This window comes from Ochotona princeps, chromosome 17 (genome assembly GCF_030435755.1).
Source record: "Ochotona princeps isolate mOchPri1 chromosome 17, mOchPri1.hap1, whole genome shotgun sequence".
Lineage (NCBI taxonomy): Eukaryota > Metazoa > Chordata > Mammalia > Lagomorpha > Ochotonidae > Ochotona > Ochotona princeps.
This window is the reverse complement of record NC_080848.1, coordinates 11,046,556-11,163,790: the sequence shown is the minus strand read 5'-3', so window position 1 is coordinate 11,163,790 and position 117,235 is coordinate 11,046,556. Positions and strand designations below refer to the sequence as shown.

General features: G+C 49.3%; 2 protein-coding genes and 1 pseudogene across 4 annotated transcripts; 2 read left to right on the top strand and 1 right to left on the bottom strand.

The window, feature by feature from the left end:
- Positions 1–28,079: 28,079 nt before the first annotated feature.
- PECAM1 (platelet and endothelial cell adhesion molecule 1) lies at positions 28,080–73,293 on the bottom strand. Its single transcript, XM_058676175.1, has 17 exons — positions 73,149–73,293; positions 72,948–73,105; positions 72,824–72,850; positions 63,208–63,501; positions 61,879–62,190; positions 59,560–59,838; positions 57,062–57,310; positions 55,207–55,479; positions 51,322–51,609; positions 50,599–50,706; positions 49,777–49,804; positions 49,066–49,139; positions 46,825–46,878; positions 45,781–45,843; positions 41,602–41,658; positions 33,186–33,208; positions 28,080–28,715 (listed from the first exon to the last, which is right to left on the bottom strand). The coding sequence occupies exons 2-17, from the start codon at positions 73,012–73,014 to the stop codon at positions 28,686–28,688; spliced, it is 2,226 nt and encodes a 741-aa protein (XP_058532158.1). The 5' UTR covers positions 73,015–73,105; positions 73,149–73,293; the 3' UTR covers positions 28,080–28,685.
- A 1,086-nt stretch (positions 73,294–74,379) lies between these two features.
- On the top strand, positions 74,380–75,688 carry LOC101531832 (coiled-coil domain-containing protein 43-like; annotated as a pseudogene).
- Positions 75,689–98,184: 22,496 nt separating this feature from the next.
- On the top strand, positions 98,185–112,089 carry MILR1 (mast cell immunoglobulin like receptor 1). Of its 3 annotated transcripts, XM_036496118.2 has the most exons (7): positions 98,185–98,261; positions 98,347–98,388; positions 102,861–103,139; positions 104,275–104,379; positions 108,230–108,325; positions 111,380–111,448; positions 111,770–112,089. In XM_036496118.2, the coding sequence occupies exons 1-7, from the start codon at positions 98,207–98,209 to the stop codon at positions 111,835–111,837; spliced, it is 714 nt and encodes a 237-aa protein (XP_036352011.2). In that variant the 5' UTR covers positions 98,185–98,206; the 3' UTR covers positions 111,838–112,089. The 3 variants fall into 3 exon arrangements, with proteins under 3 accessions (XP_036352011.2, XP_058532155.1, XP_058532154.1); XM_058676172.1 differs by lacking the exon at positions 102,861–103,139 and having other exon boundaries at positions 98,193–98,261; XM_058676171.1 differs by lacking the exon at positions 104,275–104,379 and having other exon boundaries at positions 98,193–98,261.
- Positions 112,090–117,235: the final 5,146 nt, after the last annotated feature.

Genomic DNA, 117,235 nt, shown 5'->3' with positions numbered 1-117,235 from the left:
TGGCCCTCTGCAGAAACCAGTGCTCGCAGAGGAGCGCTGACGTCTCCAGAGAACAGAGCTAGTGAAACAGCTCCTGACCCTGCTCCAGTGCCTGCCAGAAACACCCCCTCGCACTGCCAACAACAGCATAGATAACTTCAAAAGGCAGGAGAAGCGCATGTTACTTCTATTGATTGGAAAGAAAGACAAGATCGAAATCTTGCCTTGCTCCAGTTTACCATCTGCTGGCCTGGAGCAAGCTGTAGAATTCTCTTTGAGTCTCATCTATAAAGTGGGAAAAATAACAAATGCTTCCTGCGTGGGCTGGCATGAAAATTAAAGCAAATGAAGACTGTATATGAATATATATGCATACTTGGAACACACAAATGAAGAGTGATTTTAGAGCTTGGCATGTGTGACTCATCACAGTGACCTAGGACCAAAGTCAGGACTTGTGATGTTAAATTTAGATATCCAGCAAGATTTCTTATTTTGTCCCTCAAGTAGCAGCTCCCTATTCACAGCATAGATGAAGTGAACTGAATTTCCCACCTATCATAGGATTTTAAGTCTTAAAAACTCAAACTCAAGTTTTTTACCTTAGCCTGTCTCCCACCTTCCCCCTCATCCCTCCCCTCACTACCTTCAGGCACCAAGTCAAGCTGTCCAGATTGTGGGACATTCAGTGACACTAATGATGCCATTGCAAGATAGTCTTTGTTTTCTCAAGACTCTAAAACAAACAAAAAAAATCACTCTGTTTATTGCAAGTGTTAACCTGCGTTGTGCTTTGAAGAGGGAGAAATGGTTAAGAAGGAGAGAAAACCAACAACGATCTACTTGAGCATCTGATCAAAGCTGGGCTCCAATGTGCCATAATGTGCAGGGTTAATCAGCACCCGCTCGCTGTGTGTTCAGGAGGTGCCAGCTGGGGTGCTGGGCACTGAAGATAAGGCTGAAAGCACTTGCAGCCAAACCCGGGCAGTCTTGTGATACTAGATCTAATAGGAAAAGACCAACAAGTTAATACAGACCCAACTGAGCTTTCTCAGAGATAAGCCCAAGACCTGTGGGGACACAGAATAGGCAGGTAAAGCCCCTGGAGAACCCAAATGATGTTTAAAGGGTGAACAAGCTCAGGTTAAGAAACAACACCTGCCATCCAGAGGCAGCCACACAGCCAACCTGTGTTGGCCCTGGCCTTGCATTTCTTGGCCCAGCCAGAACACATCATCCATCATGTAACACAAATGAGAGGGTCAGTGACTACTGAGCTACATCCGCCGCTACACACCAGAAATGTGGTTCTTTTCTTTGTTTGCTTTTCACCCTAAAAAGCTGATTTATATACTCTGACATAAAGCAGAGTGAGGGGAGAGAGATCAGAAGTAGAAATGGAAATAGTGGAATTACTGCTATTTGCCACTGTGGCTTTTCAGCACCTGTGTGATTCAGAAGATAAAGATGGTTACATTGGGATGGGAGTTCAGGCAAAGAAAATGTTTGAATCTGTTCTGCCCAGGGATCCCCAGAGAGCAGAGCTTGAGACAAGTTTTTGTGGGGGGAACACATGTTTTAACACAGGTTAAAATCCATCTGGGACACCTGCAACCCTATCAGGGTATCCAGTATATAGTTCCAGCTCTGCTTCCAATTCCAGCTTCCTGCTAATGCTCACCCTGGGAGGCAGCAAGTGATGGCTCAAGTACTTGGGCCCCTGCCATCCACATGGGAGACCCAAATGGAGTTTCTGGCATTTAGGAACTGAGCCAATGCACAGGCAATCTTCCTCTGTCCTTTTCTCTCCCTTTCTCTACCTAACATTCAAACAAAATGAAAATTAATGGTCATGCTTAATTTGTTGAAAAGGCTCATGTGCGAATACGTCACAAGACTGAGGCTCAGGGTCCTCATCAGGGACTGGGTGGTGGGAATTTGGGAATGTGGTTTGGGGGGCTTTCACTTGCAGGAACTGACATGCCCTCCAAGAGACTTATCAGGATCCACCTTTGGGGTGAGGGGAAAAGAAAGGTGACAGGTGCCCAGCTCTACTCAGGGACCTGAGCCCAGTTTCCAGGATGCACTGGCTCGGCATACAGTGGGTTTCCATGTATTCTGGGCCAGCTGTTGGACACATAAGTGCCCCATCCTGGAGTTTAGGGATCCCAGCTACATGCTTGAAGTTTCAGAAACACAGGCTACACCTGCCAGCATCTAGTAGCTCAGTCACAGTCCTGGCCACTGCAGCAGGGACTGGACAGAGCTCCAGAAGTACCAAAGAGGAGATGTCTACATAGAGATTATTTTCAAAATAAGGAACCTTTTGCCATCATACTTTTGGAGCCAAAGCAAAGCTATCTTCTAGAGTGAGAATGGATGCATAGGACACGGCACCCACGAAACAGCTGGCAGCCAGAAGCACTTCCCAAATCCCAACCAGGACTGAAGACCTGGCACAACCACTCCTCATCAACCAAGCTTCGCTTCCCATCAAGCTCCACCACCACGTGTACTGCGGCCCCAAATCCTGCCTCCTCAGGAGCTTCAAGTAAGCCCCACTCTGAGCAGCTCCCCCTCTCTTACAAAAGGGCACCCCAGCTGAGTGAGGGAAATTCTGTCTCTTGAAATTGCCTGTGCTCTACTCTTGACTTTTTTAAGATTTATTTATTCTTCTTGCAAAGTCAAATATAAAGAGAGGAGGAGAGGCAGAGAAACATTTTTCCATCCAATGATTCACTCCCCAAGTGAGCGCAATGACTGGTGCTGGGCCGATCCAAAGCCAGGAGCCTAGATCCACTTCCAGGTCTCCCACGCGGGTGCAAGGTCCCAAGGCTTTGGGCCCTCCTCTTGCCTTTTAATAAAGCTTGCTTTTCTGCTCACCTCTTACGGAAACAAAGAGCCCATAGGCTTTGGGGTCATTTTGATACGGAGTAATGCAGGTGGCTAGATTTGAGTCATAAGCTGGAAGTCACACCTCCCACTCCCTGTGTAAACCTATCTGCCTGTCAGTCAAATAGCCTTTTCCTGGATGCAGCTACCTTTGCCCTTCCCCAGAGACTTGGGAGGAGGGACCACAAAACCACTCCCCTTCCAGTCTTACAAGAAACCTGCGACTCCTTTTTCTTCTCCCTACCCTACTTCCTCCCTCTGTCTGCCTGTGGGGATGGGACAGGATATTCGATATTGAGGCACTCACTCCCGATTTCCCTCCCATTCTTTTCCCTCTCTGGCCCACTCCACTCTGTGCCTGCCTGCCTGTGTGTGTGTGTGTGTGTGTGTGTGTGTGTGTGTGTGAGACACACGTGCCCACGTGTTTGTCCCCACTTAAATAAACTTCATCACTTTGTGCACCGTGGATGTGCCTGTACTTAAAATGCTTCTCTAGGTACAAGGCAAGGGCCTGGAATAGGAATATAGACCCCACTTGCGACGGACCGGCTCGGCCAGGAGCAATCAGTCCGACGGGAACAGGACCCCAGGAACGGTGGGCAAGGATTCGGCGAGTGACAAACAGACACGACAACTCAAGGCAGTTGTATCTGAGTGCATTTTGTAAAAGCAAGGCATCAGCTTATATACAATAGATTATTGCAAAGGGACATTTTCTTGCTTATTCATGTGGTTACATTTCTATAAACAATTATTTCAGGGAGGTAAGCAGGTCTGACGAAAAAAGATTGTTCTCTAATAGCCTGGTGACAGACTGCAGTTGCTATTTCTTGTGGACACAGTTTGGCACCAGCTGCAGTTTTAATCATTAAGCGGTTAGCTCTCATTGTGTTTTGTGTCTTACATTGGTTTTAATATTAACTTGTCTATTTTTCTTAGTTTTTCTTCTTGTATGGCTTTTTAAGCTATAGATTTCTACTATAATCTTCTTTTTAGGAATTCTCAAAAATAGTTCCAGATAGGTTTACTAAAGCTAGTGACTTAATGGTTTTTATTCTATACTGTTTGCTATCCTTGTCCAGTTTCCTGTCAGAAGGCTTCATAGAACTATAAAGGAACGTTGAGCCTTTGCCGCACATAAACAATATTATTCCAGCCATAAAGATAAGAGTAAAGAGAGTACAGCCAGGAATGCCAAGACCACTAGAGATGCAGCCGAATCCAGGAGACATCCTTCCTTGAAGCTTCCACCTCGGCCCGGCGATTTCTCACGCAGGCTGCACTGGAGGTGGCGTGACACCCACTGCTCCCACACGACAATTTCAACCTGGGTTCATGGTCTCCCACTATCATCCATGAGTCTTGTGGTGTCAGAGAAATGCCTGAACCTCCCTGAGCCCTTGTTTCCTCTCCTCTAAAGACTAATTTATTTATTGAAAGAGTTACAGAGATAAGAGAGAGAGAGTAAGAGAGATATCTTTCCTCTGCCAGTTTACTATCTAAATGGCTGCAATAGCCAGAACCAGGCTGGGCAGAGGCCAGGAGCCAGGAGTTTCATCCAGGTCTCCCACATGGCTGACTGGGCCCACACTTAGGACTGCTTAGGCCATTAACAGGAAGCTGGATAGGAAGTGGAGCAGCCAGCACATGAACTAGTGCCCATATGGGATGCAGGGGTCACTGCAGCAGCAGCTTTACCTGCTATGTCACAACGCCAGACCCTGCGGTTTACTTCTTATGTGGCTGTAGGTAACAAATACACCCTTGGACTGGCTTGGAGGGATGGAATATAACGTGAGTGACATCTGAGACTCGTGAGCCTGGGCCTTCAGAGGCCTGATGCTTGTACTTTGACACACTTGGAACCTAGCCACCACACTGGAAAGCTGAAGCCACATGGGGAAGCCACAAGGGGTGCAACAGAGGCACCCCCAGGGAAAGTCGCCACTATCCCCCAGCCAGCAGAGTTACACGGATATGGACACCGGTTTGTGTTCAGGCGGCCCCACTTCCCACCCAGCTCCCTGCTTGTGGACTGGGAAAGTAGTCGAGGATGGCCAAAAGTCTTGGGACCCTGCACCCATGAAGGAGATCAGGAAGAAGCTGCTGGGTCCTGGCTTCGGATCAGCTCAGCTCCACTAAGGCAGCCACATGGGGAGTGAATCAGTGAACGGAGAAGCTTCTTCTCTGTCTCTTCTCTCTGTATGTCTGCCTTTCCAATAAAAATAAATAAAATCTTAGTAAAAATATTTATTTATTTTCACTGGTAAGGCAGATTTACAGAGAGAAAGAGAGAAAGAAAAATCTTTCATCTGCTGGTTCAATCCCAAAATGGCTACAATGGCAGGAGCTGAGCTAATCCAAATCCAGGAGCCAGGAGCTTCTTCTGGGTTTATCCACATGGGTGCAGAGTCCTAAGGCTTTGGGCCGTCCTTTGCTGCTTTCCAAGGCTATAGTCAGGGAGTTGGATGGGAAGTGGAGCAGCCAGGACATGAACCAGTGCCCACATGGGATCCTGGTGCCTGCAAGGGGAGGATAGCCAATTGAGCCATTGCATCAGGACTGCCTTCTTTGCTTTTAAAGATTTATTTACTTAGGGACTGACACTGTAGTATGATAGGCTGAGTGTTCACTTGTAGCATCAGCATTCCATATCCGTGTCCTGGCTGATCCAGTCCTGATCTAGTTCCCTGCTTATGGCCTGGAAAAGCAGCAGCAGAAGGTCCACTGTGAGACAGAAAAGAAGTTCCTGGCTCCTGGCTTCAGACTGGCTCAGCTCCAACCATTGTGACCATTTGAGGGAGTGGACCAGGGGACATAAGATCTCTGTCTCTCCTCTCTGTAACTCTGCTTCAAATGGAAAAAAATCTTTTTTTTAAAAAAAATATTGATTTAATTATTTAAAAGGCAGAGTTACAGAGAGAGAGAAAAGGTAAGATATCTTCCATCTGCTGGTTCATACTCCAAATGCCCACAACGACAGGGCAGATCTAGGTCAAAGCCAGGAGCCTAAAACTCCATGCAGGTCTCCCACGGGGGTAGCAGGAACTCCTTTACTGAGCCATCACGCGCTGCCTCCCAGGATGCATTTGGAAGGAAACTGGTTCAGAGGCAAAGGAGCCAGGGTGCAAACCACACCTTGAAAATGAGATGCAGGCACCCATGGGAGCAGCTTCCCAGTGCCAGCCACCTAAAGCAGCCCAGCCTGCCCTGCAGCCTGGGCATCAGAGAATAAGGCTCTGCTTCTGGCCCATCCGAGCCCCTTGTTTGCCCCAGAGGCACCACGGTTACTTTCTTTAAAAAAAGATTTATTTATTTATATTGCAAAGTCAGATATACAGAGAGGAGGAGAGACAGAGAGGAAGATCTTCCTTCCAATGATTCACTCCCCAAGTGGCCACAATGGCCGAAGCTGAGCCAGTCTAAAACCAGGAGCCTCTTCCAGGTTTCCCACACGCGTGCAGGGTCCCAAGGCTTTGAGCCGTCCTTGACTGCCTTCCCAGGCCACAAGCAGAGAGCTAGATGGGAAGTGGAGTCACCGGGTTTAGAACTGGTGCCCATATGGGAACCTGGCGTGTGCAAGGCAAGAACTTGAATCGCTACGCTCTCACGCCGGGCCCTCCACGGTTACTTTTATTAGCAGCGCCTGTGGCCAGCTGCAGCGCAGAGTTGATCTCTATCAATCCCATTGAAAATACACAAATAAGAAGGAAACTGAAGCACAGTGAAGTCACAAGACAAAGCCCAGCTTCCTGTTTGGAGCTGAACTGCCTCTGTTTCCTGTCACCCACCCCACCCTCCTACACTCACCTGGCCTCCCATGACACTGAGCCATCATGGCACAAGCATTAAAGTCATTATATACAAGGTCACATGGCCCTTTGCAGCTGTAAGTCATTCCCAAATCATCATCATCACCATTATCACCACCACCATCATCATCAGTAAGGCCTCGCTCCCTAAAACTATGAAAGTCTGTGTTCCACCTTGTAGAATGCACCCTGTTTCTGGGGGTGGAGGGCCTGGGATGCAACCCACAGCAAGCTTGTGATTCTGCAAGGAGACACAGCAGGATGCGGGGTTGGCAGTGTCCAGGGCAATGCCAAGGCCCTTCCCCTGCCTGTGTGCAAGTTCTGGTGTGAATGTCACCCGGTCCAGGCCCAGCCCATGACACAGCTCACGATGCAGAACCCAGGACCCGGGGCTTCCCCTTACACTCCTGACTCCACAGGTGCCGCCTTGGTCTTGCCTCTTAGATGCCAGTTACCTTTTTGAGTTATAAAGGAGCCTCCAGCAGAGCTTGTGGTCTCCTGCTCACCCATTTGCCGAATCAAGAATGATGAGTTGTCCTCCGAACCAGGATCCTGAGCAGGCACTCCAGTATAGGATATAGGTGTTCCAACCAGCATCTTCACCACTCTGCCAGACTCCTGTCCCAACAGTCCCACTTTATTCATGACAAACCTCAGAAGGACACTAGACCCCAGCCAGCGCATCTGGCTCAAACGGACAAGCCCAGGGTGGCACTCTCTGAGTGAGACCACTGCTTTTCCCACAGGTGCCCAACATCTCCCCAACTCACCTGATGACCTAGCCCTCTGCTCCCTGGGACGTGGGCCCAGCCAGGCAGCAGCTTCTCCACCTTCTTCTCCAGCCTTCATCCTGTCCAAGATCTAAGCCCTCAGGCTTCCTGAAGATTCATCTCTGCAGCCCTGCCTGACTTCTTCCTGCTCTGTCTGCATCTTCCTGTCTCCTGGGTCACTTGCACCTGTGCCAACACCTCCCCTCTGAGAGCTCCTCTCCCTCTTGCCCCACGGCACCTTCCTTCTGCTGCTGCCTTGGCTTCCAGCCTCCCCAGCACACTTCTCCCAAGAGGCCTGCGCATCCTCTCTAAGCTGCTCCAGGGTCGCTTCTCCCTCCATCATGCGAACCTCAACTTCTTACATCACTAATGACCTCCCCTCTGCCCAGTCCAGAGGTCACTTCCTGGTCTCTGTCAGAGTTGGCCTTCACTCAGTCCTCTTCGAAAGCGCCTGTAGGCAAATGATGTGGGAAGTTGCTGCTTTGGGCTCCCACAGACCACACTGAAGCAAACCAAAATGGAGTCATTGTGGCTAAATGCCTCCCAATGAAACTTCTAGAAAGAAGGATTTCAGAACTGATCAGCTGTCCCCCAGAACTGCAGAGTCCAGTCCACGCGAACCAACAAAGATGTGACGTTCCTTTGGCTTTAACCCTTATGAGAAAGTAATCAGACATTATCCAGAGGGGCTTTTTCTTTTTTTGTTATTATCTCCTTGCTCCCACTTTAGGTAACCAACTGCTCTGCTGGTAGTCAGTCAGAGCTTTCCTGATTTGCAAATAAAAGGTGATTGATCTCAAACTATGCTTGTGGTAATTCTGGTTGGTTTTTTTTTTTTTTTACATGTCCACCAGAGCCAGGAAATGCAGGTAAAGAAGGTTCCACCAGGGGTGGCCTGTAAATGGTCACCCACGTCCCCACGCACCTCCACCTTTGGCACAGAGAGCCACTGCAGGGAAACCGGAGCCTGAACAGAGGGCAGGAGAGGGTCGCTGCTGTCCCCCTCCCTGCCTCCCGCCCCTGGGATCGCTGTTCTACCAGTGCTCGGGCAACAGAGAAAAGTTCAGCCCCCACAACTGAAAGGCCTGACCTCCCCCCACCAAGGGCTCTGCAGAGATGGCCTATCCGCTGTTGCTCTGAATGATGTGACAACCCATGGCCTGGCTGGTGTCACAACCCATGGCCTGACTGGTGTCACACAAGGTTCCCATGCAGCCACAACTGTACCGCAATGGCCTTTTCAGGAACTTGGCTGCATGGGTCTGGGGGCCGGTGTGATGTTTCGACTGTTAATATTCCACCTGCAATGCTGGCATTCCACATGGCCACCTTTTTTGTGTTCCAGCTGCTCCACTTCCCATCCAGCTCCCTGCTTGTGGCCTGGGAAAGCAGTAGAGGATGACCCAAAGCCTTGGGACCCGGCACCTTTGTGGAGACCCAGAAGAAGTTCCTTGTGAGCATTTGGGGAGTCAACCAGCAGATGGAAGTTCTTTCTGTCTGGCCTTCTCTTTGTAAATTTGCTTTCCAATAGAAATAAATAAATCTTAAAAAAAAAAAAAAAAAGAAACCAACAGGATTCGTGGGTCTGCTATAATCCTGCTTAGCTTTTGTGATCCAGGGAACAACCTGAGACCTCCTAGTTATTTTGGTCCTCCCCACTCCACTCCCACTCCCTGTTTCTGGAGTTTCAATCAACCTTTAATCTCATCCTTCAATCCTATCCTTTTTTTAAAAAAAACATTTATTTATTCTTATTGTAAAGGGAAATTTACACAGGAGAGACAAAGATCTTCCATCTGCTGGTTCAATCCCCAAGTGCTCATCTGGAGCCAGGATCCTGGAGCTTCTTTTGGGTCTCCCAGGTGGGTACAGGGTCCCAAGACTCTGGGCCATCCTTTACTGCTTTTCCAGGCTGTCCGTAAGCAGAGAGCTGGAAGGGAATTGGAGCTGGGATACAAACCAGTGCTCATGTGGGATCCTGGTGCATGCAGGGGGAGGATTAGCCGACTGAGCCATTGTGCTGGTCCCAGCCCTATCCTTTCCTCGTATCTACCTCATTCTTTCAGTCCTCTTTACTTTCACCAGCCTAGGGGGCAAGGAGGCTAAGTCCTCCTTCCCTCAGAGATGAGATGAAGGCCAGGACCCGGCAGTCATTTCCTTTAGCCCTGGAGTGTAGATCAAGGGTGGCTTCAGGCCCTCTGCCCCTCTCCTGGGATCCCAGTGTCTTCCCAGACTATGAGCTCCAGGGATGACCCAATGGGAGCTGTCCCTTCCTCTTGCCCCAGGCAGGCATGTCACAGGTCCTCTGTAAACACCTGATGCTGAAGGGATGACAGTCACTCCCCTGGGCCTCAGGACATGCGGGAACCAGCTAGTGCAGGGCTCAACTCCCTGAGTCACGAAGATCTGGGAAGGTCTCCGCATCCCCACCCCATTCCACTGTCCACATTGTGGGCACAAAGTTTCTGAGGCTCTGGGACAAGTCAAAGGCCCATTTCAGGTTACGGTGGGAGTGGTGATTCCAAGGGTTTCATCTCCAACATGATGAACCTAACAGTGGCACCATTGGCTTAGGAATGGCCTCTCCCAAAATAAGCAAATAAAGGAATGGCCTCTGTCAGCCAGGCTTTGTTTCCCAAAAGCCCTAGAAGGATAGGAAAACGCTTGTATCGGACCATTTGGGGGTGGAGAGCAGATGAAATTTGCTGTCTCTTTGGATTAGGGAGGTACTGTGCTGTCTGCAGCCTTTCCTTGGGCCACTGGTGAGTAGGTGCACAGACAGCTGTGTGACTGGCCCAGAAACAGCTGTTGAGGCAGCAGAGTCGGCCAGGTGAGGCTTTGGCATCTTGGGAAAGGAATGTGGGAGGGTGGGGAGCAGGTGCCAGCCTCGGGGAGTAGGGTAAAGGACACGGATATGTGTGACAAGTGCAGAGTAGCAAGGGGCATAACTCTTCCGTCTGCTTTATGATTTTAAAGGGAAGAGAGAGACAGAGATCTTCGATTATGTAGTTCACTCTCGGAATGCCGACCACAGCCAGGGCCAAAGTCAGGAACCCATCTGGTCTTCCACCTGAGTGGCAAGAACCCAAGTGCTTGAGCCATCATCTGCTATATACTCATAGGAAGCTGGAATGTAAGTGGAGCTAGGGCAGTGGCGTGGCAGGCACCCTGCCATAGGACGTGGGCATTCCAAACAGGGTCTCAGCCACCTTGCCAAACACCCACCTAACTTTTCACTAGAGACATCTCAACGACTCCATGCTTGCTTGCACCCACCAAAACCAAATATTTTACTTTTTCTGAAAGATTTTATTTTATTTGAAAGGAGATTTACAGAGAGCAGAAGAAACAGAGATTTTCCACCTGCTGGTTTTCTTAGTGAGTTTCTGCCCACCACACCTGGCCACGCTATTTGCTTCCAAGACCACTAGCGCCACCTTGTGGTACAACAACCAAGCAACTACTTTTAGATGGGGGTGGAGGGAAATTTAAAACTGAAAATCAAACGAAGCACGAACAGCGAGACCCCATCTTGGCCCGAGGACTCAGTTGTGCGTATCCTGAGAAACTCAGCTAAAGGATTTCATGAGTATGACTGTTCTGTGACACATCTTCCAGCACTCCATCCCACCTTCCTACAGTTATTTGAAGAATTCTGTAAATTGGGGCAGTGTTATGCTTCCACCTGCAGCTCCGGCATCCCATATGACTCGGAGCTGTTCCACTTCCAACCCAGCTCCCTGTTAATGAATGGCATGGGTAAGCACAGTAAGCTGGCCCAAGGTTTAGATCCCTGCACACATGTAGGAAAACTGGAAGACGCTCCTGGCTCCTGCCTCTGGACTGGCCCAGCTCCTGCAGCTGGAGTCATTTGAGGAGTGAACCGACACATGGAAACTCTCTCTCTCCTTCCGTCTGTAACTCTGCCTTTCAAATAAGCGAATAGTTCAAAAATATTCTATGGGTCAGTTGATGAGCTGTAGGATGACAATCCAATCTTGTGTCTAATAACTATCAAATCAGGGTAATTAGAGCTTCTATTGTCTTAAACACTTATTCTTTATGTTGGGAACCTTGGAACACCTCTCTTATGTTTATAAAAGTCTGTCTGGCTGCCTTTCACATAAAAGAAACAGTATATAGTGTTCAATAAAAAATATATGAGGAATTACTGCTGCAAAGAGTTCCCTCCCAGAGCCAGGCCTTGTTCGTCCATGTTCGGCCGGAGCCTCTGTGTCCCACCATTCAGGATGCCACCTGCTGCAGAGTGGACCACCACCTCAGGAGGGAGGGCAGAGTCTGAGAGGAACAGGCCCTGGGCTTCTGCCCTGTGCACAGGGATTCCTGCAGGTGCCCCACGTGTTGAAAGGAGCCCAAAGTGGGTCCTGGAAGTACAGACCCAGGCTCCCAAAAGTCCTGGGGGTGGAGCCACGGCACCCTCAGATGATGTCTTTGGCAGAATTCTCTTCCTCCTGAGGGTGTTTGCACAGTTTCCTCCTGGTCTTGGCCTGGTTTCAAGTACTTGCTGCAGCAGTGGCAGAGGCCACTGAGCAGGGTTTTGGGGACATATGGGGGCGTTTCCCCTTGGCTACCCCTGCAGCCCGCTAAGCTTGAGTGTCTTCAGCTGTGACGGGGCATCCACCTCGAAGGGTTCTTGCAAGGATTAGTCAAGCACTTCATCATGGCTATTAGCAACCTGTGTGAAGCCTACCACTCTTCAAACTGTGCCTAAAACACAGGAGCTGTTACTAGTGATACTATTATTATTATTATTATTATTATTATTATTGGAAAGGATTCACAGAGAGAAAGAGAGACAGAAAAATCTTCCATCTTCTGGTTCACTCCCCAAGTGGCTGCAATGACCTAATAATCGCCTGGTGAGCATGTTACAAACAGGAGTACAGGGACATTTGGCACAGTGTTTGAGACCCTGCTCTTGACACTCCAGGTTTGGGTGCCACCCTCACTCCCTGGGCCAGCTTCCTGCTGACCCTGAGAGGCAGCAGCTGGTGGCTTGAGTCAAGGCCTTCCTGCCATCCACGTGGGAGACCCAGATTGAGTGTCTAGCTCTTGACATTTGCATGACCTAACCTATGGCTGTTGGAAGCATTTGGAGAGTAACGCAGTGGATGGAAGTCTCCCTGGAGTTTGTTCTTTTTTTTTTTAAAGATTTATTTATTTTTATTACAAAGTCGGATGTACAGAGAGGAGGAGAGACAGAGAGGAGGAGAGACAGAGAGGAGGAGAGACAGAGAGGAAGATCTTCCGTCCGATGATTCACTCCTCAATTGACCGCAGCGGCCGGTGCTGCGCCAGTCCAAAGCCGGGAACCAGGAACCTCTTCTGGGTCTCCCACGCGGGTGCAGGGTCCCAAAGCTTTGGGCCATCCTCGACTGCTTTCCCAGGCCACAAGCAGGGAGCTGGATGGGAAGTGGAGCTGCCGGGATTAGAACTGGCGCCCATATGGGATCCTGGGGCGTTCAAGGTGAGGACTTTAGCCACTAGGCCATGCCACCGGGCCCTCCCTAGAGTTTCGAATAAAATGAAAACAAGAGAGGTGCTCAAACTGTAGCCATGCTGCCCGGCTACTCTGCGTGTGTGTGTGTGTGTGTGTGTGTGTGTGTGTGTGTGTATGTATGCATGTGGTGAACTTCCAGCTGATTGGACGACTTGTCCTTTATTAGGGGTCCTCTCTTAGGCGGTTCCCAGCCTATCGGTACCATAAGCAAAGCTGTCACCAATGTCCTGCTCCATTAATCTGCATCTTGGGGTCTGTGAGACACCTTCAATTTCTACAAGTGGAATCCTGCAGACTCAGGGCAGGAGGGGACTCTGGCTCTGTGAGATTCCAACATCACCCTCCCCTGAGGGCCTCTGCTGTAGCTGGTTTCATTAGCTCCCTCCCACCCCCTCAATTACAACTGCTTTGGACAAAATGGAATTTGGGAATAGTTGCTGCAAAGCATGAAAGAGAAATTACCGGGCTGCATGATGCTTAAAGAGGGGGCATTTAGCAAGCTTTTGAGGGCTAATTGCTGCTTAATCAAACCCGGGAACACACAGCCTCATCATTTTCTTTTTGCAGACACTGAGACTTGCAATACAGCCTGGGTAATTTGGCTGCGGGTCTTCCAGGAGGCCTGCACTGTCTTGCTGTGCGGGATGGGAGGCCTGTGTCTGTTCCTGTCCACTCAGCTGAGGGCAGGTCCCCCAGGCCGCAGGGCCGGCCCTGCTGCAGCAGACAGGGGTCTGGCCGCCCGCCAGCCAAAGCTCAGTGTTGAGTGGTGTCATTTGTCCCACCCTTTTCCTTCTCCACCCAGCGTTCATCCCGCCCTTCCTGGGAGACCTGCAGATCCCCCTAGCCCAGGTTCAGAAGCTCCCCCCCCCCCCACTGGGAACTCATTCTTGCTTTACAATAGGAAAAGCCACAGCTCCCTCCCCTGGAAAAGAGAAGTTTCTGGAAGGAGAGAACAGTTCAGAGGCGGGATCCATTCCAGTTCAATGTCCAGTGTTCCTGGCCTGTGCCCCACAGCCTGTGCTGTGGACATGTGTTCTCAGGAAAACTCACGCCAGTGCTTCTTGCAAAGATTCCCAACCCCCACATTCTGTGTATTTGCAATGTCTTTCTTTAAAAAAAAAAAAAAGTTAACAGGCAACTTGTGACATAAATGAGAGTTGGTGCCAGCAAGGTGGCTCAATAGACCAATCCTTCACCTTGTAGCACCAGCATCCCATGTGAGGCCAGTGTGTGTCCCAGCTGCTCCACTTCCCATCCAGCTCCAAGCTTGTAGCCTGGGAAAGCAGTGGAGGATGATCCAAGTCCTTGGGCCACAGCATCCCACGTGGCTCCTGGCTTCAGATCAGCTCAGCTCAGCTGTTGTACCAATTTGAGGAGTGAACCAGTGGATGGAATATCTCTATATAAATCTGCCTTCCCAATGCAAATTAAATTTTTAAAAAATCTTAAATCAATGAGGGTCCATCATACTATGAGATACCAGCCAATTAGAATTAATGGGAGAAACAAACAAAATAGCTATGATCTTTGCAGATACAGGTTAGCATCTGGTGCTAAGCAAAGAGGCAATAAATACATTTCAAAGGGACAAAAGCATGCAGAAAAGGATCCCACGAACATGAAAGGAGATCGCGTCTTCACCCAATGGGTTTTGAGCACCGGTTACAAGCCAGGCATTGTCTCGTGTAAACCAAGCGACACACAGTGCATTGTTCTCAATGCTTCCCTACTGAAAGGTTCAACCACAAGCATGCACTGCGTTTATGATTTAAAATAATACAAAATGAGGAAGTGAGAGCAACATGAAACTTGTCAGTGGAGCTCGTGGCACCGTCAGGGCCTGAGTGTGAGGAAACCAAGTACCGCAGGGACTCCACATCACCCCACCACCTGCTCCCCCTCGCCCACACTCCTGTCCCACAGGGCACAGAGTTGGGGCGTGGAAGGTTCAAGTTAAAAGATAGTGGTTTATGGTGAATCCATCATCATGGGACTGGGGCAGTGGTGTAGCAGCAGAACCAAGGGTGCTAGTTCAAGTCCCGGCATCTCCACTTCCAATCTAGCCCTGTGCTAATGTTCATTAAAAGCAGCAGAAGATGGCCCATGTGAGAGATCTAAATGAAACTCCTAAATGAAGCCTGGTTCTGTGTGGCCCAGCCCTTGGCCTTGTGTCCATTTGGGGAGTGAAGCAGAGGATGGAAAATCTGTCTCTCCTCTCTATGACTTTCAAATACATAAATAAGTACATTTTAAAAACTAGTGGGCCCGGCGGCATGGCCTAGTGGCTAAAGTCCTCGCCTTGAAAGCCCCTTGGATCCCATATGGGCGCCAGCTCTAATCCCGGCAGCTCCACTTCCCACCCAGCTCCCTGCTTGTGGCCTGGGAAAGCAGTTGAGGACAGCCCAATGCATTGGGACCCTGCACCCGTGTGGGAGATCCAGAAGAGGTTCCTGGTTCCTGGCTTCGGATCGGCGCGCACCAGCCCGTTGCGGCTCACTTCGGGAGTAAATCATCGGACGGAAGATCTTCCTCTCTGTCTCTCCTCCTCTGTGTATATCTGGCTGTAATAAAATGAATAAATCTTTAAAAAAAAAAAAAACTTATGCAGTAAAGCCATTGGGATCCCCCGGCGATTCGATGAGAACAAACCCTGCAGCTGTGCTCCCTGCTGTCCTGAGCTGGAACATCAGGCCATTTCAGCCCCCCAGTTCAGGCTCAGGCCCCTCCAAAGACCTGGGTACCCTGAGTCCTGGGCCAGCATGGTCTCCTCACCTCATCCCCACCCCCGGTGCAAGTCTGTCCCACGTGGCAGCTGCCAGACCCTTAGCAGCTAATGGTGATGTTGTCAGACCCACATGGCACCCCTTGGCTCTTCTCAGAAGGCAGTGGGAGGTCCACAGACCTGGCTGTAGCTGGACCACCTGGCCGGTTTGGTGGGGGTCTTATGGCCAAGCTTCAACCATTACATTTTACCCATGATGAGGCCTGGCTATCAGCATATTCAAGTCCCCAGCATGCCTCTGATGGTCTCCTGGATGGAGAACCACCCCTGTACTGAGGGGCCTCCCCTCTCCTGAGACTGGATACCGGGGCTGTGTTACAGGCGGCCAATACCTTCCAGTTTGCAGGGGGACCTGGTTTGCAAACTCCCAGTCCTGCACCCTGGGGCCCTGACTTAGTCCCAGGCAAACTGGCATGCATCCCTGGGGACCGCACATCTTATCCTCCACACCATCCCACTTACAGCAGCCCCAGCCTCACACTCTTGTCTTCCTTTAGGGTCAGAGGGAAACCAGCCAGCTGTCTCTGCCAAGGTCAGTGTCACGTAGGTTCTAGCTCCTCTTAAGCATTGCCTTCTTGGAGCAGTCTTGCCCTGGGTTCTTGTCCTGACCCCTAGCTGGCAGGTCCTCCTGTAATCAGCTGGGTGTGAATTGGCTGGCCTCACGTTGCCTGTAGTAACATGCAGCCGCGTGGGCCAGGAGCCCCCAAGTGCAGAGCACACATTCCTGGGTTCCTCGCCCGGGACTCGCTCACCTGGCCACCGGGGACCACCGACTGGAGGTCCTTCCAGGTGAACTTTGTGCCTTTGAGGAACTCAAACCCTAACATTTTTTTCTGTTCTTGGGGAACTGGAGTTGAGAGCGACCTGGCTGGGCTTGCTGTTTTGGGGCTTTCCCTGCCAGCGTAGCGAGCACCTGGGGTGGGCGCAGGCTTGCGCTCCACAGGGACTCCACGGTGCGACCAGGGCTGTAGCCCTGAGCTCCAGCGGGAGGGACTTTTCCCGGTCCTACCTCTTTGGTTTTTTCTCCTTCTCTACATCGTTTTTTCAGCAGCGCCCCCCCCCCCATTTAATTTTTTTCCAGCATGGCCGTTTTTGGAAAACACCAAGCCTACTGTGTTAAAACTACAGTTACTTGTGTGGTGAGAATTCTCCGAGTCCTGGTTATCCTGGAAATGTACTTTTTATTTTATTTTTCTGCCACCAGAGGGTGCCCTCGCGCAAGCGCCATACCTGGCAAGTAAACCTGCACATTGAGACTCTTGGGATGCTGGAAGGGCACAGAGGCGTGCAAGGCAGGGGCGTCCTTTGGAGCCAGCCTTCTCATGAGTCCCCCGAGCGGTCTAGACGACCAGGAGTTGGGTAGACCTGGAGCTGTGCGTTGCTAACCAGATGCAATGCGACGGATCTGCAGGGGCACAGGGATTTGAAGCATACCTTGGACAAGAAGGCGGGTGTTGCTTTCGTAGTATTATCTGTGGGACGTTAACCTCCAATCCTCTCCCTCCTTGCTTCTCAGACCACGGAGTCCTCACACTGACGGCTCCCTCTGCCTGGAAAGCCCTTCCCTCTGTTTGACGATGTCCCACCAGCTGCCTCTAATCTTTGCTCTAATTCACCTTTGTAATGGGCCTTCCTGCGGTACTATAGGCAGCTGTACTGAGTCACCAGCTTGGCTGCCACACCCCTACCACCACGTAGGTGTTGCCTCCCGCCCACCTGTGATGCTCACCTATCATCACCTGGAACCTGAGAGGGGACGGAATTGCATTGTTGTGTAACCACTCGCCTCGCCAGCCCCATTAAGGCCCATGATAGGAAAGGGCTGGCTCTCTTGGTGGTGTTGGCCTCCCCAGTACCTCTGAGGACAGGTAGCCCCTGAGCATGGCCCCTGTGTGTCTGTATTCCTCACCCTCTGTTCACTGCTTGGGCGGAACTGTGAAGATAGCAATGCTAAGATGCTTTGTATTTTAAATTAATGTGCTTTCAAGAGAGTTCCAGGAGAGATGAGGCGTAGCACTAATGGAATGAGAAGCCAGGGAAAGGTGAATGTTTGCAGTGTTGTAAGTGTGCCCAGGTTGTTCACTGTATGTCTCAGGATAACTTATATTGCCAGGGAAGCTGGACATATAGGTCTTCAGTTTAATGAACAAACTTCAGAGTAATGACCACTTGTTCCTCTTGGGGTTATGATTGACTGGATTGCTATATAAACTTGTGATTTGCTATTTCTAGTGGGCCCTGTTATCACCAAGCTTGGTTAATAAAGACTCCTTAATAAACCCTAGATTTGACTGCAACATTCCCAGCCCACCCCATCCCCTGCCGCTGCTGCCTGCTCCCCCTGCCCCGTCCCCTCCTTTCTGATGACTTTCCGGAACTTTCTCACCCCGTAGCCCTCACCCACTTTTCACACATCTCATGTGCTTACTGCACCTGTTGCTAACACCTGTCTGAGAGACCTTGGTCTATCTTCTTTGCCGACCTCCACCAAGCTCCTAGAAGAGTGTCTGGCACATAGTAGGTGTGCAAGAAATATCTGAGAAAGGAATGAAGTTTAACTGGAACTTCAAACTGTTGATAGGAAATGAGTTCACCTGTCCTCCGTGTCATGCAGACCAGAGGGATGTTACCTTGTGTTGCTACGTGCTTCTATGGGTTACTTTCTAAAGAGTAGTGTTGGTTTTCATTATTCGTGTTAATCTGGCCTTTACCCCTGGAGCAGCTGAGGCAGAGGGGGTAGCAGGGAGCCCGCTTGGCCATAGCTTCTACGGAAGAGGGAGCAATCTCCCTAGGCCCTGGGCGGCTGTTCATTCCTCAGCTCGCTGCAGACTTTGGCTCCCAGTTCTTTGGCAGCTGAGGGGATACAGGAAGCACGTGGGGCTGCAGGCTGTTCCTGGTCTGACCTAAGAAAACCTGAAGACTCTCAGCAGGCACTCCTGTCCTGCAGGAAAACCTGGGGCCGGAAAATCCTGTGAAACAGTCTGTCCGTGCGTGCAGGGCCCCAAAGGGGACAGTGTTTATCAAACTAGCTCAAAGTCACTAACCTCTTACCTGCTGTGACAGAGAGCACAGTGTGAGCTCACATGGTTTGTGTGGGATGTTAAAGCAAAACAAAGAAGACTCGCATCTGAGCAGCATCATATATCGTAGATCCAGGGTTGGAGGGTCTGGGTTTGAGTGCTGGCTCTTTGTTATTATTATTATTATTATTACTATTTCCAAAGAGGCAGATTTCCAAAGAGAAGGAGAGACAAAGATATTCTGTCCGCTGGCTCATTCCCCAAGTCGCCACAATGGCTGCGACGACCAGAGCTGAGCCTGCTGGGCCGAGCAGAAGCCACTCCTGAAGGAGCTGAGTGCATCAGGGCACAAAGATGCTTATACCTGGTAACACTGAGTCCCACTGTCTCCACTATCCCCGAGCGTCTAGATCTGCCGGAAGCTGGAATCAGGAGACCAGGAGGGGATCGAAGCCAGGCACTGTCTTATGAGAAGATGCAAGCATCTTTAACCATGGTACTCAAGCACCTGCCCCTGACGGGTATCCTCTTAACCAGAAAAGTCACTGCACTCATGGCTTTGGCTGAGTCCCCACCATGCTCTGCCTGTACCCATCACAGCTGGGGTACACACACAGGGACCGCCCTTTCTCCACCTGGTATTGGTTCTGCCACTTTGACAATCCGTGTCTAAGCCAGGGTTCTAGGGCTTGAATCTGCAACCAGTCAAGTGGCCTCGGCCACCAAGCAGAGCTGCCTTTTATGCTTCCACAGGCCCAGCTTTTGCCTCAATGGCTTGGATCCCTTTGTTCTGACTGCGTGGGAGATCTTGAGGCGGGGTGGGGGGTCAGCCTGGAGCCGCTGTTGCCCGCTTTGGGGCCACAGGAACAGCTTGGTGGTGGGGCTGCTGTGTTGGAGGGCTGGTGAGGATGACCCAGGCTCGGCAGCCCAGGCTTCTTGCCTGGGCTCCTGAGGGCCTTCATGTCCTCCACACAGCCGTGCCCAGGCCAGCCATCTGCCGCCTGTTGGACAGACCCTGATCAACACAGGTGCTGAGGTGTGGCCTAGTCGTCTCAATGTCTACTCTTCAATTCAGACATCCCATCCCCATGTGCCATGTGTTATGTGTTGGGGTCAGCACAGGTTTTGCAAAGAGGGCAGGGCCGGGGACCCCCCATCTCTCCCATATCTGACCAAGTGAACACCAGTGTGCTCCACAGCCTCCACGGTCACCACAGCCAAAGATGGGGAGTCGAACTCGGACATCTCTGAGATGGTTAGCCCAGTGGGTCTCAGCACTCCTCTGTAACGTTAAGTGTGTATATATATATTTATTTATGCTTATCTATATTTAACATTATATATACAAATATATATTTTCACACATATATATTCACACATACACAAAGACCTAATTGTGTTGTTAGATTTGTACATTGATAAGCAGTTGTCCTCACACAGGTGTTTGGCCCAGCAGCTAAGATGAGATTGGTTAGGATACCCACATCCCATATTATCCTGCATTGAATTGCCTGGGCTTGAATCCCGGCTATTTTCCTAATTCCTGCCTTCTGCTAATACCAGGAGGCTCAAAGGATTGGTAGGGTTCCTGCCCCTGTGATAGATAGACACGAATCAAGTTCTCTAATCCCTGGCTCTTGGCTTTGGCCTGGCTTGGTCTTGGGTATTGTGTTTGGAGAATAAACCAGTGAGTGGGAGGTCGTTCCCTCTCTGTCTCTCAGACTTCTGCTGCTCAAGCAAGCAAGCAAACACGCCCTCTTACATGGATTACAAAGCTCTGGGGGACTCTGCATGATGACTGAATTGGCTGATCCTCCCCCTAGCAAATGCCGGTATGCCGTGTGGGTGCTGGTTTGTGTCCTGGCTGCTCCACTTCCCATCCCGCTCCCTCTGTTTGTGGCCTGGGAAAGCAGTGGAGGACGGCCCAGAGCCTTGGGACCCTGCACCCATATGGAACACCCGCAGGAAGCTCCTGGCCTTGGATCAGCTCATCTCTGGCTGTTGTAGCCGTTCGGGGAATGAACCAGTAAGTGGAAGATTTTTCTGTCTTCCCTTCTCTCTGTAAATCTGCCTTTCCAATAAAAATAAACAAATCTTAAAAACAAAGTCCTCTGGAGCTGGGATCCAGCTGATGAGTAGATAGCTAACAGGGACAAGGACGGCTCCTTCAGCATTTGCCATCCCAGTAACGCTCCCTCTGGACCAGCATGAGCAGGGAACCTGCCCCTCACAAGCTGTGTATCCCCTGCCCTTGGCATAAAATCTGGACTTGAACAGGTACTGTAGGAAGAATTTCAGTGACAGGAATGGCTGCCAGGCCTGCCCATCCGTCATGCCATCTGTTCCTGACTCCAGTCTCAGCAAGTGAGATGCAAGAGTCTATGCGGAGGCCGTGACCTAACTGCCCTGAACTTGGTTCGTGCAAAACGTGTCACAGCACTTGATGACTGTGAAACACTCCGCGATTGGTCCGAAACACTCCGCGATTGGTCCTAGCCCCCTTCTGCAAGCCTGTTGGGAAAGTTAAAGATAACCTTGGCTGGAAAGTCCCTTCCTCTTTCTAGGGTTGCGTGAGAATTTGAAAGGCTCACATGCTGCCTAGCAAGCAGGGGCAGAGAGAGGAAGGGATTGGGGTCACAGTCATTGCCAGGGCTCCTGGTGGCCAAACCTCCCAGCATGCTCAGAACAGAGGCAACTGCAGAGCAAGAGGGAAGAGGCCCTGTGAGGTCACATGAGGTGTTTGGCATCCCTACCACTGCTGCAAGACCCCGGGGTGCTGGGGCTCCAGCCTCCTGGGGTGGCCCCTGCAGTCAGCCATTTCCCTGGGAGGAGGGGACCAGCCTCCATCTGGGGCAAGGAGTGGGTCTCTACGGGCCTCTTCCTCCTGATTCAGGGATGTTGGCCATTGCCGGGTGCAGGAGAGAGGGCCACAGCAACTGGCCACGCCCCTGCCAGAGCAGTGCAGGGGACAGGGGCAGGAAGGTGCCCGTGAGGAGTCAGAACAAACTACTCTCCAGCAAATGGCCCCACCCCAGGGACCCAGTGGGTGGAGAATTGGTCTCAAGTCTACACCATCTGGGTCATTGCCAACCAACCCAAACCTCACATGCCAATGGGTCTGCTGAAATGTGTGCAGCCCACGGCTTCCCGCTTTGGCCATCTTACTCTTAAACTAAGGCAAAGGAACCACCTGCAAACTGACCTTGACTCAGAGACACAGTAGAAGCTGAGAACTAAGGAGATGTCAAAGAACCAGCCGCTTGAGCCCAAATGACTGTCTTCCCTCTGTTAGGTTGTTGGAGTTGGGAGCAGAGCCGTGACTCGAACCCAGGCCTCCTCATGTGAGATGCCGGCCTTGACCATGGCAACCTAACTACGGAGTCCAAGGCCCACCTGGACATACCTTTGAATCAATGGCTGATGGCAAAACAGAGGTTTTTGTTTGTTTCTTTGTTTTTTTAAGATGTGTTTATTTTTTACTGGAAAGGCAGATCATATTTCCAGAGAGGAGAGACAGAGAGAATGATCTTTCATCTACACATTCACTCCCCAAATGGCTGCAACGGCCAGAGCTGAGCCGATCCAAAGTTAAAAACCAGGGGCTTCTTCCGGGTCTCCCACGCAGGTGCAGGGTCCCAAGGCTTTGGGCCGTCCTTGACTGCTTCCCAGGCCACAAGCAGGGAACGGGATGGGAAGTGGTAGAACAGCAGAGTCATGAACCAGCACTCACAGGGCATATCGGCACTTGAAAGGTGAGGCTTTGGCCACTGAGCCATTGTGCCAGGCCTATGATGGAGCTTTAGAGACTTGCCAGGTCCTGGCCTAGGCTCTGTTCTAGTACTCTGAAGTACTGACACCCACTCTTCCTTCCTTTTCCTATGACCTAGGGAAGTCTCAGGACAGCCTTGGAAGATCTCCTGGTTTCACATGCTTTGACCCAAACAACCCAAGCCCTGGAGAACTGATATACCAGGAACTAAGGGAACAGCTTCTGGCACCAAACCTGACCCTGTTGTGCCAAGAGGTTCCAGGAAAGTGAGCCCATCCCAGGATCAGGAGGAAGTTGGGCAGCAGCTGGGGACTTTTCCCTAATGAATCCAATAGATTCTTGGAAAAATAATCCATCAAGGGTCAAACATCTGTAGAAAACAATTCCTGACACTATTTGGAAACTGGTTTTGTCTTGTTTTTGTTTTTGTTTTCACCCACAAAGAGAAAAATAGAAAATCTTCCATGAACAGGCTTTCAAAATTAAATAACTAGAAATATATAAAGCTTACCAAGAAATTCCAGAGAAGCTGCAGGGACCTCAGCAGCCAGAGCTGGGCCCAGTCTGGGCAAAGGACCGAAGGGACCCGATTTGTCCCATGGCGCCTGCCAGAGGACAAGCATGGATGGCAGCCAGAGAGACACGTAGACACCAAATAAGATGGAACAAACATCTACGGTCTACTCCTCCAGTCAACTGGGCCAGGGCTGAGGCCAGGGGCACAGAGGACAATCCAGACCTCCCACGAGGGCACAGAAATCCAAATGATTTGTGCCATCACCGTTACCTGCCAGTGTCCCCCTTGGCAGGAGGCTGGAGTCCAAGCTGCTGGCTGATTCCTTGTTTTGAATAGGAGTGTGCCTTATAATTTTGTGAACGTGAATCAAAATAAACGCTCTTCTGAAGTAAAAGAAAAGCTACAGTACTGTGTTCTGGAGGAGTAGGAGGAAGAGGAGGAGGAGGAAGCAGAGAAAGAAGAGCGGGAGGGAGAAGTAGGAAGAAAGGCGGGGAAAGAAACGCAGTCACAGCTCTGAGATGCAGGGACTCGCAGTGCAAGAGGCAAAGCACAGTGAGGGAAAGTGGGGTGGGGAAGACTTAGAAGATGCTCTTCCCCGGAAGTTGGTTGCTTTGGCTGCACCGTGTCATTCACATGAGCACTTGAGAAACACAAAACGTCAGAGCTGCAAGGACAGAAACTGGCCTGCGGTCTTTGTGCACTGGACTGATTGATGTCCCCCTCACAGTCATGTCCACCTGGAACCTCAGTGTGGGAGCCTACTTGGAAATACAGTCTTTGCAGTTAGTTCAGATGAGGGCAGCCTGGGGATGACCTTGTAACACTGACATCCCATATAGGCACAGGTTTGTGTCCCAGCAGCTCCACTTTCTGCCAATGGCTTGGGAAAATTATCAGCAGGTGGCCCAAGCTCACACAGGAGTCCCGGGTTGGAGTCCTGGCCCTGCTTCCAGTTTTGGCTTCCGGTTAATGTGCGTGATGGCTCCCACACATGTGGGAGTCCTGGATTGTTCTGGGCTCCCAGCGTTAGCCTGAGTCAGTCCAGAATGTTACAGGCATTCAGAGAATGAACTAGAGAATGGGAGAGCAATTAGTTTGTTTATTTGATATATTTATTTTATTGGAAAGGCAGATCAGATGTACAGAGAGACGGAGAGACAGAAGAGCTTCCATCTGCTGATTCACTCCCCAAGTGGCTACAATGGTCAGAGTTGAGCTGATCTGAAGCCGGGTGCTTCTTCCAGGTTTTCCAAGTGGGTACAAGTGTCTAAAGACTTGGGCTATCCTCCTCTGCTTTCCCAGGCCACAAAGGGAGAGCTGGATTGGAAGTGGAGCAGCCTGGACACAAAGCAGCATCCATATGGGATCCTGGCGTTTGCAAGGTGAGGATTTAACTATTGAGCCATCATACCCGCCCCAGGAGAGCAATTTTTGTTTGCCATTCACAAAATTATTTCTGTTATTATTCTTGTTTTTTTTTTTAATGTGTTGACAAAGACTTTGGGATTTTTAACTGACTTCAAATCATATGTGGCATGTTGGATTTTTAATTATTTAGAAATTCTTGGTTCTTTTTTGGGTCACACCTCTTTTTGAGCCTTCTTTTTAAATATTTATTTATTTGAAGTCAGAGTTGCAGAGAAAGAGAGAGAATTTTCCATGCAGAAAGGCTGGTGGTGGCTTTTTCTGCTATACAGACATAGGCCCCTGGGCACTTTCACACCTATGCAAGCTCAGGGACTTCCGAGGTCCAGGCTACCTTGGAACCTGAACTTCTCACCTGCTTCCCTCCACCTGTTTAGGCCTTCGGTTATCCCCAACTTTCTTGAACTCCCCCGAGCCTCTAGAGCTTCAGTGGGAGCCCTTCCTTCGTGTCCCTCATTCAGCTTCTAATTCATCATCATAGCACTTGTCACCTGCTGCTGTCCTCACAGCCAGTCACACTACTGCTTGGTTCTCTTGCTCTGTCCGTATGGGCAGCATGCTCCAGGGCGTACAGAAGAAACCCTAGGCTGGGTCCCCAGGCGATGCTTCTGACATGGTGTGCATATCCCCCAAGAGACTATGTGCTGAAATTCACTCCCCAATGTGAGGCACCACGTGGGTGAAACCATGATCTGATGGTGGGGTTTAGAGATGAGCCCTCGGGAGGAGATCGGGACTACATGAAGTCATCAGGGTGGGGCCCCATCACTCAATCCTGGTGGCTTTCTAAGAAGAGAGATGGAAGACAGACACGTTCCTCATCTCCTGTCGAGTGATGCCCCTGGTTTGCCAGCAGCCTGGGCACCACCATATGCAGCCTTCAGGCTGTGACCTCCGAGCCAGGAGCCAAAGTCAGTCTTTCTGCTTTGTAACTCATCCAGGCTGTGGCGCTGTGGCTTGGCAATAGAGCATGGACTCGGCAACACAGAGCAAGTGCTGAGCAAGTGAATGAGGGAACTTCAAAAGTTTTTGGGAGGGCCCAGTGTGGTAGCCTGACAGCTAAAGTGCATGCTTTACTCACACCAGGATCCCATGTGGTCACAAGTTCTAATCCCGGCAGCCCCATTTCCCTTCCAACTCCCTGCTTGTGACCTGGAAGGGAAGTCAAGAATGGTCCAAGGTCTTGGGACCCTGTACCCATGTGGGAGACCCAGAAGAAGCTCCTGGCTCCTGGCTTCGGATCAGCTCAGCTCTGGCCATTGTAGCTACTTGGGGAGTGAATTAACAGACGCATCTTCTTCTCTGTCTCTCCTTCTCTCTGTATATCTGACCTTCAAATAAAGATAAAATTTTAAAAAGAGTTTGTGCAAGAGAAATTAAAAGATAAGTTTGTTTTGGAGCAGGAATTTTGAAATCCACGCATACATGGAATTTTCAAAAATTCATGGAAAATGCATATTATGAAAAATCTGTACATGGATCTCAAAACTGCTTTGCACCAGAATGAACGTATCCTTCAATTCAATCTTTAGAGTGCCTGGAAGCTTCCTCTGTATGGGCTCCTGAACAGGATAGCGGATCTCAACAAGTCAGAAGGGAATTCTAAGGACTAAACCTGGAATGACTGTTACAATGTGTGGACACAAGAGGGAGCCCTAACAAGCCTTGAGGATGAGAAAACCACACACCTTGGAACGGACAACCTAAAGGGCTAGTTTGGGACAGTTGTCAGCGCATCCCATCCACTGATTAAGAAGGCTGAAGCCGGGCATGGTGCGATAGCCTAGAGGCTAAATTCCTTGGCATATTCAAGGCAATCGCATATGGGCACCGGTTCTAATCCTGGAGACCCCACTTCCTATCCAGCTCCCTGCTTGTGGCCTGGGAAAGCAGTAGAGGATAGCCCAAAAAGTCTTGGGACCCTGCACCTGTGTGGGAGACCCAGAAGAGGCTCTGGGCTCCTGACTTCGGATAGGCTCAGCTCCAGCTGTTGTGGCCAGTTGGGGAGTGAACCATTGGACGAAAGATCTTCCTCTTTGTCTCTCCTCCTCTCTGTATATCTGCCTTTCCAATAAAAATAAATCTTAAAAAAAAGAAAGAAAAGAAGGCTGAAACCATGGCCCTTGATTTAGACATGTTTTTTAAACTATAACGTCTATCGACAAAGACCCCTGCATGTGAGGTTCCTCTTCAAAACCAGGCAGAGAGGGAAGGGTTTAAATAAAAGGCATACACTGGGCCCAGCATCATGGTTCAGTGCCTAAATCCCCACCTTGCACACACTAGGATCCCATATGGTCCCATAGCTCCCCTCACATTTTCTTTTCTTTTTTTTTTTTTTTTTAAAGATTTATTATTATTGGAAAGCCGGATATACAGAGAGGAGGAGAGACAGAGAGGAAGATCTTCCATCCGATGTTTCACTCCCCAAATGAGCCGCAACGGCCGGTGCTGCGCCGATCCGATGCCAGGAACCAGGAACCTCTTCCGGGTCTCCCACGCGGGTGCAGTGTCCCAAAGCTTTGGGCCGTCCTCGACTGCTTTCCCAGGCCACAAGCAGGGAGCTGGATGGGAAGTGGAGCTGCCGGGATTAGAACCGGCGCCCATATGGGATCCAAGGGGCTTTCAAGGCGAGGACTTTAGCCGCTAGGCCACGCCGCCGGGCCCCTCCCCTCACATTTTCAAAGGGTTCTAAAGCTCCCCAGCATCTTCCACTTAGAGATGAGCAGAGATGAAGGTCAAGAGATTCCTGCAAGCTCATGGAGCTTGAATCAGGGTACCTGCTCACATTCCTCCCAGCCCAGGGTTGAGGCTCTGGTGGAGACCGGGCCCCCACGTCACCGTGAGGCCACTCCGCTAGAAGGAACTTCAATTGACCAATGCTTGAGTCTAAGCATCGCCCTGACCTTGCTTGGACAACACTTACTCTAAAAACCACCTCGCTTGCTGTTTATCTGACAGGCAAGCTGAGCTGAGCACCCTGGATATTCAGCATCTGCTAGATCTGGCAACCCTGTCTGCCAGGGTTGCCCAGGAGACGATACCTGGAAAACAAATACCAGCCCTGTTTTGTTTTGTTTTGTTTTTAACTACCGTGTGTTTGAGACGCAAACCACCTTGGCCCTGGCTTTGGTGGGGGTCTGCAGGCCCTGGGCCTGGGTAAGGCCTTAGCCACAGATGAGGTCCCCTCTGTTGTGTCTGACTTCAGAGGCGTGGGCACTGACCGGATCCCGCTGGGAGAGGGCCCTTGGAAGACATCTCACAGACTGCTGGAGAGTAAAAGACCAACTTTATTGAACACAGCACGCCTCTGGCCTGGCTGTAGGTTGTCCAGACCGACAGCCTCAGAGCCCTCTTCTGCCTGCTCCCAAGCCCACCCTGGGGGAAGAGCTTCACACCTCAGGAAACCATTTCCTTAGCAAGGAATAAATAAAACAGACAAAAAGAATTAATAAGAAAAATACACATTTTGTTTTTCTATTAAAAATACGACTTGCTGTAGGTGACTACCCTCCTGTCTTCCAGCCCCCAGCAGGCGAAGGGGGAGAGGGAAAGGCAGGGTGGAGACATGGCCCAGGACATGGACACCTGAGCACCGCGGGGGCCAGGGGAGGGCCTTGGCGTTGCCAGGTGGGCATCAGAGGGTTTGGTCCTAGGCACTGCGTTTGACCTCGTGCGATGTGGCGTGGCATGACAGGGCAGGTCATAGAGAGGTTGGGGAGAAGCTGGGGAGTGAGCACTACGGATTTCCAAAGATAAGGGCTACCCAGAAGTAAAGGCAAAGGCGAAACTCGCCCACAAAGTGGGCCACTTACTCCAAAAAGTGGCAACTACACGACAGAAACTGGCTTGGGTTAGGTTGGGTTGGGGCAGGGAGGAGAAGGGTGCGTGGAGACTTAGTTCTGTACAACAGGAAAGATTCAAGTTTCAAAGTATCCCAATGGCCTGCTCACCCCGAACCCCCCTACTGCTCTTCCGTTTGCAAGGCGGCTCCCATGAGGACAGAGACAGAGCCCCCCGAGTGTATCTCTTCAGACCTGATGTCAGCGCCCCACAGTGTGGTCCGAGGAGCCGCTGGGTTGGCCAGGAGCAGGGCAGGCTCATAAAACTAAGTGCTCAAAGCTCTTGGGATACAGGGACCATCTGCTCTTCTTGGAATGCGGATGTCCTCCCGCGGATGGGCCTCTGCTGGCGCTGCCTAGGTCCCGTCCAGGGAGCCCTCCGTCCTCTGCAGTGACAAGAGACAAGATGAGCTGTGGCCGCGGCCTGCAGCACTGTGTGTCGCTCCAATAGGAAGACATGCACACTGAAGCTGGCACAGCTCACACTAAGTCCACAGCTGGGACTTAATAAGGAAACCTGCTTACATTCCTGCCAGCCTTCTGGGTGGACCCCACGCCTGGGATGCACCCGCCCTTTCTCTCCATGCCTGCACTATAAGGTCAGTTCACACCCTTAGGGCCCACAGCACATCTCAGCCGTGGCCAGGAATCTCCCCCAACCCCCCAGCAGAATTCATAGTCTATGCATCGCCATTCCTTTGATCTGAGTGACAGTGAGGGTGCTTCCATCTGATAGTTCACTCCCAAATGCCTGCCAAGGCCCTGAGCTGGAGATCTCCCATGTCAGTGGCAAGAACCCAATGACTGAGCCGTTCCTGCTGCCTCTCGGGGTTGGCACTGACAGGAAGCTGGACTCAGGGGCTGGGGGCAGGGATCACCCCAGGCACCCCAAAATGAGATGCAGGTGTCCGACGCACTCCCTGTGTCCTGTTAACTCCTGGTAAGTGAGCTCCAGCGACACAAGACCAGCAGCCTCACCAGGTGCACGAAGTGCTTGGGGCCAGTGAGGACTCTCAGCTGGGCAATGAGGGCATCACCAACATGAGGCTGCCAGCCACCAAGGTGGGGTTTCCGATGACTGGAAGGGGCTTTGCAGGTGACTGACCAGGGAACACTGCAAGATGCCCAAGCCTGGCCCTGGGCAATGGCCAGCCTGGCATAGGAGGCAACACTGGGTCTGTAACTGTGGACCTTTCCTGACCACAGGGTCCACTGCTGGCAGAGCTCAGGCAGGAGCCAAGTTAGACTGCACAGGGGGCCTTGGGATGCCCTGCCAGGCTAGTCAGCTTCCAGCTAGTGAGCTGGGGTAGCACCTCCATATTGTTCTGGTGCTGCTGTGTCTGAGTAGCTTTATGCACAGGAAGTGGGGACAAGTGGCCCCCACTACACACAGCCCAGGGGTCTGGCTCCTTCCCTTGCGAGGAGAGACTCAGGCAAGTAGACCGGGAGAGCGGTATAGGCACAGTGGGCTGGAGATTTGCCAGCATTAGTGGCTCCCCTTGCCCCATTTCCTCCCCTCCACCTGGAGCAGGGAGCCATGGCTCTGGCTGCCCAGCCTTCCTGCAGGCTCCAGGCCAAATCTCCTCCCTCCAGCTGCTGGGGCAGCCAGCAACACTGAGGGCCCCATTGCAGGGCCGAGACGCCACAGACGGGAAGGGCTGGGTCTCTGTTGACAGGGCCTTGGGGGATCTTAAAGTAAAGGTTAACATGCTCACATCCCAGGGAAGCAGGCACTGGCCACGCCAATGTAGCCATGGAGTCGGCTGTTCCTGGACAGACTGTGGACACCCTCCAAGGTCATGTGCTTCCAACACTTCTCAAGATCTTGGATTCCTGCTTTTAGAAAGCGTCTCTGGTGAGAATGCCAATCTTTCCAGACCTGTGGAGGTGCTCACGTGATCCCTGTGCCTTAGCTGCCTCAGGGACTTCATCTTTCTCACTTTCCAGATGAGGAAACAGAGAGGTACTGAGAGAGCTCAGAAATCTTCCCAAAGCAACTCAGTCAGTAAATGTTGAGGCAGCAGCAAGGCAAGGCTTAACAGGGGTCTCAGATCCCTAGTCAAATTCGGGCTCTGGTTGACTCCTACATGCTGGGCAAGCAGTTCCTACATTCCCCTCCCCCCCACCCACAAACCCAAGGGGACATTTTGGGGACAAATAAAGTAACCCTCCCATTGGGAATGGGCCATCATGGCATAGTAAGTTAAGCCTATGCCTGTAGCACCAGCATCCATCCAATGGGCACCAGTTCAAGTCTTGGCTACTCCACTTCTGATCCATCTTCCTGTTAATATGCCTGGGAAAGCAGAGGAAGATGGTTCAAGTCTCTGGGCCTCTGCACCCACGCGGGAGACACGGAAGATGTTCCTAGCTCTGGCTTCAGACCAGTCCAGCTCTGGTTCTTATTTGGGGAGTGAACCAATGGATGGAAGATTCTCCTTCCCTCTCATTCTGCCTTTCTAATAAAAAAGCAAATCTTAAAAAAAAAAAGTAATCCATCTACAGCCACCTTTGCTAGAGCTATGAGAAAAAGAGCTTCAGCACAGTCAGTCGGCTAGAATCAGAGACCATCCCTCCTCTCTCCCTCCTCTCCCTCCTCAGCTCCATTTTCTAGATGGAGCAGCCCAGGCTTGAGAAGACAGGACCACTGTCCAGACAGTTGTGGAGTTGGAACTTGCTCTCCAGCTCCAAGCCCACTCCTGGCCAGTGCCACAGTGGCCCAGTGGCTTGCTACACCCAGGAAGAAGGCACGTGCCCTCTCTCCCTCTTCTGTAATGAGGCAGAGTTCTTTCCAGTATCCTGAGACCCTCCAGGGCCCAGAGTCAGCCCTTCACGTTCAAGTACAGGGTGTTCTTGTTCACGCTATCTGTCTGCCTTGGCTGCCAGCACAATTCATAAACAAAGCAAAAAAAAAAATGGCAGAGGAAAAATGAAGTCAGAGTGTGCCATTGAAGCAAGTCAAACAATACGAAATTAACCGTTGGCTGAGTGGCTATCTCATTGTTAAGATATTTCCTCCAATATGTTTCCAGAAGCAACTGCCATTCAACGTGGGGAATGATTGCCAGCTCTGATTTCAGGAAGGAAGTCCCCTCCCATTTCCCTGCTGGGCAATTCCATCGGGTTTCTCCCCGCCTCGCACCAGCTGGCCAGTAGGGAAACTATACCTGCTTCTCCTATGAACAAAACCCATTCGCACCAAGATTCAACATTCCTTTTCCAGAGTCTGGGAACCGCCATGCACCTGGCCAGTGGCTTTATTATTTGGGGGAACTGGAGGGGACAACCTAGGAGTGGATTTTTGGGCCCATGGGCTGGTTCCTGGAGAAAGAGAAAGTTTTGTCTGGACCGGAGCTGGGACCCTCTGAATGGGACACAAAAGAAATATGCTGGGCCTGAGGGAGTTCATGCCACCTGGCTGCAGATGTGTCCTGGGTGGACTGTGCAGTGTCTCCCAGCAGGAGAGCACAGCCAGTGGGACCTGGTTTTCACTTTCACTTGGTGAAAGTCATGATTCCTGGGACAATGACCTCACTTCTTGGAAAGGGTTTTGTGGCATGAAGAGAACACTAGCCAGGGGGAGACTGGTGTCCTGGCCTCTCTGCCCAGCTCTACTGTAAGCTCTCTGGCAACCCCAAGGGCTCCAGGACTCAACCTTCTTACCTACGACGGAAGCTCCCTGGCTTCCGATGCAAGAGACTCTGACTGCAAGGGGTCTGGGCAGAAGACATTCATTTTGTCCCTCTTTTCCTTAAATTGATAGCTTTCCTCCATAAAGAGAACAGGTCAGCTTCCTGTCTGACACAGGGCATAATGAGCTCTGACTTACAAGGATCCAGATGGGCTAAACAAAGGAAGCCAGGGGCGCCCCACCCCCACCCCCAAGGGTTAGCAGGGAGCCTGGAAAGTTCCTCCAGGTCACAGGGCACATTTCTCATCTCTCCAGCCCTGAGCTGCCCCATTAACTCCTGCAGTTCCAGGTAGCCAGCTCACAGAAGGCCCGGGAGAGGTTAGGCAAGTCTCTGCAAAGTTCGAACTTGGCCCGTGTCTTTCTTAAGCCCTTCAAGCTGCCTTCAAACCTTCTATTTCCTGCAGTAGAAAACAAAGCTTTGGGTCCTTCACATTCAAGGCTTAACTCATCTTTCCCCATCCGCTGTCACTGTCACTCACATGATCTTGTCTCAAGCTGCTTGACACCAGGCTCACCTCTCAGCCTCAGTTCCTACTGACTTCTCAGTTTCGCCTGCCAGGATCTGGGTCAATCCTCAATACCAAAACGACCCCTCCCAGGAGAAAGCCAACAGCAGGTCTTGCCTGCGCTTCTACAGTCTTTGGGGTTGCCATCATGCCTGGATTCACAATCAGGGACAGTGTGCTCAACCCTCTTATTGGAGGGCTGGCTCCTGGGGGCCCCTGCAAGCCCAGTGCCTGGTGTGTAGAGGGCCACTTGCCAGGCTTCCCTGAGCCAGAAGGAGCAGTCAGATGCACTGTTCCTCTTACGTGCCAGACTCCCCGATCTGCCTCCCTCCCAAGGCCCCTGCACCCTGGACTTTGTTCAATCAGAGCTAGGCATCCTAGAGGCCCAGTAATAACGACAGATTTACAGAACAACCTTTCCCGTGTGCATTGAGATGTGGTGATGGCAGCAGTAGGATAGGACATGTGGACCCTGAACTGGCCCAGTGCAGTCAGAGGGGCCCTGGGTTCCTGGGAAAAGCACACTGGGTCACTGAGTGTGAGTGTGTGTCAGAGGGCTGTGGGGGTAGAGAGGCAGCCAGTGGCAGAACCTGGGAAAGTGTGGAAATATGTCACAGTTGCACAGAGCACTTTCTAACGGATACGGAGCGTGTACTTACGGAGTATCTGTTTTCCACGAAATCTGCAAAACAAAGGAAAACATGGTGGTGGTGAGGGAGGCAAACTCAAGTTGGGCTTTCCGCTTGGGCACCTCAGGGCTGGGGCAGGAAAGGGGAGACCACAGGGACCTGGAAGGGGCTACGGGACCCATAGGCTGACTCTATTCACGTGGCCAGGGACCCTGCCATCTCAATTGATACCTTAAATAGTTTTTCCAAAAATATTAGAAGTATTTTTTTTTTTTAAGGGAAAAATGTCAAACTATGGGAAAGTAGGAAGTAATGGACAGAAATTATTCCTGGCCCCACTATTCAGGCTCTGCTGACTTTTTTTTTTCTTCTTCCATTTTCTATTGTGAGTAGACATTCTTTTCCAGAACAGTTATAACCATACACTGCTTTGTATCCTGTTTTGCATGACATGACTTTCTACACATTTTCCGGTTCCTTCCTAAAAATGATTGCTCAAGTTGCTATACTGTAATTGTTAAGCAAATATGCATTTGTGTGTGTGTGTGTGTGTGTGTGTGTGTGTGTGTGTGTGTTTTCTTGCTTTGAAACTTCTACTTCACAAGATCCTTACTTCAAAAGTCAGGTTCTGTTCAAGTTTTTTGGGGGGATTTTACATAATGTTGCCAGCATTTTCCTTGGGACTTAAGAGATTCTTCTGTTTTATACTATTCTGTCTATCTGTTTGCAGGAGTGGGGGCACAGAGCAGGATAAGTCAACACTGGGGGTGCTGTGGCATGGGTGGCCTAGCTGTGTAAAGCGCAGGGTCCCTCTGTGCCTCACCCACTGCCTTGGGGAGCCTTGCCAGCTGTTGGGAGCATGTTCCATCTTACTACCAGGCTGCAGGCTGTGACCAGCTGGCCCCGACAGGCCACGATCATGCATAGTGCCCTGGCCAGAGAAGTGGAGCGGGTGAGATAAGAGTCAGTGAGCACTGGGCTTCTCCATGGAGGATGAGCCTCATAATGCAGCGTGAGCACAGTATACTGGCAGGCTGACCATGCTGGTAGAACACCAGGTCTACCTGGCGGTTTGGGCTTCCCTTTTGGTAACAGAGCAAGTGTCACGGCAGTGAAGTGGGGGACATCCACCTTGTTTTCAGGGAGTGCAACTTTACCACTGACCCGGTGAGCAGGGTTGGCAGTGCCCGCTGACCCTGCTGGCAGGGGCCCTGCAGGATGGGTGGGGGACTGGCTCTCAAGTAGTCTTGCTCCCTCCCACAGGGGACTTGGCAGAGAGGCCTCCTTTTCTTCGGTTCTTTCTTGATGACTGTTTCCTGTTATAGCTTTCAGCCCAGCTACCTCGCCGTGTGCCGGAGGGCAGGGAGCTGTGCTGAGGACCAGGGGATAGGCATCCTGCAGGTCTGAGCCGCAGGTGAAAGGGAAGCAGAGGGAGGCTGAGTGAGGGATGCTCAGCTTGGGGCTGGCCGACAGCAGACGGGCGGGCTAGCCAGAAGCAAGACTCAAATGTCTCATGTGAGAGGTATCCCTGGTCACCCGCCAGGGCTGACCCAGGGAAAGCAGAGCTGGCGTCTAGGGAGGCAACCCAGCTTTCCCCCTTGGAGGAGGTACAGGAGGTGAAGTCCTCTAAGGTAAAACGGCTCCACACTGGACTGGGTACGTCTTTGTGGGAACACTCTGGGCTTGTAAGGGTGTCCCACAGTATCTCTGGCCTCCACCAACCAGATGGGACAGTTTGTGCCTCAGGCCCCACCCCCAATTATGACAACCGACTGTCGTCACTTGCATTGGGAAACACTGCTCCAGGCCAGTCGAAGGCTTCTCTGGAAGGATTTGTGTTGCTGATTGCAATACACTGCTTTGCTTCCGATTTCAAATGCAGCGTAAACAGGCATCTGTGGGCTGTGCTTTGGATGACTTGCAAGCCATTCTAAGAAGCACGTTCAGAATAAGCCGCAAGACTCTGAGACTTTCAGCCCCAGAGCAGAATAAAGAGGCACTCCCCTCCCGACTCCCGGCGCCTCAGAAGAGCAGCATACACAGGCTCAGCCAGGTGCCCAGACAGCCCAGCGGCAGAGAGCAGCCACGCAGGCTCCTCTTTGCACCTGTGCAGCCCGCTTTCAGTTCCTGTCCTCGGGAGAACACAAGAGGGAAAGAAAGTCACATCGTTCCTGTGACGAATTGAGGCCCGAAGGAGGAGGGGAAGAAGCTGACAACAGATGAGGAGCAGGGTTTGCCAAGGCTTTGCATGCCCGGTTAAAACCCACAGCACCACAGCTAAGACCAGGCCCTGAGGGGTGCCCTCTGTCTGAATCAAGACAACACAGAAGCAGAACAGGCCCTCCCACGTAAGTTCAGAGGTTGACAGGGGTGAGAGTAAACTGGGCCTGGCCATGTTCTAAGAAGAAAGGAACCAACTGTACCTAGATTACTTTCTGTTATTTACTTTTGAGAGGCAGACATAGAGAGCACAGCCATCTGCTGATTCACTCCTCCAATGTCTGTGACAGCTGGTGCTGGGCCAGGTGAAAGCTGGGAGCCGGGAACTCACTCCGGGTCTCCCACGTGAAGAGCAGGGACCCACGATTTTGAGCCACTGTCTGCTCCCTTGGAGGGTATGCATTTATATGAAGCTGGAATTGGGGGAAGAGCTGGAACCTGAACCCAGGGACTTCAACACTGGATTCAGGCAACCTAAGCAGCATGACAACTATTGCATGAACCATCCACTTGTTTTCAAGCTCCTTCTTAGCACCACCGACATTACTGCTTTAAAAAGGGCACGGTCACAGACACTTTCCCATTTCTGTGAAACTGAGCCATAAGCTATAAACTAGAGCCACTAGTCAACAGCTTAACAGGTGGAGCTTGGTCAGTTTCACAAAGTACAGGGTGGTTGCCCTGAACTGGGGTGAGAGCTATGATCTAATGGATATGGGGTCTCAGTTTGGAAAAGTGATATGGAACATGGATATGGAAAGCGGTGACCTGTGCACAGCCTTTGAACATGCCTAGGTACCCCTGCCTCCGGAGCCAGCCCCTACAACCCCTTCCAGGGCCCTTCCTGGGGCTGCTCCTTGGAGGTCGGCCTGCCCCCATGCCCTTCTGCTTATCTGGGGGAGCGGTTTTCCTTTGTGTCCTTCAGGGAAAAAGGGGTGTAGAAGCCAGAACTACGCCCTGTGAGCCATTTCCCGAAATAGCCAGCTTCCAAGTGCCATGGGCTGGAAGGCTGTGCAGGGTGGGAGCAGGGAAGGTTAGCTAGGATTCTGCTCCTCAACCAGTAGTCCAGGTTGGCCAAACTCCCACCTCCACAGGGGATCTGGGTCTTATTTTATTGGGAGGGTCATTCCCTGACCCCTGCAGTATTTTCTCTGCCAACCAAACCTAAACAACTGCTCTAGGATTTCTGGGGAGCAAGAAAAGCCCTGCTCCTTGCTGTCTTAGTGTGGCACATCTCAAGGCATCTCAGAACATTCCAGAGAATGATTCTCTAAAGTATGGTTCCCCAAACCAGCAGCACCAGAGCCAGGAAGGATGCTGTTGGAAATGCCAATCCTCAGGCCATCCCAGACTGAATCTGAAACACAGAGTGTGGGACTAGTGCCAAGTGATTTTTGTTTTTATAAACCTTGGAATGGGCCCGGCGTGATAGCGTAGTGGTTAAGTTCCTCGCCTTGCATGCCCGGGTTCCCATAAGGGTGCCGGTTCTAATCCTGGCAGCCCCGCTTCCCATCCAGCTCCCTGCTTGTGGCCTGGGAAAGCAGTTGAGGACAGCCCAAAGCTTTGGGATCCTGCACCTGTGTGGGAGACCCAGAAGAAGCTCCAGGCTCCTGGCTTCAGATTGGCTCAGCTCCAGCCGTTGTGGCTGCTTGGAGAGTGAATCACCGGATGGAAGATCTTCCTCTCTGTCTCTCTTCCTTTCTGTATATCTGCCTCTCCAATAAAAAGAAATAAATCTTTTTTTTTAGAAAAAATAAATAAACCTTGGAATCATGGCTCCAGAGACTATACCATCACCCTTACTTCTTAGAGAGGTGACAGAGGTCTGGGTGGCAACAGGTGGTTTCTGTGACTGGCTACGGGGTCAGCCAGACCACACCAGGCTCTTAACTTCTACAGAACGCAGAACTGGAGTCTCCAATTCAGCGGAAGCTGCCAGGGAAGCCAGACCAAGAAAGATGCTCCATGGAGGAGCAGGTGGCCCTTGGTTTGACAACACTGAGGAAAGAACACGGCTCAGCAACCGGTTACCCTGGGTCTTGTCCCCACTGTTTCAGGACAAGGACAAGTTACAGGTGCTTTGGGCTCACGCGCCCTTGTAGTTCAGGGGAATAACAGAGGCCCAGGATAATCTTGAAGATGAAGCACAGGAAGTGCTCAGTAAATGCCAGCTGTAATGATGACAAAGGAGGAAGGGCCTCCAAGCTAGAGAGAATCAGGTGGGTATGGGGATGTATCCGAGGGTGGGGAGTTGAGATGGGCTTTGGTCTCTAGGAAAAGCCTAGACAAGAGGAGGCTGAGAGCAAATGTGGGAGAACAGGAAGGAGGTAATTATTAGAGGCCGAGTCTCCCTTCTGATTTTGTGGGGGAGAGTGGCAGGAAAAGGATTTCTTAGCAGATGGTCACTGTGAAGGAAGTCCCAGGGAATTAACGAGAAAACCCTGTTTTTAGACATCAGCAACAGGAAAAGGAGTCTTTCACAGCCCACAGCCTCCTCCCCTTGAGCATCAGCTAAGGAGACATATCCAGAAACAGGAAGCCATGGGCTCCCTGGATTGGAGCCTTCTAGTAAGGCAAGAGCCATGGCAGTGGGCAGCTGTCTGCTCCAAGTGCCGCCGCTGCCCATGCAGGCCCAGGGCTTGGTCTGACCTGAGCTCTTGGGGAAGGTTAGAGACCAGGGCCCTAACTGGCAACAAGAACATGGCCTTAAGTCTGGAGACTGCTCTGCTCTCACTCCGGGGCAGACACTGAAGTACTGTGTTTTTAAACCAAAGTGGATGAAAAATTCACTACACAGTAGGGAAAACAACACTGCTTGGAACAAGTAGCACCTCTCCCATGAGCCTCTCTTATCCTCATTTCTCCTTTAGTCTCACATCTGAAACTGAGTTTCAAAGGGAGTAAGACATCTGGGTTGCACACCATGTTAGCGGCTAGGAGTATCTCCCAGCAAAACCAGGGCGCCTCACCATGCACCTTGAATCCCTACAACAAGGTACCTTTGGATGCCCATGGTTCTGCAGCCACAAAAAAAGAGGGTCCCCTCTCTTTGCTAACAGCAAGCTTCCCTCAGCTGCCCAACATACGAACAGCCCACAACAGTCTTTTGCCTGCCTGTTGTTTGCCAAGCTGCCTCTTTGCAGGCTCCCTAATAAAACTGGACAGACCCAGCTGCAGCTCGTTGTGACTAGAATCTATGCAAAGCATAGACTGGCCAGAGAATGACTTAATGGTTCCTTATGATCTAAGAAGACACATCTGAGATGACACTCCAGCATGTGACACACATAAAAGCATGCCTGGGAACATACACACACAAATGACTTTCCACACGCCCTGTCCTCCGTACCTGACTGTGTTTCGTTACTAATTTTTGCCCAGTTGCACCCTAACTCCATAAATTCCCGAGCCCCTTACTGAATGGGAAGATGGGCTCCTGCCCCATCTTCTTTAGAAGCCTGCTACAAAGCTAATTTTTCTCAGAAGACACATCATCTGGTGTTTGTTAACTCGGAACAGTGCTTAGCAATAGTCCCACTGCCAGGGAGCACTCCCAGGGATGAACCATCTAGAACCAGCCTGGAAACGCTGGGAACCTCCTTGAACAGCTAGCTAACTCCATCCTAAAGCAGACGCAGGGCCTGCACCCTCAGGCCTGATACAATGGGGTGGAGACAGTTAATCTCAAGGTTAGTGGAATGTTCACTGACCCTGCACCAGGGCGCATTCCAAACTGCTAAGACAATGCACTGTAAACTTTAACAAGGAGCCTTCCTGCACATCTCCCACCCACCTTATCAAGGTCCCCTGTGGTGCCCACACCTCTCCCAACAAGGAAAGGACTTTGCCTGCTGCTCAAATGGAATGAGGGCTGGCTTCAAATCCGGCAGGCTCAACTCCTACTTTCTCCCCACTGCTGATCCTGTCTCTCCTAAGATAGTCTTCTCCAACTAGCCACCTCCTCTCTTTCTTTGAACCCTAAAATTATAAGACTACTTGGCAGGAAACCAGAGTTTCCTTATCTGCATCCAAGAGGATTGCTATAACTTCCCTGCTTTCTGCAGTTTTATGGTCCTGAAGCCCAAAGGCAGGTCCTCAAATCGATCCACACAAACCAGCCTTGCTCCATGAATTTTCCCCAGATAATGTGCCTTGGAAGCTTAAGATCCCCGTCCTGGTACGTCTCTAGTTTATTGGTCTTTGTTAAGATGTTACATAAACACCAAGTTCTCGCCACCACTTTGGGCCCTGATCACTATAGTCCATCCCACATGGTGAATGCCACATCTCCCAAGAGATCTTTTCTCTTGGAACTCTGTCCCATCTGTCTCATTCACAGGGTGCCAGAGAACCTTCCCCACCTATTTGTGAAAGGTGGAGGCCTCAAGACAGAGGCCATGAAGCCATGGTCTCTTATGGTGTAAGGACGTGGGGCCTCCACTCTTCACCACTTCCTTCCTGAAGCCAAAGACAGTACAGCCCAGTGGTCAAGAGTGTGGAGGACAACTCCCAGGAAGGAGCCAGAACTCAGGGGCTTGCTGTGTCACCCTGGGAATGTGTCTTAACTCTCTGAACCTAGTCTGAAAGTGAGATTTGCTGTGAAAGTTGAAAGAGATTATGCTCGCTTCAGCAGCCCATATACTAAGAAAGTTGAAAGAGATGATGTGCTGGGCTAACAAGCACATATAGGAAACCCTAAAAAAGAGCTTTTGCATAGACACAGTGAGTTCAAAGTGGTGCTGGAGCATTCACCCAAGGAGGGAACCACCTCAGGGACCACCAGGAGCGAACAAAGCATTCCCACACAATGACCCAGGGGACCCCCTTGAACCCTGCTCCTTATCTTTTTAGCTTTCTGCTGCACTAGAAAGAGAGAGAGCACGGCCTACCTATCTTTAGATTTGCATGTCACTAGCTTTGGGTATATTGAGAAGTCAAAATGGGATAACTTGAGCCAAAAATTCTTTAGGAAATGATTTCCAAAGCCCACTTTGTCAATTTCCTCATGCAACCAGGTTTCCGCTCTGCCCATGAATGGACCAGTTTGAAGAAAAGTAGAACTGGAGAGAAGTGATCACAGCTTCAAAGACCAAGCAGCCTCGGGCAGTGAAGGGCTCCTCTGAGTGAGTGATGCTCAAAGGCTGCAGAAGCAGAGGACTGTTCAAGTTCAGGTGCTGGAGGGCATTTCTGTGGGTTTGTGCCAGGTGTGTGCTGGGCCCTAGACCAGGACTGGAGGACTGTTTAATTTCAAGTGCTGGAGGACATAACTGGGTTTGAGCCAAGCGTGGGCTGGATTCAAGACCAGGACTGCCGCAGGTTCACAGACCATGCTTGGAGTAGCCTCCTTCACAGCCCTTCCCCAGTCCACACTGATGATTGCATTTCAAAGAACCCACTTCTACAGAAGTCTCTGGTACAGACAAGATAATTGCAGAGCTGCCATTTCCCCTAGAGCCCTTCACTGCCTGAGGCTGCTTGGTCTTTGAAGCTGTTTTTGTCTTCACAGTCGCTGACTTTGAGAATTTAAGTCCTCCCCATGGATTGAACTGCACCAGAGCTAAACACAGTAATTATGAAAACCCAGCACCTGGCACCCAGCACGGTGTGCAAGGCTGTCAATGAGCAACAAGGAGTCAATGAGGAAATTGAAGCAGGAGAAACCAAAGGAAGGGAAGCGGCTGTGCAAACCCATTCAACTCCAACCCAGGAACAGCCAAAACCAAAGCCTAGGGTTGAGGAGGTAGGGTAGGGAAGAAGCAGGGAAGGTTCCCTGGGGAGCAGAGGGGAACAGACAGAGTGGCCTTTGATGGGTAGGTAAATGCAGCCTGGGCTCCAGGACCTGACTCACCCTTCCAACAGCCTCTTCCTGCTGCAAAATGGATACCAACATGCCTGAGCTTTTGCATGTAACCTAAGCACTGGTTTTCAAAGGGTTCATGCCATGTTTTGATGACTCGGAGATCTAACTCAATGTGAATGCTATGCAAATAGTTGTACTGCCAAGCTTTCTGAAAAATGTCCTGTCCTTGGTTTGAGTCTGGGGGCTGACTGAAGGGACTGTAGCGTGTGGTTGCCTTTCAAGGGTTGTGGGAGAATCAGCAACTCTGACATAAGTGGTCACCCGCCTGGCCCTCATTGCCTCCCCTCTGCCCAGCCCTCTCCCAAGGCTCCACCCAGGATTCCACGGGAGAGCCCCAGGGTGGGAGATCAGGGGCCCTTCACTCACCAGGGTTAGCTTTTCGGATCTCACTGTACACAGTCTCCGTGCCCTTCGTTCCTAGAGCTGGAAGAGGGACCAGGCACAGGTCAGTAGCTGCCCCGGACCTTAGGTCAGTCTACAGCAAAAGCGGGAACATCTGAGATTCCCCGGGCCAGGTCACCCCACCCATGCCCATCCAGAAGCAGCAGGAACCCTGCTATCCTGACTGCTGAGATACAAGTGGGAGGTGAACAGGCCACCTGCTACAGAGCAGCCCTGGACCCAGAAGGCTTCAGGTGGCCAGAAAGATGCATTGCCCAGGCTGGCAGCACCCAGCTCGTGGGGACCTCTTGTCCTGCTACAGTGACCCTTGTCATCTGCTCCACTAGCCCCTCCCACAAGGGCTGGGCTATGGCCTCCCACACCCTGGCAAGCTGGGACTCAGCAGTCAGCATTTGAGCCTGGATTGGCAGGAACTCCACACACAGCTCCAGACAGCTGGGTTTTCTGTGCAACCCTGGACCTCTCTGCAGAGGCTGATGATGCTTGGCCCTAGCCAAGGAGTTTTCTAAGAGCTCCCCAGGGGGTTCTAGTACATTCCTTTACAGGAAAGGGAGCGCTAGGCAGGGCGGGACACTTCCTGTTACCATGCTTAGCACCACACGATACTTCTCAGTGTATAACTAGGGGCTCTGCACCCTGAGCCCTCCACTCCCCAGGGACTCACCCCTCCACCACCACTCTCTCCACTGCACAGCCTTGCCACTCTTCACACTCTTAGGCTACCAGTACCAACCTTTTTCACTGCCTCATTGCTCACAGGCCTAGGACAAGCATCACTGCTGTATTCATGTGTGTGTCATCACATACCTCCACACCTTCATGCCCTCTGCGCCCCAGGGAGATGCATGGGCCTCTTGCACCCATGTGGCGCCTTTTCTACAGCACAGCAGCAAAATTCTTCCCATGACTACCTCTCACCACCCCAGTGGGCCCCAAGCCATGCCAGGGCAGCCGCTGACACCTTTAGTGTCTCCCACTCCCAAGCCATACACAGAACTACCCAGGGCACCTTCACGGTTTGAAGCAGCAGGGAACAGTGGCACTGCTCCTGGCAGGGCCTACCCCAGAAGAACAGTGTGGCAGGTGAGGTGACTGGACCCTTGCTCAGGGCACCACAGCCACTTCCCTAGGGTAGAAGTGAACACACACAGTGAGGAGGCTGAGATCCTAGGCTCCAGCATCTACCATGATAGAACTGCTGGGGGCGGGCAGAGATGCCCACACAGCTCTCTACCCCCCAAGTTTAGGGGGCATCCAGGAAAACTCTAGAGACCCCCAGACCTGATGTGGGGTCATCCACACCCCCCAAGAGATCCTCTGCTCAACACTGGGATGGTAAGTTACTTCCTGAGCACTACCCTAGGCACCTGCTGTGGGCCTTGCCTGTTGGGAGCTCCAAGCTGTGGGGCAGATGGGGTATGAAAAGAGCAGCAGTGTGTGATGATCAGGACAGGATCCATGTGTCAGGTGCAGCCAGCCCTTCCTCCTCCACCCAGGCCACATCACCATGGGGTGGGGATAGGGGTGGTAAACGGAAATAGAGGGCTGCACACTCAGTGTGGATGCTCCACGAGTTCCATCCTGTCCCCTCTGCCAGGGCACGTGAGAAGTAGCCAGCAGAGCTCTCTGGTCTTCTTGGGAACATTCCATCACCCCGTCAGGACTGAGTAGCAGGTCCTTTTCAGCTTCTCCTTCAGAGCAGCCAGGCCAGCAGGGGGAGGGCATGGTGCTGCCCCCTGGTCTGCTCCGCTCTATGACGGAAGTGGGAGAACTTGGCTCCGGGTCCCCTCCTCCAGCTGCCCCCTCTTCCCTACCCACCGGCAGCTGTCTGCTAATGACTAAACCAGGCCTGCAGGCTGTTTGTCTCTGTGTCAGCCTGGCTTCCGGAGGAGGTTTTATTTGGGCTTCTGTTTTTCTCTTGGTAGCAGAGTGAGAGGTATCTTCAACGTCATGGGGTTTTTCCCAGCAACTGCCTCAATAGCAAATTCAAAGCAAAAACAGGGACTTGATGAGTTCCTTCCCGCCCCGCCTTCACCCACAGGGGCTTCTAGATCATCAGTGGCCAGCCAGGCTGGAGCTGCACATTGTCTCCAGCCCGGCCTCCAGAGGTGGAGGAGGGGAAGCCCTGGGATCAGGGAACCGGACTGTCCAACACAGGGCCAAGTTTACTCTTCACTGGCCTTGACCCCACAAAGCCTTTTCGTCCTCAAGTTATTACCTCTCTCTTCACTTGCGGGAGGATCAGAGGCAGACATCAGAGGCTCAGGCCTGACCTCCCCCGCTGTCCCTTGGCTGCTGAGAAGGAGGTCAGGTCCAGAAAAACTGAACGTGAACCCTCTAGAGGCTATCCAGTGCCACCCAAGTGACCTCTGTGCAGGCTGGGACAAGGTAACCACTTGGCAGTTGCAGCCCCACAGCTTTGGTGATAGGAGCTCAGGCCATGGTCCCCGGCTGCATCCCAACCTAGACACCTCCATGTCTCCATTCCCTTCTGAGGGAGCCTGGGACTGGAAACAGGCCAGATGCATGCCAAGACCCAGTTCCTGACCAGCACGATGCTGCCACTCTACACTGGCACATGTACACTACACAGAACAGGATGGAAGGCCCTGGTAACAAATACTGGCCAACGGAGAGCAAGATCTAAGTTTTAAAAGAAACATGTTAGGAAGGGCTCAACAACATGTGACCATGCAACTTGCTCCTTGGAGACAATGTGCTGAAGACATATAAGTACCCTTAGATTACGAGAGCTCAGAGCTCACTGGCCCTTCTGCCTGGTTTGCAGTCTTTTTCTCCCACTGTTGTGTCCAATCTTGCAAATGGTCACTGACACCAGGACAGGAACCCAGCCTCATCTCAGCAGCTCTCCTGCAACACTTCAACTCCTCTGCACTTTTCAACCGGAAGAAGAAACCCAGATGCTACCACCATGCAACCTTCCCAAAGCAATGGAGCATGCATGTTTCTCCAAGGCAAAACCCTGTTCTCCTCTCTCTGCTTCAGTTTCCTTAACCCTCAAGCCTGGCAGGGGCCATACACAGCCTTGTGGCTTCAACCCGCCTGGCCTGTGTGGGAAGCTGAGGGCCCAGGGCAGTCACTGCCTGCTGTAGGGCTGTGGGAAAGTGCAGAGGGAAGAAGGAACAGGAGGGTCATTCTGCTCACATTCAAAATCTTGGGGTAGTTTCATCCTCTTGCTGCCCTTCCTCTTCCCCTTATTTCTTCACTAAGAGGAAGTAAGCTAGTCCTGTGGGACCAAGCCTGAGAAGTCTGACCCAGCTGTATACTATATACGTCATGGGGTGCAACATGGCACGGTGCAGCCCTAATGGGCAAAGCCTGCTTCACTCACCAGCGTGACATCCAGAATCGAACTACACAAGAGAAGATGGAAGAAGGAATCCCAAGCTCTTTCCAGGCTGGGTGATTTCAGAAAGCCATCACCACATGGCTTTGGCTCATGATGGGCAGGCCCAACCTGGAGAACTGCCCAGGACTGCCCAGCCTCAGCCTCAGCAGAAGGGGACACAGATGGCAAGTCCTTAGGAGCATCCCAGCAGGGCTGAAAGCTCCAAATGGCTGTTTCCTGTGAGTAGGCAGGAGCCTCTAGGTGAGCAAAGGTGGAGGAAGATAAGCCAGCCCAAAGCTACCGAGGTGGACGCACCACATTTGTTGTGAACCAGCCTCTCATCGGTCTCTCCAGCACAGGACTGGAGGGAGGGGTCTGCAGGCCACCCAACCCCTATCCTCGTGTCAGAGACCACTTGCAAGACTCTGCAAATCAGAGCCATGGGAACAATTAGAAGGGATCCCCTTCTTTTCAAGGTCTGGGTCCAAATGTCCTTTCAAGTAACAAATCCTTCACTGTTTTACTGGGATAGGACAAGGGGGTGGACCGCTTTGGAGGTAAAACTCTCAGAAGGAAAACTCCCCAGAAAAGACTTTACAGAGAAAACACACCGCTTTGCACCTCAGTACGGCCTGGTACTTGGTCAACGCTCCATTAGAGGTCCCAAGATTGGAAGGACAGTAACTGATCATTGTTAACACGGCACATGTTGCCCTGCCCCCTTCCGTTGCAAACCATCTTCCCTGGCATCTACACCCAAGCCGATGGCTAGGTGCCCTCCAGGGTGGCCTTACCTCGATGAGGATCCACGGAGGATACCTCCACTTCTGTGTACTCCACGTCCAAGTTCAGGGGCTCTGTTCGGAAGAACCACAATACTCTCGTTTAGACAGAATTTCCTGTGGGGGCCACTCAGACATTCTCCTTCCGATTTCTAAGGATCCTGCCTTTGAGGGGAGGGGACAGCCAGCTGCAAGCAACGACTCCGACCTAGGTGGAAGCTCAGGCTGGTGAGGGCAGGGCCATCTGGTGCCAGCCCGGGACGTAGAGGGGCCCTCAGGATCACCCCAGGGTGGGATTGGTAACAGGACCACAGACACAGAGGACAGCTTAGGATTAGTGGCAGCAGTTCACACCACTGAGTCCCACTCAAAATCCTGGCTGCCTCCCATGATCTCTAAAGCATCTGCAAAGCTGTCAGAAAGGTGTCGAGAAGTGGGTGGCCGAGGTAGCCTCCTAAAAATGCTTTGCGAATAGGAGGTGTTTGCACGAATGGACTCACTTGGGGCACTCTGGGGGCTTAGAACATGCTTCCACTTGGAATAATGGAACTAATCTGGTTAGAAGGCCCCGAGGATCAGGGGTTCTCACCGGCTGCCCAAACAATGCTCCTACCATGGGGAGTACTTTATACAGAATGTTTTGCTCACAGCCCTAAGTAGAAGAGGATTCTGAGAAATGGGGTGGCCAGGCTGGCCCCTCTGAGCTCTCACAGCAAAACCAAGCACTGTCGTGTTACTTTGTCATCCCTGAAAGTCCCTGCCTCAACTACCTGAGAGCCAGTGTCCCCTTGGCAGCCTTCTGGAGCCTGAAGCTGCTTCCTGGGTGGGCCTCAACCTTTCCTCCTCGGATCTAAGTTGCCTTCCCTCAAGGAACCAAAGATGGCGTCTTTGGAGAAAGAAGCTCCCATACCCCATCTCACATAGCACTCGGTTATGGGGTCACTAACGGGTGGGAATGACCCATATGCCTAAGGGTTTCATTTCCCTTTCCTAAAGGTCTTTTTTTTTTTTCCCTAAACAAGTGCCTAATTCAGATAAACTTTATTAGATAATTACCTTTATTTTCGTTGACTGGTTTCATTGCATGGTTTCCAACATCATCACTGTAACCTAGTTTAAATGAGAACAATGCATTAGGCTGAGTGACCGCGGAAATCCTAGCTCTCTATAAATTTTTTAAAAACGCACTGCTTGCTCAGTGGCTTCCTGCCGTGTTCCTGGCCCTGCCCTTTTGGCTGCCTGACCTCCTCCCTTGGGGTACTCCTCAGCTCTGCCCGGTCCCTGCAGTGACCCCACCCAGCTGAAGTTGAAGTCTGACATCGGAAAGGCTCAGATTCATGAACCAGCCAAGGAAGACCTCACAAACCAATGTGGTAATCAGGGCCAGGCCAAAAAACTTTGTGCCTGTCCTTCTTCTGACAATCATTGCTACTAAACAAAGCCGGGTGAGCAGGGGTGTTTGGCCTGTACCCACCTCTGGGTGTCTGGGTTTGAATACTGGGTGTGTCCCCCAGTTCCCTGCTATAGCAGACTCTGTGAGGCAGTGATGATGGCTCAAGTAGTCGTGTCTCTCGTGCCAACCTCATGGGAGACCTATACTGAGTTTCTCATTGCTGGGTTTGGCTTAGCCTAGCCCTGGATACTGCAACATTTAGCGAATGGACCAGTGGATGGAAGATCTCTAAACACCTGTTTTTCAAGTAAGTCAAATTTTAAAATTTAAAGGGGAAAAAAAAAAAGGCCCCAAATCTGGGCTGGGACTGGCATTGTTGCATTATGTAGTGATGGCCACATCTGAAAAATCGAGAACCCCCTGCTCTGCTGTCCCTCCTGGCCCCGCCCCATCCTGCCTTGCAGACTCTATCCTGTATCAGGAATCAGGGATCAGGAATTCCTGGACTGGCCAGGCACCCTGCTGAGCAGAACCCCATGCTCATGGTAAGTCTCACAAGCAGGTATTTCTTCATTGGAGAATTTGATTTGATGCCTAAGTGAAATCTGTCCACTGGTTTCCCTGTGGCAAAGGTGAAGTGATCCCCATTTATCCAGGTGGAATATGTGAGGAGAGTGAAGGCCTGAAAGCAGAGAACACCAAACCCTATACTATAGTGCCCTGTCCATCTTAACTAAGCACTTATCCTACACTGTGCCTCTAAAACCTTGCAGGCTGAGGAGTGACAGCAAAAACTAGCAGACTTCCTTTTCCTTCACCACAATCTCACAAGTAGACGCATCCTTCCTTGGCAACCTCACCACATGATTTTTTTTTATTTCTTTAAGTGGCAGTTCTCAGTTTCTCACTCTGAAGAAGCGCTTTGCCGCATCTCTTTGGCATGTCTGGACATGACCCCTAGGTACTGGGGCCATTATTAAGTAAAACAAAGGGTGCTTGAACATAGGCATTGCAATCTCCACGACAGTGCATGGCTAACAAACGACTAACAGGCAGGTGGAGTGGACAGTACAGATATACTAGAAAAAGAAGGACACAATATTTTTCTACTCAATATTTTTGAATTCTAGTTGATTGTGGGTATTTAAAACCACAGAATGTGAAACTACAAAGAAGGAGGGACCCCAATCTTATACGTGTAATAATCCCTGTTCTGAAGATGTTTTGCCAGGGGCTGCTGTGCTGGCACAGTGGGTTCAGCTGCCCTCAACCCATATCAGATCACCGGTTTGAGTGCTGGCTGCTCTATTTCTGATTCAACAATCTGCTCATGTCATTGGGAAAGCAGCAGAAGGTGGCCCAAGTATGGCCCAACTGCATGGGTCCCTCTCATCTGCCTAAGAGACTTGGGTAGAGTTCCAGACTTTAGCTTTAACCAGAACCAACCTAGCTGTTGCAGCCATTTGGGAGTGTGAACTAGCTAATGGAAGATATCTCTCTTGTGCATGCCTTGTCATTTTTCCTTTCAAATAAATAAATAAATAAATATTTTTTTTTAAAAAAAATGTCTTGCTAGTGCTTTAATATCGTATCAGGTCTCCGACAATGAAAAACAATTACGCATGAGCAACAGTTAAAATTTTGAAGTATCACCAACTATTCTCCATGTTTCATGCCACAGGAGGCTTAGAAAGTAGTGACATGAAAATAGATTTTTCTACCTTTCTTCTATGTTTTTTTCTTTATCAGCTCACCATCCAATGGCTGATAAGATGAAGGAACCCTGATTGAAGCCAGGGATCTCCTAACATCAACCCCACTTAGAGCTCCTGCATCTGAGAAGGCAAATGAATCTATAGCAAGTTAGGAAAAACTCTCAGCAATGAAGAAAACCTTTATTTTACCGTAATGACTGTTGACTTCAACATTGGGATCTGACACCTTCTCATTGTTGGAGTTCAGAAGTGGTACTGCTGGCCTTAAAAGAAATGGAAAACAGATCTTACAGAGAGGTAAAATACATGTATATGGACCTAAGCCCAAACTGACAGAATAATCGGGAAATCATGAGTAAATTAAGGAGAGTTTTCCAAAGGGAGAGAAACTTCACTGTCTCATTTGGAAAACTAACATTCCCTGCCCCCCCCCCCCCCCCCCGAATACCAGGATGCCACACCTCCCCAACCCTCACACTCTGCTACTGCTTCTCAGAAGAGCAGAGCACTCTTTTCCATACTTCTAGTTTCCAGACTTTATGACAATAGCACGCAGCCATTTTGTACAGACGAACTCCACTCTGCCACATAAGTATGTTTTAAAATTCCTGCCCACTATCGTTATAATTTCCTAAGGAGAAGGGCATTTCACAAATAATAGTGTAGGAAGAGCATGAGCTCAGGACGAAGGCCATTCCTTCCCATGAAATCAGGAATCTGCCCCTGGGACAGACACACACACACACAGCCCCTGTGTTTCTGAGCTTGCAGAGAATCACTGGAGATTTCCTAAGGGCCAGACTCCCCCTACAGACACAGTCTTCCACGCCCACACAGCAGCCACGCCCACACAGTCTTCCACGCCCCACACAGCAGCCACGCCCACACAAGGACACTGACCTGGACATCTCCACCGGCATCTGCTTGCCTTTGAGAAAGAAGAGAGAAACAAACCAGCGTCAGAGAAGGCCGCACCCTTGGCCTGGGGGTGGGGCACTCACATCCATCATGTTTGTCTTGCTGATGATGGAATGCTCACAAAAAGGAGAAAACAGGGCTAGATCCATTCACCCCTAGGGGTGGGAGGATCAGAAAAGGCAAAAAAAAAGGGAGAAAAATGGGAGGAGGGAGGGAAGGAGGGAATGGGCTCTCTCCATTCTAGATTAGAGTATTGTACATCGTTTCCTCGCCATAGGACGTTTTGACTTTGTGAGCCAACCATGATTTCTGTGAGCAGAGTCTACCAGAGACCAAAAGTGGGAGCCAGATTAGCTGGATAGGTGGGCCTCTCTGATCCAGGACAATCCCACAAAGTAAAGGCTGAGTCAGTTACTTCGCTTTCCATTTCACACTGGCAGAGCCAACGCCACAGTCGGCCTTGGGGAGGAGTTTGCCCTGGAGCCCGTCCTTTCCCATTGGAGAGAAACATCCCAGGCTCCTCACCCTATCTGCCCTGACCAACTCTAGAGGCTCGCCAAGCAGCATCTTGCCTGGTGAACCTACACAAACAACGTTACTGTAACTCCTCCAAGTCCAGGCTCCACACCTACCACCGCTTCAAGCTTTACTTGTCAAAGGAATTCGCTCTTCCCCCAATCAAGGTGTCTTCAGCCCCCTCCAGGGCAGAGCACCAGCCACCCAGGGGAGATGAGCTCAGCCTGCCTGTGGCCAGCGCCCTGGGAAAGACCATCTGTCAGAAGGGAGGGAGAGAGCGCGGCTCACCCTTGGCTTTCCTCAGAAAGTAGCAGCGGGCCCCGATGATCAAGGAGGCAATAATCACACCGATGACAACCACTGCAATCAGTCCCTTCTGCCACGGGGCAAGGAAGACTGCAAGAAAACATTAAAATGTGTAAGCTCCCCTCTGTCAGCCAGAAACAACACCAGACTTAACAGCGTCGCAGATACGCCGGATGGGTATAGTCCTGATAATGAATGTTGGTCTAGCTCTGGGAGATTCGGCACTCCTGGCTGGTGCAGAAGGGATGGTTTCTGCTACCAAAGACAGGCAGCTATGGTGTTCCCGGAGGGAATAAGCTAGCTCTGGGGGTGCAGACTTCTTTGTGGGGTGCCTCCTAGGTCCCCCTTTGCTGGAGGGGTTCCCTACCTACCCATGTCCCTTCTGCATGACTCAGAGGCCCCTTGGGCACAGGTGTTCCTGAGGGGAGATGTTTGACTGTGAGACAAGTGGTATCCCTCTTAAGAATCTGGGATTAGGACTGTACAAAAATATTCCCAGTTGCTTACCCACACTATTTCCTGTTTCTCACTTAAGCTTACTTAAGTAAGACTTTCAATTCATTCCAATAATGTTTGTCACTGGCAACCAAAGAGCCTGGAAGACACTTGGTTTCTTAAGTCTCAGGCACGCCCTCTGCCAGGTGGTGTGGGGTTTTTGACCTTGCCCTGGGAGCCCAGGCTGAACCTGGCTGGGGCTCGACTCACCTGTGACAGTCAGGGTGTTGCTCTGGAAGGCACGTGCGGCGAAGCTGGCCCGGTTGGAGGCAGTGCAGTAATACTGGCCCTCCTGCTTTTTGCTGGCCTGATCCGTCCTCCAAAATGCCTGTGTCTCATTCGAGGTGACCTGGTAGAAGGCTTGGTCCTGGTTCTCTTTGTAAAACTTGTACGTGATCGGGCCAGTGCCTTCCTTCACAGAGCAGCGCAGCACCATGTCTTTCCCAGTCTCCACCACTTCATTGAGTAGGATGGAGAGCCTGACCTCTTCCACCGGGGCTGGAAAGAAAGAGAAGGGTGAACTCCTGGCTGAGGGCTGAAGATAAGGAACTTGTGCTAATGGACCCCTCTTGGCTTCACTGACTGAGTCAACTATACAGGACATGGAGGACACTCCGCTCTCTTCTTACCTCTCATGTATTTCTGACCACTCAGCTTGGCAGTAAAACCAATGAGCAGGTCATTTGGGTGTGGGTAGGTGTGTGCGTCAAAGAGAAAATGACCGAGATTTCTCTCCCCTTGCTTACAAAAAATGCTCACCACGCCCAGATGTTACAAATTACCTTGACCCAGGGCCCATTTTTCTTCTTTTCTCTTTCATTTATGCTTTCACATCTTCATTTGTGCCTTTCTTCTTACTTGCTCCACTTGCCCCAAGTTTGAATCCCACTGCTCTAAGTCTGAAAATGCACTCTCTCCACTTTGCAAGAACCCTGAAAGGTCACCTGAGCCCCTGACCGTGGTCCCTGATTCTCCTGCAAACAAACGGCTGTTATCCAGCCTCTCCTGCTGCACTCAGCTTTCTCTGGCTTCTGCGCCACCTCCCACCCCTCCTCCTTATCCACTCCTTATTTTCTCTTTTATCTTCTGAAAAGTTCAGTCTTCAGCGCCCCATCCATACTTGTGTCTATTGATTGTGTCTACACTCGGAATTTCTATTCCAGAGCCTTGAGCACCTATACATGTGCCCTGCTAGCAGCTCCAGGTCCCCCTGCATCGCCTACCCTGGGAGCCCAGCCAGTGTCCTTGCCAGTGGCTCCAAGAAGAACTCAGCTGCTTCCTTTATCATCCTCACTCAGCCACCAAAACGCTGGTCCTGAGTTGGCTCACCAAGTAGACTTCCTCCCATGGGGAGGATGGCCAAGTCAGCAGCAGCCATGCTGCCCCATGAACTACCTTCTTGTCCCGGCAGAGGCCAATAAGACCATGAGGCAGTGCTGGTGGGAGGAAGCCACACCAGGGCAGACCCATCCCAGATCTCTTCCACTGGGCAGCATAGGCGTGATAACAAATAGGGTTCCAGAGCCAGACTGCCTGGACCCAAGCTCCAGGCACACCTCCTGCAGGCTGTTTGCTAGGAGCTTTATTCCACTCATTAAAAACAAGATTAGAGCCCAGTGCCATGGCTCAATGGCTAAATCCACACTTGGCAAACGCCAGGATCCAATATGGTCACTGGTTTGTGTCTTGGCTGCTTCACTTCTCATCCAGCTCCCTGCTTGTGGCCTGAGAAAGTAGTTGAAAATAACTGAAAACTTTGGGACCCTGCACCCACATGGGAGACCTGGAAGAAGCTCCTAGCTCCTGGTTCTGGCTTTGGATTGGCTCAGCTCCAGCCATTGCAGCCATTTGTGGAGTGAGCCAGCAGAAGATCTTTCTCTCTGACTCTTCTTTTCTATGTAAATCTGCCTTTCTAGTAAAAATAAACATATCTTTTTTAAAATCTTAAAAAAAAGGCTACCTTGCTCCAACAGGTCTTATGTGGTCATCGGCGGTATGAGTTGGAGTAATTTGCACCCGTATTTCACACAGGGTTGGATACTTGGTCAGAGCTGAGGAAACGGGAAGCATGAACATGCTTCCTGCTTAACCCAGCAGCTGCACCAGGGCTTCTGTACTGGCTTCCTAATGTACTCTCAGTCTAAAGTCTCCACTCCTTCTCTCTGATGCAGTAACAGCTCACAATACCCTCAAGAAGTTATTCTCGGGGGAAACCATAATGCTAAGGGAAATGAGCCAATCCCAAAAGGTTAAATACCACATGTTTGCCTTAATTTGATATGATGTTATGTATAACAAGTTATGTTATGAATGTTATATGTTGTGTATAAACCAAAATTGAAATGTCAATGAGGTGGTCACAGAAGGTGGATAAGAAATCGCATTTACTTTTACCATATTGGTTACTCATTACTATGTCAATTAATTCCATAATGATGTAAATTTTTGCTGATGGTAAGTTGGAGCTTTTAATTGATCGGGATGATACTCTGCTGGCTCTGTCTTCAGACCAGAGAGGGTATACCTAAGAAGCCGTTGAACTTGACTAGACAATAAGATGCTGGACTCTATGTTTGGTATATGCTTGCAATGGGGGAATCTCAACTGAACTTGAACTGTGGTTATGCAACAAGGTGGAGGAATCCACCATGGTGGGAGGGTTTGGGGAGGGGTGGGGAGAATCCCAGTACCTATGAAACTGTGTCACATAATACAATGTAATTAATGAATTTAAAATAAAATTAAAAAAAAAAAAAAAAAAAAAAAAAAAAAAAAAAAAAGAAGTTATTCTCGGGGTTAGTTCTGTGGTGTAGTGGCTAAAACCACCATGTGGGATGTTAGCGTCCCCTATGGGGGGCACTAAATCTTAACCCAGTTGCTCCATTTCTGATCCAACTCCCTAAGGAAGGCAACAGAAGATGGCCCATGTGCTTAAGTCCTCGCTACCCACATGAGGGACTAGGAAGGAGCTCCTGGCTCCTGGATTGACCTGGTTCAGATCTGGTCTTTGCAGCCATTTGGGAATGAACCAGTGGACGTAAATCCTCTCAGCATCTGTCTTTTTTTTTTTTTTTTTAAGATTTATTTATTTTTACTGCAAAGTCAAATATACAGAGAGGAGGATAGATAGAGAGGAAGATCTTCCATCTGATGATTCACTCCCCAAATAGCCGCAACGGCCGGAGCTGAGTCAATTTGAAGCCAGGAGCCAGGAACTTCCTCCAGGTCTCCCACGCAGGTGCAGGAACCCAAGGCGTTGGTCCGCCCTCGACTGCTTTCCCAGGCCACAAGCAGGGAGCTGGATGGGAAGTGGAGCTGTTGAGACTAGAAACGGCGCCCATATGGGATCCCAGTGCGTCCAAGGTGAGGACTTAAGCCACTAGGCCACCGTGCTGGGACCAGCATCTGTCTTTTCCTCTTTCTCTGTCACTTTACCTTTCAAATCCACCCACCCATCCATCCATCCATTCATCCATCCATTCTTTCTAAAAAGAGAAATACAGGAATCTCACTGCCCTCTTGGATCTTTCTATCTGATGCACAACTCCTGCCCACATCAACACACACTGGAGTTAAGTAGTTAATGAACCACAAATTAATGGTACACAATTATTATACATACCAGAGACCAAAGACGGCCAGGAGGGGAGCCTTGCTATGCTCTTGTGGTTCTGACAGGTACAGGCTCCATATACTGCAGCCCCTACCAGGGCTGACAGGAAAGCAGCACCCTGACTTGCCATCCTCAGAGATGGCGCTGATGGCCTGCGAGGCAGCAAACACCAAGAAGGCCCCACTCTGCCCCTTTCCAGCAGCCATGCTTCCTGAAAGTCTGGGTGTTCTTCCTCTGAGAGGTGTCGGCCATGTTTAGAAAAGGGGCTATACTGATTTCAGCAATTGCTTCTCACCCCTAGTATTTTGCAGCCCTGTTTCTAGATCCTGTTTGTGAGTGGGTACACATTTATTGTACGGCTTTTGTACAAGAATCACTCACGTTTCCTCTCATCCCCATGCTCCCTGGGCAAGCCTAACTTGGAAAAATGTTAACTAAAGCCCCCAGGTCCTTGTGATTTTTCTCTTAACACAGCAACTCACCTATCACCTTGACCTTCACAATCTCACTGGATATTTTGTCCTGGGAATGGCAGTTGTCCACAACACACCGGTATTCCACGTCTTTGGTTGGAGTATCTTTAAATACTGCAGGGTCATTTGAGTACTTTGTATAATTCTCCAAGATGGTATTTGCTTTCCAAAGCTGATAAGAAATGGGGAAAGTTCCATTTGCTTGGCAGCTCACTTCTATGTGCTCCCCTTTGATGATCTCAGACTTCGTGTTATGAGAAATCCTGGGCCTGGAGAGCATTTCTAGAAACAGGGAAAAACTGTGTAAGTGGCACTAAAGGCAGAAGCAATACCTCCATTGCAGAGGGCCCTGTCCCAAACTGTGGGCTTTGTTTTCTCAGTCCCTGCAATTTCAAATGCCTGCCTTTCTTATCTATCTTTAAGAGACTCCTGGCTTAGACTGACAGGCAGTGTCTGGAGAAGGAGGTGGGCTGTTGGAGGGAGGGCAGTTGTGTGCTTGATGATCAGGGAGAGAAAAAGACAGGTGCTACAAGTAAAATATAGACGAAGAGGAGTCGGGGGAACAACTGACCTATTGGTTTAGCTGCTACCTGGAATGCCTGTGTCCTGTATTAGAGCTCCTGGGGTACTCCAGGTTGACCACAGGCTTTGGTGTAAGTAATTGGGTCCCAGCTGCCCATACAAGAGACTTGGATTGAGTTCCTCACTCCAATTTTGGCTGTTGCTCATAGGCATTTGGGGAGTAAACTAACAGATTGGAGATTTCTCTTTCACTCTACTTATCAAAAAATTAAAACTAAAAATAAAAGAATGGGAGGGCTGGTGCAGTGGCTTGACAAGCTAATCCTTAGCCTGCAGCACCAGGATGCCATATGGTCATCAATTTGAGTCCTGGCTGCTCCACTTTCAATCTAGTTCTCCGCTAATGGCCTGGGAAAGCAGTGGAGGATGGCCCATGGCCTTGGAACCCATGCACTCATGTGGGAGTCTTGGAAGAAGCTCGTGGCTGCCAGCTTCAGACCAGACCAGCTTTGCTCTCACTGTTGTGGTCTTTTAGGTACTTAACCAGATGGAAGATTCTTGCTTCTCCCTCACCCTCTCCATAACTCTTTTTATTTATTTTTATTGGAAAGGCAGATACACAGAGAGGAGGAGAGACAGAGAAGAAGATCTTCCATCTGATGATTGACTCCCCAAATGGCCGCAACGGCCGGAGCTGAATCAGTTTGAAGCCAGGAGCCAGGGGCTTCTTCCAGGTCTCCCATGCTAATGCAGCATCTCAAGAGGACGGCTTTGGGTGCAGAAAGAATAGTTAAATCCATGTACAGTTTTTTTGCACCCAAATTAACATCATGATCTCTTAACTCTGTTTTCTCAAACTGTTTGAAGTCCTCACATGCCTAGATCCAGGACAAAGAAGCCCAACTCTAAGTGGTCCCAGTGCCTATACTGAACCCACTGGGAGTCCTGCCACTTCCAGTTAGCCAAGACACAGACAAAAACTAGAACTCACTAGAACTCAGGTCTTCTTATGGTCTGACGGTGACTGAGCAGGGTCTCCTTTCTGACCTTTTGGGTAGACGTAGCCAGACTCACGCCAATTCAGAAGTCACATTCATGGGCACGCAGTCCTGACACAGCTCTGAGCCTGATCTTGGCCAGCACGTTGTCCTTGCACCGCCTCTCGCCCATGCTCAGAGCACAAATACCCCCTTGCTTCTCTTTGGTCTCAAGATGTCACTCCCCCCTCTCTCTTCCTTGAGATGGTCCCTTACCTGACTCTAACCTCCCTGAAGACGGGAGAGGAGTCCAGCTGGCAGTCAGTTCCCCTCTTCCCAGTCCATCTTGGCAAGGACATACTCACCACACACAACTATCCAGATGGCATTGCTTCTTTTGACCACTTTGCCAATGCTTGCAGTGCAGGTGTACATCCCACTGTCCTCCTGCGCTGCAGTTTTTGTGAAATTTTGATTCTCTGATATGATTGTGCCTTCCTTCAGGATGGTGAAGTTGGCTGGGGGTGCTCCTGGGATGAAGCATGACAGGGCCAGGCTCTCACCTTGGTCCAGACGGGTGGAAGAATATTCCAGCTTCGGCTTGGCAAACAGTTCTGGAAAACATTGAGTGGGAATGGGACAAGATGTGTCTGGGCACCTCCCAAAGCTCTCTCCCAGAGAAGCCCTGGGCCCAGATGCTTCTGGCAGAACCAGCTTCCGGCCGACAGTTTCCCTTGGTTGGTCGTCAACCTGATGACATGATCCCATGGCTAAGAAGCTCTGGTTCATTCTTGGCCTGGGAATTCCAAGGTGCATTCCTTTCATTTGTTAATACAACTTACTTCATGGCCAGGGATTAAGAATGTCTTGCAACTTGTACTGCAACAAATAATGGAGTGTTCATTCACTTGTTTCTTCACACAGTCACTCATTTTAGCCCACAAGTATGGACTGTAGCCTAGCAGGTGACTTAGACTCTGTATTTATAACACAGGTCCCATAAGGGACATTGAACGTGGGCTTGGGGAAATCAGAGGAAGGGCTCAAGGAAGTTATCCAGGGAAAATATCCTAGGAAGAGTATCTTAGCCCACAGGGACTGCTGTGACAAAATGCCACAGACTGGTCTCTTGACAACAGAGCCAGATCTTAAGGAGCTCTCTGTCCCCAGGAAGCTGCGTAACACACACAAAGTGCTCAACACATGTTGAGTTGACTCTTTAAATAATACAGTATCAATCTGATCAGTGAAAAACATGAAACAGGAAGATATTTATCATTAACTCTAATGCACTAAATTGTAACAGGGGCCAGTTTGTACAAGGGGACTTCAAAAGGCACACAGAAAAACAGAAATAAGGTTTTCAAGATGGTGGAATCGGATTAGACAGACAGAGAAGGATTAGTCAAGGTGAAGCAGACAGGGTGTGATCCCAGGAAACAGGAAAGGACAGGCGATGGCAGAGGGACGCTTGGACACCTGTGGACAAGGGGACGCAGCAGAGACAGCAAAGTGGTGCTGCAGTGACCAGATATTCCAGCAGCGATCAGATTTCCACTGGCAGCCAGCAGCACAATCTGCAATAGCAGACATGGAAACACCCACATGCCCAATAAAAAAGAATGGATTCTGTGGAATACTACTCAGTCATTAAAAAAGAATGAAATTCTATCATTTGTAACAAAATGATCCCAACTAGAGACCACTATACTCAATGAAATAAGCCAATCCCAAAAGGACAAATATCATATATTCTCTCTGATATAAGGTAACCTTCACACAAAATGTAAGGTCAATAGATATAGGTATACAAGCATATACATATATTCATTTAGTGGAACGCAGACTATCAAACTGAGAAAGGAAGTTACAGTGCAGTAGGCATCTCTACTCCTAAATAAAAGATGGACTCCCAATGAAACTGTTAAATATATCTCGACTATAGAACGCTGGACTCTACCATGGTCTGTACCTACAGTGTCATGATACACTTAAATAGAAGAATGATGGACTTGTGGCTGTTGCTGAAGGACTACACTATCAGTTCTTCATCTGACAAATAGCTCCTAGATTCCTGCCCTGTGCCAGGCAGTGTTCCAGGTCTTAGCATCTAGTTCTCAATGAAATAGATCATGTTCCTCCCCTCAGTAGCTCCCAGAAGTGGAATACATATAATAAACAAGCAAGAAAGGCAGAGGATTTTTTTAAGAAAAATTTGGGGCCCCAAGTATTTTAGTGAGAACTGAAGCCAGGTGATGGTGAATGCCAATCAAAGGGATGTTTTAGTGCCTGGGTCTAGAAATCAAACAGGAGATGACTCTTATTCTGTTGCTTTGTGACCCTATACTCCTTAAATGGGTCACTAACCTCTTGGTCTTAGTTTTCACATCCATAAAATAGGTACCATAGTACCCATCTCCTTGAAATGTTGTGTGCATCACAGGGGAGTTTATTCCTATACTTTTTGGCAAACAACTGTTTTCCCATTTTGAGGCCATCCTAGGATTCATGCCTAGTATCTAGCATGGTGCTTGGCACAGAAGGAAGCAATGTCAAAGTCATAAGGGAGATGCCCGCTCATGCTCTAGAGGAGGCACTGGACTAACAGTTCAGCAAAGTCATCTCATTGAAGCACTGGAACAGTTCTGGAGAACTTTGCCACCAACTCACAGAGCCAAGTCAAGTTCAACAATACACCCAAGGTCACCGAAGCAGTGAGTGGCTAGGACTGGGCACCAGAACCTGTACCACTTACTCTACACTGATTTCAACTCGACAGGAGCAGAAAAGCTATCAGCTCTGGATTCCGGTAGAGATGTCCCTTGTGCCCACCACATGCCATGTCCTGCAGAAGCTACCCTACCTGTAATGTTGACCATGATGCTGCTGACCTTGGAGATGTGCCTGGATTCCACTTTGCACGTGTAGTTGCCATTGTGCTCCACCAGAGCCATTACCGAGTAGACGGCCTCATCGCCGTTTTTGTTGGAGGCCACAATCTCCTTGTCCTTCTGGATTATGATTTCCGGAAACACTTGGGCCAGGGGCGTCACTTGGATGGTGCACTTGATGTGGAGCTCATCTCCTTCTGTGATCTGATCCTTTTGCGGGCTGATGTGGAACTTAGGAATAGAGAAGGATTCTACAAGACAAGAGGACCACCTGGTTGGACGTATGTTCAAACCTGGACACTTGCTACTCTGCTCTCCTCTGTTTTTGCTGCTTCCCTTCTATAACTTCCATTTGTTCTAGTGAAATTTTAAAAATTTAACCTCTCTTGTCAAAACCCCTTGGGCTACTCTGCTACTACCTTTCTTTCTCCTCATTCATACAGCTTTTTCTTTTTTTTTTTTTTAAAGATTTATTTATTTTATTACAGTCAGATACACAGATAGAAGGAGAGACAGAGAGGAAGATCCTCCATCCGATGATTCACTCCCCTCCTCCGGGTCTCCCACACGGGTGCAGGGTCCCAATGCATTGGGCCGTCCTTGACTGCTTTCCCAGGCCACAAGCAGGGAGCTGGATGGGAAGTGGAGCTGCCGGGATTAGAACCCGCGCCCACATGGGATCCCGGGGCGTTCAAGCCGAGGACTTTAGCCACTAGGCCACGCCGCTGGGCCCATGCAGCTTTTTCTTAACACCAACTTTCACCCTTTCTCGAACTTCCTAAAGTGCAGACACATTGTCTAGATCTCATGTGTGGAACTTTCTTCAGATGACCTGAGATAACCCAACGGGTGAAAGTGGACTCTGTATACCCCTTGCCCATTACACACTTTCTGGGATTTTCTCATATTATGTCATGGAACCTTGTTACTTCAGCAGGAATATGCTATAGCTTCCAAAAGTGATGGCCAAATAGACTATGCAGCTCCACAGAAATGCATATTTAAATAACCATATCCCTAAAAAGCAGCTTCCAATCTATAATGATACTTCAAAAAATTAACAAGACATGGTTTATTTTGGTGTAAAAACTTTGAAATCCATGCATACCAGGAACCTTTAAACAGTGCGTGGGGAAATGCGTGTTTAAAAAAAAAAACTAAGTAGGCATTTCAATTCTTGCACCAAAATAAACTTTTTTTATTTGAATTTTTCATGAACTTTATTTATTTTTAAGATATATTAATTGGAAAAGCAGATTTTTAGACAGAAGAAAAAAACAGAAAGATCTTGCATCTGCTGGTTCACTCCCCAAGTGGCCACAACTGCCAGAGTTAAGCTGATCTGAAGTCAGGCTCTTCTTCCAAGTCTCTCACATGGGTACAAGTTCCCAAGGCTTTGGGCCATCCTCTACTGCTTTCCAAGGCCATAAGCAGGGAGCTGGATGGGAAGTGGAGCAGCTGGGACAGGAACCGGCACCCAAATGGAATCTTGGCACTTACAACGTGAGAATTTAGCTGCTAGACCATTGCACCAGGCCATTCCATGAAAACAAGATTTACTTATTTATTTGAAAGTCAAAAGTGACAGACAGTAGTGAGGGAAAGAGGAAAGAGAGAGAAAGAGAAAAAGAAAGGTTATCTTCCCTCTGCTGGCTCATTCCCTTAATATCCACAATGGCTGGAGTCGATCCAGGTGAAAGCCAGGAAAAAAGAACTCCATCTCAATCTCCCACATGGGTGGCAAGGACCCAAACACTTGGGTCACCACTCATCGCTCTCTCAGGTTATCAGAGAACTAGATAGGAAGTGGAGCAGCCAGGACTTGATATGGGAAGCCAGTACACAAGCAGCCAGCTTAACTTCCTGTTCCACAACACTGGTTTCTCCGTGAACTTATTGAAGAACCTCTGCATTTCAAATTACTTCTTTAGATGCTGGTCATGACTCACAAATAACTTAACATCATCTGCAAAACACTGTATTTAAAAAATACGGGTCAGATATCAGTTTGTAGGATCTTCAGGAGAGTGGGCTAAGGCTACCATGGTTTTTGTTACCATGGACACATCAAAAACAAAGCAGAGCATAAAGCAGTGTGTGTGTGTGTGTGTGTATGTGAATGCATGTGCACATGTTTTTTTTTTAATTGCATAATAGTCAATAAGCTAGAAAAAATATTGACTTAAAGTGGTTGGAAGTAGCAGCTCCAGCCAAAAGGCCCTGCCCCTTTTCAGTTCCCACGCCCAATGAGCAGCCACAAAGAATGACGAGAAGGGGTACAAGAGCCTGACCTCTCACGGTGACCAGGTCGCTCCTGGTGAATTCTGAGATCTCCTTGTGGGATCCAGACGTAACCGAGATGCTAACTTGACATTGGAAGACTAAAAGATGTTCCCGTTCCTCTATGGGGAATTCCAGCGTCATGAAATTCTGGTTCCAGTTAGTCTTCTCTTTCCTCTGCTTGACAATTTTTGTGTTGTGATCTATTTTTTCCACTAGGAAATGTACTGGAGCCTTTTCCTCTGGGACAGAGCAATTGACTGTCACAGACCCGCCTTCTATGGCCTCCTTCTTGTCCAGTGTCACCCTGGGATTGGGCACTCCTTTAGAGAAAGAGAAAGGCTGTTAGCACCTGTGCAGACGCATGGCCCAGGCCCCACTTAGCAGCACCCTGCAGAGGACTCATCCTTTTGGCTTCCTTTCTGCTCCCTACCAGCTAATTACTGGGTAGGAGTCTGCCTGATATCGACCCAGGCACTTTGTCCAAGAGATAAAACTATTCCAGCAGTATCTCTCCTCTTGCAATTTTATGATGCAAAAGAAGAGATGGATGTGGGAGGAAGTGTTGCAGTGCCAAGGGGAACTCTGCCAAGGGGCAGAAGATGAGGGAGTGGGGAGACAAACTCTCACGTGGTGGTTCATATCCCAAGTTCCCACAACAGCCTGGGCTAGGCCAGCTGAAGGTCTAGAGCCTGGAACGCAGCCCAGATCTCCCTCCGGTTAGCAGGGACTTCACCTGCTGCCTCTCAAGGTGTGCGTTAGCAGGAAGCTGGAGTCAAGAGCTCCCACAGGTGACGTGGGTGTGTCACTAGCCAGACCAAAAAGTATATCCCACTGATAAGGATGAAGTTTAAATAGGTTAAAGGACTTGCATTTGTATGTCCTGGAACCCAAGCAGAGTGACTGCAGAATCCAGTGTCCCTTTTTTTTTTCTTTCCTTAAGGATTTATTTTTATTAATTTGAAATGCAAAGTGACACAGAAAGATCTCCCATGTGCTGGTTCGTTCCTTAGATGGCTGCACAGCCAGGGCTAGGCTAGGCCAAAGACAAGAACCAGGAGCTTCATCTGTGGAAGGCAGCTTGGTCAGCCTACACTGCTTTCCCAGGACATTATTAGGGAGCAGGACTGGAAGTAGAGCAGCCAAGACTCGAACCAGTACCCATAGGGATGCTGGCCCTGCAGGCAGTAGCTTAACCAATTATGGCACAGCCCCAGATTCTAGTGTCTTTATACGTGACAGACGCCCAGGTAAGCCCAGTGTTAGCATTCTTTTGCAATCTCTATTCGTGCTGCTGTGTGTGACATTTTGTCACCTGTGTGTGAATCCCAGAGACTCACCTTGCACCATCACCTGGTACTCTGCAGAGGTTTTCTCCTTGTTGTTCAGAATCACAGTGCATTTATATGTCCCAGAGTCCCAGACCCGGGCCAGGGGAATGATGAAGCTCTCAATGTTTTCCTTGGAGGTGACATTGTAGAACAGTGTGTCATCCTTAAAGAACAGCACCTGGTGCGGGAGCTGGGTGTACGAGGTGGTGCTGATGTCCACAAGGCACTGCAAGGTCAGGTTCTGCCCATTGGGCACTGTCCCGCCCGGCAGCACCTCCATGTGGATCCTGTTGATGGTGAAAGCTACATGCAAAGGGGAGGAAGGCAGATACACTTGTTATCTGAGAGATATCCTCCTGGTGACCATCACCTGTCAGATGTGGCACTGTCATAGCCCGTGCAGTAGCATGGCCAGAGCCTTAGTGCCTACAGAGGCCAGCAGAGAATCACTGTGAGCAGTGAGGGTACTCAGCTGTTCCAGTTTCCACTGGAGCAGGTGGCAGAGTGTGACAACTACAAGGAGGGCCCCCCCCCGGGAGCACAGGCTGTGTCTCAGCAATCACATATGGCCTTGGGCACGTAACCTCTCTGAGCTCATCTGTGACTGGACAAAACTGGGTGCCCAGCAGGTACTTCACAGATGGCAGTGAACCCCTGATCCGAGGCTATGTGGACATGCCCACGCAGACCCGCCCAAATTAGCTCCAGATGGGCTCAGCGGACTAACCAGGGATTGGAGTCTCGAAGCCCCTCCTCTGAGGCAGCCGTTCATGTTCCTTGCCCCCCCTGCCACCGAGGAGCAAGGCACATATGTTCTCCTTGATGGCTGAGTGCTTAGAGCAGCTGTGACGCTCAACCAGAGCAGCCGATGTCTTCCAGCACTGATTGGTAGATACACACAGAGACCCACTGGCTGGATTTCTGGATAAGCTACTCAAGGAAAAGAACTAAGCAGAGATCAAACTTGGAGACTCATTTACAGTGGTGAGCTGATGAGAAGAACAGATTACTTAAAAATAGATGTTCCCTAGGTAACTGAATCACCAGTAAACCACTTTCATTTGTTGGGTACATTACTTTAGTGTTTTTGGCTGCTGGCTGGTGTGTGGGTGGCCACTGCTACAGAAAGTTTCCAAGTTAGAAGAATTTGGACCACACTTACTGCTCAGGACTTCAGCCCATATATCTGAGCAGACCGAGATAGGTAATATATTTTAAAGATCCTGTCGGCTCCCTCTATGGGTCCCCTCCTGCAACCCACGCAGGAGGTACTTCAACACAACTCAGCCCTCTCTTTCCTATTATCCATGTCAAGATCTGGGCTTGATCAGTATTATAAATATTCACTTTCCAAACCTTGTGGTCTATAGAAGGAATGTGGAAAGTTTTGGGGAAAATGTATTCAAGCCCATGATCTTAAAATCAGGAGTGTTCAGTCTTTTAAATTTCCCAAATCCCTACATTTCTCCCAGTAAACTTCCACCAGGCCTGTCTCAAAGAGACAATATACCTATGTATCCATCCATCCATCCACCCACCCATCCATCCATCCACCCATTCATCCATCCACCCATCCATCTTCTATGTATCCATCTTTATCTACCTATCCACCCATATACCCATCTATCTATATTTCATTTCTCTCTCAGGCATCTGGGCTAGACTGAGGGCTACTGTGGTGGTATACATCATTAGTCTCCTACTTCATTCACCCTTCACATGCCACCATGAGGGGTGAACAAAGCAATCACAAGCTTTTTAATTGACTATTTACATTTTCAAGTGGATAGTGAAATCGAATGCTTCAAAATGTCCAAAAGATAGATGATGTCAATGTAAAAAGCCCAAAGAGTCTAGAGACAGATACTAAATTGAAATAATGTGATTGTGGAAGAGAGTCAGATAATAGATCAATGTAAGGGAATCAGCACAGTAGCCCCCCATGTGGGGAGACAGGCAGACACACAGCTCTTGGCCATGTTCTATTTGAGAAGGGGGGCTGAGTGGTGGAGTTATGTGAATGCATTATATTCATTAAATACACACAAATAAAACAAAATGTGATTATGCATGGACCAAAGAGGACAGTATGTTACAAAGCAAAGATTATAATCAACCCAATTCTGTATAGTTGAGATACGTAAAAAAAGAAAAACATAGACAGATGCAGGAGCTGTAGTGCCGCTGATTAAAGCTGCCACTTGACATGTTAGCATCCCATATCACAGCACCAACACAAGTCCCAGCTGATCCACCTTCTATCCAACTCTCTGCTTAAGTGTCTGGGAAACAGCAGCTGATGACTCAGTACTTGAGTCCCCACCTCCCATTGGGAGCTCAGGATGTTGTGCCTGATTCTTGGCTTCTCCCTGGCCAAGTCCCATTATGATCATTTGGGATGTGGTTGGGAATGCTGTCTCTCCTCTCTGTCTCTTTCTCTGTATCCCCCTCTGCTTTTCAAATAAGTAATCAAGTTTTCAAAACAGAAGAGGAAAACGCTAAGAAAAATATCTAAGACGTAGCCTGTCTCGCTCTTCTCCCTGTCCCCATCCGCTCCGTTCCCACCTCTCCCTGCCGAAGTGACCACTCTCCAGCCGGCATCTCATCAGGCACATACAAGCAAACACAAAGTTTGCTTCTCTCTCTGCCCCAACGGCACGAGGATGGCCCTCTGGACACAGCTCTGGTGCCTTCAGGCATGGCCTTAGTCAAGATTTTTGTAGCCTGAATGAGGACATCAGAAGCCAGAGGTGGTGTGGAACAGTCACACAGCTTCGATGAGGCTCATAAAGTTAAGTTCTTATCTGATACTCTGAGAACATTATGCATGGGCTATGAGCACTCCACAGTACACTGCGATCCTCTTAAGGGAGAACAGAAATCTATATCCTTGGCTCACCAGGCCATGGTCTCTCCAAGAATCACGATCCTCAAATTCAGTTTTGGCACCAACTTGAAAAAACTGCACAGGCTGAACTGTCTTTCCACCCACCCATCCATTCCTAACCCCTGGGGCTTCGATGAACCTGAAGACAAGGTTCTGAGGAAGGTCATTCAAGTCAAAATGAGGCTGTCAGTGCAGGCCGTCATACAACCTGACTTGGTCTTCCTAGGCAGCTATGTGGACAGAAGGTCTCAGCGATGAGCAGCTGACCTGAGGTGCCTGTGACGATGCAGCCAGAGGGTGGCTGTCTGCAAGCTAAGCAGAGAGAGGTTTCAGCAGACACCAACTCGCCAAAACCTGGACCTTGGCCTCCTGGGCTTTAGAACGGTGAGAAAATCAGTGTCTGTTGTGGAAGTCATCCATGTTGACTGGTGATGGCAACCGGAGCCCACAACTGTAGATGTTCAGAAATCGTAGGGGCAGGTGTTTGCTATACCCCAGGTCAGAGCACCCTGGTTAGAGACTGCCTCTACTGTTTATAGCTTTCTACTGATGTGCACCCTTGGGGCAGCAGGTGATGGATTACAGCAGGAGGGACCTGTGCCCAAGGACCATACATGTCCGGGCTGCTGGCTTCCACCTGCCCACCAGCTGTGGTGAGCACTTGGGGAGTGAGCCAGCAGATGAATGGTCCCTTCTCTCTTTACGCTTTCTCAACTGTTTCTACATAAATGAGCAAATAAAAAAAATTTAAAAGAAACTGTGTTACGGAAGTTTTCCAGGTGGGCTGTCTTTGGGATGCTGTCCATGGGTTCACCAAGTTTCTGGCAACAGAAGGAAAAGCTGCGCTGATGGGGAACCACTGCTTCCCTTCTGACTTGTGGGTTTCAGGAATTCTGACGGATGCAGTTCCCTTTGTGCTTTGGCTGCTACATTCTGCTTCTAACAATCTCTGTAATGCATGTGTGTGTGTTAAAAAGGCCACGGCTATATTTCCTGCCAGATTTTCCTTTCATTTTTATTTGTCATCAATGATATTGTACATCGAACAATACTTTTTTTCAAATAAGTGGTCTCAAATCACTTTTGGAATAAGCTGGCCAAAGACACGGATAAAATCTTTTTCTTCTAACAAACGTAAGCCTTTGAACATTTTCATTTGTTTCTAACATGTCTCAGACTTTAAAAGCAACTCAGCGGTCCACTGCTGCCCTTTTCCTCTGGGCTAGCAACTGAACGACAAGAATGCGGAAGAAACCCATCGTCTTCCCACTCAGAGACAGGCAGGTGTCTTCCCCTCACCTTGTCAGTACCCTCTCTTTCAGAGTAAGCCACGCTGTTTTGTCCAGTGGTTCTGTCGGGAGTTGATAGCACACAGAAGCGCATAGAACCAGACTGCATGGGCCAAAACCTACCTCTGCTATCAACAAGAAGTGCAACTTCTGGACAATCACTAAGCTTCTCTGCACCTCAGTCTGCTTATCCACACAATGGACACAATAACACGAAGTGTGAAGGAGGACCTCAGTTTAAATGGCTTGCACCTATCAAGGGCTTGAGAAATGTTAGCTGGATCTGTCAGCTGCAGAAATAAAACCCACTTTGGGAAGCCTTAAAACTGGATTTTCACTTCAAGTTTTTAGGGAAAAGTTTCAAATGAAAGCTATTTCTAAGTTTTCTAGGTTAATTTGTAGGGAATGCTTGTCTCCCGTTTTGCTAATCCGCCTATGGATCTCCACTTGGCGTCACTGCAGTCTGACTTTGCGTCCTGACTGAGCCTGCGCCCCGTGGCGGGCCACACCCTGGCTGGTAGAGAAGACAAAGCCCTGAGCCCGTAGTCCTCACAGGTGACTTCGGGAGTCATTGGGCCACCACTTTTCCTCTGTAAATCAGGGACGTTAATACCTGCCTTTCCTGGTGTTTTTATACAGAACAATAACCAGGTCAAGGTGGCTGAGAGCTACCCTTCTAAGAGGTCATGGGTTTACTGCCCAGTCCCCAGCCCTGGCCCTGGCACTTGTCCCTTCCTTCTTCCTTAGCTCTGATCATGGCACACACTCCCTGGACCAGGCACTGTACCTAGTATCAGGGGCTCAGCAAAGGGTGAGGTTGCAGTTTGCCCGCAGGGAGCTCACTCTGCATTTCACAGCTCTTCCCGACCCTGGGCCTTGCAGCCTCACCTCATTCCTTCTCTGGGCTTCCCACTACCAGGCCAAGTTCACTGCCCCTTCACAGGAGCCCTGTTTTCAAGCTCACTGGGCAGCATGCCACAGAAAGCCTCAAGGGAGAAATAGGGGCTTCCAAAGTGAGTTTGGAAGCAGATCAGGCCTGGTCAAGCCTTCAGCAAATCTGCAATCTCAAAAGAGACCCTAAGCCAGACGCACACAGCAAGAGCTGGATTCCTTACTCTAACAGATAAGAAACACAGGATATCTCAGGACAGGTGTCGTGGCATGGAGTTAAGCTGCCCTTTGTGATATCAGCATCCCATTTGAGCACCAGCTGCAGTCCTGGCTGCTTCATTTCTGATCCACATTCCTGCTAATGCATTTGGACAAAACAGTGGAAGATGGACCAAGTACTCGAGCCCCTGCCACCCACTGGATAGGAATCCCAGATAGAGTGGCTGGGCCCTGGCTTCATCCTGGCCCAGCCCCAATTACTGTGGCCACGTGGGAAGTGAACAAGCAGAAGGAAGGTCTCTGCTTCTCCTCTGCCCATAAGTCTGCCTTTCAAATAAATAAAATAAACACAAAAAAATCCTTTCATGTTATATATTCTCCTTAGTAAAAGGAAACCACAAAATCACGTGTATACAAACATTCTCTATGAGAAAAATAGTAACAATATAAACAAACAAAAGGAAGTATGTTATTTTAAGCTAATAAGTTTTGGAGTATCTTGTTAAGGTGCAGTAGATAGTACAAAAACCACTCAAACCACCTTGAAAAACATTTACCTAATTCTTTTAAACATAGTACAAAAAACTTTTTCCTCTTTGTGTATTTTTAAAAAAAAGATTTATTTATTTATTTTGGAAAGGCAAATCAGATTTACGGAAAGACACAGAAAAATCTTCCATCCGCTGGTTAACTCCCTAAATGGACACAACGGCTGGAGATGAGCCAGTCAAAAGCCAGAAGCCAGGAGCCTCTTCCAGGTCTCCCATGTGAGTGCAAGGTCCCAACACTTTAGGCCATCCTCTACTGCTTTCCCAGGCCATAATCAGGGAGCTGGATGGGAAGCGCAGCAGCAAGAGCACAAAGAAGCACCCATAGGGAAGCCAAGCACTTACAAGGTGAGGATTTAGCTCACATTTCTCTCTTTGTAAACCATGCTTTCCATGTATAAGTCATGCTGAGTTACCGTATACATATCTTAGGGTTGGCACAGTCTGGTGACTGCTCACAACCTGGGTCCCTGAGAGGCGCATGCATGAATGAGACATATGTTTTCCTGGAGAGAGAACCCACAGCTCTCCTTACTGAGAGTGTAATGGTGAAGGAAGGGGCTGCAGAATAGCCTGGGATTGGTCTGGATCTTCTCAGCCTGCAAGAATGCAGGTTGCAGGAGAAGGGTTCAAAGTTGTCAAGTTGCCACAACACAGACAAGGCACCCAGGGACCCCAGGCCTGATACCCAATATTAAAGCCACAGGATCCTGTCCTCAAGGCCACCAGGCAACAGATGCTGATGCTCTTTGGAAAGATAAGGAATGGTGACTCAACCAGCCACCTTGCCCTCAACCTGGAAATGACTCAGAGAGAAGGGGAGAGGTGAAAGGGATGGGGAGGAGGAGAGACCGCTTTCCCCAGACAGGAAAATTACAGGGAGTCTAGAACTCAAGGGAAACATGCTGGCCCAGACTCCCTCCTGAATCTCAAGCAACTCCAAGTTCAGTGCAAGATCTCATCCTCGAAACATTTACCCAGCACCTGTGCCAGGCACTGGGTTTAAGAGGAAAAGAAGAAATCTTAGCAGTCTGGCCAAGATGACAAGGCTCCGGGTGGCTGGCGTCCAATGACGTCAGTGGGCACTCAGAGGAAGGGTCACTGGGGAGAGGTCAAGGAAGTCTGAAGAAAGTGGCCCTTGAAGGGAGCCCACTGGGCCAAGGGCAGGAGGTGGGCACTCTGGGCAGAACAAACAGCACGTCCCAGCACCCGGGGGCATGACCCAGGCTCAGTCACTTACAGGAAGCTGAGTGTGGGGCCCCAGGAGCCAGAATGGGGGCCCGTGCCTGTCCAGGGGACAAACGGGGCCTGAGCTGGGCTGGCACGGGGGGGTACAAGGGAACAGCTCAAGGGAGCTTACATCTAGGACACTGAGAATGTTCCAGAACTGGGCACTGCTGAACTCACTAGGAATATATCAATCCCTGTTCATATTTCAAAGTCTTGATGGATTCAACAGTAGAAGGAAGATTCCTGGATTATTCCTGGGAGAATACAGGAGTCGCCACAAAGTCCCTGGGCAGCAGCTGGCCCTGGATTCAGCCTGAGACTCAGGCTTTGGGGATAGGGATGCGGATCAGCTGAGAGGGCGAGGGCCTCGTGCTCCAGAGAGGATGAACCCAGGGATCCTGCCGAGTGCGGGGTGGCATTCTGACCTCCACCCCACAAGCTCAGGACTCAATAAGAGCGGGGAGAAACACTGCAAGAGGGGCTAGAAGGCTAAGGAAGAAGGCTCTGGGAACTGAGTGGCAGCCAGAGGTGGCCAGGCGTTACCACCTGCAGCAGGCGGTGCACAGTGGGTGGCAGGCAGAAGGGTTTAGGCTTTGTGGTCCTCCAGCTCTCTCCTGTGCCCTGAGGAAGAGCTCCTGCAGCAGAGGGGGTGGGGGCTGAGACTAGACTGCTGCCAGGAAGGGGCTGGACAGGGGACACAGATAAATAAATGGAGGCATGGGCTGTGTGTGATACTTCTTTGTTCTAGAAAAAGAAGTTGTAGTTACAGTGTAGTGGAGGGAAAAGAGCCAGAAGCAAGTGCAAGACCCTGGGGCAGACTAGGCGAGTCGGACCAACCTGGAGGATGGGTGGGGAGGCGGATGAGCCCCAGCCAGGGCCAGCAGGAAGGGACCCCCAGACAGATGGATAGTTTACTGAAGAAAGAGCTGAGGTCATCTCCTCAGACAGTGGGGGTGGGGCCTTGAGAGAGAGAGGAGGCAGGGAAAGGGCTGAGGCTAAGGGGTGGGGTGTAGTTCGGGGCCAGCCGATTCCAGGGTAGACCTCTCCCAACACAGGAGCCTTGTGGCTTCAGGGTCTGTTTCCTTGAACATAAATCCAGGCAGTGGCTAAGTCCTGGGGAAGGCACACAGAACATTCTCAAGGAACACGAGAAGTGGGGGATGGGGAAGGAAGTGGGGAAGGGCAGTCCTGGGGAGCAAGAGGTCAAGAACGAGGGAAGCAGGGACTCCAGAGCCTGACCTCTCTGCTGAGCAGGGTCTGCTTCACAGGGTGGAGACAGGACCAAGGGGGTGGGTGCGTGGGCTGGAGGGGTGGAGGGAGTGAGGCCAGGACAAAGGTGGACGAGGAGGGTTCCTGTCCCTGGTCCTAGCACATTTACTTAGGAGTTCATGAGGCTCACTGAATCAGCTGTTTGCTTTGTCTCCACCTTGAAGACACTGCATGCAATGAGTTATCATTCCAGTGTTACAGGTGGGGGAAGACAATTCAGACGGGCCCAGTGCAGCTGCTCTGAAACACTGGAGAGGCACCTCTGGTTCCAGGCAGGTGGTGGAGTTTCCAGCAGGGGAGGATCCTGTGCTCATGCCCGATAACTGGCTCTCCCTCGGACAACTCAGCCATCTCAGTCCTACCATCGGTCAAGTGGATGATGATAAAGAGAAGGGATAATGCCATCTCTGTGGCTTGCCATGGGAATCCAAGCCCAAGAAAGCTGGCTTTTCCAGTACACATGTAAACGAATACACACACACACACACACACACACACAGAGCCCTTGCCATCCTGGGCCACTGCTCTGAGTCCTGGCTCCATCAGCTGGTCTAGTTCAGGTGCTGGACCCCTGTCACACCCAATCTCTGCACGTTGAAGTGGTCCCAACCAGGGCTTAAGTTCTGCAGTTTCAGCCTGTTCATAACCCCCTCGCAGAATAGCCCCCTTGCAGTCCTGCACCCCCAACCTCTCTCCTGCACCTGGTCTCAGCCAAAGCAGAACAAAACCATCCCACCAGCAAGGTGGAGGCTCCAAATCAGTTCTAATGTGGATGAGAAACCAGACTTCAGAGACGGGCAGTACCCCGGCTCCCTAAGTGTGAGCGGAAAATGGTGTAGAAACATCAACGTGGAATGGAAAGGAGACCCAGCGTCTGATCTTGATCATTTAGGAGAAAAGGGCTGGGTTAAGAGTGTAAATCAAAAAAAAAAAAAAAAAAAAGAGTGTAAATCATGTCTGGCTTTCACTGAGATTGATAAATGGATTGCATCTTATTCTGAATAAAGACAACCGGGGTGGGACAGGAAAAGGAATGATTTCTAACAGAACCATGACAACCACCACACCATGGAATCACTCTATTCTTTATCACTTGCATGATCCCAACAAAGATCCACTAGGGTTCAGAAAACAGACGCTGTGTCTGCAATGCAATGGACTAAACCTGGATTTTCCACTGGAAAAAATGTTTTTTTCTCAAGGATTCTAGATCTTAAACCATGCAGCTCTCAAGAGTTGTAAGAGCCCCAGAAAAGACCCAACCCAACCCACGCCGAAACATCAGAACTTACAGTTTTCTTGGCCTTCAAGGCTCGAACCTGAAAGAGAGAGAAGAAAGAGGTTGGTCTTAGAAGCGTCCCCGCTCTCATCCATGCTCCTGGGCCCACGATGAAGGGGGCAGAGATGCCAACTCACAGAGCAGCAGCACCAGCAGGGCTCCAAGCTGCAGGGAGGCCCCTCGGGTGTACAACGCCAGCCGCATCTTGAGCTTGTGGTCTGCCCGACAGTTAGCGCTGCCTTCGGGCCATGCCTCAGGGGCAGAAGACCGCACTGCTGCCTCACAGCTGAGAGACCTGCTCTGAGGGAAGCAGAAAGCACTGGCTACAGATAGGAAACCCGCCCTGTGGGGAGCAGAAAGACTAACTTCTCCCAGGGCAGGCAGAGGCAGGAGGGACTGGCTGTGGTGCTGGGCAGGTAATGGCGACCATTGCTGGAAATCAGGAACAATGAGGCCTGGGCTGGGCTGATAGTTCCTCAGGAAATGACTGGCCTTCCTGAGGGACTACTAGACGTAATCCCTTTGTTTAGTTTCTTTACAAGAGGGGAAAAAAAAAAGCAGTGGCACTCACCTCCTTATTCTTGACCTTCTTTGTGTCTTGCCTGAGTCTGGGGGTCCATCTCTTGACAGAATGAGGGGCTTCTCCCTTCCCCCAACCTCTCCTCAAAGCGCTTCTCCTCAGGCACCCACCAAGGTCACTCTGTAGCACAAGCAGACTGGGAGGCCTTCCCTAGTATCTGCCCAGGGAGAGGGGGGTACCAGTGTGGGTGACTCAGGTGGCCCCAGACAGCGCCCCCTGCAGCCCTGCACCCCCAGATACACCCCTAACACTAAGCACATCAATTCCTTCCTTTCCCTGTTGGAAACCCTGTAATGATTCCACTGTGTCCTCCAGAAAAGTTGGGCTACAATTTTCCATCAACTGTCCCTTGCTTACCTTTCTAGCCTGGACTCTCTCCACTTCCTTCCTCGTCCCTACATTCTGGCGTCACTTGTTTGTGTCTTCGCCAATGCTATTCCCCTCTCGGGAACATGCTCTCCCCTGGTTTCTGGTTAATTCCTGCTCCGTTTACACATCACCTCCTACACGAGTCTCCATTGTCATCCCCACAGAGAGCTGTCCTTCCTCAGTTTTTTTTTCTTTTCTTTTCTAAGATTTACCCATTTTTATTAGAAAGGTAGATCCACAAAGAGGAAAGACAGAGAGAAAGATCCTTCATCCCCTGTCCCACTCCCCAAGTGGCCACATTGGCTGGAGCAGGGTTCAAAGGCTTTGGGCCATCCTCCACTGCTTTCCCAGGCCACAAGCAGGGAGGCAGATGGGAAGTGGAGCAGCCAGGGCATGACCTGGCACCCACATGAGATCTTGATGCCTGAATGGGGAGGATTAGCCAACGCAGCCATTGCACTGGGTCTGCTGCCTTTCCTCTTATCCTGTCCTGTCTCTTGCCTGCCCTCTGCCAGACACAATGCCATATAGCCTGTCTTTCCTGCAGATGGACTGCTGGCTCCCTGGTGGTGGGATCAGTGCCTGGAATCAGAAGATGACCAGGAAAAGGTATTAGTAGGATGGGTGACGGTCTAGGTGAGTGGAGAGAAGTTACTCTGTTACTGTTCCTGAGTGTGCCCTGTGTTTCTAAAATGCCAGCCTCCAGGACTTCACAGGGCAAAGCTAAGACAGAGTAGAACTGAGGTGACATGGATCCCGGACACTGCAACAGGGGATTCAGGAATCCTAGGCAGCGGCTTTATCTGCTCCACTGAAACACCCTCCCTTATTCAGCTGTCTTTAAGCTCTACTGAAGTGTTCTGATAACTGTGATAACATATCTTGAAGTCAGATGTCAGCCTGCAAATACCATTCTTTTAAGGAGTTACTGGGGCTATCCTTGGCCCTCTTCATTTCCGTAAGAATTTTTAGGGGGCTAGCAGGGCCCTGACCCCAAGACGGCGGCACCCAGGGGAGCTGGCGGGGCAGCCTCCTGCTAAGGTGATGGCTCAGGTGGAGGCTGTGGCGTTGGACCGTGGCCAGGTGGACAGTTGGAGGCGCTGGGAGTGGACAGGGCCATATATGGCGCTACTTCCTTGGGGTCTTGTAGGAGAAGGAGGGGAAGCTGGACGCTCTGCAGGGGTTCCTGTCGGCTTTCCTGGAAGAAAATTCTCTTCTGAATATCTGCCAGGAAACTGTGGAACGACAGTCGGAATCTCAAAGTGTTGTACCCAAAATGAAAAAAAAAAGACGAGGTCCAGGCCATGGACACCCTCTTTGAGAAGCAGGTGCAGATTGTGGTGAAGTCCAGGCTGGTGTCGGAAGAGGTGAGGCAGAGGAAGGTGGCCCTGCTGGCCCAGTGCACTGACCTGACCAGTGAGGAGGACGTAGCAGATAAGGATGACTTGGGTACTGCCACCATGAACCTCAGTTCTAATACATCTCAGTTCTGAAACACCAACGTGGAAGACGTCCTCCATGCCCGAAGACTGGAGCGAGACTCGCTTCAGGATGAGTCGCAAAGGAAGAAGGAGCAGGACAAGCTGCAGAGGGAGAGGGACCGACTGGCCAAGCAGGAGCGCAAGGAGAAAGAGAAGAAAAGGACACAGCGAGGAGAGCGGAAGCGATAACCTTGGCCCGCTCTGGTCTTCCCACCGTGAACTTGACCAGAGGGAGCAGTGGTTGTACATACAGGGACTCGAGAAAAACGAGAGGACGCTGTCAAGTGGCTTGGCAAGGCACTTCCCCCTTTGTGGACACGATGGAAAGGACATTCAGACTCGCTTCCCATTCCAGAATGTGCCATGTTTGGGTGGTGTGGGCAGCCCCGTTCTTACAGTTGATATCTGTACCAAAGATCTGGAATAGGGACAGCGTTTCTGTTTTAAAGCTGAAGTCTTGTGCTCCTTTTGCCCACCTTAAAAAGTCTTCCTTCACCTTGGGCACGTGACAGGAGGGTCCAGAAAACCAATGATGCCCGCTTTCTTCTGAAGGAGAAGAGTCAGGAGCACTCCGCCCTGCTGGGGTGTGGGTGGAAGTGCAAATGACCCCACACGGCCTCACCCCTAAACATGGTTTTATCGCTGAACTGGCAAATGAGCACCCCCCGCCCCCGGGTCCAGAGTGAGTATGTATTTCATGGCAGTAAAGTTAGGAAGATGGAAATCACTGGAGGTGTTCTAGATTTTTCTTTAATGGTTTCAGCCTGTGGAAGAAAATGGTATCTTCTCATGTGACAGTTATGTATTTTGGCTCATGTAGGCTGTGACTTTGTTCTAAGAAGGCTGTGTCATTGTTAGTTGACAGAAATTTTCTGATTTGCCACAAAGTCTATGAGTATTAGTCATTCCTGATTTTAGAGGAATTAGCGGAGTTGCCCTTTTAAAGGGAGGGGGGACACTGGACATGTCTGCTGACACAGAGATGTTTAAGAGTACACGGCAGGTGCTCATCAGATTGTGACCAGAGTGAATGGCAGACCTGCTTGGAAGTCGGCAGTGAGCGGGAGCGTGCCGTGTGTCTCCACTTGCCACCAGCGAGCTGGGAGATGGAGGGCCTCCCCTCCTCGGTTCAGGCAGCACCCTGCCGGGAAGCCTGAAGCCAGCGGTTTCTCTGGTTGGACAAAGTAGATCTTTTATGCCAGGGGTCAGCAGCAGACTGTCACCCACAGGCTAAATTTGTCTGTTTTTGTATGGCATAGACCGAAAATGGATTTTACTATTTTTAGAGGGTTATAAAAGAAAGAATACATAAAAGAGACCATATGCGGTCCTGAGACCTAAGCTGTTTATCATCTGGCCCTTTGGAAACAAAATGTGTCAACTTGTATTTTATATTATTAACTACCAAAAACTTACTTTTGTGTAGAAGGTTTAAAAAAAAAAGAGCATCGTTAATAGAAAGAGATGTGTGTGTTACCTCTTTAAATACTCCTGTAACCATGGCATTTCAAAAAATTTTTCTAAAAAGCCCACCTTTAAAAAAAAATAACTAATTTTAAGCTTTAAAAAGGAATTTTTAAAAAGATGTATTTATTTTTATTGGAAAGTCAGATTTACCAAGAAAGATCTTCTATCCACTGGTTCACTCCCACAACAGCCAGAGATGAGCTGATCTGAAGCCAGGAGCCAGGAGCTTCTTCTGAGTCTCCCATGCGGGTGCAGGGTCCCAAGGTTTTGGAGTGCCCTTGACTGCTTTCCCAAGCTAAAAACAGGGAGCAAGAGCAGCTGGGATTAGAACTGGCACCCATATGAGATCCCAGCAGTGCATGCACGGCAAAGACTCAGTCACTAGGCTACTGTGCTAGGCCCTCCATAAGAATTTCTAAATCAGCTTATCAACTTATCTTTTTTTAAAAGATAAATTTATTATTTTTATTTGAAAGGTAGATTTACAGCAAGAAGGAGAGACAGAAAGAAATAGCTTCCATTTGCTGGTTCACTCTCCAAATGAGCTTGTGCCCATATGGGATGTAAGCCCTTGGCACTGGAGGATTAGTGAGTTGAGCCATTGCACTTGTCCCTGGTTAATTTCTACAGGAAAAAAAAAAATGCCTTTGAGATTTTAAAATTGAGTTGATTTATTTAAGAAGCAGAGTGAGAAAGAGAGAGAGAAAGCTACCAGCTACTGGCTTACTCCCCAAATGCCTCCAACAGCTAGGACTGTGTTGGGCTACAGCCAAGAGCTGGGAGCTGGGAACTCAATTGGGATCTCTCATGTGAGTGGCAGGAATCCAATTACTTGAGCTATCATCACTACTTCCTCTGGGTCTGCACTGTAAAACAGTTGGAGCTCCAGCAAGCATTCCAATAATTGTCTTTGTTGTTGTTGTCCTTTTTTATTATTGTTTTTTTGTGTGTGTGTTTTCCATTTTTCCAACATGAGTCTTAGCCAGTAAAGTAAATGCCAAACCCCTTCTGAGATTTTTATTGGAATTGAGCTAAACCTATAAATCAGTTTAAGGAGAATTAACTTCTTTTTTTTTAAAGATTTGTTTATTTTTATTGCAAAGTCAGATACATAGAGAGAGGAAGAGAGACAGAGAGTAAGATCATCCGTCTGATGATTCACTCCCTAAATGACTGCAACAGCCGGAGCTGAGCCGATCCAAAGCCAGGAGCCTCTTCTGGGTTTCCCACGTGGGTGCAGGGTCCCAAGGCTTTTGGTTGTCCTCAACCGCTTTCCCAGGCCACAAGCAGGGAGCTGGATGGGAAGTGCGGCTGCCGTAATTAGAACCGGCGCCCATATGGGATCCCGGTGCGTTTAAGGCGAGGACTTTGGCCGACAGGTTATCTCACCGGGCCCAAGAATTAATAATATCAAGTATTTTGATTTAAAAACATAACCTATATTTCTCCATTTATTTAAACCTTCTTCACTGTCTCTCAGTAGTACCTTTCATTAAAAACTTTGGTGTTTATTAGTTCTTAAATCATATGAATGTGTTACCTGTTAAATTAAGGAGTTGAATTTTAAAATAAAAGCTGAAATGGCTGCTGCTCCCACCCCTCCCCAGCCAGCCACACACAGGGTTACCTGAGTTTGTGCATCCTCCCAGGAGAGAATCCCCTCTTCCCGGGAGTCTGGGGGCTGGTCTCCATGTCTGTCTGTCTCTTGTCTCTCTCTTTCTGGCTTTTGCGCTCTCTCTCTCTCTCTCCATGGAAACTACACTCTCGATTCTCATGGAAATCCCTTCCAACTCTCATAACTGCCTACAACTTAAGAACTAAAGCACATACCAGTATTCTTTTTTATTTCTTCATTGCAAAGCTGATCATGCTCCCCAGAGAGGAACATATAAAAGCACCTGCATCCCAATGACAATTGAGTGTCAATTAAAGAACGAGTCACAATTTTTTTTTTTTTTAAGTATGCCCCGCATATTGCCTGGGCCATATTACTCAATTGCTTGCTTGGTGTTGCTTTGCAACTCAAATGGATCTGGGCATCCCATATTGTTGTGGGCTAAGGAGTTGGTTAGCACTCGCTAAGCTGAGCACTACAGGCAATGGGCTTGGGGCTGAAAGCACCTGGTCTAATGGAACTCAGCTGTATCCAATATTCTGCTAATGAGAGTGTAGGCTAAAGCGTAAACAAGAACTAGGTGAGAGGTCAAGAGTGGAGGCAATAGGGCTCGGGCGGTGTGGCCTAGTGGCTAAGGTCCTCGCCTTGATCCCATATGGCCGCTGGTTCTAATCCCGGCGGCTCCACTTCCTCTCTGTCTCTTCTCCTCTCAGTATATCTGACTTTGTAATAAAAATAAAATAAATCTTTAAAAAAAAAAAAAAAAAAAAAAAGAGTGGAGGCAATAAAAGCAGGCCTCGAGAGAGACATTTCCACCATCCCTGGTCTCCGTGTTGGTGAATCGTCCCCAGATCCTTCTTCGTGCCACGTTACCAGTCCAGCTGGCCACAACACCATATGTCACAAGACATACAGTCTCTGTCAGGGAAGTAGCCTACTGCAGGAGAGCCCCATGCAAACACCAGGTCTTTCAGGGGCTGCAGCAGGCTGCTTCCAATTTTTCCTGTTTCAGGTAGAAGAGGACAGTGACCAGGGTTACTTAAGATCTGAGGAAGCCAAACCGTCCTGCTGTGGACCAGGCCCAGGAAACAGTAGATCAGGATTCCCTGGGGTAGTGGGCAGGGACAAAACCGCAAGACTGGCCAGATGGCATCTCTTACACATGGACCTCAGGGGGAGAGGAGCCAATGCCTGCCCTGCAGGGTGCTGCTCTGGAGCCCCACCTATTAACAGAGCATTGTACACAGCGCCAGCCCATGTTCCAGCTGTGAGTAAACCAAGCCGGGCTCCCCCTGGGAGACAGGGAAGTACCCGTGCTTGGCTGCCTTGTCAGGGTGTGGCTGTCTGGCATCACAGCTTTCTGCAGGGGACAGTGACAGCTGTCTATGTATGGGGTAACACTTTTAGCCATCTTCCTGACAACTGACTCAGTCCTCTGACTTATCCTTCCAAGTGTTGAGTCACCCAGGCAATTTTTGTTTGCTTTTCGTTTTGCTTTGAACTTTCAGAGAGAGAGACAAAGAGGGTGGGAGTGGGGAGAGAGAAATGAATGTTCTACTGACATGTTCACACGGCTGTGGCTGGTGTTTTAGGATGGGGCACCCTAGCAGACGCTTGCCCCTGACCAGCATCCAAGCAACACATCCCCTCACTTTCTGTCCTGTAGCCTGCACGGCTCCCTGGGGATGTGCTGGAAGCTTGACACAATCCAGAAGCCCTGGCACGCCACCACATCAGGGGTTGCCGTCGTCTCCACCAATGCTGCCATGACAACCAGAGCCAGAGTCACATCAACACCACCACCAGGACATTCTTGTTCTCTGCTTTCCACCCAGGACAGAGGGAGCCTTGCTAAAATAGGAAGAAACCCAAATGGGCTTATCCTAATTTCACAAAGAAAATTTACCTTGCCAGGAACAACGCTCGGGGGGAGGGAGATAAACAGTCATGGTTTGTCTAGAGCTTGGCCCAATGAATTTCAGATACAGTGACTGGACTTTCAAGCCCAGGGTGTTTCTAGCTTATTCTTGGCTTCTGATCCAGAACTTTGTTTTCAACTTGACCATTAAGCAAATGCTAAGTGTCTTCAAAAATAAGCTCACACACACACACACACACACACACACACCTCTCCTTCTCAGTAAAAAAAAAAAAAAGGTGGAAGCCTTTCCAACAAAAATAAAACTTAAAAAAAGGAGTGGGGGGACAGCATGTTGGTTCAACTGGCTAATCCTCCACCTCCAAGTGTCCGCATCCCATATGGATGATATAGATGCCAGTTCTATCTCCACTTCCCATCAACTCCCCATTTGTGGCCTGAGAAGGGAGAGCTACTAAGAAGGCAAGTGTTTATTAAACCAACACCATGGGTCAGAACCCTGTTTCTGTGATCCCCCCGGCTGAACACAGAGAAAACTGGAGACAGTTGTCAAAGTAGTCACTACTGCAAAGGTGATCAGATGGCTTCTGCTGTTGTGGGCTGGGGTCACATGTCCAGCTGTTACTAAGAAGGGCCATGATAATATCCACAGTATTCACAAATGGCCACCCAGACACTGTAACAAGACTGAATCAATGTTCCCATATAAGAAACCTGGGCAGATCTATTAGACTACTCACAGAGTGGCAGGGACCAATAAGACAACAACCAAGGCAAAACACAGCTTCAGGGTTCACTCTCCATCCTTAGGTGGCAGAACCCACTGGGGCTAGAGGAATGACCAAGACCAAGATATCCCTTGGGAAACAAGTGTCTTTCTGGGGTTGAGGGAAGCTGTTTTATTCTAGAGATTTGAAGAAGAGTTCATTTCCACTTGGCTGTGTTGTGGTTTGGGGGAGAAAACAAGATCTCTGGCTTCCTCGAGCAGGATCTTCTACTGCCTAAAGTGCCCAGCACAGGCCACACCCCTGTACCTTGATTTGCACAAATTCACCCGAGGGAGGAGACTACATCAGAGGTAGGGAAGAAGTAGACCTGAGTTCTCAGGGGAGTCTCCCATGTCCTCCACTCCATATCCTCCTCCATCTACAGATCAAGATATTAATTTATGAGGCTCAGTCCATGCAAGAGCTCCTTAGCACACACACCCATGTGTTCAAGGAAAAGCAGGCAGAGGTGAAAACTCCTGGATATTCACAGAAGACAGAATGAATGGACGTAAATGGCCGATGCATAAGGCCACTCTGCTTTTTCAATGACACATTTCACACAGCATAGTATCAGTTTGTGCTTAGGGGCAGAGGGCTCAATCCTGTGTTCTGCCTGGTTGTACAACCGTGGAGGAAGCAAAGTGGCCCTGGAGCAAGGGCAGTCATGACTTTGTTCATATAAGCCAGTCTTTGCATCATCCCAGCTGTCATGACACAGATTCTTCCTCACAAAGCCAATGTGAGATTCAGGCTAATAAAATTCTAGAAGGCCAGGGACAATTTTAAACATCATGTTTCAATTGATCAGACAAGCATCAAGAAACACTATGAAAAACTTTCGAATGGGCCCAAAGATTCCTGGGTGTCTCCAACAAAAGCTATGCATGGTCCATGAATGCCTTCCAGCTGATCCCACCCCATGGGTGTTTGCCTTTTTACAACTCCCCGGGTTGTAGGATTCTGGAATGATCCAGATCTAGCGGAATGCGGATTGTGCTCAGCAGAGACGATGTGGTCAATGACTCCCAATGCTAATCAATTTCGCTACCAAGTAAATTAATTCAGCAGCTTTGATGGCATCATTCATTCATCTATTGATCATTCTATTACCTATTTACTCATATATGGGCCCCTTATTCTTCTTTGAAACACAGAATCTATTGGGTCCTTCATTAATTGATAAATTAAATATTTCACATGTGCTTATTTTGTAAATGAGCACAGAATGTTATGATATTTATCCTCAAAAATGCTATGATGGAGCCCGGAGCGATAGTGTAGTGGCTAAAGTCCTTGCCTTGCACGCACCGGGATCCCATATGGTCGCAGTCGAGGACGCCCCAAAGCCTTTGGACCCTGCACCCGCATGGGAGACCTGGAAGAAAGTTCCTGGCTCCTGACTTCTGATTGGCTCAGCTCCAGCCATTGCGGTCACTTGGGGAGTGAATCATCGGACAGAAGATCTTCCTCTGTCTCTCCTCTTCTCTGTATCCGTCTTTCCAATAAAAATAAATAAATCTTCTAAAAAAATGTTATGATGGCACAGCAGGCTAAACCATCACTTGCGTTGCCTGCATCCCATATCAGGGTGCCTGACTTGAGTCCCAGATACTCTGTGCTTCCAAGCCAGCTCCCTACTAACACGCCTGGGAGGCAACAGATGGTCCAAGCACTTGGGTTCCGCCATACACATGGGAGACCCAGATGCAGTTCCTGGCTCCTGGATTTGGTCTGGCCCAGCCCTGTTGTTGTGTGACAATTTGGGGAGTGGGACCAGCAGATGGAATATCTTCCTCTTTTTCTCTGTCACTCAACCTTTCAAAGAAATATGTCTTAAAAAAATTATATATATGGGCCTGGCAGCGTGGCCTAGCGGCTAAAGTCCTCGCCTTGAACGCCCCGGAATCCCATATGAGCGCCGGTTCTAATCCCGGCAGCTCCACTTCCTAGCAGCTCCCTGCTTGTGGCCTGGGAAAGCAGTCAAGGACAGCCCAATGCATTGGGACCCTGCACCTGCGTGGGAGACCCAGAAGAGGTTCCTGGTTCCAGGCATCGGATCAGCACGCACCGGCCCGTTGCAGCTCACTTGGGGAGTGAATCATCGGACAGAAGATCTTCCTCTCTGTCTCTCCTCCTCTCTGTATATCTGACTTTGTAATAAAAAAAAAAAATTAAAAAAATAAAAATTATATATATAATTTTTATTATATATTATATAATTTTTATTGTATATATAATATATATATGTATATATTTACTGCAACAATCCACTGTGGAGCTTTCACTTCAACAATTAATACACACTGAGTGCTTGGAGTGCTTTTGAGTTTTTGAGTTAGATGTTACCATTATCCACTGACGCAGGCACTCACAGCCCATGGAACAGGTACAGCTCGTTGGAATACTGGCTGCCTGATTCTAGCCCTGAACTCTGTATTATTCTCTGTAGGGAAGCCTTCTGAAGACATTCGTAAGACTTCTCAAAAAGCCTGATAAACGGTTCTATGGCTAAATCCTCACACTGCAAATGTCAGAATCCCTTGTGGGTGCCAGCTTATGTCCTGGCTGCTCCACTTCCCATCCAGCTCTCTGGTTGTGGCCTGAAAAAGAAGTAGAGGAGGGTTCAAAGCCTTGGGACCCTGTGCCTGTTGTGGGAGACACAGAAGAAGCTTGAGGCTCCTGGCTTTAGATTGGATCAGCTCTGACCACTGCAGCCACTTGGGGAATGAGCCAAGGGATGGATCTTTCTGTCTTTCCTTCTCTCTGTAAACCTGCCTTTCTTTCTTTTTTTTTTTAAAGATTTATTTATTTTTATTACAAAGTCAGATATACAGAGAGGAGAGACAGAGAGGAAGATCTTCCATCCGATGATTCACTCCCCAAGTGAGCTGCAACGGAAGGTGCTGCGCCAATCCGAAGCCGGGAACCTGGAACCTCTTCCAGGTCTCCCATGCGGGTGCAGGGCCCCAAAGTCCTGGGCCATCCTCGACTGCTTTCCCAGGCCACAAGCAGGGAGCTGGAGGGGAAGTGGAGCTGCCGGGATTAGAACCGGCGCCCTTATGGGATCCCGGGGCGTTCAAGGTGAGGACTTTAGCTGCCAGGCCACACCGCTGGGCCTTAAATCTGCCTTTCTAATAAAAAGGGTGACAATGGAAAAATATCTGGGCTAGAACAAGGACAGAAGGGGTCAAATTCTGAAAGGGCTGAAGTGCACCAAATATGAAATATGAACACAGCAAGATTATTGTAGGATGTAATCCTTCATGCCACTCCATACAACTGTCTCCACACTTCCTGCTTCTCTACCGCTTCATTACCTGATTAAACAAAATTAAAATATATACATACAAATAAAAAAGACAGCCAAGTTGGGGTAGGAAAATATGCACAGGAAACAGTATTTCTAGACAGCAATGAGGCCCATGTGATTTAGGACCCTGGCGGGGGCCTGTGTAAACACCACTGACATGGGGAATGCGGGGACACATCTGGGCCTGCAGATCGAGTCCTCCCATCTGACAAGGGCCTGCTTTAATTCTGAATAATCTCAAAACCAACCAGTGACCAGGGAAGCAAAAGTTCAGATCCACACAAAACCCCGATTTGTAATTCCTGCTTTCCTAACACACACACACACTCGCACACCACACTGTCGATCAGTCCAAACATCTGCCAGTTAAGAAACTAACGCTACATCCATCATGCTCTATTGCTCAGCATTGCAAAGCAGCAAAGTGGAGACTCCTGAGATGGGTGGATTTCCAGGGAGTTAGACTGAGTGTGACAGCGCTCGTCTCTCCTAGTATCATCCCATTTACATAACACTTGTGAAATAACAGGAACTTTCAGTGCGGAATAGATGATAAATGGAGCATCCCTAGGTCCTCAAATCTGAAATGCTCTCAAGTCGAAAACTTTCGATGCCACAAGCGGAAAATTCCACATCACAAAACTTGGCTTCACGCACAAAACCATTTAAAACGTTGTCCCAAATTACCTCTAGGGCATACAAAGTGTACATGAAATAGACATGCATTTTACATTTAGACTTGGGTCCTAGCTCCAAGATATTTTATGGTAAACAGGCAAATATTCCAGTCAAATCGGAAGCACTGTGGTCCCAAGCATTTCAGATGAGAGATGCTCTAGCTGAATGGGGTCCCTAAGGCGGCTGGGAGCAGGGAGGGCTGGGACTGCAGCGGCAAGAGGAGGGATCCTGGTGGGATTAGGAGGGTGAGTATCTTGACTATGGTGTTGGTACACAATTCTAGACAGCTGATGAAGCTTGTGTACATACACACAAGCACATGTACAACTGGGTCTGAGGTCTGGGGATTACATTTGAATCAAGGCAGTGGGATTACCCTGTAGTTACATGCAATGTTATCATTAGGGGGAACTGAGCAAAGGAGGCATCCCTGTATTTAGGATGCATGCGTGATCCTGTCAATATCGCAATGGAAACCCCTATTTCATAGAAAGTACACCACTCCAGGTTATTCTGGACCTTAGTGCTGGATGTGTGGTCCCAAAGCTTATGTTAGATGCTAACTGTCCTAGAGGAGTTTCCAGTGGTCTGAAGCCTCGGCCACTGGGCAGGGTGGGTAAGTCCTGGGCTCATGACTGAGACCCACCTTCCTAAAATGAGAGGAGAAGCTGGGCTGAATTGCTCTGGAACACCATCCTGTCTTTCCCCTTAGGGCCAGGCTTTCCTGGACCTATGGGTCAGGGTGTGCAAGGGGAAGCATGAATCTTCCCTACAGCTACTGAGGACACCTAGGAAATTCGGAAATCTCCAAGGACATCCTGCAGGAAGGTGTGTCCACAAGGGGAGGCAAACAGGCCGGTCCTGCCCAGGAGAGCCCTGGCTATTCCTGGAGGCACAGGGCAGTTCTCATCATTATTCCTGCTCTCAAATGCAGGGTTCACCTCTTGGGGTTATTTTTAGGCCAGTTTCACCCAAAAACGAGTTTTCCATGACCTCCTGACCAGTGAAATGGATGCACTGATGACACTCCTCTCTCCTCCACAGGCTTTGACCAGGGGAGTGGGTCACTCCAGTCAACTTACAGACACACAGCCAGAGGGGACATCATGGCCCTGGCGCATCCTTCACTTCCTCCAGGATCCCCCTCTGAGGACTTGGCCTGGGTCACTGAGAACCTGGCACAATTTTATGGGGGTGCCCAGCCCTGGTGCTCTGGCTCAGGTGCAGAGCCCTGAAAGGTCTTGCTGTGGCACAGCAGCCCCCAGCAAGCTCCACTCCTAACAGCCTCGGAGAGACCACAGGGCTGGGCCCTGCAGCTGGGGCAGGTGAGGCAGCAGCTGAGATCTCTACCCCCAACCTCCACGTGGGCTCAGCTCTTGCCCACACAAGGGTACCTGGAGCTTCACCACACACCACTTGGGCTGCCCACAGTCCCTGTTAAACCCAGGCCAGCCAAGCCACAGGAAGGGAAAAGCTGGGCTCATTGTTCTCATCCCCGCATTGTTTTACAGCCTGGAGGCCCCAGGATCCCCCGGGAGACTCCACCACCATTGTTTTTCACAAGCCTGGGCTCTTCAGGTGTGAGTGGCCTGGACTTGGGGATTTGGCATCTCTGCAGCCGGAAAGCGGAAGGAACTCGCAGATCTGCGGTGTGTGTGCTGTCAGCAACAATGCAGTCTCCCCCCTCCCCCCCTCCCGCCACCGGTGGCCCTGTTTCCCCAGCCACAGAGCCCCAGGAAGTGGGGGACAGTCCGTAGCAGGAGTTTCCCCTTGGCCTGGCTTCCAGCCAGTGTTCCTGGCCCCACAGCATCCAAGATGCCTGCTCCCGGGCCACCTGGGCCTCGGGCACACGCAGGAGGAAAACAAATGCTAGAATTCTCCAGAGACCCAGAGTGGCCACGTGCAGCCCTCCCCCCACCCCGCCCCCAGCACCCACCATCTGCAGTTTGATGCCACTGTGTTGTGACGCTCCCTCCCCACTACTGGGTCCCCTTGGTGAGCCCAGAATATGCTTGTCACAGGCCACCGTCCAATGGGAGAACGAACAGGAAGGGAGACCTGAGGCGTGGACTGAGTGAACAGAGCAGCCACTCCTTAAACAAGGAACACTGTTTGTTTGTTTGTTTGTCTGTTTGTTTTTAATGCCGTAAAGGGTCATCTCTCTCCGACCTCTTGCCTCTAAGCTTTGTACATGCTGTTCTCTGTCCCTGCAGTGCCGTTCCCTTGGGTCTTTGGTCCACTAGCTCCACGCAGGGCTGCCTCACCTCCCCACCCTTCTCAGGGTCTCTCCAACCTTGCCTTCTGGAAACCCATAGAAGCCCATTCAACCCAATGGGGCGGCGGTAGCCCAGGGGTTCTCAGGGTTGTGTGGCCTGGCAGGGCCTGGCCCGGAAGTCATACCTACCTGGGGGTGAGGGTGGGTGAGGGTGGGTGAGGGTGGGTGTTAACCCACCCGTAGGAGGCGCGGGCGGATGACAGCCACTAAGGTAATGGCTTTCTCCTGAGGCAGGAGCCATCTCGCCCCAGGTGCCTGGAGTCGGGAGGAATGATGACTTCCTGCTAGGCTGTTTCCCAGCAGCCTCAGAGGCGTCGCTCATGTAGTGACGTCATGGCCCTCACACCTGCCCCAGCAGCCAGGGGACCACGTTGTGTCCTTGCAACCTGAAGACTGCTTACTTCATGCCCTCCTGCCTAGCTGGTCCATGGCCGGGTAACCCGCTCTGAGGGTACCAAGACAGGAAAATAACCCACATACCTGCCACCCAGAGGGCCTCAGGCAGCACAAGATGGACTTCTGTGAGCACAGCCAGGCCTCTCCGTGGTGGTTTCGCCAAGGGTAGGAGGTGGAGGGGAATGAAACCAAACCCTTTATGCAAATACTTGGTCTTAAGCACAGTCACTGGAGTCGCTGTCGCAGGCTGGTCCTTCCTCTCACAAACACCACCTGCTGTGATGGTAAAAGGAAGCCGCTGTGAGGCACTAACGCCACCCACCGGCTGCTGCCAATGGGCAAGGAGGAGCTTTGGGAGTGATGGAGAAGGATCCCAGACTGACTGCAGTGATGGTGGCCCCATTCGAGATATTTACAAAAGAGAATTCCCAACTTTCATAAAGGAAAATAGGGACGTTCGGTGAGTACTGAATTTCAGGTAAGTCTGGAACAGTATGCTTTGGTCTAGTACATCTCAGACCTGTCTCACAGAGCATCCTTCTCCGACAAAAACATTTACTGTTTATCTGAAATTCGCATTGAACCGCACCTGCTGGGATGTATGTGGCAGTCCTAACTAGGTCGCTGAATAATGTGCCTCTGATAGCTACATGGTAGGGTGGGAAAAGATGTTAAATTCATCACAGTGCCTGGAAGGAGACAGTGAGAAAGAGATCTTTTATCTGTTGGTTCACACCCCAAATGGATGCATTGGCCAGGGTTGGGCCAGGCCAAAGCTGGCAGCCTGGAACTCCGTCTGGCAGGTGGGTGCCAGGGGTGTAAGCACTAGTAGAACCGTCTTTCACTACATTGCCCAGGAACATCATCAGGGAGCTGGATCAGAAGTGGAACACAGCTGGGACTTGAACTGGCACCTATTTGGGATGGCAGCATTGCAGGTGTCAGCTTAACGTGTGGTGCCACAACACCAGCCCCAAATATGTTGTTTAAACAAAAATATGCATATATGTATATGTGTGTGTGTGTATATATATGCACATAATTCCTCCCATATACTCCCCCCGCAGTCCTACCTCATTCTCACCTTGGCCAAAATACAATGACAAAACCCACCCCTTCCAGCCCTGGAAATAAAAAGTCACCCAAGGAGAAGTAGTCTAAGTAACAATCACCTTAGCTTCATTTCTCCGAAGTGGGGCTTGGCAGAGGACAGCAGTGAGCCTGCAAGGAAAAAGTCAGGCTGTTCGAGCAGCCCTTTCCCTCCCCTGTCCCCTAATGCTGCCACCACCACCTCCTTGTGTCCCGGTGCTGCCTGAAAGGGCGCCAGATTCCCTACACAGTCTGTTCAACACTCATAGGCCAGGTGGCCACTGTCTGCTCTCAGCAGATAGGACAAGGGGGCCAGAAGAATGAATGGGGAGCCGGTGCCTTGGTGTAGTAGGCTAAACCTTAGCCTGTGGCACCAGCGTCCTATATGGACATTGAGTTGTGTCACGGCCAGGTCACTCTCGTGGAGTCACAGCCCAGGACACAAATGTCTCCCACCATCCCCACTATCATCAAAGCATACAGAGAAAAATTCCTCCTTACTCTTAGGAAAGAAAACCTTTATTGCCTCCAATTAACTTTCATATGTATATGGCTGAATTGGCTAATGCTCCCCCTGTAAGCACCAGGATCCCATATGGGTACCAGTTTGTGTTCCAGCTGCTCCCTGCTTACAGCCCAAGCCTTGAGATCCTGCACCTGCTTTTTTTTTTTTTTTTTTAGATTTATTTATTTTATTACAAAGTCAGATATACAGAGAGGAGGAGAGACAGAGAGGAGGATCTTCCATCTGATGATTCACTCCCCAAGTGACCGCAGTGGCTGGTGCTGCGCCAATCCGATGCCAGGAGCCAGGAACTTCCTTCAGTTCTCCTGGGTGCAGGAACCCAAGCTTTGGGCCATCCTCAACTGCTTTCCCAGGGCACAAGCAGGGAGGTGGATGGGAAGTGGGGTTGCTGGGATTAGAACCGGCGCCCATATGGGATCCCGGCATGTTCAAGGCGAGGACTTTAACTGCTATGCTATTGCACTGGGCCCTGCACCTGCTTTAGATACCGGCAGAGGCTTTTGACTTCAGATCAGCTCAGCTCCGGTCATTGCGGCCATTTGGGGAGTGAACCAGTGGGTGGAAGATCATTCTCTCTGCTCTTCTTCTCTGTAAATCTGCCCTTGCAATGAAAATAAATACTTTTTTAAAAACTGCATTTGGCCACCAGTACGAATCATCTTTCTAGAATAAACATGTTCTAGTTCTCAGTAAATAGCTGCTTGCTAGTAGGTCTGGCTCAGAAGAACCCAGGTGCCAAATTATGACCAACTACCAAAATCATAATTCATCCTTCAGATTCACCCCATCTGAGGTCATGTCTTAGAGATTAATTGAATGAAGTGTTGGATGTTTATATGATTAAACTTTTCCCTTTTTTGAATAGCAGCAATGAAGTCTTTTTTTTTTTTTCTAAAACATGTTATTTATCTGAAAGGCAGAGAGAGAGCAAGCAATCTCCTAGCCACTGGTTCACACCCCAGATCCTTGCAACAGCTGGGTCTGGGCCAGGCCGTAAGCCAGGAACCCGGAACTCAATGCAAATCCCCCATGTGGGCGACAAGGACTCAAGCAGGGCATGCATCAGCAGGAATCTAGATCAGAGACAGAGCCAGGACTCGACGCCATCACTGTAATGCATGATGCAGGCTTAACTGCCATGCCGAACCAGGCACCCATAAGGATTCTCTTCTTGAAAGGGGGAGGAGGGTTCACCCACCCCCATGCTGCTCTTCACCAAGGCAGTCCCAGTTCAGCCCTGTTGGATTTCACAAAAACTGCCCCCCCAAAGTGGTCTATTCAGGACCCAGTTCTGCATCTGTAAATCTGAGAATCCTGTTACTCAGTTCATCAGCTACAGGAGTGTGGTGACGTAGGGAAAGCGGACCCTATTGGATCTTCTCATTGTCAGCTCAAGGCCCCAAGGCCCCAGTGGCTCCTAGTGCATGCAGCAGCACACACTGATTGTCCTCATCTCTTGGAAACAATGATTCATCAAACATGCCCACAAATACAAAATAGGAAAGATCATGAACGGCTTAGCAAATGCCATTTTGAGTGAAGTCTTCCCAGTGGTGAAATTCATGAAATAAAAGCAGTGGGAGGGTTGCTCATGGCCAGAAGGTGCAAAGCCCAGGCTCTTCAGGATGAAAGCCCCAGCAGCAGACCTCATCTACGGCAAAGAAAGCAACGCATTCCCCAGCCCCAATCTTTGCCAAAATCTCATTTCGTTGGCCCTTCCCCCATTGGCTTAAAATAGTGGAGCGTCTTTGAAGGGAACTTTAAACTTGTTTCTGTTTGACTTCAAGTGACTCAAAAGGAAAATAAGCAAAATTAGAGGCACAGTACAGGGACATTGGGTTCCTTTCCCTGTCCCTTGGAATCTACAGCAACTTGACAATGGCGCCATCTAATGGAAGATGAGCTTAGCTGAGAAACAGTTTCAAAAATACCTGCTGCAGCTTCTAGGTTTTTTTAAATCAACTTCAGATATTCTCCTTGCCTATTCCACTTTATCTATCTATCTATCTATCTATCTGTCTATCTATCTGTCGCCCTAAGGGAGCCACACTGTTGATCTCAAGGAAATCCATAAAATACATAATATAGAAATAACATTAATGGTATATAAAGAATGAGGCAGAAGCTGTGAAGCAGTGGCTTAAGGCTGAAGCATGGACCTCCCTACCCCCAAACCATAGCAAGTGCATTGTACTCAGTGCACAAATAAATGCATATATGTCTATGTGTCTATGTAGCTTGGTAAATAAATAAGCTGTGGCTCGCACCGTAGCTCAATAGGCTAGTCCTCCACCTTCAAGCTCCGGCATCCCATATAGGCTTCAGTTTGTGTGCCAGCTGCTCCATTTCCCATCCAGCTCCCTGCTTGTGGCCTGGGAAAGCAGTGGAGGACGGCGCAAGTCCTTGGGATCTTGTACCCACATGGGAGACCCAGAACAATCTGCTGATTCTTGGCTTTGAATTAGCTCAGCTCTGCTGCCATTTGGGGAGTGAGCCAGCAGATGGAAGACCTTTCCCTCTATGCCTTTCAAATAAAAATAAATCTTAAAAGCAAACATTAGGGCCCGGCAGTGTGGCCTAGCGGCTAAAGTCCTCGCCTTGAACGCCCCGGGATCCCATATGGGCACCGGTTCTAATCGTAGCAGCTCCACTTCCCATCCAGCTCCCTGCCTGTGGCCTGGGAAAGCAGTCGAGGACGGCCCAATGCTTTGGGACCCTGCACCTGCGTGGGAGACCCGGAAGAGGTTCCTGGTTCCCGGCTTCGGATCGGCGCGCACCAGCCGTTGCGGCTCACTTGGGGAGTGAATCATGGGACGGAAGATCTTCCTCTCTGTCTCTCCTCCTCTCTGTATATCTGACTTTGTAACAAAATAAATAAATCTTTAAAAAATAAATAAAAATATATATATATATTTATATTGGAAAGGCAGGTTTACAGACAAAAGGAGAGACAGAAAGATCTTCCATCCACTTGTTCACTCCCCAAATGGTTCCACAGCCAGAGCTAATCAATTCAAAGTGAGGAGCCAGGAGCTTCTACCACGTCTCCCACGTGGATGCAGGGTCCCAAGGCTTTGGGCCATCCTCCCCTGCTTTCCCAGGCCACAAGCAGGGCGCTGGATGGGAAGTGGAGCGGCTGGGACAGGAACCAGTGCCCATATGAGATGTGAACACTTGGAGGTAGAAAATTAACCATTTGAGACAACACACCAGCCACTTAAAATATATATTTATGTGTGTGTATGTAAGTGTATGTATACATTTAACACCACTCAGAATTGATATATTTAGATTTTGTAACTAAACCCTTATTTCGTATGATCAAATCTGTACTGCAAAGACCCTATTTCCACACTTGATTTTAGCCTAAGGCCAAGAAGCAATAAGAATCTGTTTCCAAGTTGTACTCTATAATTCCAAATTGACATGAGGGGGCGCTATTTGCCTGAGTACAAAACCTATGGGGACAAAGATGAGAACAGTGAGTCGCAACCAAGGACATTTCCCACTGTAGTGGCCAGACACAGTCTACAATGTCCTGTCTGTGTGCTTACTAGAGAGGCTGAATGACCGGGGGAAGGGAGGTGGCAGGGAGAGAGGGGAGAGAGAGAACTGAAAGAGTCCTAGTGTCGAGTGTGATAGGGAGGGACCTCGGCATTTGAGCCATCATCTGCTGTCTCCCAGGGTACATGTTAATAGGAAGTGGGATCAGATGCGGAAGTAGAACTCAAATCAGTTACCCTGATATACGACATGAGCTACCCAAATGGAGGCTTAACCTACTGTGCCACGACATCCTGCAAGATACATTACAAAGTAAATACAAAATAAGTTTCTATCTCTGGAATGCAAGTCCATTTGACTCTTTCTCTTTTTTATGATTTATTATTTTTTTCAGATTTTACAGAGAGAAGGATATACAGACAGAAAGATCTTCCATCCACTGGTTCACTCCCCAAATAGCTGCAATGACTGGAACTGAGCCGATCCGAGGCCAGGAGCCAGGAGCTTCTTCTGGGTCTCCCACGTGGGTGCAGGGTCCCAAAGCATTGGGCTGTCCTCTCCTGTTCTCCCAGGCCACAAACAGGGAGCTGAATGGGAAGTGGAGCAGCTGCGTCATGAAAGAGCACTTATATGGGATCCCAGCACATTCAAGGCAAGGACTTCAGCCACTAGTCTACTGCGCTGGGCCCTGATTATTTCAATAACAAACCAAGAATGAGGCTGGCATTGTGTAGTGGATAAAGCCGCTGCTTGAGATACTGGTGTCCCTTATGGGTGCCAGTTCATGTTCTGGTTGCTTTACTTCTGACACAGCTCCCTGCTAATGGTCTGGGGAAAGCAGTGAAGGCTGGCCCAAGCGTTTGGGGCTCAGGACCCATGTGGGAGACTTGGATGTAGCTGTTGGTTTTGGTTTAGCCCAGTCCCTGCCACTGCAGCCACTTGAGGAATGAACCAGTGGATGAAAGCTCTGTCTGTTGCTGTCTTTCTGTAACTTTGACTTTCAAATAAATAATGACCTGTTTAAAAATGCAAACGATAGGGCCAGCATTGTGTCTCAACAGGCTAATCCTCCAGTTTCAAGCTCCAGCATCTCATATGGGTGCTGGTTAGTGTTCCAGCTGTTCCACTTCCAGTGTAACTCTCTGTTTATGGCCTGGGGAAACAGTGAAGGATGGCTCAAATGCTTGGGACTCTGAGCACCTGTGTGGGAAACCCAGAAGGGGCTCCTGGCTTTAGATCAGCTTAGTTCCGGCCATTGCAGCCCTTTGGGGAATGAACCAATGAATGGAAGATCATTCTGTCTCCCTCTCTGGAAATCTGCCTTTGCAATAAAAATAAATCAATCTCTTTAAAAAAAAAAAAGAAATAGGGCCCGGCAGCGTGGCCTAGCAGCTAAAGTCCTCGCCTTGAAAGCCCAGGGATCCCATATGGGCGCCGGTTCTAATCCCGGCAGCTCCACTTCCCATCCAGCTCCCTGCTTGTGGCCTGGGAAAGCAGTCGAGGACGGCCCAATGCTTTGGGACACTGCACCCGCGTGAGAGACCCGGAAGAGGTTCCTGGTTCCTGGCTTCAGATCGGCGCACATCGACCCGTTGTGGCTCACTTGGGGAGTGAATCATCGGACGGAAGATCTTCCTCTCTGTCTCTCCTCCTCTGTGTATATCTGGCTGTAATAAAATGAATAAATCTTTAAAAAAAAAAAAAGAAATACAAACATAAGTGACACTCAGATATTACATTGTTAAGAGTTGAAAATAACGAATATGTCTAACAAGAATGGCAGTTATATTGTAGCACATCTCCTTATTCTACTAAGCATTCTATAATCTGAGTGAACAAAATAATAACAATGTCTTCCATCTATTTTTAATCAGGTATTTGAAATGATGAAAATCATGGGACAGCTTATTTTTTAATTTTTTCTTTAAAGATATTTATTTGAAAGTCAAAGAATAAGAGAGATTCCCCAGCTGAAGCCAGGAGCCTGGAACTCCTTGTGGGTAGTTGAGGCCATCCTATGGTATTTTTCCAAGGGCGTGAACAGGAAGCTGGATCAACAGTAGGGTAACAGGGACTCAAACCAACTCTCACATGGGATGCCAGCATCACAGGAGTTGAGTTAACACGCTGCACCACAGCACGGGTGATTTTAGCCTCAAAATTGGATCCAAAAAGCAAAGAATGTTTTAAAAATTCCTTCAGATTTTTTTTTTTTTTAACCTAAAGAAGCTGCCCAACATGATAGCCTAGTGGCTAAATCCTCGCCTTGCATCTATCGGAATCCCATATGGGTGCCAGTTTGTACCCCACCTGCTCCACTTCCCATCCAGCTCCCTGCTTGTGGCCTAGGAAGGCAGTCGAGGACGGTCCAAAACCTTGGGACCCTGCACCCACTTGCGAGACCCAGAGGAGGCTCCCGGTTCCTGACTTCGGATCAACTCAGCTCTGGCCATTACAGTCACATGGGGAGTGAACCAGTTCTTGGAAGATCTTCCTCTCTGTCTCTCCTCCTCTCTGTTTAACTGATTTTGTAGTAAAAATAAATAAATCTTTTTTTAAAAAATCTGCAAAAACAAACCCAATGCAGGTGAGGGTGTCTACAAAGCTAAGCATGCCAAAAGGTGCTTCATGCGAATTAAAACCTAAAGCCGAGGTACCACAAAATCACATTGCCAACCAGGCAGGTAATAAATACTATTAAGACACCCTTAACACTATCAAGTCATTATTAACACACTTAAGATTCCCCTTTAGGGTTCTACTGCTCAGGAGCTTGACGGAGGACACGTGGTCACTTTAACTGAGGATGTGATTAGAGATGTGGGTTGCACATCTCTTTTTATTTGCTACCATTCAGCACATCCGCAGGAAAGATTAAGTAATCTCTGGCTATTTTAGGACTTGAGCCACGGGAGGCTGCTGAGCCTCTTGGGTAGATTGTGACAGGACTAGATGAAGTTTGGGAACTGCTGAGGGACTCGTAACCATGTTAGTTGTCACTGGAAAGAAGGTGGAACTTGTTAGGAATATATATTCTTCACGAGTGACATTCTAACAGAGATGTCAATACTTCTGGATTTACAATGTTAGTCTGGTGGTGAATCAAAGAATATGATAACCTGTTTGTAACAAAACCAAATAAAGTATCAATTTCAAGAGAAAAACTATGAGATTTTTAAGTACACTATGACATGCAAATGCATTTGCTACTGGGGAGCAGAAATCAAAGTACATGAACCCCAAAGTCATTTAAATTTTTTGAATCCTAATGCTTCACTAACAGGCAAATATTGAAGGCCAATGAAAGGACAAATAAAATTAAACTGGTGAATTAAATGATTTTTATTATCTGGAAATATTATGGAATGGAAATACCACCTCTACAATATTTTATTATTTTATTTTTTAAGATTTATTTATTTGGGGATCAACACCAATGGCTCAATAGGTTACTCCTCTACTTGATAGTGCCAACATCTCATATGGGCACTGGTTCCTGTTCCATTTGCTCTACTTTCCATCCAGCACCCTGCTTGAGAAAGTAGTAGAGGATGGCCCAAGCCCTTGGGACTCTGAACCTATATGGGAGAACCAGAAGAAGCTCCTGACTCCCAGCCAGCCCAGATATGGCCACTAAGACCATTGGGAAATGAACCAGTGGATGGAAGATCCTTCTCTCTGCTTCTCCTTCTTTCTGTAAACATGACTTTGTTTTTATTTATTTTTGTCTATTTTTATTGGAAAGGCAGATATACAGAAAGAAGGAGAGACAGAAAGATCTTCCATGCACTGGTTCACTCCCCATGAGGCTGCAATGGCCAGAGCTGAGCTATCCGAAGCCAGGAACCGGGAGCTTCTTCTGGGTCTTGCAAGTGGGTGCAGGGTCCCAAGGCTTTGAGCCATCCTGTAGTGTTTTCCCAGGCCACAAGCAGAGAACTGGATGGGAAATGGAATAGCTGGGATACGAACTGGCACTCAAATGGGATCCTGGCAGATGCAAGACATATAACACTTGGCCTCTTCAAAATATTTGTGGAGGGCCCAGTGGAGTGGCTTAGTGGCGAAATCCTCACCTTGCAACCACCAGGATCCCATATGGGCACTGGTTGGTGTCCAGCTGTCCCTCTTCCCTCCCAGCTTCCTGTCTATAATCTGGGAAAACAGTGGATAATGGCTCAAAGCCTTGGGACCCTGCATCCACGTGGGGGACCTGGAAGAAGCTCCTGGCTTTGGATCAGCTCAGCTCCTGCCGTCCAGAGGATCTGCTGTGGCCTGGGAAACAGCAGAGGATAGTCCAAAAGCTTGGGACCCTGAACCTGTGTGAGAAACCAGAAAGAAGCTCCTGGATCCTGGCTTTGGAAGGGCTCAGCTCTAGCACTGTGGGTTGTCTGAGGAGTGAACCAACAGATGGAAGATCTTTCCCTCTGTCTCTGCTTCTCTCTGCAAATTTTCCTTTCCAATAAAAATAAATAAATCTTTTAGGAAGATTGTTTTTAAAAGATTGTTTTAAAAACTAAGATTTTTTAATTTGGAAGAAGAGAGATGTCCTTTTTATTTGATTTGATCTTCCATCTGCTGGTTCACTTCCCAATGGCCACAGTGGCTGGAGCTAAGCTGATTTGAAACTAGGAGCTAGGAACTTGTGAGTCTCCTGCGTGGGCATAGGGGCCCAAGGATTTCAGTCATCCTCCACTGCTTTCCCAGGCTAAAAGCAAGGAGCTGGATGGGAAATGGAGTAGTTGGGATAAGAAGCAGTGCCCATATGGGATCCTGGCATTGCATGGTGGAGGATTAGCCTGTTGAACCATCATACATCCCCGATAAATTCACTTTTTAAAAGATTTATTTATTCATTTGAAAGGCATATTTACAGAGAGAAAAGGAGAGACAGAGATCTTCCATTTGCTGGTTCCTTCCTCCAAATACTGCAACAGTGGGAGCTGCGCCAGTCCAAAACCAGGAGTCTTCCACAAGGATGTGGGACCCAAAGACTTGGGGCATCTTTCACTGCCCTTCCATTAGGCACATTAGCAGGGAGCTGGATTGGAAGCGGAGTTGCCAGAATGCAAACCCATTTCTGTTGCCATGTGGGTGTATGTTCACTTATGCTAGTCAATATTTGCTTCCAAAGACTAAGCCAATCTTCTATTGAAGTCCTTTTGATGTAGATTGAGTCCAGACAGAGATGATCACAACGACGGTGGAACGGTCAGTGTTTTGTCTTTCCCATCAGCCACACTGCTAGCCGGCCTGAGGGGCAACGTGCCACACCCCCTTCCTGTGAGAATGCACAAAAGAGCGGAGCTTTAAACCAACAAGCTATTGGGTAATGCTTTATCACAACCGTCTGAGGTTCCTTGCTCAGGAAAGAGGAGGAGGAAGTTCTCTTGGTGATTCACCACTCTCACACGCGCCGTCCAGACTCCTCAGGCCGCCATACTCCATTCGCTCGGGAGAATGCGGGGCCATGTGAACAACCTGCTCATTTGGGGCATTTTCTCCTCTGTTACATGTAAGTGCTTACCATTCTAAGGTCGAGCCTGCAAACTCATACATTTATGGGGAGAGAGCTTTCGCATGTTCCTTTTCTCTTTCAGTTCAAAGCACTGCCTTGGACTGTGAGACAATTAAATCAAAACGTAAGTTTCATTGATCTCTCTGTTAATCAGTCTTCACTGAGCTGGTGGCAGGCTCATGGACAAACATGCGGTCACTTGGGTCAGCCTGTGTTAAATGGATGCCAAAGACCAGTGCTTTTTCAATTACCATTATTTACAATGAAGTCATTTTAGGGAACTAACTGGAACATATTCTTTAGAATGGAATTCATCGTTCTCTTGTTTTCCAGTTGTGATTTACTTGAGATGGGGGAGAGAATGAGAGGTTCGCAGAGAACAGATGGGGAAGGAGGAGGGGAAGAAAGAGGGGGGCAGGGAATGGGAGACAGAAGCAGAACTAGACATTCTCATGGACTGGTCACGCTGCAAGGGCCAGCAACCACAGAGGGGCCAGACAAAAACCAGGAGCCTACGGTTCTCTCCATGCCTCCCCTGGGGGTGGCAGGGACCCAGTTACTTGAGCCATCACCAGCCTCCCAGGGTGTGCATTAACAGGAAGCTAGAATTGAGAGTCAGAGTTGGTACCCAAACCCAGGCACTCGGGCATTTTAATTGATGGCTTGAACAAAATGCCAGATGCCTGTCTTTTGTCATTGTCTTTAAGTACAAAAATCAATGCATTTAAAAAATAATGAAAGAGATGTTAGAAATATGCCCCGGGATACAGTCTCCCTTTCATGCTAAACCTGACCCTACCCTTTACCAGCTGGCAGCAGCCTGTAAAAGAAGGATGACAGCCCCTCCCTAGAAGGGCTATAGGAGGACTGAGGGGACCACGGTGCTGCCTAGTGTTTAGCAAGCCACCGGTAAACATGAGCCGGGGCAGGCACTGGGCACAGGGGCCACGGTATCACTTAGGGTCTCCCATAGCCCAGACGGGAGTACTTGATCTGCCTCCCAGCTTGGCTGTTGACTCCGATTTCCCGCTCGGGTGGACAGTGGCCAGCAGCTGGGACGGCCCAGTGTCTGGGTGCCTGCCACTCACACGGGAAACCTGAATTCCTGTCTCCCAGGCCTCTACAACATTGGAAGTCTGTTTGTCTGTCTTTGTCTCTCCAATCAATTAAAAAACTAATGAGCAGTGTTGGCTACGGTTGTTGTTACTGTATACAATGTAAATATTCTGTAACGCCTCCTCAGTTCCATTCTCTGCTTCCAGAAGTGGTAGCTGGCAATTGTCATTTTCTATCTTATATCCGATAAATTCCTTGGTGATTTTTTTAACTTACATTTTATAGACATCACTCTAAGTAGAAAAGATTTACCTCTTTTTGGCAATAAATGTATAGGATTTTTTAAAATTTATTGATTACATTGCATTATGTGACACAGTTTTATAGGCACTGGGAAGATGTATAGAATTTTATGACTCAGCCTTAAATTGTATAACCCCTTTTAATAATTTCTGTTTTTCTTTTGGTAATATAAACAGTTCTCCACAAATATCTTTGTGTAAAATACATTTTGTGGACACAGGAGTGTTTGACAGTATCTTGTAGAATCGAATCAAATAAATAATAGAAAAAACAGACCATCTATCACAGTGTTTGATAGTACAGCATGGACCAAATTGCCTTAATATTTCTTTTTTATTTAAAAAAGTATTTATTGGGCCCAGCACAGTAACCTAGTGGCTAAAGTTGCACCGGGATCCCATATGGGCACTGGTTCATATCCTACTGTTCCACTTCCCTTCCAGCTCCCTTTTGTGGCCTGGGAAAGCAGTAGAAGATGAACCAAAGCCTTGGGACCCTGCACCTATGTGGGAGAGCTAGAGGAGGCTCTTGATTCCTGGCTTTAGATCGACTCAGCTCTGGCTGTTGTGGCTGCTTGGGGAGTGAACCAGTAGATAGAAGATCTTTCTCTTTGTATCTCCTTCTCTCTGTAAATCTGGCTTTCCAATAATAAATAAATATATCTTTTAAACATATATGTATATATTTTTTCATTTGAAAGGCAGATTTACAGAGATAAAGAAAGACAAAGATAGGATCTTCATCCATAGTTTCACTTCTCAAATGATTGTGATGGCGGAGCTGAGCTGATCTGAATGAAGTCAGGAACCAAGACCCAGGAGCCAGACAAGAGCTTCTTCTGGGTCTCGCACATGGGTGCAGGGGCCCAAACATTCGAGCCATCCTCCACTGCTTTTTGAGGCCACAAGCAGAGAGCTGGATTGGGAAGTGGAACAACGGGACTAAAGAACCATATGGAATCCATATGGAATGCTGGTGCAGCAAGGCAGAGGATCAGCCTGTTGTGCCACTGCACCAGACCCAATATTTCTTTCTTTTTATTTTTTTAATTATTTATGGGTTTGACATAATGGCTTAGTGGCTAAATCCTCACCTTGCATGCACACGTGGGATCCCATATGGTCACCGGTTCATGTCCCGGCTTCTCCACTTCCCATCCAGCTCCCTGATTGTGGCCTGCAAAAACAGTAGAGGATAGTCCTAAACCTTGGGACCCTGCACCCATGTGGGAGATCCAGAGGAAGCTCCTGGCTCCTGACATTGAACCAGCTCAGCTTTGGCCACTGCAATGAACCAGTGGGGAATGAACCAGTGGATGGAAGATCTTTCTCTCTGTATCTTCTTTTCTCTGTAAATCTGCCTTTTCAATTAAAAAAATCTTTAAAAGTATATATTTGAAGAAAAGAGTATGTATTTGCTTTCTTTTGAAAGGCTAAGTTAACAGAGACAGAAAGGAGGGGGTGAGGAAGCAAAGAGCTTCCACCTGCTGGTTTGCTTCCCAAATGGTCACAATGGCTGAGGCTGGGTCAAGCTAAAATCAGGAGCCAGGAACTACACCTGGCTCTCCCACGTGGTTGGCAGATCTGTTTCAATATTTCCGAAGCAGAATAGTGGTCCTAATAGAGTCTGCTTCAGGTCTCTCTGGCGGGAGGAGTAGACAGCTCCAAGGAATCAGTCTGATCAATTCCATCTTACAAAGAGCTTTGTTAGACATGGAAGCTTCCTCCCACACTGATCAGTGTGGCTGTGTGGGCAAGAAACACCTCCTACAGAAGAGCTCACTGTGCGGCCAGCATTGTGGCATAGTATGCTAAGTCTCTGCCTGAAGTGTCGGCGTTTCATATGGACACCAGTTTGTGTCGCGGCTGCTCTACTTCTGATCCAACTCCTTGCTTGTAGCTTGGGAAAGCAGCGGAGTTGCAAAATGTATCAAGTCCTTGAGCTCCTGCAATCATGTGGGGAAACTCAGGAGAAGCTCCTGGCTTCAGATCAACTGAGCTCTGCACAGGCACAGCGCCCACTTACAGAGTGAACCAGCCAATGGAAGATCTCTCTCTCACTTCCTGTCTCTTCTCCACTCCTTCAGTGATTCTGACTTTCCAATTGAAATACATAAGTCTTTCTTTAAACATTGTTAAACTTTAATTGGAGAAATCAGATTTACAGAGTGAAGGAGAGATATAAAAATCTCTCTGTTGATTCATTCCCCAAATAGCCGCAACCATCGGTGCTGAGGCCATCTGAGGTCAGGAGCTTCTTCCAGGTCTCCCACACAAGTGCAGGGTGCCAAGGTTTTGGGTCATCCTCAACTGCTTTCCCAGGCCACAAGTAGGGAGCTGGATGAAAAGTGGAGTAGCTGGGATATGAACCAGTGCCCATATGGGATCCCACGTGTGCAAGGCGAGGACTTTAGCCACTAGGCTACTGTGCCGGGCCCAAAATAAATTAGTTGAAAAAAAAAAAGTTGGGCCAGGTACGATGGATCAAATGACTAATCCTCCATCTTACAAGTGCCGGGATTCCACATGCATGCTGGGTTATGTCCCAGCTGCTCCACTTTCCATCCAGTTCCCTGCTTGTGACCTGGGATAGCAGTGGGGGATGGCCCAAGGCTTTGGAGCCCTGCAGCCACATGGGAGACCCAGAAGAAGCTCCTAGCTTTGGATCAGCTCAGTTCTGGCTGTTGCAGACATAAGGGAAGTGAAGCAGCAGATGGAAGATCTTTCTTTCTGTCTATAAATCTGCCTTTCTAAAAAGATAGATAATTCTTTAAAAAAAAGAAAGAAAAGCTCCTCAGGTAAAGGGTTCCAATCACCCTGATCTATAAGAACATGGCTGGTTATTATCAGTGGATTTTTTTTTTAAAGATTTATTCATTTTATTACCACCAGATATACAGAGAGGAGGAGAGACAGAGAGGAAGATCTTCCATCCGATGATTTACTCCCCAAGTGAGCCACAACGGCCGGTGCGCGCCAAGCCGAAGCCAGGAACCTGGAACCTCCTCCGGGTCTCCCGTGCGGGTGCAGGGTCCCAATGCATTGGGCCATCCTCAACTGCTTTCCCAGGCCACAAGCAGGGAGCTGGATGGGAAGTGGAGCTGCCAGGATTAGAACTGGCACCCATATGGGATCCTGGGGCGTTCAAGGCGAGGACTTTAGCTGCTAGGCCATGCCGCCGGGCCCATTATCAGTGGATTTTAAGCAGGATGTTTTCTTGTGTCACTTTGTTTCCCAGGATTCCCTTCTCCAACTTTGAATGCAGAAACTACTGTGGTCGCAATGGGTCAGAATGTGTCTCTGTTTTGTTCCCACAAGAACACATCACTGGAAATCACCTACTACTTGTTTCGTAATACAAAACTTCTTGGTGACCAGACTGGAAAAATGGAACGTGCAGTTTTTAACATAAGCATCTCAAAAAACAAGGATTTGGGCCCCTACAAATGCAAGGCAGTAAGTTTCAACTGTACCCAGCAAGGAAAATATAGCCAAGAGCTCAACTTCACAATTGTGGGTGAGTAGGCCTTCCTTGTTGTTTGGGAACCCTGTGAATGCTGAGATTCTTTCATTGTTCTTGTAGACACTTGCTCAAGAGCCTGGAAAGTGTGTCCCTGGGAGCTGCGTTAAAAAAAAGGATTTATTTATTTTGATTGGAAAGGCAGATTTACAGAGAAGGAGACACACACACACACACACACACACACACACTCACACAGATCTTCTGTCCACTCGGTCACTCTCCAACTGGCCACAACGGCCAGAGCTGAGCTGATCCAAAGTTAGGGGCCAGGAGTCCTTTTGGGGTCTGCATCTCTCTTGGAATGACCAGATCTGAAATTTTGGATTTCCACCTTTTAAAAAACATTGATTTCTAACACCTGTGCCTGTCCACCTGGCTATTCTGCTGCTAATGCTGGATGTGTCTAAACTTCCATCACCTCTCTTGATTTAGAGCTAAAAAGGGACCATTGGCCCAGCTCTGGGTCTGAAGGCGCTGTCCCTCTCTGCAGCCTGAGGGTCCCAGAGAGCAATGGAGATGTATCCACCTGGCCCTATACTCCCATTTCCCTATTCCAAAGTCTGGGTACCTAAGGGAAAGAGGAAGTAGAGACAGAGAAAAATATCATATTCTTAGGATAGTGTCTATGAAACTAAGAAATCCGTTTTCTACATATTCATAAATAAATGTTTAATAACTTTATATTTTTTTCATGGGAATGATCCCAGAGAGACAAGGCCGCACACCAGTTTCTTAGCACAGTGTTTCACATGTAGCTAATAGTAAATAAACAGTGGTTTCTTGGGGGACAGAAACCATGCCAGCATGGGTCAGGGGCCTCCCAATCAGCACACAGGTCTTCCTGATGATGAGACACTGCCAACGTTGTCAGTCATTTGTCAGTTCAGCGCTGTACTGCCTTTCTCTCCCTGTGCGAACTCTGTAGAAGGTGTGCTTGGTCATGCTTTAAGAACTTTCCTGACCAACAAGACAACTCCTGTGAGCTGCAGGTGTCTGTCACAGGTCAGGAACCCTCACACAGAGGATACTGGTCATCGTGGGGAGCAGGCATGGGAGCCCCTCCTGGCATGCAGAGCCATGCCATGTGAAGAAATCCACGCTGTGGCTCATGGACTGCTGTCCCTTCCAGATGGAGATGCTTGTCCATTATGCCTGCAGCTACTGCTTCCGGTGTTGCTGCTGCTGGCCATGGCCCTAATTCTGGGGTTTTGGATTCGACGAAGACGCAAAGCAGGTATGTTATTTCAGCGTTAAGTTGCCATTGTTTGCCCATGGGTTTCAGAGACAGACAGCAGGGAGAGGGCAGGGAGGAAGGTGAAATGGAACGGAGAGGAAAGGAAGAGAGAAGAAGAGGAGAATAAGGTGGGGTTTGGGCAAGTGAATTCACTGTGCCAACCTGTCCTAGCTGGCTGGGTGCTCACATGACCAGTCTTTTCCCAGTGAAGTTGCAAATAGAGATGGCAGCCTGGGCAGGAAGTCGCCAAGGCCAACAATAAGAAAAATCTGTGTCTACATTTTGCTGTCACCATCTCAAAAGTCTTAGTAAGAGGTCAGCATCATGGGGCAGTGGGTTAAGCTGCTGTTTGCAACACTGGCATCTCATATGAGCACTGGTTCTAGTCCCAGCCACTCCACTTCTGATCTGATTCCCTGTTAATGCACCTGGGAAAACAGCAGAAAAATGCCCAAGTGCTTAGGGCCCTGCCACGCATTGGGAGACCCAGATGGAGTTCCAGCTTCTATCTTCAACCTGGTCCAGCTCCCACTGTGGCATGCAGCCATTTCGAGAGGGAACCAGCAGGTAGAACCTCTTTCTGAAACTGCCTTTCAAATAGATAAACAAATCTAAAAAAAACCCAAAAAAACAGAAAATCGTTCACAGCCTCCATGGAAGCCTCAACTCCCGCCTGTCACTCATGTCTTAAGACAATCTTTGGCCTTCTCATTTGGCACTTGAGGGTAGAGCGTTTTCAAGATTTGCGCAAAAGACAGCTGTGTGTCTCAGGGCAGGCACCCACCAGCAAGCAGAGGGGGTGTAGATCACACATGGTGCTGTGACTCTCTGAGCCTCAACATTCTGACCTGAGGAATGGGGCCACTGAGACACTGGCAGAATAGGCAAGAGAAACAAACGATACGTCTTAGTCCCCAGGTCTCCCTTCATCTTTGAGGCCGTAACTCAAAGAAGTGACTCTCTGTGAACATAAGATGACGATAGTTGTAAACACTTTCTACACTTAAAAAAATGTTTTATTTATTTTTATTGGAAAGGCAGATTTTACAGAAAGAAGGAGATATAGAGAAAGATCTTCTATCTGCTGGTTCACTCCCCAAGTGGCTACAAAGGCCAGGGCTGAGCCAGTCCCAAGCCAGGAGATTCTTCTGGGTCTCCCACATGGGTGCAGGGTCCCAAGGCTTTGGGCAATCCCCTGCTGCTTTCTCAGGCCACAAGCAGGGAGCTGGATGGGAAGTGGAGTAGCCAGGATAAAAACTGGTGCCCATATGGGATCTTGGTGGGTGCAAAGTGAGGATTTAGCTGCTAGGTCATCATGCCAGGCCCAACACCTTCTACATTTTAAAAACATGCCTGGATTACTGGCTTGAGCTAAAATAGAACTTGGCTGGGCTGCTCACTATCTCTCGAAGGAAAGACAAGGTGGCCATTTCTGGAAGCTTCTTGCAGAGTGTGTGGTCCTCATGGAGCCCAGGAAGTGGGCAGGTGCTGTAGGCAGATCCCTGGGGAGTCATAGTTTTCCTTCATTGCCTGCCAGGGTGGACTGTGGGAGCACGTCAGCTTTTCTTTTTTATATATATATTTGTGTAAATTTATTTAAAATTGAATTCAAATTTACTACCATATGCCTCAAAGGCTAAACATAATATAGACTATTGTAATCATTTATATGAATTGGTTTTAAAAACCAGTTCAATATGTTTAATCAATGTCATGAATTTCCTATCTGTACAGTTGTCATCCTCCTAAATTCCATGATATGTACTTTCACAGCATACAGATTTTAAATAAAATTGAATAGACTTTTGTAGCCTGCATTATGGAGGAACTTCTGTTTTCATCCAATTGACTGATTTAACATCAGAAAAGAACCACTTTCCTTAACTACAAGATAGCCAGATTTTGTATATATATATATATATATATAAAATCTCCTTAAGCACAGGATTTTCTTTTTTTTTTTTTTTTTTTTTTTAAAGATTTTATTATTATTGGAAAGCCGGATATACAGAGAGGAGGAGAGACAGAGAGGAAGATCTTCCATCCGATGATCCACTCCCCAAGTGAGCTGCAACGGGCCGGTACGCGCCAATCCGATGCCGGGACCAGGAACTTCTTCCAGGTCTCCCACGCGGGTGCAGGGTCCCAAAGCTTTGGGCCGTCCTCAACTGCTTTCCCAGGCCACAAGCAGGGAGCTGGATGGGAAGTGGAGCTGCCGGGATTAGAACCGGCGCCCATATGGGATCCCGGGGCTTTCAAGGCGAGGACTTTAGCCGCTAGGCCACGCCGCCGGGCCCTAAGCACAGGATTTTCATGTGTCAGTCGTATTTACTGATTGTCCCTTGTTTACAAATCTGTGTATTATATAGAATAATGTGAAAGTAATCGATGTTTTAAAATGTGCCCTTGTTTCCTTTTTTTTGTTGTTATATTATTTTTTATTGATTACATTGCATTATGTGACACGTCTCATAGGCTCTGGGATTCCCCCAGCCCCTCCCCCCATAGTGGATTCCTCCACCTTGTTGCAATATTACAGTTCAAATTCAATTAAGATTCTTTCATTGCAAGCATAGAGTCCAGCATCTTATTGTCCAGATAAATTCAACGGTTTCTTGGGGAGACCATCTCTGATCTGAAAGCAGAGCTGGCAGAATATCATCCCGATCAATTAAAAGCCACAACATAACATCAACATCAATTTACAACATTATGGAATTAATTGACATGGTATTGAGTAACCAATACGTTAAAAAATGCAAGTTCTTTTTTTTTTTTTTTAAGATTTATTATTGGGCCCGGTGGCGTGGCCTAGCAGCTAAAGTCCTTGCCTTGAACGCCCCAGGATCCCATATAGGCGCCGGTTCTAATCCCGGCAGCTCCACTTCCCATCCAGCTCCCTGCTTGTGGCCTGGGAAAGCAGTCGAGGATGGCCCAAAGCTTTGGGACCCTGCACCCCCGTGGGAGATCCAGAAGAGGTTCCTGGCTCCCGGCTTCAGATCGGCACAGCACCAGCCATTGCAGTCACTTGGGGAGTGAATCATCGGACGGAAGATCTTCCTCTCCGTCTCTCCTCCTCTCTGTATATCCGGCTTTCCAATAATAATAAATCTTTTTTTTTAAAAGATTTATTTATTTTATTACAAAGTCAGATATACAGAGAGGAGGAGAGACAGAGAGGAAGATCTTCCATCCCATGATTCACTCCCCAAGTGAGCCGCCACGGGCCGGTGTTGTGCCGATCTGAAGCCGGGAACCAGGAACCTCTTCCGGGTCTCCCACGCGGGTGCAGGGTCCCAAAGCTTTGGGCCGTCCTCGACTGCTTTCCCAGGCCACAAGCAGGGAGCTGGATGGGAAGTGGAGCAGCCGGGATTAGAACCGGTGCCCATATGGGATCCCGGCACATTCAAGGCAAGGACTTTAGCCGCTAGGCCACACCGCCGGGCCCAAAAAATGCAAGTTCTTAACCGCATCCTCTGACTACTTCATTGACATTTCAATTTTGGTTTATACACAGACCCGGGTGCTATAAACCTTGACATGGCTATAGGGTACTATTCAGCTGTCTCGTGACTATTTTCATTTTCCGCAGCTTCCCTGTGTCCATGGGGGTTCCAGGTACCCCCTGCTTACTGCCTGAGCCTTATTTTTTCCCCTGTAATCTACTTATTGTACTTCCTAAAGATTCTCCGTCTTATCAAACGTGTCTGTATCCTCTGCCGCCATCTTGCCTCCTTCCCAGCTTTTCCGTCAGAACGTTAGGTGGGGAAGAGCCTGCTCCTTGGCAGCAGAGTTGAAAACTATAAGGCTGGCTCGGTTTCCTGTGGTGATTCTGTCCCAATTCCTATAGGAAAAACTATGAGAAAGAATGAGCTCAAGTTCCATGAAAATACCCTGGAGGAAGTGGAGAGCTACGCAAGCATTGAGACCTGTAAGACTCAAGCAGGTGAGAGAGCTTTGTTGAGTGTCTTGATTGACTTTCGGGTTTTGTGTATTTTTACTTTGTCGTGTGGTACAGGCTTCTGGGTAAGGACTGTAGATCAACAATGAACTTCCCGGGCCCGGCGGCGTGGCCTAGCGGCTAAAAGTCCTCGCCTTGAAAGCCCCGGGATCCCATATGGGCGCCGGTTCTAATCCCGGCAGCTCCACTTCCCATCCAGCTCCCTGCTTGTGGCCTGGGAAAGCAGTTGAGGACGGCCCAATGCATTGGGACACTGCACCCGCGTGGGAGACCCGGAAGAGGTTCCAGGTTCCCGGCTTCGGATCGGCGCGCATCGGCCCGTTGCGGCTCACTTGGGGAGTGAAACATCGGACGGAAGATCTTCCTCTCTGTCTCTCCTCCTCTGTGTATATCTGGCTGTAATAAAATGAATAAATCTTTAAAAACAAAAAAAAAAAAAAAACAATGAACTTCCCACCCCTGACAGAAGCCCCTGAGTGCTTCCACGGTGACTGTGTGTTGGCTCCCATCAACATACATGGTAGCTTGTCTCAGATATGCCATCAGACACCTTGAACAGCGAATCTTGGAGGGTTTTAATTGAGAAAAAAAAATTGGGAAAGGCAGAGAGATGGGTGGACAGAGAGAGTTCCCATTTGCTGATTTTTTTCCCCCAAATACCCTCAACAGCGAGGACCGCACTGAGGCTGAAGCCAGGAGCCAGCATCAGTGCAGGTCTCCCACGTGAATGGCAGGAATTTCATTACTTGAAGCACCTCTCACTTTTTTTAACGATTTATTTATTTTTATTGCGAAGTCAGATATACAGAGTGGAGGAGAAACAGAGAGGAAGATCTTTTGTCCGATGGTTCACTCCCTAAGTGACCGCAACAGCTAGAGCTGAGCCAATCCAAAGCCAGGAGCCAGGAGCCTCTCCCGGGTCTCCCACACAGTGCAGTGTTCCAAGGCTTTGAGTCATCCTTGACCACTCTCTCAGGCCACAGGCAGGGAGCTGGATGGGAAGTGGGGCTGCCGGGATTAGAACCGGCGACCATATGGGATCCTGGCATGTTAAAGGCAAGGGCTTTAGACGCGAGGCTACCACACTGGGAACTCCTCTCAGTCATGATTAGCAGGAAGCTAGAATCGGGAAACTGAACCTTGGCTCTCTGATGTGCCCAAGCAGAGTCTTAAGGAGCCAAACGCCAGGCCCCTTGCAGATTGCTTTGTATCAATTCAGAATGTTCTGCACTATGTTCCAGAGTTTCCATGATAAACTTTTCTTCAAAAAATAATTATGTATTTAGGCCAGCACCATGTTGTAGCAGGCTAAGCTTCAGCCCTTTGGTGCCAGCACCCCAGTGGAGTTCTGACTGCTCCACTTCCCATCCAGCTCCCTGCTTGTGGCCTGGGAAAGCAGCAGAGGATGGCTCAAGGCCTTGCGACCCTGCACCCATGAGGGAGACCTGGAAAAAGACTCCTGACTGCCAGCTTTGGACTGGCCCAGCTCCAGCCTTTGTGGCCATTTGAGGAGTGAACCAATGGGTGAAGGATCTATCTGTCTCTTTCTGTCACTCTGCCTTTCAAATAAAAATAAGCAAATATTTAAATATATTATGTATGGTACATGTTAAATATTTTAAATGTTATATAAGATTTATTTGTTTTTATTTGAAAGGCAGAGTGACAGAATCTTCCATTTGCTAGTTCACTCTTCAAATGGCTCCAATATCCAGGGCTAGGCCAGGCCAAACCAGGAACCTGAATTTCCATCCACGTCTCCTACCTGGGTAGCAGGGGCCATCTTCTGCTGCTTTCCCAAGCACATTTAACAGGCAGGTGGATCAGAAGTGAAGCAGCTGGAACTCAAACCAGTGCTCCAAAAGGAGATTGGTATTGCAGGTGGTGACTTAACTCACTGAGCCACAACACCAGCCCCCTATTTATTTCAATTGACAAATAAAAATTATATACTATATCTGTCTTGTACCATGTGCTATTTTGACCACCATGTGTGTATGTTATGAAATAGTGAACCTATATATTAAATAGCATGACTATCGCCTGATCTGTGGTAAGGGCGTTTAAAATCCCTTGTAGGCAGGTACAGTGGCATAGTGTGCTAATGCTCCACTTGTGGCACTGGAATCCCAAATAGGGACCGTTCAGTCCTAGTTACTCCAGCTCCCTGCTTATAACCTGTGAAAACAGCAGAAGGCGGCCCAAGTCCCTAAACCCCTGTGACCACGTGGGAGATCCGGAGGAAGCTCCTGGCTCCTGGATTTAGATCAGATGAGCTTGGTCATTGTGGCCATTTGGGGAGTGAAGCAGCAGATGGAAGATCGTCTCTTCCTCTCTCTCTGCAACTGACTTTCAAATAAAAATAAATCTTTTTTGGGCCCAGCATGGTAGTCTAGCGGCTAGAGTCTTCTCGTTGAATGTGCTGGGATCCCATATGGGTGCTGGTTCTAATCCCGGCAGCCCCACTTCCCATCCAGCTCCCTGCCTGTGGCCTGGGAGAGTGGTCAAGGATGACCCAAAGCCTTGGGACACTGCACTGTGTGGGAGACCCGGGAGAGGCTCCTGGCTCCTGGCTTTGGATTGGCTCAGCTCTAGCTGTTGCGGTCACTTAGGGAGTGAACCATCGGACGGAAGATCTTCCTCTCTGTTTCTCCTCCTCTCTGTATATCTGACTTTCCAATAAAAATAAATAAATCTTTAAAAAGGATAAATAAATCTCTTTTAAAAATCTGCTTTCTTAGCCGTGTTTGAGAACCCACACTGTTATTAGCTTGGGCACTCTGTCATACGACACATGGTCATCTCTTACAAATGGTGTCACAGCTGCCTACGATGGAGGAAGGGTTCTGGGCCAGGGACAGCAATGAGAGTTGTGACAGAAAGCATTCATAGGACACTGAGTACATTCCCAATTTCTCTCATGTCCATTGCATTAGGGAGCCATGGGTGCCACACTTGGACTGCAGCGCTCTGTACCACTGTCCCCGTGGGATCAGAGACTCAGAGAACTGGCCCAGTAACACTCTGTCTTTTGCCTAGAACCTGGACCCTCCCTGGAGCTATTTTACGCCACCCCCGTCTTCCACAACCAGGCTTCTGAGCAGCAAGGTAAAATCATGGTGCGGGTTACAAGATGCTGTTGAAATAGGATGATGGGTCCTTGTGATGCCACCACCCTCGGAAGCTCTGGAAGCCTGTGGATGGGTGGCAGGGAGCCATAAGCCCACCAGGGAACTCAGTATCGAGCCAAAGCACCAGCTACTGGCAGATATGATCAGGAGATGGGGGTGGGAGGAGACATGCAGACCACTGCTGAAATGTGTTCAAGAATAAGCCCAGAAAAACCAGTCGCTTTTTGGTTCTGTTGTCATCTAGCTACTAGAAAAGGGATGCTAGTTTTTACTGAGTTGTTTTCCTCTTGTTTTTCAGAGGCCCATGATTATTGTGAAGCCGACTATACTTACCTAAATGTAAAAACACAGAGAGCAGGCATGTAGCTGAGCTGTCCCTGCCAGTCCCAGGCTGCAGTTCCGGACTCCAGCTTCCTGCCAATGTGGGGCTTGAGAGGCAGTGGTGATGGCTCCAGGACTTGAGGCCCTGCTCTCCTTCCTGGGAGACCTGGACTGAATTCCTGGCTCTAGCTTTGGCTCTCGCCAACCCCTGATTAACACAGGCATTTGTGGAGTGACCCAGCAAATGAAAGATCTCTCACAATTTTTAAAAATAATAATAAAGAAATAGGACCCGGTGCCATAGCCTAGTGGCTAAAGTCCTCGCCTTGAACGTGCTGGGATCCCACATGGACACCAGTTCTAATCCCGGTGGTGCAGCTTCCCATCTAGCTCTCTGCTTGTGGTCTGGGAGAGCAGTGGAGGATGGCCCAAAACGTTGGAACCCTGCACCTGCGTGGGAGACCTGGAAGAGGATCCTGGCTTCGGATCAGCATATCTCCAGCTGTTGCAGCCTCTTGGGGAGTGATTTAACGGACAGAAGATCTTCCTCTCTGTATATCTAACTTTCAAAAAAGAAAAAAAAACCTTCAAAAAAAGTCTAATTCTGGGGCTGCTGCAGGCTAATCCTCTGCCTGTGGCGCCAGTATCCCATATGGGTGCCAGTTTGTAGCTCAGCTCTCTGGGTATGGCCTGGGAAAGCAGTGGAGGATGGCCCAAGTACTTGGGACCCTGCACCCATGTTGGAGCCAGAAAGAAGCTTCTGGCGTCAGATTGGCTCAGCTGTAGCCATTAAGGCCATTTGGGAGTGAACCAATGGATAGAAAATCTCTCTCCCTCTCTGTGACTTTCAAATAAAATAAATAAATTTGAAAAACAAAAACAGTTCACCACAGTGCCATACTGTGGCTCAGTGGGTTAAGCTACTGTTTGGGGTGCCTGCATCCTATGAGACTGCTCCTCTCTATCCAATCCAGCTCCCTATTAATACATTTGGGAAGGTAATGAAAGATGGCTGAAATACTTAGGCCCCTGACAATCATGTGAAAATACTTAGGCCCTGGACAATCTAGCTCCTGGTTTTGACCTGGTTATGACCTGGTTACATCTTAGCTGTTGCAACCATCCAAGCAGCGGTTCAGTAGATGGACAATTCTACCCGTCACTCTACCTTTCAAATTAACTAACACAGCTTTTACTTTAAAAAACATGTCTTGTCCAGCTGTCTAAAGCAAGTCCATGATTTTCTTCTGTGAGCAGTGTTTCTCATTTTGGAGGGACCCAGGACTATCCTCGGGCAATCACTCGCTCATCAAGCCTCCTTATGAGGCTTTCTCTGTGGGCATGGGTCGATCTGCATTCAGATTTCCTGCTGCTCTCATACCAGCCCTCAGGAGCACCAGGGCCAGTTCAGAGTGGCACTGACTGTGGCTGACCCAGGGCAGCCACCACACTTGACCAAGGCCGGTGTCTCCAGCCCCATGTATCTGAATGGCCATAATGAAAAGGGTCCTTGAGGCACCGCTGGGTGTCCGGCTGCCCCTAATAAAGTGTGCTAAGCATTCTGACTCTCCTTGATAACAGGCACAGATCCTTCTGGTACCAAACAGATATTTCCCATAACCCAACAGTGTCCAATAGAAATAGAAGAAGCCACATACAAACACTGGAGATATTTTCTGATAGTCACGATTAAAAAAAAAATAAAACAGGTGCAAGTACTTGGACTCATCTATTTTATTTACCCCGTTATGAGTACATGCAAGATGGTACCACATGCACCACCAGCTCTACTTCACCCAGAAAGGAGCATCACCTCTCACTGTGCTACTGGCTTAGAGCACGCAGCTGTTGACCCCACAGCCTCATACTTCCCGGAGCACTCCAGCAGCAGCGAGGACCAACGCCAGGTGTCCTGCATGTGCTGGACATGTCACCACACCTGAATGCCCAGATCCAATCTTGTTTCTCATACTCACTACCCTCAACCCCAGTTCCCATGTGCTCCACCATCCCCATCCCCCGGGCTCCTGGCAGACACCCAGCCCTCGGCTCTGTCCCATGGCCTGGGCTGTGTCCTCCTCCACAGAGGCTGTCCCGAGACCTGACCCCGTGAGGATCAACAGGGGCAGATGGGGGATGGGGATTAAAAGGAAACAAGCAAATTTTTGAGTAACCAATGGAGCAGCAGGTGCCACAGACTGGGAACACAGTGGAAAGAGAAGTGACTGTTGGGGTACGAGCCTGCCAGGGCAGGCAAAAAGCATTTAGCAGATGGACATGGTTAGGGTTGCACAACAATAACATATCTAATGTTGCCGAGTGACACAGTCAAAAGCGACTCAGATGGTAAATTTTAGGTGGTGTGTGTGTGACCCCAATACACAAACACCACCACGTAAGATTGTGAGGTTCTCTCTGACGACGAGCCTCAACAAGGGTCCCAGGGCCACTGCTGCGGATCCAGAGGACGCCAGGAAAGGATGAGCTGAGGAGGGCTACCGGGCAGGAGCGCCCACCGTCTCTTCCGTGCCTGGCAGGTGGGCAGGGGAAGCAAATGGTTCCTCAGAGCTCCCCCAGAGGAGGGAATAAACGCATTCAGCACGAGAGTGGGCCTCTACCTACAGAAACACTCCTCGAGAGGGGACTGGAGGACGGGCCCGGAGACCGAGAAAACAAAAGCAGTACACTCTGGTAGGAAGAGCCACCCTCCCCACGCTCCGCCTCTTTTCTGAGCTAAAAATAATGGGATTAACAAACCGGGTGGGGTCTGGGCATGCGCCCTGGCCCCCCACGCGCCAGGTGCATTCTGGGAAGGCGGACATAGCCCCGCGGACAGTTAGGAGTGACAGTTTTGTTGAGCCCTAACTGCCGACCCGTTGCACCAGCCTCCAGCACATCCCAGACCTGACCTTGAGCGCAGCAAAGCTCTGCTAAGGGAGGAAAGGTGACCTAAAAGCCGCCCTGGAGCCCTCGGGGGTTTCCGCAGCTGGCCCTGAGTCTACAGTAACCTTTCATTTGCTCCTAGCAGAGCTTCTAGAAGCCGACAGACTCCACCATCCGCGTTAATTACCAGGATCCCAGTCCTTTCAAGTGCTAAAAACTGCTGCGTAAGCTGCACTTTGCCCTCAAGCTACGCTGCCTACTTGAGTCGCAGCCACGCCACAGGCCTGCCTGCTGAAGGCTCTCCCCACCCCTCCCTGCTGTCTCCGGTGGCCTGGTTGCCTTCCCTCTGCAGGGAGCACCTCTGTTCCCCCAAGGCTGCTTGGTCGGGCCTCCTGACTCCGTCTTCACCCGGGCTAGCTCTGAAAGCAGAACCCGAGATCAGGCCACCTGCACAAATAATTTGTATTTTTTTAATGAAAAAAAAATTTTTTAACTTATCTGAAAGGCACAGTTGCAGAGGGAGAAAAAACTGGTCTTCCATGTGCTGTTTCACTTCCCTAAACTGCCACCTGGGGCAGACTGAAGCTGGGAGCCAGGAGCTATTTCCAGATCTCCACAATGGAATCTAGGACTTGGGCCATCCTCTGCCACTTTTCCCAGGTGTGTTAGCAGAGAGCTGAGCCAGAGGCAGAGCGGCTGGCACTCAATTTGGCATTCTGATATGGGATTCCTCCTGCGTCAGAGCTGGTCCCAAGGATATGGGAAAAGAGCCTCTCTCACATGCGCCTTTAGGGATCAACAGTGAGGGGGCAATTTTCCACTAACTTCCAACCCAAACTGGCTGTGGGTCACCCCAGGAGTCATGCCCCCCCCCCCCTTGTCTCTACTTCCAGACTGCATGGGGACATTCCAAGCCAGCTTCCCCCAGTCATCCCAGGCCATCAGCAAGCCCCAGTGTAGAAAATGACGGTGTAGTGCACCTGAAGCCGGAGGCTGTCGGGACAAGGTACACAGGAGCCTCAGCTGTAGCCATAGGACACCGAGGTGGCCGTTGGTCCCACAACTGTTTGGATGCAAGGACTCTTACCTTCTCCCCTTTGGCGTACTGAAGCCTTCCAAGTATAGGCACCTGAGCTTGATCACTACCCACAAAGTGATCATGGTTATTTAAAAGGTGAGAAAAACACCACTGTGGGGAGAGTCCAGAATTAGAGTAAGCCAGTAGAGGGGCAGCGCCTCAGCACCCTGTGTCTTCCTTCTCTGTGTGGAGAGAGAGCGCCAGCCCCTCCGAGTTGTCAGTCTCCTATGAGGTTGGAAGGGAAGTGGGTTTTGTGGTATTCCACTCCCTTCTGACCCGCCAGGTTTCAGGTAAAGGGAAATACATCCTATTTCACAGGTAGATGGGGTTTCAGATGGTGAGGGTTGTGTGGGTTCTAACTGGTGGCTGTCATGCAGGTAGCTGTTTTATTCCCTATCACAAGTTCCTCCATTCCTCCGCGCCATTAGCTGCCTGCTAACACAGACCTTGGGAGGTAGCAGTGGATGATTCAAGTACTTGGGTCTCTAACCCCCGCTGGGGAGTTTTGGGCCCTGGCTGTTGCGGGTGTTTGTAAGAAGTGAACCAGCAGGTAAAAGATCTATCTCTGCATTTCAAATAAAATGAAAATAAAGACAAAATAATGAACTACTGATGATATCGGAGAAGCCCAGCAGATGAGATGCTGCCCACTGCCCAACAGAATGCACAGAGGAGGCATCCTGTGTGACATTCCTGCCAGAAATCCTTCCTGCATCTAACCAGAGGCCACATCCGGCCCACTGAGTGTGAACAGGGCGTTAAAACAGAACTGGTCTTTTGTCTTCCAAAGTGTCTAAGACAAGGAAGGGCTGAGAAACCCTTACAGATGGAGAAGAAACACAAGCATGCAGTGTTCGGTTCTGCCAACGTCTGCTTCTGCTTCTACAGGGATTTTTTTGGGACTTCTGGCTTAAGGGGCTCTGGGGACTAGTGCTAACCTTTCTGACTTGGATGACTGGGAGAATGTTCTGGTAAAAAGGTGTTTGAGCAAAAGGAAAACATGAATAGATGGAAATGTGACTGGACACAAAGAACAAGCACTGGAAATGGGCAACATTTATCAAACACCTGTGTGGTCCCTGGCCCTGGTGCAGATACCTCAAAGCCATCTCCATTTCTTAGTGGTGGGCTCTTGCAGGTGTCTCCCACAGGCCCCCCGAATGCTGTGGAATTCTGTCCTTCTTTCCTGGGTGATAGGGGTAGCTGGTTCAGATGAAGTGACTCTTGGTGGGCTCACCGGGGGACTCAAGAATGGGGCTGCTCACCAGGAAGGTGAGTCCATGGTTAGCAGCTTGGAACCTTCAGCCTTATTCTCCATCCTCCAGGGAGTAAAGAGGAGCTGGAGGGAGAGTAAAAATGTGGCCTGGTGGCTAGGGTCCTCACCTTGATCCCATATGGCAGCTGGTTCTAGTCCCGGCAGCTCCACTTCCTCTCTATCTCTCCTCCTCTCAGTATATCTGACTTTGTAATAAAAATAAAATA

Excerpts from the sequence above, each read along its gene's own strand:
- PECAM1 (XM_058676175.1), bottom strand. The coding sequence starts at position 73,014 with ATGCGGCTGGCGTTGTACACCCGAGGGGCCTCCCTGCAGCTTGGAGCC. Across the intron at positions 49,140-49,776 it reads ATGCCGGTGGAGATGTCCAG|GCCAGCAGTACCACTTCTGA; the intron begins GTCAGTGTCCTT and ends ATTTCTTTTAAG. Across the intron at positions 33,209-41,601 it reads GATCCGAAAAGCTAACCCTG|ATTTCGTGGAAAACAGATAC; the intron begins GTGAGTGAAGGG and ends TTTGTTTTGCAG.
- MILR1 (XM_036496118.2), top strand. The coding sequence starts at position 98,207 with ATGCGGGGCCATGTGAACAACCTGCTCATTTGGGGCATTTTCTCCTCT. Across the intron at positions 98,389-102,860 it reads TGAGACAATTAAATCAAAAC|GATTCCCTTCTCCAACTTTG; the intron begins GTAAGTTTCATT and ends TTTGTTTCCCAG. Across the intron at positions 103,140-104,274 it reads GCTCAACTTCACAATTGTGG|ATGGAGATGCTTGTCCATTA; the intron begins GTGAGTAGGCCT and ends TGTCCCTTCCAG.